Source organism: Medicago sativa, chromosome 2 (assembly GCF_051527215.1).
Source record: "Medicago sativa cultivar Bolivia chromosome 2, Bolivia_mono, whole genome shotgun sequence".
NCBI lineage: Eukaryota > Viridiplantae > Streptophyta > Magnoliopsida > Fabales > Fabaceae > Medicago > Medicago sativa.
Window position 1 is genome coordinate 45,019,645 of NC_140750.1, and position 144,179 is coordinate 45,163,823.

The 144,179-nt window shown below is 33.3% G+C and overlaps 4 long non-coding RNA genes across 8 annotated transcripts; all 4 read right to left on the reverse strand.

Moving 5' to 3' along the window:
• Window positions 1-46,316: 46,316 nt before the first annotated feature.
• On the reverse strand, window positions 46,317-97,511 carry LOC146946874 (uncharacterized). The gene is made up of 2 exons (XR_015028292.1): window positions 97,324-97,511; window positions 46,317-46,475 (listed from the first exon to the last, which is right to left on the reverse strand). It is a non-coding gene; the product is annotated as an uncharacterized LOC146946874 (long non-coding RNA).
• Window positions 84,745-87,871, reverse strand: LOC146946875 (uncharacterized). Its single transcript, XR_015028290.1, has 2 exons — window positions 87,719-87,871; window positions 84,745-84,987 (listed from the first exon to the last, which is right to left on the reverse strand). It is a non-coding gene; the product is annotated as an uncharacterized LOC146946875 (long non-coding RNA).
• Window positions 91,838-94,972, reverse strand: LOC146946876 (uncharacterized). The gene is made up of 2 exons (XR_015028291.1): window positions 94,832-94,972; window positions 91,838-92,100 (listed from the first exon to the last, which is right to left on the reverse strand). It is a non-coding gene; the product is annotated as an uncharacterized LOC146946876 (long non-coding RNA).
• A 5,371-nt stretch (window positions 97,512-102,882) lies between the features above and the next one.
• Window positions 102,883-112,365, reverse strand: LOC146946877 (uncharacterized). 5 transcript variants are annotated; one of them, XR_015026836.1, is made up of 9 exons: window positions 111,957-112,365; window positions 111,725-111,848; window positions 111,398-111,567; window positions 110,896-111,056; window positions 105,531-109,537; window positions 105,299-105,430; window positions 104,972-105,141; window positions 104,470-104,630; window positions 102,883-103,111 (listed from the first exon to the last, which is right to left on the reverse strand). It is a non-coding gene; the product is annotated as an uncharacterized LOC146946877 (long non-coding RNA). The 5 variants fall into 5 exon arrangements; XR_015026837.1 differs by having other exon boundaries at window positions 102,883-103,119; XR_015026838.1 differs by having other exon boundaries at window positions 105,531-109,545.
• Between the last annotated feature and the right edge of the window lie 31,814 nt (window positions 112,366-144,179).

The following is a 144,179-nucleotide window of genomic DNA, read 5'->3' on the forward strand; positions in this document are numbered from 1 at the left end:
TGCAGAATCGTGAATATCCACCTGGTGCTTCCAACAGGGATAAAAAGACTTTGAGAAGATGGGCCAGTAAATTCCTTCTGGACGGAGAAATCCTATACAAGAGGAACTATGACATGGTCTTGTTAAGGTGTGTGGATAAACAAGAGGCTGAGAAATTGATGCATGATGTACATGATGGTACCTTTGGGACCCATGCTTCGGGTCACACCATGTCAAGAAAACTGTTAAGAGCCGGCTATTACTGGATAACCATGGAGCGTGACTGCCACAAACATGCTAAGAGATGCCACAAATGTCAAATTTATGCTGACAAGATTCATGTGCCTCCACATGCTCTCAATGTTATATCTTCCCCATGGCCTTTCTCTATGTGGGGCATTGACATGATTGGAAGAATTGAACCGAAGGCCTCCAATGGACATCGTTTCATTCTAGTGGCGATTGACTATTTCACCAAGTGGGTTGAAGCTGCTTCCTATGCAAATGTGACCAAGCAAGTGGTTGTCAAGTTCATCAAGAATAACATCATCTGTCGATATGGTGTTCCTAACAAGATCATCACTGACAATGGTTCCAATCTGAACAATAGCATGATGCAAGCTTTATGTGAAGAATTCAAAATTGAACATCACAACTCTTCTCCTTATAGACCTCAGATGAATGGTGCAGTTGAGGCCGCTAACAAGAACATCAAGAAGATTGTTCAGAAGATGGTCACTACTTACAAAGATTGGCATGAGATGCTACCATTTGCCTTGCATGGTTACCGTACTACAGTGCGCAGTTCAACCGGGGCAACTCCTTTCTCTTTGGTATATGGTATGGAAGCAGTTCTCCCTCTGGAAGTGGAGATTCCATCTCTTCGAGTGATCATGGAAGCAAAGTTAACTGAGGCTGAATGGTGTCAAAGTCGGTATGATCAATTGAATCTGATTGAAGAGAAACGTATGGATGCTATGACTCATGGACAGTTGTATCAAGTGCGAATGAAGAATGCTTTTGACAAGAAAGTCCGACCTCGAGAATTCAAGGAAGGCGAACTTGTATTGAAAAGAAAGATAAGTCAGCAACCCGACCCAAGGGGCAAGTGGACACCTAACTATGAAGGTCCTTATGTTGTCAAGAAGGCTTTCTCTGGTGGTGCTTTGATTCTTACACACATGGATGGTGTTGAACTCCCAAATCCTGTTAATGCCGATATAGTCAAGAAATACTTTGTCTAAAAAGAAAAGAACAGCGTGGTAGGTCGAAAACCCGAAAGGGCGGCCTAGGCAAAAATGCGCTTCCCGGTGGATCGAAAACCCGAAAGGGCGATCCAGGCAAAAGTTAGGGACAAAAAAAAAAAAGAATATGAAAAAGCTCGCTGAGATTGTACGCAACTCAGGCAAGAATGAGCGCCTCGATGAGCCGAAAACCCGAAAGGGCGGTTCATGCAAAAATGAGGTTGACAATAAAAGACAAGTAACTATATCTGGCAAATCACCATCACCCCTTGGGGCATCTGCAACTGTCAATGATCATCTTCATCAGAGGCTTCTGTACTTGTGAATTCAAAATTTCTATGAAATGTAGCGGTCATCGTGTTCAATGTATCACCAACCAATAAAATTACCATTTTCCAAGCTTTGTAAATCCGTGAAGTCATGCCTTTGGCTGACTTTCACTCTTCTACATCAATTTGAGCCTGTGCTATTGTTTGAAACTCTACTTTTCTTTCTACTTTCAAAGCTATATACAAAACATTTTCTTTCCATTTTGATAATGTCAATATCTGAAACAAACATTTTTGAAAATTGAAAAATCTTTTTCTGTCTATTTTGAAAGCAAACCTGAGCAATAAGGTACATTTCAGTGAAACATGCATGAATAAATGAATGTCAATGTCTATTTCAATACATGTTACAAGCAGGTTACTCCCCAGGATGATCTGTGGTCAATGGCAAGAATGAAAAAACAGAATGAAAATGAAAAAATGAAAAATGAAAATAAAAAGCTCGCTAAGTTGAAAACCCGAAAGGGCGGCTTAGGCAAAAATGAGCACCCCGCTGATTGACAACCTATGAAGGCAATTCAGGCAAAAATGGGGCAATGAAAAGAATCTATTCCCCGGTGAATCGAAAACCTGAAAGGGCGGTTCAGGCAAAAGTGGGATTGAAAAATGAAAAGAATGAAAAGAGTATGAAAGCATTGACCACAGATGTGAACATCCAATGTTTACCCAGCACTGACACGCCTAGCAATGGCGACCTGTATCCAAGAACCTACCAAGGGTCTCTCCTTTACAAGTTTTACTGCCCTCAGCCATGGTTTTGATACGTCTCTCAACGACGATCTCTCCAAAGAGGTTTTCCCCTGTGAATATGTCGCAGCACGAGCCACTACGTGCCCAATCTTCCAATGTCTTGTCTGCCTTTGTGAAATTTCTCTGCCAAATTGCCAACCAATCATGCATTTCAAGCATTCATACATGCATAATCATGCATTTTATGTGCTCATACATCCAATAATCTTGCTATACCATGCATACATGTTGCATATCCAACTGTCAAATGTCAATATCCAATGTCAATGTCAATGTTAATGTCAAATGTCAAATGTCAATGTTAATGTCAATGTTAATGTCAAATGCCAATGTCAATATCCAATGTCGATGTCAATGTCAAATGTCAAATGTCAATGTTAATGTCAAATGTTAATGTCGAATGCCAATGTCAATGTCAATGTCAATGCCAATCCAATGTCAATGTCAATGTCAATTTCAATATCCAATGCCAATGTCAATGTTAATGTCAAATGCCAATGTCAATGTCAATGTCAATGTCAATGTCAATGTTAATGTCAAATGCCAATGTCAATGTCAATGTCAATGTCAATGTTAATGTCAAATGCCAATGTCAATGTCAATGTCAATGCCAATGTCAATGTCAATGTCAATTTCAATATCCAATGCCAATGTCAATGTCAATGTCAATGTCAATTTCAATTTCCAAGCCAATGTCAATGTCAATGTCAAATTCAACTTTCAATTCAACTCAAATCAATGTCAATTTACTCTCAATTTGCTTTTGGGCCAACAAAAATGGTCATGTCTATTTTCAAATCAAGTCAATGACAATTTACCCTCAATTGGTATCTTGTTAAACCAGACTTTCAACTTGTATCTTGTTACTGGTCAAGTGCCAGGTTCGATCCAAAAAAAGAACCACTTGTACCTGCTTATATGCCTATGCTTCCGGACAAACGGCAAGTTCGATCTAAAAGAACAGTTTGTACCCAGCTTATGCTTTGTTATCGGTCAAACGGCAAGTTCGATCTAAAAGAACAGTTTGTGCCCAGCTTATGCTTTGTTATCGGTCAAACGGCAAGTTCGATCTGAAGGAACAGTTTGCACCTACCCACATGATGAGGTGATGATCCAGCGGCAAGTTCGATCCAAAGAACAGTTTGTATCAACCCTTTTGTCTATAGCTCCAGCCAAACGGCCAGTTCGATCCGAAGAACAGTTTGTGTCTGTCTATCTGTCTGTGTTTTCAATCAAGTGGCAAGTTCGATCCAAAGAACAACTTGTATTCATTTCCTGTTTGTATTTCCTTGGTCAAGTGGCAAGTTCGATCCAAAGAACAGCTTGTACCCATCTCTTGTTTGTATCTCTCGGTCAAGTGGCAAGTTCGATCCAAAGAACAGCTTGTACCTGTCTATTTGTTGCCCGTTCTTTCTACCTTGATGTCTATAAATCCCTTGGTGGTGTGACACAGCCCGTAGATTCCGGTTCGATTGCCTTGCATTCATAAATGAAATGTTGCATGGCATTCATGTTTTTGAAAATCTGAAAACGTATTTTTATGTCCAAAAGCAGTGCAAATGTTAATATTTAAGTATCTTCGTCCCGTCAACTCAAAGACTCCGTCTCTTGACCCTCCGGACAAAGAAACTTAAATAGGGGCAGCAGTTATACCCTAATTTTGGACCTAAAAATACTTGTTCAATTCTTCTTTTCTTGCATTATAAGTCATTTGATATATCTCTGATCAATTGCATCTTCCTCTGCATTTTATTTCAGTGTTATTTGCAAAATTCACATAGAAGGGTATTTTAGTCATTTCCTATGTCAAATTTCTCTCAGTCTTTCAAAATTTGTTTGAGTCCTTTCAAATAGGTTGAATAAGTCTTTGTTTCATTCTATGTCAAAATCCAGTTCAAAAATGGCATTTGAAATCATTTTAAGTCAGTTTTGCCCCTAGGGGGGCATTTTGGTCTTTTTACATGTTAAAACCCTGTTTAAAATTCTAAAAATTGTCTCTGAGTCTTTTAATTCGCTTGTATAAACTCTTGCTTTAATCCCTTGTAAAAAAATCATTTTAAAATTGCATTTGAGTCGTTTTTAGTCGTTTTAGTCCCTAGGGGCGTTTTGGTCATTTCACATAAAAACTCTTGTCTGCTTCGTTATTTTTAATCGTCTCGCTTTACGTTAATTTTCAATTTACTTTTTTCAATTCAATTTTAGTTTTAATTTCCATTTTGGTCCTTGTATTTTTGTTATTTGCATTTTAATCCTTTTTTTAGTTTGTTAGAGTCCAAGTGCCACGTGTCCAAATGTTATTGGTCCACAAAAGTTTGTTACAAGTCAAGTCCATGTGGCATTTCCTCATTGGTCCAAGCATCCCTTTCATCACCTATATAAGTCAAAGACTTGGTCAATTTTTCCCATTCAATCATTTTCACAAATACACAAAAAAATCATAAACTTCATAATTATTTTCTCTCTATTTTTTCCCTCTTCTCTAACTAACTTTCCACCACCTCTAACTAACCTTTCCTCCACCCTAACAAACTTCAACAACCTCCATAACCACCATCAACCACCACCTTCAACCTCCAAAAACCACCACTACATTCATCACCAATTCACAAAACTCATCAATTTCACCAATCTTCATCGAATAACACAAAAGTGCCGCAATCAAAAGCCTCAATCCTCCACAAATCTGCACGAAAACCTCCCAAATTCGTCACCATTTTTTGACCTCTATTCGGAACTGAATCAACAGACAGCAGTGTTCTCACGTGTTCATCATCACAATACGAAATTCGTACCGTCGAAGCGATTCGAATACGAAGCTTTCAAGCAACAACAGAATCGGTCCGGCATCGCAATCCAATCAGATTCGTGAGCAAGAACAAGAAGAGCTGAAGCAGATTCGAAGGAAAAAGGTCGAATGCAAGGGATATAGCGAAACCTGCGTGAGAGGAAACGCACAACACCAACATCGTAGCACTGATTTCCAAGTTTTCGAGTTCTGAACATTGCAACAACAACAACAATCGAGCAGAAGGTTAGAGCAGTGAGGAAAGGATTTGAAACCGCAAGAAACAACGACGACACTGGTTTAATTTGTGATAGGAGCGCGTGAGAGAGGCTGGATCCGAAGCAAGAACGGCGAGGAGGAAGAAGTGCAGTTCGCAAAACAGAGGTAACCGCAAATCCCTCTCGTTTTCTTCTCTTTTGTTCATCTGCGTTCTTTTGCTTCTTCTTCGAATTAGAGTTTGAATTCAGCAATTTTTAGACGAATTCTTTGAAGACTAAGTGCAGATTTATCCCTAAAATCAAAAAGATTTATGAATCCGTGTCTTTTTCTTTAAAACCGCAACACCTTGATTTCTCCGGTGCGGTGGCGCCGCCTGTTAGGCCGGCCACCGCCGCACCGGTATTCATAGGCATGACGGAACCTGCACTTGGTTGGAGAAGAAAGTCGTTGGGATATGATTGAGAGAAAGAAAGGAAGGAATGATTGTGGAGAAGAAAGAATACGTGTTTTATAACTGTGAAGGAGAAGGAACCCGTTTTTGACCCATGATCCATGGGTCCTAAACTGCTCCATGCTCATAACCCTAGCCCAATACGTTTTGGGCTGCAAGCCCAATTGCTGGCTTTCTTGTTGCTTTCTGCTTTACTGTTTGCGCACCCCTGTAGTGTTTTTGCACCCCCTCTGTGTATTGTTTTCATGCCCAAAAATTCCACAAAAATTTTAGTAGTCTTTTTACGTTTTCTTGATAATTTTTTTGTATCTTGCACGTCAAAAATTGATCACAATATGTGAAAAGTATTTTAGTCTTGCTTTAATTCCATGTGCTAATTTTTGTTCAAGTCTCGATAAAAATTTCTAAAGTTTCGTGAAGTTGTTGTGATCCATTTTTGGCACTTGATACTTGTTCTTGAATGCAATTATGTGTTGAAACTTGCCTCAAAGATATATGTGTTTGAGCTTCGTTAGTTTGTGCGCCTTTTTGGTATGATTTTGTGAAAATGGTGACGTGATTCTATCCTTGAGTTTTGGTGCATAAATGTGGCCTTGACCATGCAATTTTTGGAGTGAGCTTACCTATTAAATGTGGTGCATGCTTGCTGTTTTTAGTTAGTTTTGTGTGAATTTTATGTTGGTAAATAATGTGAAGCTATCTTGTGAAATAAGGTGTAAAAAAAAACTTGCAACCTTTGTGATCTTTGGTATAGTTAATGACCTTAATTCTCATGTTTCTTTTTCTTGAGCCAAGTCACTCAAAACTTCACTAATATCATGAGGATTTAGGTCTTTAACCTTACTTTGGAATTGTGTTAAAATTGTCAAGTTTCTTTTATCACTTTTGGTTAATTTGGCTTGTTACTTCACTTTCAAGTTACATTTACTTTGTTATGCCTTTAGTATGTTGTTTCAATTTCACTCATGCTACTAACCGTTCTTGTTTCATGTCTCCTTTCCATAGCATTTCACATCCTATTTTCATCTCTTGTTTCTTGTACATTTAAGTTTTTACCAAGAATTAGAATGTAAATACTTAGGAGTTTTTGTATTTTACTTTTATGCGATTTTAGTTCCTTGGCAAAGAGGCCATAGAATGTATCTAGGCCAATGATGTAAAGGACAATGGACTCTAATGATGTACACCGACACAAGCACCGACACACGCACACACATCACTATATAGTTAGAATATGCATGTTTAGATGTATGGTTAGGATTGTATGTTTAGATGAATGTTTAGGCTTTATACTTAGAAAAATCATTTTCCAAAAAACTTGAACAAACTTCACTCAAATCATTTTCAAAACAAACCTTGGGATCAAAATCCCATTGAATTTTCCTTTTTCATTTTCTTAATCAAATTTCAATGAAAAATAACCATACTTAGACCATATTTTGCAAATGACTAATTCAACCCCACTTTTTACAATCTCATGCCCATGAGGCCTCTTTCTATTCTTCAAAATCCCATTTTCAAACTTAAAATCAACCAACAAAAACAAAAACCTTTTTGAGAGAGAACTACGGTGGATTTGATCCCTTAAACGGGTACGTAGGCAAGGAACAAAATTCCTTCAATTCAAATAAAATAAAAATCCAAAAACATTCTTCTCCCTCCAATTCTTCACTTAGAACATTCTTAGGTTTAATAAACACTTTCAAAATAGCATTAAAAAATAAAGCGCGCGCGTAGAAATTAAAGACGGTTCCTATAGGATACTATAGTCGTTATGGGTGCCTAACACCTTCCCGTAGCGAAAACAACTCCCGGACCTCGATTCTCAAGGGTTTTGCTTACTTTTTCCCTTCCCAAGAAAAAAATAAGATATCACCGGTTTAAAAGGTTCAAACGTAATCAATGTTTGACACCCGAAGACCAAGATAAAACACCGAGGGACAAGTTCAAACTTCCAATTTATCAAACATGTAACCATTTAAGCTAAAATCTGTTTTTCGCGGCAAACAGAAGACATAACTCAATAAAATAAAAAGAAAAAAACTCCAAAGTTATAAACTCAAAAGACAATCGATAAAAAAAATAAACAAAACATACGAAAGAGGTTATATTTTGACGTCAAAATTCAATATCTAAACAAACTAAAACAAATGGTAAAAAGATGAATAAAGAGAGATGTTGTGGTGATTAAAGAAATTAAATTTACAAGTGTTACACGACTAACCTTGAGAGAACTGCATATTTAACGATTGATCCATCAATCAAGAAGCTTCGTATTTCTTCCCATTTAATCAAATATCACATTTTCGCGTCAACAGTCATCGAAACAAAATATTAACTTTCCTATTTATCAAATTTATATTAAACTAAAATCATTTTCGGTTTGAGGATCATTGAACCACATTTTCATACTTCCAGTTTAGCAAAATCCAAACAAACTCAGCTTAAAAATCATATTTCGCATCAAGGGACATCAAGGTACAAGTTCAACCTTCTCATTTATCATATTTGTAACCATAAATGCTAAAACCTCATTTTTGCGACAAGAGTCATCGAGAAACAATATGATAGGAGAGAAAAAGCATGTGTTCAATTTACCAAATTTAAAACAAAATAGGTTCAAATATCATGTTTCGCATGAAGGGATATAGAGGGACAAGTTCAACCTTCATATTTATCAAACTTCTAACCATATAGGCTAAAATCTCGTTTTCGCGACAAGGAACATTCCAATACTTTCATTTTACCGAATATGAAACCAAATAGGTTCACATATCATGTTTTGCATCAAGGGCCATCGAGGGTTCAACCTTCATATTTATCAAACTTGTAACGATATTAGCTAAAATTTCGTTTTCGCAGCAAGGATCATCTCACTACTTTCTATTTACATAATTTCAAACCAAATAGGTTCAATATTATGTTACGCATCAAAGGACATCGAGGGACAAATTCAACCTTCATATTTATCAAACTTCTAACCATATAGGCCAAAATCTCATTTTTGTGACAAGGGTCATTCCAATACACTTTCATTTTACCGAATACAAAACCAAATAGTTTCATATATCATATTTTGCATCAAGGGACATCGAGGGACAAGTTCAACCTTTATCAAACTTCTAACCATATTGGCTAAAATCTCATTTTCTTTCGCATCAATGGTCAAGTTCAAACTTCTCATTTATCAAACTTGTAGGCATATATACCAAAATCAAATTTTCGCGACAAGGGCCATTCCAATACTTTCATTTTACCGAATACAAAAACAAATAGGTTCACATATCATGTTTCACATTAAGCGACATCAAGAGACAATTTCAAACTTCCCATTTATCAAACTTTCTAACCATATAGGCTAAAATCTCGTTTTTGTGACAAGGGTCATCCCAATACTTTATATTTACCGAGGGACAAGTTCAAACTTCCAATTTATCAAACATGTAACCATTTAAGCTAAAATCTGTTTTTCGCGGCAAACAGAAGACATAACTCAATAAAATAAAAAGAAAAAAACTCCAAAGTTATAAACTCAAAAGACAATCGATAAAAAAAATAAACAAAACATACGAAAGAGATTATATTTTGACGACAAAATTCAATATCTAAACAAACTAAAACAAATGGTAAAAAGATGAATAAAGAGAGATGTTGTGGTGATTAAAGAAATTAAATTTACAAGTGTTACACACGACTAACCTTGAGAGAACTGCATATTTAACGATTGATCCATCAATCAAGAAACCTCGTATTTCTTCCCATTTAATCAAATATCACATTATCGCGTCAACTGTCATCGAAACAAAATATTAACTTTCCTATTTATCAAATTTATATTAAACTAAAATCATTCTCGGTTTGAGGATCATTGAACCACATTTTCATACTTCCAGTTTAGCAAAATCCAAACAAACTCGGCTTAAAAATCATATTTCGCATCAAGGGACATCGAGGTACAAGTTCAACCTTCTCATTTATCATATTTGTAACCATAAATGCTAAAACCTCATTTTTGCGACAAGAGTCATCGAGAAACAATATGATAGGAGAGAAAAAGCATGTGTTCAATTTACCAAATTTAAAACAAAATAGGTTCAAATATCATGTTTCGCATGAAGGGATATAGAGGGACAAGTTCCACCTTCATATTTATCAAACTTCTAACCATATAGGCTAAAATCTCGTTTTCGCGACAAGGAACATTCCAATACTTTCATTTTACCTAATATGAAACCAAATAGGTTCACATATCATGTTTTGCATCAAGGGCCATCGAGGGTTCAACCTTCATATTTATCAAACTTGTAACGATATTAGCTAAAATTTCGTTTTCGCAGCAAGGATCATCTCACTACTTTCTATTTACATAATTTCAAACCAAATAGGTTCAATATTATGTTACGCATCAAAGGACATCGAGGGACAAATTCAACCTTCATATTTATCAAACTTCTAACCATATAGGCCAAAATCTCATTTTTGTGACAAGGGTCATTCCAATACACTTTCATTTTACCGAATACAAAACCAAATAGTTTCATATATCATATTTTGCATCAAGGGACATCGAGGGACAAGTTCAACCTTTATCAAACTTCTAACCATATTGGCTAAAATCTCATTTTCTTTCGCATCAATGGTCAAGTTCAAACTTCTCATTTATCAAACTTGTAGGCATATATACCAAAATCAAATTTTCGCGACAAGGGCCATTCCAATACTTTCATTTTACCGAATACAAAAACAAATAGGTTCACATATCATGTTTCACATTAAGCGACATCAAGAGACAATTTCAAACTTCCCATTTATCAAACTTTCTAACCATATAGGCTAAAATCTCGTTTTTGTGACAAGGGTCATCCCAATACTTTATATTTACCGAGGGACAAGTTCAAACTTCCAATTTATCAAACATGTAACCATTTAAGCTAAAATCTGTTTTTCGCGGCAAACAGAAGACATAACTCAATAAAATAAAAAGAAAAAAACTCCAAAGTTATAAACTCAAAAGACAATCGATAAAAAAAATAAACAAAACATACGAAAGAGATTATATTTTGACGACAAAATTCAATATCTAAACAAACTAAAACAAATGGTAAAAAGATGAATAAAGAGAGATGTTGTGGTGATTAAAGAAATTAAATTTACAAGTGTTACACACGACTAACCTTGAGAGAACTGCATATTTAACGATTGATCCATCAATCAAGAAACCTCGTATTTCTTCCCATTTAATCAAATATCACATTATCGCGTCAACTGTCATCGAAACAAAATATTAACTTTCCTATTTATCAAATTTATATTAAACTAAAATCATTCTCGGTTTGAGGATCATTGAACCACATTTTCATACTTCCAGTTTAGTAAAATCCAAACAAACTCGGCTTAAAAATCATATTTCGCATCAAGGGACATCGAGGTACAAGTTCAACCTTCTCATTTATCATATTTGTAACCATAAATGCTAAAACCTCATTTTTGCGACAAGAGTCATCGAGAAACAATATGATAGGAGAGAAAAAGCATGTGTTCAATTTACCAAATTTAAAACAAAATAGGTTCAAATATCATGTTTCGCATGAAGGGATATAGAGGGACAAGTTCCACCTTCATATTTATCAAACTTCTAACCATATAGGCTAAAATCTCGTTTTCGCGACAAGGAACATTCCAATACTTTCATTTTACCTAATATGAAACCAAATAGGTTCACATATCATGTTTTGCATCAAGGGCCATCGAGGGTTCAACCTTCATATTTATCAAACTTGTAACGATATTAGCTAAAATTTCGTTTTCGCAGCAAGGATCATCTCACTACTTTCTATTTACGTAATTTCAAACCAAATAGGTTCAATATTATGTTACGCATCAAAGGACATCGAGGGACAAATCCAACCTTCATATTTATCAAACTTCTAACCATATAGGCCAAAATCTCATTTTTGTGACAAGGGTCATTCCAATACACTTTCATTTTACCGAATACAAAACCAAATAGTTTCAGATATCATATTTTGCATCAAGGGACATCGAGGGACAAGTTCAACCTTTATCAAACTTCTAACCATATAGGCTAAAATCTCATTTTTTTTCGCATCAATGGTCAAGTTCAAACTTCTCATTTATCAAACTTGTAGGCATATATACCAAAATCAAATTTTCGCGACAAGGGCCATTCCAATACTTTCATTTTACCGAATACAAAAACAAATAGGTTCACATATCATGTTTCACATTAAGCGACATCAAGAGACAATTTCAAACTTCCCATTTATCAAACTTTCTAACCATATAGGCTAAAATCTCGTTTTTGTGACAAGGGTCATCCCAATACTTTATATTTACCGAGGGACAAGTTCAAACTTCCAATTTATCAAACATGTAACCATTTAAGCTAAAATCTGTTTTTCGCGGCAAACAGAAGACATAACTCAATAAAATAAAAAGAAAAAAACTCCAAAGTTATAAACTCAAAAGACAATCGATAAAAAAAATAAACAAAACATACGAAAGAGGTTATATTTTGACGTCAAAATTCAATATCTAAACAAACTAAAACAAATGGTAAAAAGATGAATAAAGAGAGATGTTGTGGTGATTAAAGAAATTAAATTTACAAGTGTTACACGACTAACCTTGAGAGAACTGCATATTTAACGATTGATCCATCAATCAAGAAGCCTCGTATTTCTTCCCATTTAATCAAATATCACATTATCGCGTCAACTGTCATCGAAACAAAATATTAACTTTCCTATTTATCAAATTTATATTAAACTAAAATCATTCTCGGTTTGAGGATCATTGAACCACATTTTCATACTTCCAGTTTAGCAAAATCCAAACAAACTCGGCTTAAAAATCATATTTCGCATCAAGGGACATCGAGGTACAAGTTCAACCTTCTCATTTATCATATTTGTAACCATAAATGCTAAAACCTCATTTTTGCGACAAGAGTCATCGAGAAACAATATGATAGGAGAGAAAAAGCATGTGTTCAATTTACCAAATTTAAAACAAAATAGGTTCAAATATCATGTTTCGCATGAAGGGATATAGAGGGACAAGTTCCACCTTCATATTTATCAAACTTCTAACCATATAGGCTAAAATCTCGTTTTCGCGACAAGGAACATTCCAATACTTTCATTTTACCGAATATGAAACCAATTAGGTTCACATATCATGTTTTGCATCAAGGGCCATCGAGGGTTCAACCTTCATATTTATCAAACTTGTAACGATATTAGCTAAAATTTCGTTTTCGCAGCAACGATCATCTCACTACTTTCTATTTACGTAATTTCAAACCAAATAGGTTCAATATTATGTTACGCATCAAAGGACATCGAGGGACAAATTCAACCTTCATATTTATCAAACTTCTAACCATATAGGCCAAAATCTCATTTTTGTGACAAGGGTCATTCCAATACACTTTCATTTTACCGAATACAAAACCAAATAGTTTCATATATCATATTTTGCATCAAGGGACATCGAGGGACAAGTTCAACCTTTATCAAACTTCTAACCATATAGGCTAAAATCTCATTTTTTTTCGCATCAATGGTCAAGTTCAAACTTCTCATTTATCAAACTTGTAGGCATATATACCAAAATCAAATTTTCGCGACAAGGGCCATTCCAATACTTTCATTTTACCGAATACAAAAACAAATAGGTTCACATATCATGTTTCACATTAAGCGACATCAAGAGACAATTTCAAACTTCCCATTTATCAAACTTTCTAACCATATAGGCTAAAATCTCGTTTTTGTGACAAGGGTGATCCCAATACTTTATATTTACCGAGGGACAAGTTCAAACTTCCAATTTATCAAACATGTAACCATTTAAGCTAAAATCTGTTTTTCGCGGCAAACAGAAGACATAACTCAATAAAATAAAAAGAAAAAAACTCCAAAGTTATAAACTCAAAAGACAATCGATAAAAAAAATAAACAAAACATACGAAAGAGGTTATATTTTGACGTCAAAATTCAATATCTAAACAAACTAAAACAAATGGTAAAAAGATGAATAAAGAGAGATGTTGTGGTGATTAAAGAAATTAAATTTACAAGTGTTACACGACTAACCTTGAGAGAACTGCATATTTAACGATTGATCCATCAATCAAGAAGCCTCGTATTTCTTCCCATTTAATCAAATATCACATTATCGCGTCAACTGTCATCGAAACAAAATATTAACTTTCCTATTTATCAAATTTATATTAAACTAAAATCATTCTCGGTTTGAGGATCATTGAACCACATTTTCATACTTCCAGTTTAGCAAAATCCAAACAAACTCGGCTTAAAAATCATATTTCGCATCAAGGGACATCGAGGTACAAGTTCAACCTTCTCATTTATCATATTTGTAACCATAAATGCTAAAACCTCATTTTTGCGACAAGAGTCATCGAGAAACAATATGATAGGAGAGAAAAAGCATGTGTTCAATTTACCAAATTTAAAACAAAATAGGTTCAAATATCATGTTTCGCATGAAGGGATATAGAGGGACAAGTTCCACCTTCATATTTATCAAACTTCTAACCATATAGGCTAAAATCTTGTTTTCGCGACAAGGAACATTCCAATACTTTCATTTTACCGAATATGAAACCAATTAGGTTCACATATCATGTTTTGCATCAAGGGCCATCGAGGGTTCAACCTTCATATTTATCAAACTTGTAACGATATTAGCTAAAATTTCGTTTTCGCAGCAACGATCATCTCACTACTTTCTATTTACGTAATTTCAAACCAAATAGGTTCAATATTATGTTACGCATCAAAGGACATCGAGGGACAAATTCAACCTTCATATTTATCAAACTTCTAACCATATAGGCCAAAATCTCATTTTTGTGACAAGGGTCATTCCAATACACTTTCATTTTACCGAATACAAAACCAAATAGTTTCATATATCATATTTTGCATCAAGGGACATCGAGGGACAAGTTCAACCTTTATCAAACTTCTAACCATATAGGCTAAAATCTCATTTTCTTTCGCATCAATGGTCAAGTTCAAACTTCTCATTTATCAAACTTGTAGGCATATATACCAAAATCAAATTTTCGCGACAAGGGCCATTCCAATACTTTCATTTTACCGAATACAAAAACAAATAGGTTCACATATCATGTTTCACATTAAGCGACATCAAGAGACAATTTCAAACTTCCTATTTATCAAACTTTCTAACCATATAGGCTAAAATCTCGTTTTTGTGACAAGGGTCATCCCAATACTTTATATTTACCGAGGGACAAGTTCAAACTTCCAATTTATCAAACATGTAACCATTTAAGCTAAAATCTGTTTTTCGCGGCAAACAGAAGACATAACTCAATAAAATAAAAAGAAAAAAACTCCAAAGTTATAAACTCAAAAGACAATCGATAAAAAAAATAAACAAAACATACGAAAGAGATTATATTTTGACGACAAAATTCAATATCTAAACAAACTAAAACAAATGGTAAAAAGATGAATAAAGAGAGATGTTGTGGTGATTAAAGAAATTAAATTTACAAGTGTTACACACGACTAACCTTGAGAGAACTGCATATTTAACGATTGATCCATCAATCAAGAAACCTCGTATTTCTTCCCATTTAATCAAATATCACATTATCGCGTCAACTGTCATCGAAACAAAATATTAACTTTCCTATTTATCAAATTTATATTAAACTAAAATCATTCTCGGTTTGAGGATCATTGAACCACATTTTCATACTTCCAGTTTAGCAAAATCCAAACAAACTCGGCTTAAAAATCATATTTCGCATCAAGGGACATCGAGGTACAAGTTCAACCTTCTCATTTATCATATTTGTAACCATAAATGCTAAAACCTCATTTTTGCGACAAGAGTCATCGAGAAACAATATGATAGGAGAGAAAAAGCATGTGTTCAATTTACCAAATTTAAAACAAAATAGGTTCAAATATCATGTTTCGCATGAAGGGATATAGAGGGACAAGTTCCACCTTCATATTTATCAAACTTCTAACCATATAGGCTAAAATCTCGTTTTCGCGACAAGGAACATTCCAATACTTTCATTTTACCGAATATGAAACCAAATAGGTTCACATATCATGTTTTGCATCAAGGGCCATCGAGGGTTCAACCTTCATATTTATCAAACTTGTAACGATATTAGCTAAAATTTTGTTTTCGCAGCAAGGATCATCTCACTACTTTCTATTTACTTAATTTCAAACCAAATAGGTTCAATATTATGTTACGCATCAAAGGACATCGAGGGACAAATCCAACCTTCATATTTATCAAACTTCTAACCATATAGGCCAAAATCTCATTTTTGTAACAAGGGTCATTCCAATACACTTTCATTTTACCGAATACAAAACCAAATAGTTTCAGATATCATATTTTGCATCAAGGGACATCGAGGGACAAGTTCAACCTTTATCAAACTTCTAACCATATAGGCTAAAATCTCATTTTCTTTCGCATCAATGGTCAAGTTCAAACTTCTCATTTATCAAACTTGTAGGCATATATACCAAAATCAAATTTTCGCGACAAGGGCCATTCCAATACTTTCATTTTACCGAATACAAAAACAAATAGGTTCACATATCATGTTTCACATTAAGCGACATCAAGAGACAATTTCAAACTTCCCATTTATCAAACTTTCTAACCATATAGGCTAAAATCTCGTTTTTGTGACAAGGGTCATCCCAATACTTTATATTTACCGAGGGACAAGTTCAAACTTCCAATTTATCAAACATGTAACCATTTAAGCTAAAATCTGTTTTTCGCGGCAAACAGAAGACATAACTCAATAAAATAAAAAGAAAAAAACTCCAAAGTGATAAACTCAAAAGACAATCGATAAAAAAAATAAACAAAACATACGAAAGAGGTTATATTTTGACGTCAAAATTCAATATCTAAACAAACTAAAACAAATGGTAAAAAGATGAATAAAGAGAGATGTTGTGGTGATTAAAGAAATTAAATTTACAAGTGTTACACGACTAACCTTGAGAGAACTGCATATTTAACGATTGATCCATCAATCAAGAAGCCTCGTATTTCTTCCCATTTAATCAAATATCACATTATCGCGTCAACTGTCATCGAAACAAAATATTAACTTTCCTATTTATCAAATTTATATTAAACTAAAATCATTCTCGGTTTGAGGATCATTGAACCACATTTTCATACTTCCAGTTTAGCAAAATCCAAACAAACTCGGCTTAAAAATCATATTTCGCATCAAGGGACATCGAGGTACAAGTTCAACCTTCTCATTTATCATATTTGTAACCATAAATGCTAAAACCTCATTTTTGCGACAAGAGTCATCGAGAAACAATATGATAGGAGAGAAAAAGCATGTGTTCAATTTACCAAATTTAAAACAAAATAGGTTCAAATATCATGTTTCGCATGAAGGGATATAGAGGGACAAGTTCCACCTTCATATTTATCAAACTTCTAACCATATAGGCTAAAATCTCGTTTTCGCGACAAGGAACATTCCAATACTTTCATTTTACCGAATATGAAACCAATTAGGTTCACATATCATGTTTTGCATCAAGGGCCATCGAGGGTTCAACCTTCATATTTATCAAACTTGTAACGATATTAGCTAAAATTTCGTTTTCGCAGCAACGATCATCTCACTACTTTCTATTTACGTAATTTCAAACCAAATAGGTTCAATATTATGTTACGCATCAAAGGACATCGAGGGACAAATTCAACCTTCATATTTATCAAACTTCTAACCATATAGGCCAAAATCTCATTTTTGTGACAAGGGTCATTCCAATACACTTTCATTTTACCGAATACAAAACCAAATAGTTTCATATATCATATTTTGCATCAAGGGACATCGAGGGACAAGTTCAACCTTTATCAAACTTCTAACCATATAGGCTAAAATCTCATTTTCTTTCGCATCAATGGTCAAGTTCAAACTTCTCATTTATCAAACTTGTAGGCATATATACCAAAATCAAATTTTCGCGACAAGGGCCATTCCAATACTTTCATTTTACCGAATACAAAAACAAATAGGTTCACATATCATGTTTCACATTAAGCGACATCAAGAGACAATTTCAAACTTCCTATTTATCAAACTTTCTAACCATATAGGCTAAAATCTCGTTTTTGTGACAAGGGTCATCCCAATACTTTATATTTACCGAGGGACAAGTTCAAACTTCCAATTTATCAAACATGTAACCATTTAAGCTAAAATCTGTTTTTCGCGGCAAACAGAAGACATAACTCAATAAAATAAAAAGAAAAAAACTCCAAAGTTATAAACTCAAAAGACAATCGATAAAAAAAATAAACAAAACATACGAAAGAGATTATATTTTGACGACAAAATTCAATATCTAAACAAACTAAAACAAATGGTAAAAAGATGAATAAAGAGAGATGTTGTGGTGATTAAAGAAATTAAATTTACAAGTGTTACACACGACTAACCTTGAGAGAACTGCATATTTAACGATTGATCCATCAATCAAGAAACCTCGTATTTCTTCCCATTTAATCAAATATCACATTATCGCGTCAACTGTCATCGAAACAAAATATTAACTTTCCTATTTATCAAATTTATATTAAACTAAAATCATTCTCGGTTTGAGGATCATTGAACCACATTTTCATACTTCCAGTTTAGCAAAATCCAAACAAACTCGGCTTAAAAATCATATTTCGCATCAAGGGACATCGATGTACAAGTTCAACCTTCTCATTTATCATATTTGTAACCATAAATGCTAAAACCTCATTTTTGCGACAAGAGTCATCGAGAAACAATATGATAGGAGAGAAAAAGCATGTGTTCAATTTACCAAATTTAAAACAAAATAGGTTCAAATATCATGTTTCGCATGAAGGGATATAGAGGGACAAGTTCCACCTTCATATTTATCAAACTTCTAACCATATAGGCTAAAATCTCGTTTTCGCGACAAGGAACATTCCAATACTTTCATTTTACCGAATATGAAACCAAATAGGTTCACATATCATGTTTTGCATCAAGGGCCATCGAGGGTTCAACCTTCATATTTATCAAACTTGTAACGATATTAGCTAAAATTTCGTTTTCGCAGCAAGGATCATCTCACTACTTTCTATTTACTTAATTTCAAACCAAATAGGTTCAATATTGTGTTACGCATCAAAGGACATCGAGGGACAAATCCAACCTTCATATTTATCAAACTTCTAACCATATAGGCCAAAATCTCATTTTTGTAACAAGGGTCATTCCAATACACTTTCATTTTACCGAATACAAAACCAAATAGTTTCAGATATCATATTTTGCATCAAGGGACATCGAGGGACAAGTTCAACCTTTATCAAACTTCTAACCATATAGGCTAAAATCTCATTTTCTTTCGCATCAATGGTCAAGTTCAAACTTCTCATTTATCAAACTTGTAGGCATATATACCAAAATCAAATTTTCGCGACAAGGGCCATTCCAATACTTTCATTTTACCGAATACAAAAACAAATAGGTTCACATATCATGTTTCACATTAAGCGACATCAAGAGACAATTTCAAACTTCCCATTTATCAAACTTTCTAACCATATAGGCTAAAATCTCGTTTTTGTGACAAGGGTGATCCCAATACTTTATATTTACCGAGGGACAAGTTCAAACTTCCAATTTATCAAACATGTAACCATTTAAGCTAAAATCTGTTTTTCGCGGCAAACAGAAGACATAACTCAATAAAATAAAAAGAAAAAAACTCCAAAGTTATAAACTCAAAAGACAATCGATAAAAAAAATAAACAAAACATACGAAAGAGGTTATATTTTGACGTCAAAATTCAATATCTAAACAAACTAAAACAAATGGTAGAAAGATGAATAAAGAGAGATGTTGTGGTGATTAAAGAAATTAAATTTACAAGTGTTACACGACTAACCTTGAGAGAACTGCATATTTAACGATTGATCCATCAATCAAGAAGCCTCGTATTTCTTCCCATTTAATCAAATATCACATTATCGCGTCAACTGTCATCGAAACAAAATATTAACTTTCCTATTTATCAAATTTATATTAAACTAAAATCATTCTCGGTTTGAGGATCATTGAACCACATTTTCATACTTCCAGTTTAGCAAAATCCAAACAAACTCGGCTTAAAAATCATATTTCGCATCAAGGGACATCGAGGTACAAGTTCAACCTTCTCATTTATCATATTTGTAACCATAAATGCTAAAACCTCATTTTTGCGACAAGAGTCATCGAGAAACAATATGATAGGAGAGAAAAAGCATGTGTTCAATTTACCAAATTTAAAACAAAATAGGTTCAAATATCATGTTTCGCATGAAGGGATATAGAGGGACAAGTTCCACCTTCATATTTATCAAACTTCTAACCATATAGGCTAAAATCTCGTTTTCGCGACAAGGAACATTCCAATAATTTCATTTTACCGAATATGAAACCAAATAGGTTCACATATCATGTTTTGCATCAAGGGCCATCGAGGGTTCAACCTTCATATTTATCAAACTTGTAACGATATTAGCTAAAATTTCGTTTTCGCAGCAAGGATCATCTCACTACTTTCTATTTACGTAATTTCAAACCAAATAGGTTCAATATTATGTTACGCATCAAAGGACATCGAGGGACAAATTCAACCTTCATATTTATCAAACTTCTAACCATATAGGCCAAAATCTCATTTTTGTGACAAGGGTCATTCCAATACACTTTCATTTTACCGAATACAAAACCAAATAGTTTCATATATCATATTTTGCATCAAGGGACATCGGGGGACAAGTTCAACCTTTATCAAACTTCTAACCATATAGGCTAAAATCTCATTTTCTTTCGCATCAATGGTCAAGTTCAAACTTCTCATTTATCGAACTTGTAGGCATATATACCAAAATCAAATTTTCGCGACAAGGGCCATTCCAATACTTTCATTTTACCGAATACAAAAACAAATAGGTTCACATATCATGTTTCACATTAAGCGACATCAAGAGACAATTTCAAACTTCCCATTTATCAAACTTTGTAACCATATAGGCTAAAATCTCGTTTTTGTGACAAGGGTCATCCCAATACCTTATATTTACCGAGGGACAAGTTCAAACTTCCAATTTATCAAACATGTAACCATTTAAGCTAAAATCTGTTTTTCGCGGCAAACAGAAGACATAACTCAATAAAATAAAAAGAAAAAAACTCCAAAGTTATAAACTCAAAAGACAATCGATAAAAAAAATAAACAAAACATACGAAAGAGGTTATATTTTGACGACAAAATTCAATATCTAAACAAACTAAAACAAATGGTAAAAAGATGAATAAAGAGAGATGTTGTGGTGATTAAAGAAATTAAATTTACAAGTGTTACACGACTAACCTTGAGAGAACTGCATATTTAAAGATTGATCCATCAATCAAGAAGCCTCATATTTCTTCCCATTTAATCAAATATCACATTATCGCGTCAACTGTCATCGAAACAAAATATTAACTTTCCTATTTATCAAATTTATATTAAACTAAAATCATTCTCGGTTTGAGGATCATTGAACCACATTTTCATACTTCCAGTTTAGCAAAATCCAAACAAACTCGGCTTAAAAATCATATTTCGCATCAAGGGACATCGAGGTACAAGTTCAACCTTCTCATTTATCATATTTGTAACCATAAATGCTAAAACCTCATTTTTGCGACAAGAGTCATCGAGAAACAATATGATAGGAGAGAAAAAGCATGTGTTCAATTTACCAAATTTAAAACAAAATAGGTTCAAATATCATGTTTCGCATGAAGGGATATAGAGGGACAAGTTCCACCTTCATATTTATCAAACTTCTAACCATATAGGCTAAAATCTCGTTTTCGCGACAAGGAACATTCCAATACTTTCATTTTACCGAATATGAAACCAAATAGGTTCACATATCATGTTTTGCATCAAGGGCCATCGAGGGTTCAACCTTCATATTTATCAAACTTGTAACGATATTAGCTAAAATTTCGTTTTCGCAGCAACGATCATCTCACTACTTTCTATTTACGTAATTTCAAACCAAATAGGTTCAATATTATGTTACGCATCAAAGGACATCGAGGGACAAATTCAACCTTCATATTTATCAAACTTCTAACCATATAGGCCAAAATCTCATTTTTGTGACAAGGGTCATTCCAATACACTTTCATTTTACCGAATACAAAACCAAATAGTTTCATATATCATATTTTGCATCAAGGGACATCGAGGGACAAGTTCAATCTTTATAAAACTTCTAACCATATAGGCTAAAATCTCATTTTCGCCTCATGTTTCGCATCAATGGTCAAGTTCAAACTTCTCATTTATCAAACTTGTAGGCATATATACCAAAATCAAATTTTCGCGACAAGGGCCATTCCAATACTTTCATTTTACCGAATACAAAAACAAATAGGTTCACATATCATGTTTCACATCAAACGACATCAAGAGACAATTTCAAACTTCCCATTTATCAAACTTTGTAACCATATAGGCTAAAATCTCGTTTTTGTGACAAGGGTCATCCCAATACTTTATATTTAAGGAGGGACAAGTTCAAACTTCCAATTTATCAAACATGTTACCCTTTAAGCTAAAATCTGTTTTTCGCGGCAAACAGAAGACATAACTCAATAAAATAAAAAAGAAAAAAACTCCAAAGTTATATACTCAAAAGACAATCGATAAAAAAAATAAACAAAACATACGAAAGAGGTTATATTTTGACGACAAAATTCAATATCTAAACAAACTAAAACAAATGGTAAAAAGATGAATAAAGAGAGATGTTGTGGTGATTAAAGAAATTAAATTTACAAGTGTTACACGACTAACCTTGAGAGAACTGCATATTTAACGATTGATCCATCAATCAAGAAGCTTCATATTTCTTCCCATTTAATCAAATATCACATTTTCACGTCAACTGTCATCGAAACAAAATATTAACTTTCCTATTTATCAAATTTATATTAAACTAAAATCATTTTCAGTTTGAGGATCATTGAACCACATTTCATACTTCCAGTTTAGCAAAATCCAAACAAACTCGGCTTAAAAATCATATTTCGCATCAAGGGACATCGAGGTACAAGTTCAACCTTCTCATTTCATATTTGTAACCATAAATGCTAAAACCTCATTTTTGCGACAAGAGTCATCGAGAAACAATATGATAGGAGAGAAAAAGCATGTGTTCAATTTACCAAATTTAAAACAAAATAGGTTCAAATATCATGTTTCGCATGAAGGGATATAGAGGGACAAGTTTAACCTTCATATTTATCAAACTTCTAACCATATAGGCTAAAATCTCGTTTTCGCGACAAGGAACATTCCAATACTTTCATTTTACCGAATATGAAACCAAATAGGTTCACATATCATGTTTTGAATCAAGGGCCATCGAGGGTTCAACCTTCATATTTATCAAACTTGTAACGATATTAGCTAAAATTTCGTTTTCCCAGCAAGGATCATCTCATTACTTTCTATTTACATAATTTCAAACCAAATAGGTTCAATATTATGTTACGCATCAAAGGACATCGAGGGACAAATTCAACCTTCATATTTATCAAACTTCTAACCATATAGGCTAAAATCTCATTTTTGTGACAAGGGTCATTCCAATACACTTTCATTTTACCGAATACAAAACCAAATAGTTTCATATATCATATTTTGCATCAAGGGACATCGAGGGACAAGTTCAACCTTTATCAAACTTCTAACCATATAGGCTAAAATCTCATTTTCGCCTCATGTTTCGCATCAATGGTCAAGTTCATACTTCTCATTTATCAAACTTGTAGGCATATATACCAAAATCAAATTTTCGCGACAAGGGCCATTCCAATACTTTCATTTTACCGAATACAAAAACAAATAGGTTCACATATCATGTTTCACATCAAACGACATCAAGAGACAATTTCAAACTTCCCATTTATCAAACTTTGTAACCATATAGGCTAAAATCTCGTTTTTGTGACAAGGGTCATCCCAATACTTTATATTTACGGAGGGACAAGTTCAAACTTCCAATTTATCAAACATGTAACCATTTAAGCTAAAATCTGTTTTTCGCGGCAAACAGAAGACATAACTCAATAAAATAAAAAAGAAAAAAACTCCAAAGTTATATACTCAAAAGACAATCGATAAAAAAAATAAACAAAACATACGAAAGAGATTATATTTTGACGACAAAATTCAATATCTAAACAAACTAAAACAAATGGTAAAAAGATGAATAAAGAGAGATGTTGTGGTGATTAAAGAAATTAAATTTACAAGTGTTACACGACTAACCTTGAGAGAACTGCATATTTAACGATTGATCCATCAATCAAGAAGCTTCGTAATTCTTCCCATTTAATCAAATATCACATTATCGCGTCAACTGTCATCGAAACAAAATATTAACTTTCCTATTTATCAAATTTATATTAAACTAAAATCATTTTCGGTTTGAGGATCATTGAACCACATTTTCATACTTCCAGTTTAGCAAAATCCAAACAAACTCGGCTTAAAAATCATATTTCGCATCAAGGGATATCAAGGTACAAGTTCAACCTTCTCATTTATCATATTTGTAACCATAAATGCTAAAACCTCATTTTTGCGACAAGAGTCATCGAGAAACAATATGATAGGAGAGAAAAAGCATGTGTTCAATTTACCAAATTTAAAACAAAATAGGTTCAAATATCATGTTTCGCATGAAGGGATATAGAGGGACAAGTTCAACCTTCATATTTATCAAACTTCTAACCATATAGGCTAAAATCTCGTTTTCGCGACAAGGAACATTCCAATACTTTCATTTTACCGAATATGAAACCAAATAGGTTCACATATCATGTTTTGCATTAAGGGCCATCGAGGGTTCAACCTTCATATTTATCAAACTTGTAACGATATTAGCTAAAATTTCGTTTTCCCAGCAAGGATCATCTCATTACTTTCTATTTACATAATTTCAAACCAAATAGGTTCAATATTATGTTACGCATCAAAGGACATCGAGGGACAAATTCAACCTTCATATTTATCAAACTTCTAACCATATAGGCTAAAATCTCATTTTTGTGACAAGGGTCATTCCAATACACTTTCATTTTACCGAATACAAAACCAAATAGTTTCATATATCATATTTTGCATCAAGGGACATCGAGGGACAAGTTCAACCTTTATCAAACTTCTAACCATATAGGCTAAAATCTCATTTTCGCCTCATGTTTCGCATCAATGGTCAAGTTCAAACTTCTCATTTATCAAACTTGTAGGCATATATACCAAAATCAAATTTTCGCGACAAGGGCCATTCCAATACTTTCATTTTACCGAATACAAAAACAAATAGGTTCACATATCATGTTTCACATCAAACGACATCAAGAGACAATTTCAAACTTCCCATTTATCAAACTTTGTAAACATATAGGCTAAAATCTCGTTTTTGTGACAAGGGTCATCCCAATACTTTATATTTACGGAGGGACAAGTTCAAACTTCCAATTTATCAAACATGTAACCATTTAAGCTAAAATCTGTTTTTCGCGGCAAACAGAAGACTTAACTCAATAAAATAAAAAAGAAAAAAACTCCAAAGTTATATACTCAAAAGACAATCGATAAAAAAAATAAACAAAACATACGAAAGAGGTTATATTTTGACGACAAAATTCAATATCTAAACAAACTAAAACAAATGGTAAAAAGATGAATAAAGAGAGATGTTGTGGTGATTAAAGAAATTAAATTTACAAGTGTTACACGACTAACCTTGAGAGAACTGCATATTTAACGATTGATCCATCAATCAAGAAGCTTCGTAATTCTTCCCATTTAATCAAATATCACATTATCGCGTCAACTGTCATCGAAACAAAATATTAACTTTCCTATTTATCAAATTTATATTAAACAAAAATCATTTTCGGTTTGAGGATCATTGAACCACATTTTCATACTTCCAGTTTAGCAAAATCCAAACAAACTCGGCTTAAAAATCGTATTTCGCATCAAGGGATATCGAGGTACAAGTTCAACCTTCTCATTTATCATATTTGTAACCATAAATGCTAAAACCTCATTTTTGCGACAAGAGTCATCGAGAAACAATATGATAGGAGAGAAAAAGCATGTGTTCAATTTACCAAATTTAAAACAAAATAGGTTCAAATATCATGTTTCGCATGAAAGGATATAGAGGGACAAGTTCAACCTTCATATTTATCAAACTTCTAACCATATAGGCTAAAATCTCGTTTTCGCGACAAGGAACATTCCAATACTTTCATTTTACCGAATATGAAACCAAATAGGTTCAAATATCATGTTTTACATTAAGGGCCATCGAGGGTTCAACCTTCATATTTATCAAACTTGTAACGATATTAGCTAAAACTTCGTTTTCCCAGCAAGGATCATCTCATTACTTTCTATTTACATAATTTCAAACCAAATAGGTTCAATATTATGTTACGCATCAAAGGACATCGAGGGACAAATTCAACCTTCATATTTATCAAACTTCTAACCATATAGGCTAAAATCTCATTTTTGTGACAAGGGTCATTCCAATACACTTTCATTTTACCGAATACAAAACCAAATAGTTTCATATATCATATTTTGCATCAAGGGACATCGAGGGACAAGTTCAACCTTTATCAAACTTCTAACCTTATAGGCTAAAATCTCATTTTCGCCTCATGTTTCGCATCAATGGTCAAGTTCAAACTTCTCATTTATCAAACTTGTAGGCATATATACCAAAATCAAATTTTCGCGACAAGGGCCATTCCAATACTTTCATTTTACCGAATACAAAAACAAATAGGTTCACATATCATGTTTCACATCAAACGACATCAAGAGACAATTTCAAACTTCCCATTTATCAAACTTTGTAACCATATAGGCTAAAATCTCGTTTTTGTGACAAGGGTCATCCCAATACTTTATATTTACGGAGGGACAAGTTCAAACTTCCAATTTATCAAACATGTAACCATTTAAGCTAAAATCTGTTTTTCGCGGCAAACAGAAGACATAACTCAATAAAATAAAAAAGAAAAAAACTCCAAAGTTATATACTCAAAAGACAATCGATAAAAAAAATAAACAAAACATACGAAAGCGGTTATATGTTGACGACAAAATTCAATATCTAAACAAACTAAAACAAATGGTAAAAAGATGAATAAAGAGAGATGTTGTGGTGATTAAAGAAATTAAATTTACAAGTGTTACACGACTAACCTTGAGAGAACTGCATATTTAACGATTGATCCATCAATCAAGAAGCTTCGTAATTCTTCCCATTTAATCAAATATCACATTATCGCGTCAACTGTCACCGAAACAAAATATTAACTTTCCTATTTATCAAATTTATATTAAACAAAAATCATTTTCGGTTTGAGGATCATTGAACCACATTTTCATACTTCCAGTTTAGCAAAATCCAAACAAACTCGGCTTAAAAATCATATTTCGCATCAAGGGATATCGAGGTACAAGTTCAACCTTCTCATTTATCATATTTGTAACCATAAATGCTAAAACCTCATTTTTGCGACAAGAGTCATCGAGAAACAATATGATAGGAGAGAAAAAGCATGTGTTCAATTTACCAAATTTAAAACAAAATAGGTTCAAATATCATGTTTCGCATGAAGGGATATAGAGGGACAAGTTCAACCTTCATATTTATGAAACTTCTAACCATATAGGCTAAAATCTCGTTTTCGCGACAAGGAACATTCCAATACTTTCATTTTACCGAATATGAAACCAAATAGGTTCAAATATCATGTTTTGCATTAAGGGCCATCGAGGGTTCAACCTTCATATTTATCAAACTTGTAACGATATTAGCTAAAATTTCGTTTTCCCAGCAAGGATCATCTCATTACTTTCTATTTACATAATTTCAAACCAAATAGGTTCAATATTATGTTACGCATCAAAGGACATCGAGGGACAAATTCAACCTTCATATTTATCAAACTTCTAACCATATAGGCTAAAATCTCATTTTTGTGACAAGGGTCATTCCAATACACTTTCATTTTACCGAATACAAAACCAAATAGTTTCATATATCATATTTTGCATCAAGGGACATCGAGGGACAAGTTCAACCTTTATCAAACTTCTAACCTTATAGGCTAAAATCTCATTTTCGCCTCATGTTTCGCATCAATGGTCAAGTTCAAACTTCTCATTTATCAAACTTGTAGGCATATATACCAAAATCAAATTTTCGCGACAAGGGCCATTCCAATACTTTCATTTTACCGAATACAAAAACAAATAGGTTCAAATATCATGTTTCACATCAAACGACATCAAGAGACAATTTCAAACTTCCCATTTATCAAACTTTGTAACCATATAGGCTAAAATCTCGTTTTTGTGACAAGGGTCATCCCAATACTTTATATTTACGGAGGGACAAGTTCAAACTTCCAATTTATCAAACATGTAACCATTTAAGCTAAAATCTGTTTTTCGCGGCAAACAGAAGACATAACTCAATAAAATAAAAAAGAAAAAAACTCCAAAGTTATATACTCAAAAGACAATCGATAAAAAAAATAAACAAAACATACGAAAGAGGTTATATTTTGACGACAAAATTCAATATCTAAACAAACTAAAACAAATGGTAAAAAGATGAATAAAGAGAGATGTTGTGGTGATTAAAGAAATTAAATTTACAAGTGTTACACGACTAACCTTGAGAGAACTGCATATTTAACGATTGATCCATCAATCAAGAAGCTTCGTAATTCTTCCCATTTAATCAAATATCACATTATCGCGTCAACTGTCATCGAAACAAAATATTAAATTTCCTATTTATCAAATTTATATTAAACTAAAATCATTTTCGGTTTGAGGATCATTGAACCACATTTTCATACTTCCAGTTTAGCAAAATCCAAACAAACTCGGCTTAAAAATCATATTTCGCATCAAGGGATATCGAGGTACAAGTTCAACCTTCTCATTTATCATATTTGTAACCATAAATGCTAAAACCTCATTTTTGCAACAAGAGTCATCGAGAAACAATATGATAGGAGAGAAAAAGCATGTGTTCAATTTACTAAATTTAAAACAAAATAGGTTCAAATATCATGTTTCGCATGAAGGGATATAGAGGGACAAGTTCCACCTTCATATTTATCAAACTTCTAACCATATAGGCTAAAATCTCGTTTTCGCGACAAGGAACATTCCAATACTTTCATTTTACCGAATATGAAACCAAATAGGTTCACATATCATGTTTTGCATCAAGGGCCATCGAGGGTTCAACCTTCATATTTATCAAACTTGTAACGATATTAGCTAAAATTTCGTTTTCGCAGCAACGATCATCTCACTACTTTCTATTTACGTAATTTCAAACCAAATAGGTTCAATATTATGTTACGCATCAAAGGACATCGAGGGACAAATTCAACCTTCATATTTATCAAACTTCTAACCATATAGGCCAAAATCTCATTTTTGTGACAAGGGTCATTCCAATACACTTTCATTTTACCGAATACAAAACCAAATAGTTTCATATATCATATTTTGCATCAAGGGACATCGAGGGACAAGTTCAACCTTTATCAAACTTCTAACCATATAGGCTAAAATCTCATTTTCTTTCGCATCAATGGTCAAGTTCAAACTTCTCATTTATCAAACTTGTAGGCATATATACCAAAATCAAATTTTCGCGACAAGGGCCATTCCAATACTTTCATTTTACCGAATACAAAAACAAATAGGTTCACATATCATGTTTCACATTAAGCGACATCAAGAGACAATTTCAAACTTCCCATTTATCAAACTTTCTAACCATATAGGCTAAAATCTCGTTTTTGTGACAAGGGTCATCCCAATACTTTATATTTACCGAGGGACAAGTTCAAACTTCCAATTTATCAAACATGTAACCATTTAAGCTAAAATCTGTTTTTCGCGGCAAACAGAAGACATAACTCAATAAAATAAAAAGAAAAAAACTCCAAAGTTATAAACTCAAAAGACAATCGATAAAAAAAATAAACAAAACATACGAAAGAGATTATATTTTGACGACAAAATTCAATATCTAAACAAACTAAAACAAATGGTAAAAAGATGAATAAAGAGAGATGTTGTGGTGATTAAAGAAATTAAATTTACAAGTGTTACACACGACTAACCTTGAGAGAACTGCATATTTAACGATTGATCCATCAATCAAGAAACCTCGTATTTCTTCCCATTTAATCAAATATCACATTATCGCGTCAACTGTCATCGAAACAAAATATTAACTTTCCTATTTATCAAATTTATATTAAACTAAAATCATTCTCGGTTTGAGGATCATTGAACCACATTTTCATACTTCCAGTTTAGCAAAATCCAAACAAACTCGGCTTAAAAATCATATTTCGCATCAAGGGACATCGAGGTACAAGTTCATCCTTCTCATTTATCATATTTGTAACCATAAATGCTAAAACCTCATTTTTGAGACAAGAGTCATCGAGAAACAATATGATAGGAGAGAAAAAGCATGTGTTCAATTTACCAAATTTAAAACAAAATAGGTTCAAATATCATGTTTCGCATGAAGGGATATAGAGGGACAAGTTCCACCTTCATATTTATCAAACTTCTAACCATATAGGCTAAAATCTCGTTTTCGCGACAAGGAACATTCCAATACTTTCATTTTACCGAATATGAAACCAAATAGGTTCACATATCATGTTTTGCATCAAGGGCCATCGAGGGTTCAACCTTCATATTTATCAAACTTGTAACGATATTAGCTAAAATTTCGTTTTCGCAGCAAGGATCATCTCACTACTTTCTATTTACGTAATTTCAAACCAAATAGGTTCAATATTATGTTACGCATCAAAGGACATCGAGGGACAAATTCAACCTTCATATTTATCAAACTTCTAACCATATAGGCCAAAATCTCATTTTTGTGACAAGGGTCATTCCAATACACTTTCATTTTACCGAATACAAAACCAAATAGTTTCATATATCATATTTTGGATCAAGGGACATCGGGGGACAAGTTCAACCTTTATCAAACTTCTAACCATATAGGCTAAAATCTCATTTTCTTTCGCATCAATGGTCAAGTTCAAACTTCTCATTTATCAAACTTGTAGGCATATATACCAAAATCAAATTTTCGCGACAAGGGCCATTCCAATACTTTCATTTTACCGAATACAAAAACAAATAGGTTCACATATCATGTTTCACATTAAGCGACATCAAGAGACAATTTCAAACTTCCCATTTATCAAACTTTGTAACCATATAGGCTAAAATCTCGATTTTGTGACAAGGGTCATCCCAATACCTTATATTTACCGAGGGACAAGTTCAAACTTCCAATTTATCAAACATGTAACCATTTAAGCTAAAATCTGTTTTTCGCGGCAAACAGAAGACATAACTCAATAAAATAAAAAGAAAAAAACTCCAAAGTTATAAACTCAAAAGACAATCGATAAAAAAAATAAACAAAACATACGAAAGAGGTTATATTTTGACGACAAAATTCAATATCTAAACAAACTAAAACAAATGGTAAAAAGATGAATAAAGAGAGATGTTGTGGTGATTAAAGAAATTAAATTTACAAGTGTTACACGACTAACCTTGAGAGAACTGCATATTTAACGATTGATCCATCAATCAAGAAGCCTCATATTTCTTCCCATTTAATCAAATATCACATTATCGCGTCAACTGTCATCGAAACAAAATATTAACTTTCCTATTTATCAAATTTATATTAAACTAAAATCATTCTCGGTTTGAGGATCATTGAACCACATTTTCATACTTCCAGTTTAGCAAAATCCAAACAAACTCGGCTTAAAAATCATATTTCGCATCAAGGGACATCGAGGTACAAGTTCAACCTTCTCATTTATCATATTTGTAACCATAAATGCTAAAACCTCATTTTTGCGACAAGAGTCATCGAGAAACAATATGATAGGAGAGAAAAAGCATGTGTTCAATTTACCAAATTTAAAACAAAATAGGTTCAAATATCATGTTTCGCATGAAGGGATATAGAGGGACAAGTTCCACCTTCATATTTATCAAACTTCTAACCATATAGGCTAAAATCTCGTTTTCGCGACAAGGAACATTCCAATACTTTCATTTTACCGAATATGAAACCAAATAGGTTCACATATCATGTTTTGCATCAAGGGCCATCGAGGGTTCAACCTTCATATTTATCAAACTTGTAACGATATTAGCTAAAATTTCGTTTTCGCAGCAACGATCATCTCACTACTTTCTATTTACGTAATTTCAAACCAAATAGGTTCAATATTATGTTACGCATCAAAGGACATCGAGGGACAAATTCAACCTTCATATTTATCAAACTTCTAACCATATAGGCCAAAATCTCATTTTTGTGACAAGGGTCATTCCAATACACTTTCATTTTACCGAATACAAAACCAAATAGTTTCATATATCATATTTTGGATCAAGGGACATCGGGGGACAAGTTCAACCTTTATCAAACTTCTAACCATATAGGCTAAAATCTCATTTTCTTTCGCATCAATGGTCAAGTTCAAACTTCTCATTTATCAAACTTGTAGGCATATATACCAAAATCAAATTTTCGCGACAAGGGCCATTCCAATACTTTCATTTTACCGAATACAAAAACAAATAGGTTCACATATCATGTTTCACATTAAGCGACATCAAGAGACAATTTCAAACTTCCCATTTATCAAACTTTGTAACCATATAGGCTAAAATCTCGATTTTGTGACAAGGGTCATCCCAATACCTTATATTTACCGAGGGACAAGTTCAAACTTCCAATTTATCAAACATGTAACCATTTAAGCTAAAATCTGTTTTTCGCGGCAAACAGAAGACATAACTCAATAAAATAAAAAGAAAAAAACTCCAAAGTTATAAACTCAAAAGACAATCGATAAAAAAAATAAACAAAACATACGAAAGAGGTTATATTTTGACGACAAAATTCAATATCTAAACAAACTAAAACAAATGGTAAAAAGATGAATAAAGAGAGATGTTGTGGTGATTAAAGAAATTAAATTTACAAGTGTTACACGACTAACCTTGAGAGAACTGCATATTTAACGATTGATCCATCAATCAAGAAGCCTCATATTTCTTCCCATTTAATCAAATATCACATTATCGCGTCAACTGTCATCGAAACAAAATATTAACTTTCCTATTTATCAAATTTATATTAAACTAAAATCATTCTCGGTTTGAGGATCATTGAACCACATTTTCATACTTCCAGTTTAGCAAAATCCAAACAAACTCGGCTTAAAAATCATATTTCGCATCAAGGGACATCGAGGTACAAGTTCAACCTTCTCATTTATCATATTTGTAACCATAAATGCTAAAACCTCATTTTTGCGACAAGAGTCATCGAGAAACAATATGATAGGAGAGAAAAAGCATGTGTTCAATTTACCAAATTTAAAACAAAATAGGTTCAAATATCATGTTTCGCATGAAGGGATATAGAGGGACAAGTTCCACCTTCATATTTATCAAACTTCTAACCATATAGGCTAAAATCTCGTTTTCGCGACAAGGAACATTCCAATACTTTCATTTTACCGAATATGAAACCAAATAGGTTCACATATCATGTTTTGCATCAAGGGCCATCGAGGGTTCAACCTTCATATTTATCAAACTTGTAACGATATTAGCTAAAATTTCGTTTTCGCAGCAACGATCATCTCACTACTTTCTATTTACGTAATTTCAAACCAAATAGGTTCAATATTATGTTACGCATCAAAGGACATCGAGGGACAAATTCAACCTTCATATTTATCAAACTTCTAACCATATAGGCCAAAATCTCATTTTTGTGACAAGGGTCATTCCAATACACTTTCATTTTACCGAATACAAAACCAAATAGTTTCATATATCATATTTTGCATCAAGGGACATCGGGGGACAAGTTCAACCTTTATCAAACTTCTAACCATATAGGCTAAAATCTCATTTTCTTTCGCATCAATGGTCAAGTTCAAACTTCTCATTTATCAAACTTGTAGGCATATATACCAAAATCAAATTTTCGCGACAAGGGCCATTCCAATACTTTCATTTTACCGAATACAAAAACAAATAGGTTCACATATCATGTTTCACATTAAGCGACATCAAGAGACAATTTCAAACTTCCCATTTATCAAACTTTGTAACCATATAGGCTAAAATCTCGTTTTTGTGACAAGGGTCATCCCAATACCTTATATTTACCGAGGGACAAGTTCAAACTTCCAATTTATCAAACATGTAACCATTTAAGCTAAAATCTGTTTTTCGCGGCAAACAGAAGACATAACTCAATAAAATAAAAAGAAAAAAACTCCAAAGTTATAAACTCAAAAGACAATCAATAAAAAAAATAAACAAAACATAGGAAAGAGGTTATATTTTGACGACAAAATTCAATATCTAAACAAACTAAAACAAATGGTAAAAAGATGAATAAAGAGAGATGTTGTGGTGATTAAAGAAATTAAATTTACAAGTGTTACACGACTAACCTTGAGAGAACTGCATATTTAACGATTGATCCATCAATCAAGAAGCCTTATATTTCTTCCCATTTAATCAAATATCACATTATCGCGTCAACTGTCATCGAAACAAAATATTAACTTTCCTATTTATCAAATTTATATTAAACTAAAATCATTCTCGGTTTGAGGATCATTGAACCACATTTTCATACTTCCAGTTTAGCAAAATCCAAACAAACTCGGCTTAAAAATCATATTTCGCATCAAGGGACATCGAGGTACAAGTTCAACCTTCTCATTTATCATATTTGTAACCATAAATGCTAAAACCTCATTTTTGCGACAAGAGTCATCGAGAAACAACATGATAGGAGAGAAAAAGCATGTGTTCAATTTACCAAATTTAAAACAATATAGGTTCAAATATCATGTTTCGCATGAAGGGATATAGAGGGACAAGTTCCACCTTCATATTTATCAAACTTCTAACCATATAGGCTAAAATCTCGTTTTCGCGACAAGGAACATTCCAATACTTTCATTTTACCTAATATGAAACCAAATAGGTTCACATATCATGTTTTGAATCAAGGGCCATCGAGGGTTCAACCTTCATATTTATCAAACTTGTAACGATATTAGCTAAAATTTCGTTTTCCCAGCAAGGATCATCTCATTACTTTCTATTTACATAATTTCAAACCAAATAGGTTCAATATTATGTTACGCATCAAAGGACATCGAGGGACAAATTCAACCTTCATATATATCAAACTTCTAACCATATAGGCTAAAATCTCATTTTTGTGACAAGGGTCATTCCAATACACTTTCATTTTACCGAATACAAAACCAAGTAGTTTCATATATCATATTTTGCATCAAGGGACATCGAGGGACAAGTTCAATCTTTATAAAACTTCTAACCATATAGGCTAAAATCTCATTTTCGCCTCATGTTTCGCATCAATGGTCAAGTTCAAACTTCTCATTTATCAAACTTGTAGGCATATATACCAAAATCAAATTTTCGCGACAAGGGCCATTCCAATACTTTCATTTTACCGAATACAAAAACAAATAGGTTCACATATCATGTTTCACATCAAACGACATCAAGAGACAATTTCAAACTTCCCATTTATCAAACTTTGTAACCATATAGGCTAAAATCTCGTTTTTGTGACAAGGGTCATCCCAATACTTTATATTTAAGGAGGGACAAGTTCAAACTTCCAATTTATCAAACATGTAACCATTTAAGCTAAAATCTGTTTTTCGCGGCAAACAGAAGACATAACTCAATAAAATAAAAAGAAAAAAACTCCAAAGTTATAAACTCAAAAGACAATCAATAAAAAAAATAAACAAAACATAGGAAAGAGGTTATATTTTGACGACAAAATTCAATATCTAAACAAACTAAAACAAATGGTAAAAAGATGAATAAAGAGAGATGTTGTGGTGATTAAAGAAATTAAATTTACAAGTGTTACACGACTAACCTTGAGAGAACTGCATATTTAACGATTGATCCATCAATCAAGAAGCCTTATATTTCTTCCCATTTAATCAAATATCACATTATCGCGTCAACTGTCATCGAAACAAAATATTAACTTTCCTATTTATCAAATTTATATTAAACTAAAATCATTCTCGGTTTGAGGATCATTGAACCACATTTTCATACTTCCAGTTTAGCAAAATCCAAACAAACTCGGCTTAAAAATCATATTTCGCATCAAGGGACATCGAGGTACAAGTTCAACCTTCTCATTTATCATATTTGTAACCATAAATGCTAAAACCTCATTTTTGCGACAAGAGTCATCGAGAAACAACATGATAGGAGAGAAAAAGCATGTGTTCAATTTACCAAATTTAAAACAATATAGGTTCAAATATCATGTTTCGCATGAAGGGATATAGAGGGACAAGTTCCACCTTCATATTTATCAAACTTCTAACCATATAGGCTAAAATCTCGTTTTCGCGACAAGGAACATTCCAATACTTTCATTTTACCTAATATGAAACCAAATAGGTTCACATATCATGTTTTGAATCAAGGGCCATCGAGGGTTCAACCTTCATATTTATCAAACTTGTAACGATATTAGCTAAAATTTCGTTTTCCCAGCAAGGATCATCTCATTACTTTCTATTTACATAATTTCAAACCAAATAGGTTCAATATTATGTTACGCATCAAAGGACATCGAGGGACAAATTCAACCTTCATATATATCAAACTTCTAACCATATAGGCTAAAATCTCATTTTTGTGACAAGGGTCATTCCAATACACTTTCATTTTACCGAATACAAAACCAAGTAGTTTCATATATCATATTTTGCATCAAGGGACATCGAGGGACAAGTTCAATCTTTATAAAACTTCTAACCATATAGGCTAAAATCTCATTTTCGCCTCATGTTTCGCATCAATGGTCAAGTTCAAACTTCTCATTTATCAAACTTGTAGGCATATATACCAAAATCAAATTTTCGCGACAAGGGCCATTCCAATACTTTCATTTTACCGAATACAAAAACAAATAGGTTCACATATCATGTTTCACATCAAACGACATCAAGAGACAATTTCAAACTTCCCATTTATCAAACTTTGTAACCATATAGGCTAAAATCTCGTTTTTGTGACAAGGGTCATCCCAATACTTTATATTTAAGGAGGGACAAGTTCAAACTTCCAATTTATCAAACATGTTACCATTTAAGCTAAAATCTGTTTTTCGCGGCAAACAGAAGACATAACTCAATAAAATAAAAAAGAAAAAAACTCCAAAGTTATATACTCAAAAGACAATCGATAAAAAAAATAAACAAAACATACGAAAGAGGTTATATTTTGACGACAAAATTCAATATCTAAACAAACTAAAACAAATGGTAAAAAGATGAATAAAGAGAGATGTTGTGGTGATTAAAGAAATTAAATTTACAAGTGTTACACGACTAACCTTGAGAGAACTGCATATTTAACGATTGATCCATCAATCAAGAAGCCTCATATTTCTTCCCATTTAATCAAATATCACATTATCGCGTCAACTGTCATCGAAACAAAATATTAACTTTCCTATTTATCAAATTTATATTAAACTAAAATCATTCTCGGTTTGAGGATCATTGAACCACATTTTCATACTTCCAGTTTAGCAAAATCCAAACAAACTCGGCTTAAAAATCATATTTCGCATCAAGGGACATCGAGGTACAAGTTCAACCTTCTCATTTATCATATTTGTAACCATAAATGCTAAAACCTCATTTTTGCGACAAGAGTCATCGAGAAACAATATGATAGGAGAGAAAAAGCATGTGTTCAATTTACCAAATTTAAAACAAAATAGGTTCAAATATCATGTTTCGCATGAAGAGATATAGAGGGACAAGTTCCACCTTCATATTTATCAAACTTCTAACCATATAGGCTAAAATCTCGTTTTCGCGACAAGGAACATTCCAATACTTTCATTTTACCGAATATGAAACCAAATAGGTTCACATATCATGTTTTGCATCAAGGGCCATCGAGGGTTCAACCTTCATATTTATCAAACTTGTAACGATATTAGCTAAAATTTCGTTTTCGCAGCAACGATCATCTCACTACTTTCTATTTACGTAATTTCAAACCAAATAGGTTCAATATTATGTTACGCATCAAAGGACATCGAGGGACAAATTCAACCTTCATATTTATCAAACTTCTAACCATATAGGCCAAAATCTCATTTTTGTGACAAGGGTCATTCCAATACACTTTCATTTTACCGAATACAAAACCAAATAGTTTCATATATCATATTTTGCATCAAGGGACATCGGGGGACAAGTTCAACCTTTATCAAACTTCTAACCATATAGGCTAAAATCTCATTTTCTTTCGCATCAATGGTCAAGTTCAAACTTCTCATTTATCAAACTTGTAGGCATATATACCAAAATCAAATTTTCGCGACAAGGGCCATTCCAATACTTTCATTTTACCGAATACAAAAACAAATAGGTTCACATATCATGTTTCACATTAAGCGACATCAAGAGACAATTTCAAACTTCCCATTTATCAAACTTTGTAACCATATAGGCTAAAATCTCGTTTTTGTGACAAGGGTCATCCCAATACCTTATATTTACCGAGGGACAAGTTCAAACTTCCAATTTATCAAACATGTAACCATTTAAGCTAAAATCTGTTTTTCGCGGCAAACAGAAGACATAACTCAATAAAATAAAAAGAAAAAAACTCCAAAGTTATAAACTCAAAAGACAATCAATAAAAAAAATAAACAAAACATAGGAAAGAGGTTATATTTTGACGACAAAATTCAATATCTAAACAAACTAAAACAAATGGTAAAAAGATGAATAAAGAGAGATGTTGTGGTGATTAAAGAAATTAAATTTACAAGTGTTACACGACTAACCTTGAGAGAACTGCATATTTAACGATTGATCCATCAATCAAGAAGCCTTATATTTCTTCCCATTTAATCAAATATCACATTATCGCGTCAACTGTCATCGAAACAAAATATTAACTTTCCTATTTATCAAATTTATATTAAACTAAAATCATTCTCGGTTTGAGGATCATTGAACCACATTTTCATACTTCCAGTTTAGCAAAATCCAAACAAACTCGGCTTAAAAATCATATTTCGCATCAAGGGACATCGAGGTACAAGTTCAACCTTCTCATTTATCATATTTGTAACCATAAATGCTAAAACCTCATTTTTGCGACAAGAGTCATCGAGAAACAACATGATAGGAGAGAAAAAGCATGTGTTCAATTTACCAAATTTAAAACAATATAGGTTCAAATATCATGTTTCGCATGAAGGGATATAGAGGGACAAGTTCCACCTTCATATTTATCAAACTTCTAACCATATAGGCTAAAATCTCGTTTTCGCGACAAGGAACATTCCAATACTTTCATTTTACCTAATATGAAACCAAATAGGTTCACATATCATGTTTTGAATCAAGGGCCATCGAGGGTTCAACCTTCATATTTATCAAACTTGTAACGATATTAGCTAAAATTTCGTTTTCCCAGCAAGGATCATCTCATTACTTTCTATTTACATAATTTCAAACCAAATAGGTTCAATATTATGTTACGCATCAAAGGACATCGAGGGACAAATTCAACCTTCATATATATCAAACTTCTAACCATATAGGCTAAAATCTCATTTTTGTGACAAGGGTCATTCCAATACACTTTCATTTTACCGAATACAAAACCAAGTAGTTTCATATATCATATTTTGCATCAAGGGACATCGAGGGACAAGTTCAATCTTTATAAAACTTCTAACCATATAGGCTAAAATCTCATTTTCGCCTCATGTTTCGCATCAATGGTCAAGTTCAAACTTCTCATTTATCAAACTTGTAGGCATATATACCAAAATCAAATTTTCGCGACAAGGGCCATTCCAATACTTTCATTTTACCGAATACAAAAACAAATAGGTTCACATATCATGTTTCACATCAAACGACATCAAGAGACAATTTCAAACTTCCCATTTATCAAACTTTGTAACCATATAGGCTAAAATCTCGTTTTTGTGACAAGGGTCATCCCAATACTTTATATTTAAGGAGGGACAAGTTCAAACTTCCAATTTATCAAACATGTTACCATTTAAGCTAAAATCTGTTTTTCGCGGCAAACAGAAGACATAACTCAATAAAATAAAAAAGAAAAAAACTCCAAAGTTATATACTCAAAAGACAATCGATAAAAAAAATAAACAAAACATACGAAAGAGGTTATATTTTGACGACAAAATTCAATATCTAAACAAACTAAAACAAATGGTAAAAAGATGAATAAAGAGAGATGTTGTGGTGATTAAAGAAATTAAATTTACAAGTGTTACACGACTAACCTTGAGAGAACTGCATATTTAACGATTGATCCATCAATCAAGAAGCTTCATATTTCTTCCCATTTAATCAAATATCACATTTTCGCGTCAACTGTCATCGAAACAAAATATTAACTTTCCTATTTATCAAATTTATATTAAACTAAAATCATTTTCAGTTTGAGGATCATTGAACCACATTTCATACTTCCAGTTTAGCAAAATCCAAACAAACTCGGCTTAAAAATCATATTTCGCATCAAGGGACATCGAGGTACAAGTTCAACCTTCTCATTTCATATTTGTAACCATAAATGCTAAAACCTCATTTTTGCGACAAGAGTCATCGAGAAACAATATGATAGGAGAGAAAAAGCATGTGTTCAATTTACCAAATTTAAAACAAAATAGGTTCAAATATCATGTTTCGCATGAAGGGATATAGAGGGACAAGTTTAACCTTCATATTTATCAAACTTCTAACCATATAGGCTAAAATCTCTTTTTCGCGACAAGGAACATTCCAATACTTTCATTTTACCGAATATGAAACCAAATAGGTTCACATATCATGTTTTGAATCAAGGGCCATCGAGGGTTCAACCTTCATATTTATCAAACTTGTAACGATATTAGCTAAAATTTCGTTTTCCCAGCAAGGATCATCTCATTACTTTCTATTTACATAATTTCAAACCAAATAGGTTAAATATTATGTTACGCATCAAAGGACATAGAGGGACAAATTCAACCTTCATATTTATCAAACTTCTAACCATATAGGCTAAAATCTCATTTTTGTGACAAGGGTCATTCCAATACACTTTCATTTTACCGAATACAAAACCAAATAGTTTCATATATCATATTTTGCATCAAGGGACATCGAGGGACAAGTTCAACCTTTATCAAACTTCTAACCATATAGGCTAAAATCTCATTTTCGCCTCATGTTTCGCATCAATGGTCAAGTTCAAACTTCTCATTTATCAAACTTGTAGGCATATATACCAAAATCAAATTTTCGCGACAAGGGCCATTCCAATACTTTCATTTTACCGAATACAAAAACAAATAGGTTCACATATCATGTTTCACATCAAACGACATCAAGAGACAATTTCAAACTTCCCATTTATCAAACTTTGTAACCATATAGGCTAAAATCTCGTTTTTGTGACAAGGGTCATCCCAATACTTTATATTTACGGAGGGACAAGTTCAAACTTCCAATTTATCAAACATGTAACCATTTAAGCTAAAATCTGTTTTTCGCGGCAAACAGAAGACATAACTCAATAAAATAAAAAAGAAAAAAACTCCAAAGTTATATACTCAAAAGACAATCGATAAAAAAAATAAACAAAACATACGAAAGAGATTATATTTTGACGACAAAATTCAATATCTAAACAAACTAAAACAAATGGTAAAAAGATGAATAAAGAGAGATGTTGTGGTGATTAAAGAAATTAAATTTACAAGTGTTACACGACTAACCTTGAGAGAACTGCATATTTAACGATTGATCCATCAATCAAGAAGCTTCGTAATTCTTCCCATTTAATCAAATATCACATTATCGCGTCAACTGTCATCGAAACAAAATATTAACTTTCCTATTTATCAAATTTATATTAAACTAAAATCATTTTCGGTTTGAGGATCATTGAACCACATTTTCATACTTCCAGTTTAGCAAAATCCAAACAAACTCGGCTTAAAAATCATATTTCGCATCAAGGGATATCAAGGTACAAGTTCAACCTTCTCATTTATCATATTTGTAACCATAAATGCTAAAACCTCATTTTTGCGACAAGAGTCATCGAGAAACAATATGATAGGAGAGAAAAAGCATGTGTTCAATTTACCAAATTTAAAACAAAATAGGTTCAAATATCATGTTTCGCATGAAGGGATATAGAGGGACAAGTTCCACCTTCATATTTATCAAACTTCTAACCATATAGGCTAAAATCTCGTTTTCGCGACAAGGAACATTCCAATACTTTCATTTTACCGAATATGAAACCAAATAGGTTCACATATCATGTTTTGAATCAAGGGCCATCGAGGGTTCAACCTTCATATTTATCAAACTTGTAACGATATTAGCTAAAATTTCGTTTTCCCAGCAAGGATCATCTCATTACTTTCTATTTACATAATTTCAAACCAAATAGGTTCAATATTATGTTACGCATCAAAGGACATCGAGGGACAAATTCAACCTTCATATATATCAAACTTCTAACCATATAGGCTAAAATCTCATTTTTGTGACAAGGGTCATTCCAATACACTTTCATTTTACCGAATACAAAACCAAATAGTTTCATATATCATATTTTGCATCAAGGGACATCGAGGGACAAGTTCAATCTTTATAAAACTTCTAACCATATAGGCTAAAATCTCATTTTCGCCTCATGTTTCGCATCAATGGTCAAGTTCAAACTTCTCATTTATCAAACTTGTAGGCATATATACCAAAATCAAATTTTCGCGACAAGGGCCATTCCAATACTTTCATTTTACCGAATACAAAAACAAATAGGTTCACATATCATGTTTCACATCAAACGACATCAAGAGACAATTTCAAACTTCCCATTTATCAAACTTTGTAACCATATAGGCTAAAATCTCGTTTTTGTGACAAGGGTCATCCCAATACTTTATATTTAAGGAGGGACAAGTTCAAACTTCCAATTTATCAAACATGTTACCATTTAAGCTAAAATCTGTTTTTCGCGGTAAACAGAAGACATAACTCAATAAAATAAAAAAGAAAAAAACTCCAAAGTTATATACTCAAAAGACAATCGATAAAAAAAATAAACAAAACATACGAAAGAGGTTATATTTTGACGACAAAATTCAATATCTAAACAAACTAAAACAAATGGTAAAAAGATGAATAAAGAGAGATGTTGTGGTGATTAAAGAAATTAAATTTACAAGTGTTACACGACTAACCTTGAGAGAACTGCATATTTAACGATTGATCCATCAATCAAGAAGCTTCATATTTCTTCCCATTTAATCAAATATCACATTTTCGCGTCAACTGTCATCGAAACAAAATATTAACTTTCCTATTTATCAAATTTATATTAAACTAAAATCATTTTCAGTTTGAGGATCATTGAACCACATTTCATACTTCCAGTTTAGCAAAATCCAAACAAACTCGGCTTAAAAATCATATTTCGCATCAAGGGACATCGAGGTACAAGTTCAACCTTCTCATTTCATATTTGTAACCATAAATGCTAAAACCTCATTTTTGCGACAAGAGTCATCGAGAAACAATATGATAGGAGAGAAAAAGCATGTGTTCAATTTACCAAATTTAAAACAAAATATGTTCAAATATCATGTTTCGCATGAAGGGATATAGAGGGACAAGTTTAACCTTCATATTTATCAAACTTCTAACCATATAGGCTAAAATCTCGTTTTCGCGACAAGGAACATTCCAATACTTTCATTTTACCGAATATGAAACCAAATAGGTTCACATATCATGTTTTGAATCAAGGGCCATCGAGGGTTCAACCTTCATATTTATCAAACTTGTAACGATATTAGCTAAAATTTCGTTTTCCCAGCAAGGATCATCTCATTACTTTCTATTTACATAATTTCAAACCAAATAGGTTCAATATTATGTTACGCATCAAAGGACATCGAGGGACAAATTCAACCTTCATATATATCAAACTTCTAACCATATAGGCTAAAATCTCATTTTTGTGACAAGGGTCATTCCAATACACTTTCATTTTACCGAATACAAAACCAAATAGTTTCATATATCATATTTTGCATCAAGGGACATCGAGGGACAAGTTCAATCTTTATAAAACTTCTAACCATATAGGCTAAAATCTCATTTTCGCCTCATGTTTCGCATCAATGGTCAAGTTCAAACTTCTCATTTATCAAACTTGTAGGCATATATACCAAAATCAAATTTTCGCGACAAGGGCCATTCCAATACTTTCATTTTACCGAATACAAAAACAAATAGGTTCACATATCATGTTTCACATCAAACGACATCAAGAGACAATTTCAAACTTCCCATTTATCAAACTTTGTAACCATATAGGCTAAAATCTCGTTTTTGTGACAAGGGTCATCCCAATACTTTATATTTAAGGAGGGACAAGTTCAAACTTCCAATTTATCAAACATGTTACCATTTAAGCTAAAATCTGTTTTTCGCGGTAAACAGAAGACATAACTCAATAAAATAAAAAAGAAAAAAACTCCAAAGTTATATACTCAAAAGACAATCGATAAAAAAAATAAACAAAACATACGAAAGAGGTTATATTTTGACGACAAAATTCAATATCTAAACAAACTAAAACAAATGGTAAAAAGATGAATAAAGAGAGATGTTGTGGTGATTAAAGAAATTAAATTTACAAGTGTTACACGACTAACCTTGAGAGAACTGCATATTTAACGATTGATCCATCAATCAAGAAGCTTCATATTTCTTCCCATTTAATCAAATATCACATTTTCGCGTCAACTGTCATCGAAACAAAATATTAACTTTCCTATTTATCAAATTTATATTAAACTAAAATCATTTTCAGTTTGAGGATCATTGAACCACATTTCATACTTCCAGTTTAGCAAAATCCAAACAAACTCGGCTTAAAAATCATATTTCGCATCAAGGGACATCGAGGTACAAGTTCAACCTTCTCATTTCATATTTGTAACCATAAATGCTAAAACCTCATTTTTGCGACAAGAGTCATCGAGAAACAATATGATAGGAGAGAAAAAGCATGTGTTCAATTTACCAAATTTAAAACAAAATATGTTCAAATATCATGTTTCGCATGAAGGGATATAGAGGGACAAGTTTAACCTTCATATTTATCAAACTTCTAACCATATAGGCTAAAATCTCGTTTTCGCGACAAGGAACATTCCAATACTTTCATTTTACCGAATATGAAACCAAATAGGTTCACATATCATGTTTTGAATCAAGGGCCATCGAGGGTTCAACCTTCATATTTATCAAACTTGTAACGATATTAGCTAAAATTTCGTTTTCCCAGCAAGGATCATCTCATTACTTTCTATTTACATAATTTCAAACCAAATAGGTTCAATATTATGTTACGCATCAAAGGACATCGAGGGACAAATTCAACCTTCATATATATCAAACTTCTAACCATATAGGCTAAAATCTCATTTTTGTGACAAGGGTCATTCCAATACACTTTCATTTTACCGAATACAAAACCAAATAGTTTCATATATCATATTTTGCATCAAGGGACATCGAGGGACAAGTTCAATCTTTATAAAACTTCTAACCATATAGGCTAAAATCTCATTTTCGCCTCATGTTTCGCATCAATGGTCAAGTTCAAACTTCTCATTTATCAAACTTGTAGGCATATATACCAAAATCAAATTTTCGCGACAAGGGCCATTCCAATACTTTCATTTTACCGAATACAAAAACAAATAGGTTCACATATCATGTTTCACATCAAACGACATCAAGAGACAATTTCAAACTTCCCATTTATCAAACTTTGTAACCATATAGGCTAAAATCTCGTTTTTGTGACAAGGGTCATCCCAATACTTTATATTTAAGGAGGGACAAGTTCAAACTTCCAATTTATCAAACATGTTACCATTTAAGCTAAAATCTGTTTTTCGCGGTAAACAGAAGACATAACTCAATAAAATAAAAAAGAAAAAAACTCCAAAGTTATATACTCAAAAGACAATCGATAAAAAAAATAAACAAAACATACGAAAGAGGTTATATTTTGACGACAAAATTCAATATCTAAACAAACTAAAACAAATGGTAAAAAGATGAATAAAGAGAGATGTTGTGGTGATTAAAGAAATTAAATTTACAAGTGTTACACGACTAACCTTGAGAGAACTGCATATTTAACGATTGATCCATCAATCAAGAAGCTTCCTATTTCTTCCCATTTAATCAAATATCACATTTTCGCGTCAACTGTCATCGAAACAAAATATTAACTTTCCTATTTATCAAATTTATATTAAACTAAAATCATTTTCAGTTTGAGGATCATTGAACCACATTTCATACTTCCAGTTTAGCAAAATCCAAACAAACTCGGCTTAAAAATCATATTTCGCATCAAGGGACATCGAGGTACAAGTTCAACCTTCTCATTTCATATTTGTAACCATAAATGCTAAAACCTCATTTTTGCGACAAGAGTCATCGAGAAACAATATGATAGGAGAGAAAAAGCATGTGTTCAATTTACCAAATTTAAAACAAAATATGTTCAAATATCATGTTTCGCATGAAGGGATATAGAGGGACAAGTTTAACCTTCATATTTATCAAACTTCTAACCATATAGGCTAAAATCTCGTTTTCGCGACAAGGAACATTCCAATACTTTCATTTTACCGAATATGAAACCAAATAGGTTCACATATCATGTTTTGAATCAAGGGCCATCGAGGGTTCAACCTTCATATTTATCAAACTTGTAACGATATTAGCTAAAATTTCGTTTTCCCAGCAAGGATCATCTCATTACTTTCTATTTACATAATTTCAAACCAAATAGGTTCAATATTATGTTACGCATCAAAGGACATCGAGGGACAAATTCAACCTTCATATTTATCAAACTTCTAACCATATAGGCTAAAATCTCATTTTTGTGACAAGGGTCATTCCAATACACTTTCATTTTACCAAATACAAAACCAAATAGTTTCATATATCATATTTTGCATCAAGGGACATCGAGGGACAAGTTCAACCTTTATCAAACTTCTAACCATATAGGCTAAAATCTCATTTTCGCCTCATGTTTCGCATCAATGGTCAAGTTCAAACTTCTCATTTATCAAACTTGTAGGCATATATACCAAAATCAAATTTTCGCGACAAGGGCCATTCCAATACTTTCATTTTACCGAATACAAAAACAAATAGGTTCACATATCATGTTTCACATCAAACGACATCAAGAGACAATTTCAAACTTCCCATTTATCAAACTTTGTAAACATATAGGCTAAAATCTCGTTTTTGTGACAAGGGTCATCCCAATACTTTATATTTACGGAGGGACAAGTTCAAACTTCCAATTTATCAAACATGTAACCATTTAAGCTAAAATCTGTTTTTCGCGGCAAACAGAAGACATAACTCAATAAAATAAAAAAGAAAAAAACTCCAAAGTTATATACTCAAAAGACAATCGATAAAAAAAATAAACAAAACATACGAAAGAGGTTATATTTTGACGACAAAATTCAATATCTAAACAAACTAAAACAAATGGTAAAAAGATGAATAAAGAGAGATGTTGTGGTGATTAAAGAAATTAAATTTACAAGTGTTACACGACTAACCTTGAGAGAACTGCATATTTAACGATTGATCCATCAATCAAGAAGCTTCGTAATTCTTCCCATTTAATCAAATATCACATTATCGCGTCAACTGTCATCGAAACAAAATATTAACTTTCCTATTTATCAAATTTATATTAAACAAAAATCATTTTCGGTTTGAGGATCATTGAACCACATTTTCAAACTTCCAGTTTAGCAAAATCCAAACAAACTCGGCTTAAAAATCATATTTCGCATCAAGGGACATCGAGGTACAAGTTCAACCTTCTCATTTCATATTTGTAACCATAAATGCTAAAACCTCATTTTTGCGACAAGAGTCATCGAGAAACAATATGATAGGAGAGAAAAAGCATGTGTTCAATTTACCAAATTTAAAACAAAATAGGTTCAAATATCATGTTTCGCATGATGGGATATAGAGGGACAAGTTTAACCTTCATATTTATCAAACTTCTAACCATATAGGCTAAAATCTCGTTTTCGCGACAAGGAACATTCCAATACTTTCATTTTACCGAATATGAAACCAAATAGGTTCACATATCATGTTTTGAATCAAGGGCCATCGAGGGTTCAACCTTCATATTTATCAAACTTGTAACGATATTAGCTAAAATTTCGTTTTCCCAGCAAGGATCATCTCATTACTTTCTATTTACATAATTTCAAACCAAATAGGTTCAATATTATGTTACGCATCAAAGGACATCGAGGGACAAATTCAACCTTCATATTTATCAAACTTCTAACCATATAGGCTAAAATCTCATTTTTGTGACAAGGGTCATTCCAATACACTTTCATTTTACCAAATACAAAACCAAATAGTTTCATATATCATATTTTGCATCAAGGGACATCGAGGGACAAGTTCAACCTTTATCAAACTTCTAACCATATAGGCTAAAATCTCATTTTCGCCTCATGTTTCGCATCAATGGTCAAGTTCAAACTTCTCATTTATCAAACTTGTAGGCATATATACCAAAATCAAATTTTCGCTACAAGGGCCATTCCAATACTTTCATTTTACCGAATACAAAAACAAATAGGTTCACATATCATGTTTCACATCAAACGACATCAAGAGACAATTTCAAACTTCCCATTTATCAAACTTTGTAACCATATAGGCTAAAATCTCGTTTTTGTGACAAGGGTCATCCCAATACTTTATATTTACGGAGGGACAAGTTCAAACTTCCAATTTATCAAACATGTAACCATTTAAGCTAAAATCTGTTTTTCGCGGCAAACAGAAGACTTAACTCAATAAAATAAAAAAGAAAAAAACTCCAAAGTTATATACTCAAAAGACAATCGATAAAAAAAATAAACAAAACATACGAAAGAGATTATATTTTGACGACAAAATTCAATATCTAAACAAACTAAAACAAATGGTAAAAAGATGAATAAAGAGAGATGTTGTGGTAATTAAAGAAATTAAATTTACAAGTGTTACACGACTAACCTTGAGAGAACTGCATATTTAACGATTGATCCATCAATCAAGAAGCTTCGTAATTCTTCCCATTTAATCAAATATCACATTATCGCGTCAACTGTCATCGAAACAAAATATTAACTTTCCTATTTATCAAATTTATATTAAACAAAAATCATTTTCGGTTTGAGGATCATTGAACCACATTTTCATACTTCCAGTTTAGCAAAATCCAAACAAACTCGGCTTAAAAATCATATTTCGCATCAAGGGATATCGAGGTACAAGTTCAACCTTCTCATTTATCATATTTGTAACCATAAATGCTAAAACCTCATTTTTGCGACAAGAGTCATCGAGAAACAATATGATAGGAGAGAAAAAGCATGTGTTCAATTTACCAAATTTAAAACAAAATAGGTTCAAATATCATGTTTCGCATGAAGGGATATAGAGGGACAAGTTCAACCTTCATATTTATCAAACTTCTAACCATATAGGCTAAAATCTCGTTTTCGCGACAAGGAACATTCCAATACTTTCATTTTACCGAATATGAAACCAAATAGGTTCAAATATCATGTTTTGCATTAAGGGCCATCGAGGGTTCAACCTTCATATTTATCAAACTTGTAACGATATTAGCTAAAATTTCGTTTTCCCAGCAAGGATCATCTCATTACTTTCTATTTACATAATTTCAAACCAAATAGGTTCAATATTATGTTACGCATCAAAGGACATCGAGGGACAAATTCAACCTTCATATTTATCAAACTTCTAACCATATAGGCTAAAATCTCATTTTTGTGACAAGGGTCATTCCAATACACTTTCATTTTACCGAATACAAAACCAAATAGTTTCATATATCATATTTTGCATCAAGGGACATCGAGGGACAAGTTCAACCTTTATCAAACTTCTAACCTTATAGGCTAAAATCTCATTTTCGCCTCATGTTTCGCATCAATGGTCAAGTTCAAACTTCTCATTTATCAAACTTGTAGGCATATATACCAAAATCAAATTTTCGCGACAAGGGCCATTCCAATACTTTCATTTTACCGAATACAAAAACAAATAGGTTCACATATCATGTTTCACATCAAACGACATCAAGAGACAATTTCAAACTTCCCATTTATCAAACTTTGTAACCATATAGGCTAAAATCTCGTTTTTGTGACAAGGGTCATCCCAATACTTTATATTTACGGAGGGACAAGTTCAAACTTCCAATTTATCAAACATGTAACCATTTAAGCTAAAATCTGTTTTTCGCGGCAAACAGAAGACATAACTCAATAAAATAAAAAAGAAAAAAACTCCAAAGTTATATACTCAAAAGACAATCGATAAAAAAAATAAACAAAACATACGAAAGAGATTATATTTTGACGACAAAATTCAATATCTAAACAAACTAAAACAAATGGTAAAAAGATGAATAAAGAGAGATGTTGTGGTGATTAAAGAAATTAAATTTACAAGTGTTACACGACTAACCTTGAGAGAACTGCATATTTAACGATTGATCCATCAATCAAGAAGCTTCGTAATTCTTCCCATTTAATCAAATATCACATTATCGCGTCAACTGTCATCGAAACAAAATATTAACTTTCCTATTTATCAAATTTATATTAAACAAAAATCATTTTCGGTTTGAGGATCATTGAACCACATTTTCATACTTCCAGTTTAGCAAAATCCAAACAAACTCGGCTTAAAAATCATATTTCGCATCAAGGGATATCGAGGTACAAGTTCAACCTTCTCATTTATCATATTTGTAACCATAAATGCTAAAACCTCATTTTTGTGACAAGAGTCATCGAGAAACAATATGATAGGAGAGAAAAAGCATGTGTTCAATTTACCAAATTTAAAACAAAATAGGTTCAAATATCATGTTTCGCATGAAGGGATATAGAGGGACAAGTTCAACCTTCATATTTATCAAACTTCTAACCATATAGGCTAAAATCTCGTTTTCGCGACAAGGAACATTCCAATACTTTCATTTTACCGAATATGAAACCAAATAGGTTCAAATATCATGTTTTGCATTAAGGGCCATCAAGGGTTCAACCTTCATATTTATCAAACTTGTAACGATATTAGCTAAAATTTCGTTTTCCCAGCAAGGATCATCTCATTACTTTCTATTTACATAATTTCAAACCAAATAGGTTCAATATTATGTTACGCATCAAAGGACATCGAGGGACAAATTCAACCTTCATATTTATCAAACTTCTAACCATATAGGCTAAAATCTCATTTTTGTGACAAGGGTCATTCCAATACACTTTCATTTTACCGAATACAAAACCAAATAGTTTCATATATCATAATTTGCATCAAGGGACATCGAGGGACAAGTTCAACCTTTATCAAACTTCTAACCTTATAGGCTAAAATCTCATTTTCGCCTCATGTTTCGCATCAATGGTCAAGTTCAAACTTCTCATTTATCAAACTTGTAGGCATATATACCAAAATCAAATTTTCGCGACAAGGGCCATTCCAATACTTTCATTTTACCGAATACAAAAACAAATAGGTTCACATATCATGTTTCACATCAAACGACATCAAGAGACAATTTCAAACTTCCCATTTATCAAACTTTGTAACCATATAGGCTAAAATCTCGTTTTTGTGACAAGGGTCATCCCAATACTTTATATTTACGGAGGGACAAGTTCAAACTTCCAATTTATCAAACATGTAACCATTTAAGCTAAAATCTGTTTTTCGCGGCAAACAGAAGACATAACTCAATAAAATAAAAAAGAAAAAAACTCCAAAGTTATATACTCAAAAGACAATCGATAAAAAAAATAAACAAAACATACGAAAGAGATTATATTTTGACGACAAAATTCAATATCTAAACAAACTAAAACAAATGGTAAAAAGATGAATAAAGAGAGATGTTGTGGTGATTAAAGAAATTAAATTTACAAGTGTTACACGACTAACCTTGAGAGAACTGCATATTTAACGATTGATCCATCAATCAAGAAGCTTCGTAATTCTTCCCATTTAATCAAATATCACATTATCGCGTCAACTGTCATCGAAACAAAATATTAACTTTCCTATTTATCAAATTTATATTAAACAAAAATCATTTTCGGTTTGAGGATCATTGAACCACATTTTCATACTTCCAGTTTAGCAAAATCCAAACAAACTCGGCTTAAAAATCATATTTCGCATCAAGGGATATCGAGGTACAAGTTCAACCTTCTCATTTATCATATTTGTAACCATAAATGCTAAAACCTCATTTTTGCGACAAGAGTCATCGAGAAACAATATGATAGGAGAGAAAAAGCATGTGTTCAATTTACCAAATTTAAAACAAAATAGGTTCAAATATCATGTTTCGCATGAAGGGATATGGAGGGACAAGTTCAACCTTCATATTTATCAAACTTCTAACCATATAGGCTAAAATCTCGTTTTCGCGACAAGGAACATTCCAATACTTTCATTTTACCGAATATGAAACCAAATAGGTTCAAATATCATGTTTTGCATTAAGGGCCATCGAGGGTTCAACCTTCATATTTATCAAACTTGTAACGATATTAGCTAAAATTTCGTTTTCCCAGCAAGGATCATCTCATTACTTTCTATTTACATAATTTCAAACCAAATAGGTTCAATATTATGTTACGCATCAAAGGACATCGAGGGACAAATTCAACCTTCATATTTATCAAACTTCTAACCATATAGGCTAAAATCTCATTTTTGTGACAAGGGTCATTCCAATACACTTTCATTTTACCGAATACAAAACCAAATAGTTTCATATATCATATTTTGCATCAAGGGACATCGAGGGACAAGTTCAATCTTTATAAAACTTCTAACCATATAGGCTAAAATCTCATTTTCGCCTCATGTTTCGCATCAATGGTCAAGTTCAAACTTCTCATTTATCAAACTTGTAGGCATATATACCAAAATCAAATTTTCGCGACAAGGGCCATTCCAATACTTTCATTTTACCGAATACAAAAACAAATAGGTTCACATATCATGTTTCACATCAAACGACATCAAGAGACAATTTCAAACTTCCCATTTATCAAACTTTGTAACCATATGGGCTAAAATCTCGTTTTTGTGACAAGGGTCATCCCAATACTTTATATTTACGGAGGGACAAGTTCAAACTTCCAATTTATCAAACATGTAACCATTTAAGCTAAAATCTGTTTTTCGCGGCAAACAGAAGACATAACTCAATAAAATAAAAAAGAAAAAAACTCCAAAGTTATATACTCAAAAGACAATCGATAAAAAAAATAAACAAAACATACGAAAGAGGTTATATTTTGACGACAAAATTCAATATCTAAACAAACTAAAACAAATGGTAAAAAGATGAATAAAGAGAGATGTTGTGGTGATTAAAGAAATTAAATTTACAAGTGTTACACGACTAACCTTGAGAGAACTGCATATTTAACGATTGATCCATCAATCAAGAAGCTTCGTAATTCTTCCCATTTAATCAAATATCACATTATCGCGTCAACTGTCATCGAAACAAAATATTAACTTTCCTATTTATCAAATTTATATTAAACAAAAATCATTTTCGGTTTGAGGATCATTGAACCACATTTTCATACTTCCAGTTTAGCAAAATCCAAACAAACTCGGCTTAAAAATCATATTTCGCATCAAGGGATATCGAGGTACAAGTTCAACCTTCTCATTTATCATATTTGTAACCATAAATGCTAAAACCTCATTTTTGCGACAAGAGTCATCGAGAAACAATATGATAGGAGAGAAAAAGCATGTGTTCAATTTACCAAATTTAAAACAAAATAGGTTCAAATATCATGTTTCGCATGAAGGGATATAGAGGGACAAGTTCAACCTTCATATTTATCAAACTTCTAACCATATAGGCTAAAATCTCGTTTTCGCGACAAGGAACATTCCAATACTTTCATTTTACCGAATATGAAACCAAATAGGTTCAAATATCATGTTTTGCATTAAGGGCCATCGAGGGTTCAACCTTCATATTTATCAAACTTGTAACGATATTAGCTAAAATTTCGTTTTCCCAGCAAGGATCATCTCATTACTTTCTATTTACATAATTTCAAACCAAATAGGTTCAATATTATGTTACGCATCAAAGGACATCGAGGGACAAATTCAACCTTCATATTTATCAAACTTCTAACCATATAGGCTAAAATCTCATTTTTGTGACAAGGGTCATTCCAATACACTTTCATTTTACCGAATACAAAACCAAATAGTTTCATATATCATATTTTGCATCAAGGGACATCGAGGGACAAGTTCAACCTTTATCAAACTTCTAACCTTATAGGCTAAAATCTCATTTTCGCCTCATGTTTCGCATCAATGGTCAAGTTCAAACTTCTCATTTATCAAACTTGTAGGCATATATACCAAAATCAAATTTTCGCGACAAGGGCCATTCCAATACTTTCATTTTACCGAATACAAAAACAAATAGGTTCACATATCATGTTTCACATCAAACGACATCAAGAGACAATTTCAAACTTCCCATTTATCAAACTTTGTAACCATATAGGCTAAAATCTCGTTTTTGTGACAAGGGTCATCCCAATACTTTATATTTACGGAGGGACAAGTTCAAACTTCCAATTTATCAAACATGTAACCATTTAAGCTAAAATCTGTTTTTCGCGGCAAACAGAAGACATAACTCAATAAAATAAAAAAGAAAAAAACTCCAAAGTTATATACTCAAAAGACAATCGATAAAAAAAATAAACAAAACATACGAAAGAGATTATATTTTGACGACAAAATTCAATATCTAAACAAACTAAAACAAATGGTAAAAAGATGAATAAAGAGAGATGTTGTGGTGATTAAAGAAATTAAATTTACAAGTGTTACACGACTAACCTTGAGAGAACTGCATATTTAACGATTGATCCATCAATCAAGAAGCTTCGTAATTCTTCCCATTTAATCAAATATCACATTATCGCGTCAACTGTCATCGAAACAAAATATTAACTTTCCTATTTATCAAATTTATATTAAACAAAAATCATTTTCGGTTTGAGGATCATTGAACCACATTTTCATACTTCCAGTTTAGCAAAATCCAAACAAACTCGGCTTAAAAATCATATTTCGCATCAAGGGATATCGAGGTACAAGTTCAACCTTCTCATTTATCATATTTGTAACCATAAATGCTAAAACCTCATTTTTGTGACAAGAGTCATCGAGAAACAATATGATAGGAGAGAAAAAGCATGTGTTCAATTTACCAAATTTAAAACAAAATAGGTTCAAATATCATGTTTCGCATGAAGGGATATAGAGGGACAAGTTCAACCTTCATATTTATCAAACTTCTAACCATATAGGCTAAAATCTCGTTTTCGCGACAAGGAACATTCCAATACTTTCATTTTACCGAATATGAAACCAAATAGGTTCAAATATCATGTTTTGCATTAAGGGCCATCAAGGGTTCAACCTTCATATTTATCAAACTTGTAACGATATTAGCTAAAATTTCGTTTTCCCAGCAAGGATCATCTCATTACTTTCTATTTACATAATTTCAAACCAAATAGGTTCAATATTATGTTACGCATCAAAGGACATCGAGGGACAAATTCAACCTTCATATTTATCAAACTTCTAACCATATAGGCTAAAATCTCATTTTTGTGACAAGGGTCATTCCAATACACTTTCATTTTACCGAATACAAAACCAAATAGTTTCATATATCATAATTTGCATCAAGGGACATCGAGGGACAAGTTCAACCTTTATCAAACTTCTAACCTTATAGGCTAAAATCTCATTTTCGCCTCATGTTTCGCATCAATGGTCAAGTTCAAACTTCTCATTTATCAAACTTGTAGGCATATATACCAAAATCAAATTTTCGCGACAAGGGCCATTCCAATACTTTCATTTTACCGAATACAAAAACAAATAGGTTCACATATCATGTTTCACATCAAACGACATCAAGAGACAATTTCAAACTTCCCATTTATCAAACTTTGTAACCATATAGGCTAAAATCTCGTTTTTGTGACAAGGGTCATCCCAATACTTTATATTTACGGAGGGACAAGTTCAAACTTCCAATTTATCAAACATGTAACCATTTAAGCTAAAATCTGTTTTTCGCGGCAAACAGAAGACATAACTCAATAAAATAAAAAAGAAAAAAACTCCAAAGTTATATACTCAAAAGACAATCGATAAAAAAAATAAACAAAACATACGAAAGAGATTATATTTTGACGACAAAATTCAATATCTAAACAAACTAAAACAAATGGTAAAAAGATGAATAAAGAGAGATGTTGTGGTGATTAAAGAAATTAAATTTACAAGTGTTACACGACTAACCTTGAGAGAACTGCATATTTAACGATTGATCCATCAATCAAGAAGCTTCGTAATTCTTCCCATTTAATCAAATATCACATTATCGCGTCAACTGTCATCGAAACAAAATATTAACTTTCCTATTTATCAAATTTATATTAAACAAAAATCATTTTCGGTTTGAGGATCATTGAACCACATTTTCATACTTCCAGTTTAGCAAAATCCAAACAAACTCGGCTTAAAAATCATATTTCGCATCAAGGGATATCGAGGTACAAGTTCAACCTTCTCATTTATCATATTTGTAACCATAAATGCTAAAACCTCATTTTTGTGACAAGAGTCATCGAGAAACAATATGATAGGAGAGAAAAAGCATGTGTTCAATTTACCAAATTTAAAACAAAATAGGTTCAAATATCATGTTTCGCATGAAGGGATATGGAGGGACAAGTTCAACCTTCATATTTATCAAACTTCTAACCATATAGGCTAAAATCTCGTTTTCGCGACAAGGAACATTCCAATACTTTCATTTTACCGAATATGAAACCAAATAGGTTCAAATATCATGTTTTGCATTAAGGGCCATCGAGGGTTCAACCTTCATATTTATCAAACTTGTAACGATATTAGCTAAAATTTCGTTTTCCCAGCAAGGATCATCTCATTACTTTCTATTTACATAATTTCAAACCAAATAGGTTCAATATTATGTTACGCATCAAAGGACATCGAGGGACAAATTCAACCTTCATATTTATCAAACTTCTAACCATATAGGCTAAAATCTCATTTTTGTGACAAGGGTCATTCCAATACACTTTCATTTTACCGAATACAAAACCAAATAGTTTCATATATCATATTTTGCATCAAGGGACATCGAGGGACAAGTTCAATCTTTATAAAACTTCTAACCATATAGGCTAAAATCTCATTTTCGCCTCATGTTTCGCATCAATGGTCAAGTTCAAACTTCTCATTTATCAAACTTGTAGGCATATATACCAAAATCAAATTTTCGCGACAAGGGCCATTCCAATACTTTCATTTTACCGAATACAAAAACAAATAGGTTCACATATCATGTTTCACATCAAACGACATCAAGAGACAATTTCAAACTTCCCATTTATCAAACTTTGTAACCATATGGGCTAAAATCTCGTTTTTGTGACAAGGGTCATCCCAATACTTTATATTTACGGAGGGACAAGTTCAAACTTCCAATTTATCAAACATGTAACCATTTAAGCTAAAATCTGTTTTTCGCGGCAAACAGAAGACATAACTCAATAAAATAAAAAAGAAAAAAACTCCAAAGTTATATACTCAAAAGACAATCGATAAAAAAAATAAACAAAACATACGAAAGAGGTTATATTTTGACGACAAAATTCAATATCTAAACAAACTAAAACAAATGGTAAAAAGATGAATAAAGAGAGATGTTGTGGTGATTAAAGAAATTAAATTTACAAGTGTTACACGACTAACCTTGAGAGAACTGCATATTTAACGATTGATCCATCAATCAAGAAGCTTCGTAATTCTTCCCATTTAATCAAATATCACATTATCGCGTCAACTGTCATCGAAACAAAATATTAACTTTCCTATTTATCAAATTTATATTAAACTAAAATCATTTTCGGTTTGAGGATCATTGAACCACATTTTCATACTTCCAGTTTAGCAAAATCCAAACAAACTCGGCTTAAAAATCATATTTCGCATCAAGGGATATCGAGGTACAAGTTCAACCTTCTCATTTATCATATTTGTAACCATAAATGCTAAAACCTCATTTTTGCGACAAGAGTCATCGAGAAACAATATGATAGGAGAGAAAAAGCATGTGTTCAATTTACCAAATTTAAAACAAAATAGGTTCAAATATCATGTTTCGCATGAAGGGATATAGAGGGACAAGTTCAACCTTCATATTTATCAAACTTCTAACCATATAGGCTAAAATCTCGTTTTCGCGACAAGGAACATTCCAATACTTTCATTTTACCGAATATGAAACCAAATAGGTTCAAATATCATGTTTTGCATTAAGGGCCATCGAGGGTTCAACCTTCATATTTATCAAACTTGTAACGATATTAGCTAAAATTTTGTTTTCCCAGCAAGGATCATCTCATTACTTTCTATTTACATAATTTCAAACCAAATAGGTTCAATATTATGTTACGCATCAAAGGACATCGAGGGACAAATTCAACCTTCATATTTATCAAACTTCTAACCATATAGGCTAAAATCTCATTTTTGTGACAAGGGTCATTCCAATACACTTTCATTTTACCGAATACAAAACCAAATAGTTTCATATATCATATTTTGCATCAAGGGACATCGAGGGACAAGTTCAACCTTTATCAAACTTCTAACCTTATAGGCTAAAATCTCATTTTCGCCTCATGTTTCGCATCAATGGTCAAGTTCAAACTTCTCATTTATCAAACTTGTAGGCATATATACCAAAATCAAATTTTCGCGACAAGGGCCATTCCAATACTTTCATTTTACCGAATACAAAAACAAATAGGTTCACATATCATGTTTCACATCAAACGACATCAAGAGACAATTTCAAACTTCCCATTTATCAAACTTTGTAACCATATAGGCTAAAATCTCGTTTTTGTGACAAGGGTCATCCCAATACTTTATATTTACGGAGGGACAAGTTCAAACTTCCAATTTATCAAACATGTAACCATTTAAGCTAAAATCTGTTTTTCGCGGCAAACAGAAGACATAACTCAATAAAAGAAAAAAGAAAAAAACTACAAAGTTATATACTCAAAAGACAATCGATAAAAAAAATAAACAAAACATACGAAAGAGGTTATATTTTGACGACAAAATTCAATATCTAAACAAACTAAAACAAATGGTAAAAAGATGAATAAAGAGAGATGTTGTGGTGATTAAAGAAATTAAATTTACAAGTGTTACACGACTAACCTTGAGAGAACTGCATATTTAACGATTGATCCATCAATCAAGAAGCTTCGTAATTCTTCCCATTTAATCAAATATCACATTATCGCGTCAACTGTCATCGAAACAAAATATTAACTTTCCTATTTATCAAATTTATATTAAACAAAAATCATTTTCGGTTTGAGGATCATTGAACCACATTTTCATACTTCCAGTTTAGCAAAATCCAAACAAACTCGGCTTAAAAATCATATTTCGCATCAAGGGATATCGAGGTACAAGTTCAACCTTCTCATTTATCATATTTGTAACCATAAATGCTAAAACCTCATTTTTGCGACAAGAGTCATCGAGAAACAATATGATAGGAGAGAAAAAGCATGTGTTCAATTTACCAAATTTAAAACAAAATAGGTTCAAATATCATGTTTCGCATGAAGGGATATAGAGGGACAAGTTCAACCTTCATATTTATCAAACTTCTAACCATATAGGCTAAAATCTCGTTTTCGCGACAAGGAACATTCCAATACTTTCATTTTACCGAATATGAAACCAAATAGGTTCAAATATCATGTTTTGCATTAAGGGCCATCGAGGGTTCAACCTTCATATTTATCAAACTTGTAACGATATTAGCTAAAATTTCGTTTTCCCAGCAAGGATCATCTCATTACTTTCTATTTACATAATTTCAAACCAAATAGGTTCAATATTATGTTACGCATCAAAGGACATCGAGGGACAAATTCAACCTTCATATTTATCAAACTTCTAACCATATAGGCTAAAATCTCATTTTTGTGACAAGGGTCATTCCAATACACTTTCATTTTACCGAATACAAAACCAAATAGTTTCATATATCATATTTTGCATCAAGGGACATCGAGGGACAAGTTCAACCTTTATCAAACTTCTAACCATATAGGCTAAAATCTCATTTTTGTGACAAGGGTCATTCCAATACACTTTCATTTTACCGAATACAAAACCAAATAGTTTCATATATCATATTTTGCATCAAGGGACATCGAGGGACAAGTTCAACCTTTATCAAACTTCTAACCTTATAGGCTAAAATCTCATTTTCGCCTCATGTTTCGCATCAATGGTCAAGTTCAAACTTCTCATTTATCAAACTTGTAGGCATATATACCAAAATCAAATTTTCGCGACAAGGGCCATTCCAATACTTTCATTTTACCGAATACAAAAACAAATAGGTTCACATATCATGTTTCACATCAAACGACATCAAGAGACAATTTCAAACTTCCCATTTATCAAACTTTGTAACCATATAGGCTAAAATCTCGTTTTTGTGACAAGGGTCATCCCAATACTTTATATTTACGGAGGGACAAGTTCAAACTTCCAATTTATCAAACATGTAACCATTTAAGCTAAAATCTGTTTTTCGCGGCAAACAGAAGACATAACTCAATAAAATAAAAAAGAAAAAAACTCCAAAGTTATATACTCAAAAGACAATCGATAAAAAAAATAAACAAAACATACGAAAGAGGTTATATTTTGACGACAAAATTCAATATCTAAACAAACTAAAACAAATGGTAAAAAGATGAATAAAGAGAGATGTTGTGGTGATTAAAGAAATTAAATTTACAAGTGTTACACGACTAACCTTGAGAGAACTGCATATTTAACGATTGATCCATCAATCAAGAAGCTTCGTAATTCTTCCCATTTAATCAAATATCACATTATCGCGTCAACTGTCATCGAAACAAAATATTAACTTTCCTATTTATCAAATTTATATTAAACAAAAATCATTTTCGGTTTGAGGATCATTGAACCACATTTTCATACTTCCAGTTTAGCAAAATCCAAACAAACTCGGCTTAAAAATCATATTTCGCATCAAGGGATATCGAGGTACAAGTTCAACCTTCTCATTTATCATATTTGTAACCATAAATGCTAAAACCTCATTTTTGCGACAAGAGTCATCGAGAAACAATATGATAGGAGAGAAAAAGCATGCGTTCAATTTACCAAATTTAAAACAAAATAGGTTCAAATATCATGTTTCGCATGAAGGGATATAGAGGGACAAGTTCAACCTTCATATTTATCAAACTTCTAACCATATAGGCTAAAATCTCGTTTTCGCGACAAGGAACATTCCAATACTTTCATTTTACCGAATATGAAACAAAATAGGTTCAAATATCATGTTTTGCATTAAGGGCCATCGAGGGTTCAACCTTCATATTTATCAAACTTGTAACGATATTAGCTAAAATTTCGTTTTCTCAGCAAGGATCATCTCATTACTTTCTATTTACATAATTTCAAACCAAATAGGTTCAATATTATGTTACGCATCAAAGGACATCGAGGGACAAATTCAACCTTCATATTTATCAAACTTCTAACCATATAGGCTAAAATCTCATTTTTGTGACAAGGGTCATTCCAATACACTTTCATTTTACCGAATACAAAACCAAATAGTTTCATATATCATATTTTGCATCAAGGGACATCGAGGGACAAGTTCAACCTTTATCAAACTTCTAACCATATAGGCTAAAATCTCATTTTCGCCTCATGTTTCGCATCAATGCTCAAGTTCAAACTTCTCATTTATCAAACTTGTAGGCATATATACCAAAATCAAATTTTCGCGACAAGGGCCATTCCAATACTTTCATTTTACCGAATACAAAAACAAATAGGTTCACATATCATGTTTCACATCAAACGACATCAAGAGACAATTTCAAACTTCCCATTTATCAAACTTTGTAACCACATAGGCTAAAATCTCGTTTTTGTGACAAGGGTCATCCCAATACTTTATATTTACGGAGGGACAAGTTCAAACTTCCAATTTATCAAACATGTAACCATTTAAGCTAAAATCTGTTTTTCGCGGCAAACAGAAGACATAACTCAATAAAATAAAAAAGAAAAAAACTCCAAAGTTATATACTCAAAAGACAATCGATAAAAAAAATAAACAAAACATACGAAAGAGGTTATATTTAGACGACAAAATTCAATATCTAAACAAACTAAAACAAATGGTAAAAAGATGAATAAAGAGAGATGTTGTGGTGATTAAAGAAATTAAATTTACAAGTGTTACACGACTAACCTTGAGAGAACTGCATATTTAACGATTGATCCATCAATCAAGAAGCTTCGTAATTCTTCCCATTTAATCAAATATCACATTATCGCGTCAACTGTCATCGAAACAAAATATTAACTTTCCTATTTATCAAATTTATATTAAACTAAAATCATTTTCGGTTTGAGGATCATTGAACCACATTTCATATTTCCAGTTTAGCAAAATCCAAACAAACTCGGCTTAAAAATCATATTTCGCATCAAGGGACATCGAGGTACAAGTTCAACCTTCTCATTTCATATTTGTAACCATAAATGCTAAAACCTCATTTTTGCGACAAGAGTCATCGAGAAACAATATGATAGGAGAGAAAAAGCATGCGTTCAATTTACCAAATTTAAAACAAAATAGGTTCAAATATCATGTTTCGCATGAAGGGATATATAGGGACAAGTTTAACCTTCATATTTATCAAACTTCTAACCATATAGGCTAAAATCTCGTTTTCGCGACAAGGAACATTCCAATACTTTCATTTTACCGAATATGAAACCAAATAGGTTCACATATCATGTTTTGAATCAAGGGCCATCGAGGGTTCAACCTTCATATTTATCAAACTTGTAACGATATTAGCTAAAATTTCGTTTTCCCAGCAAGGATCATCTCATTACTTTCTATTTACATAATTTCAAACCAAATAGGTTCAATATTATGTTACGCATCAAAGGACATCGAGGGACAAATTCAACCTTCATATTTATCAAACTTCTAACCGTATAGGCTAAAATCTCATTTTTGTGACAAGGGTCATTCCAATACACTTTCATTTTACCGAATACAAAACCAAATAGTTTCATATATCATATTTTGCATCAAGGGACATCGAGGGACAAGTTCAACCTTTATCAAACTTCTAACCATATAGGCTAAAATCTCATTTTCCCCTCATGTTTCGCATCAATGGTCAAGTTCAAACTTCTCATTTATCAAACTTGTAGGCATATATACCAAAATCAAATTTTCGCGACAAGGGCCATTCCAATACTTTCATTTTACCGAATACAAAAACAAATAGGTTCACATATCATGTTTCACATCAAACGACATCAAGAGACAATTTCAAACTTCCCATTTATCAAACTTTGTAACCACATAGGCTAAAATCTCGTTTTTGTGACAAGGGTCATCCCAATACTTTATATTTACGGAGGGACAAGTTCAAACTTCCAATTTATCAAACATGTAACCATTTAAGCTAAAATCTGTTTTTCGCGGCAAACAGAAGACATAACTCAATAAAATAAAAAAGAAAAAAACTCCAAAGTTATATACTCAAAAGACAATCGATAAAAAAAATAAACAAAACATACGAAAGAGGTTATATTTTGACGACAAAATTCAATATCTAAACAAACTAAAACAAATGGTAAAAAGATGAATAAAGAGAGATGTTGTGGTGATTAAAGAAATTAAATTTACAAGTGTTACACGACTAACCTTGAGAGAACTGCATATTTAACGATTGATCCATCAATCAAGAAGCTTCGTAATTCTTCCCATTTAATCAAATATCACATTATCGCGTCAACTGTCATCGAAACAAAATATTAACTTTCCTATTTATCAAATTTATATTAAACTAAAATCATTTTCGGTTTGAGGATCATTGAACCACATTTCATACTTCCAGTTTAGCAAAATCCAAACAAACTCGGCTTAAAAATCATATTTCGCATCAAGGGACATCGAGGTACAAGTTCAACCTTCTCATTTCATATTTGTAACCATAAATGCTAAAACCTCATTTTTGCGACAAGAGTCATCGAGAAACAATATGATAGGAGAGAAAAAGCATGTGTTCAATTTACCAAATTTAAAACAAAATAGGTTCAAATATCATGTTTCGCATGAAGGGATATATAGGGACAAGTTTAACCTTCATATTTATCAAACTTCTAACCATATAGGCTAAAATCTCGTTTTCGCGACAAGGAACATTCCAATACTTTCATTTTACCGAATATGAAACCAAATAGGTTCACATATCATGTTTTGAATCAAGGGCCATCGAGGGTTCAACCTTCATATTTATCAAACTTGTAACGATATTAGCTAAAATTTCGTTTTCCCAGCAAGGATCATCTCATTACTTTCTATTTACATAATTTCAAACCAAATAGGTTCAATATTATATTACGCATCAAAGGACATCGAGGGACAAATTCAACCTTCATATTTATCAAACTTCTAACCATATAGGCTAAAATCTCATTTTTGTGACAAGGGTCATTCCAATACACTTTCATTTTACCGAATACAAAACCAAATAGTTTCATATATCATATTTTGCATCAAGGGACATCGAGGGACAAGTTCAACCTTTATCAAACTTCTAACCATATAGGCTAAAATCTCATTTTCGCCTCATGTTTCGCATCAATGCTCAAGTTCAAACTTCTCATTTATCAAACTTGTAGGCATATATACCAAAATCAAATTTTCGCGACAAGGGCCATTCCAATACTTTCATTTTACCGAATACAAAAACAAATAGGTTCACATATCATGTTTCACATCAAACGACATCAAGAGACAATTTCAAACTTCCCATTTATCAAACTTTGTAACCACATAGGCTAAAATCTCGTTTTTGTGACAAGGGTCATCCCAATACTTTATATTTACGGAGGGACAAGTTCAAACTTCCAATTTATCAAACATGTAACCATTTAAGCTAAAATCTGTTTTTCGCGGCAAACAGAAGACATAACTCAATAAAATAAAAAAGAAAAAAACTCCAAAGTTATATACTCAAAAGACAATCGATAAAAAAAATAAACAAAACATACGAAAGAGGTTATATTTTGACGACAAAATTCAATATCTAAACAAACTAAAACAAATGGTAAAAAGATGAATAAAGAGAGATGTTGTGGTGATTAAAGAAATTAAATTTACAAGTGTTACACGACTAACCTTGAGAGAACTGCATATTTAACGATTGATCCATCAATCAAGAAGCTTCGTAATTCTTCCCATTTAATCAAATATCACATTATCGCGTCAACTGTCATCGAAACAAAATATTAACTTTCCTATTTATCAAATTTATATTAAACTAAAATCATTTTCGGTTTGAGGATCATTGAACCACATTTCATACTTCCAGTTTAGCAAAATCCAAACAAACTCGGCTTAAAAATCATATTTCGCATCAAGGGACATCGAGGTACAAGTTCAACCTTCTCATTTCATATTTGTAACCATAAATGCTAAAACCTCATTTTTGCGACAAGAGTCATCGAGAAACAATATGATAGGAGAGAAAAAGCATGTGTTCAATTTACCAAATTTAAAACAAAATAGGTTCAAATATCATGTTTCGCATGAAGGGATATATAGGGACAAGTTTAACCTTCATATTTATCAAACTTCTAACCATATAGGCTAAAATCTCGTTTTCGCGACAAGGAACATTCCAATACTTTCATTTTACCGAATATGAAACCAAATAGGTTCACATATCATGTTTTGAATCAAGGGCCATCGAGGGTTCAACCTTCATATTTATCAAACTTGTAACGATATTAGCTAAAATTTCGTTTTCCCAGCAAGGATCATCTCATTACTTTCTATTTACATAATTTCAAACCAAATAGGTTCAATATTATGTTACGCATCAAAGGACATCGAGGGACAAATTCAACCTTCATATTTATCAAACTTCTAACCGTATAGGCTAAAATCTCATTTTTGTGACAAGGGTCATTCCAATACACTTTCATTTTACCGAATACAAAACCAAATAGTTTCATATATCATATTTTGCATCAAGGGACATCGAGGGACAAGTTCAACCTTTATCAAACTTCTAACCATATAGGCTAAAATCTCATTTTCGCCTCATGTTTCGCATCAATGCTCAAGTTCAAACTTCTCATTTATCAAACTTGTAGGCATATATACCAAAATCAAATTTTCGCGACAAGGGCCATTCCAATACTTTCATTTTACCGAATACAAAAACAAATAGGTTCACATATCATGTTTCACATCAAACGACATCAAGAGACAATTTCAAACTTCCCATTTATCAAACTTTGTAACCACATAGGCTAAAATCTCGTTTTTGTGACAAGGGTCATCCCAATACTTTATATTTACGGAGGGACAAGTTCAAACTTCCAATTTATCAAACATGTAACCATTTAAGCTAAAATCTGTTTTTCGCGGCAAACAGAAGACATAACTCAATAAAATAAAAAAGAAAAAAACTCCAAAGTTATATACTCAAAAGACAATCGATAAAAAAAATAAACAAAACATACGAAAGAGGTTATATTTTGACGACAAAATTCAATATCTAAACAAACTAAAACAAATGGTAAAAAGATGAATAAAGAGAGATGTTGTGGTGATTAAAGAAATTAAATTTACAAGTGTTACACGACTAACCTTGAGAGAACTGCATATTTAACGATTGATCCATCAATCAAGAAGCTTCGTAATTCTTCCCATTTAATCAAATATCACATTATCGCGTCAACTGTCATCGAAACAAAATATTAACTTTCCTATTTATCAAATTTATATTAAACTAAAATCATTTTCGGTTTGAGGATCATTGAACCACATTTCATACTTCCAGTTTAGCAAAATCCAAACAAACTCGGCTTAAAAATCATATTTCGCATCAAGGGACATCGAGGTACAAGTTCAACCTTCTCATTTCATATTTGTAACCATAAATGCTAAAACCTCATTTTTGCGACAAGAGTCATCGAGAAACAATATGATAGGAGAGAAAAAGCATGTGTTCAATTTACCAAATTTAAAACAAAATAGGTTCAAATATCATGTTTCGCATGAAGGGATATATAGGGACAAGTTTAACCTTCATATTTATCAAACTTCTAACCATATAGGCTAAAATCTCGTTTTCGCGACAAGGAACATTCCAATACTTTCATTTTACCGAATATGAAACCAAATAGGTTCACATATCATGTTTTGAATCAAGGGCCATCGAGGGTTCAACCTTCATATTTATCAAACTTGTAACGATATTAGCTAAAATTTCGTTTTCCCAGCAAGGATCATCTCATTACTTTCTATTTACATAATTTCAAACCAAATAGGTTCAATATTATGTTACGCATCAAAGGACATCGAGGGACAAATTCAACCTTCATATTTATCAAACTTCTAACCGTATAGGCTAAAATCTCATTTTTGTGACAAGGGTCATTCCAATACACTTTCATTTTACCGAATACAAAACCAAATAGTTTCATATATCATATTTTGCATCAAGGGACATCGAGGGACAAGTTCAACCTTTATCAAACTTCTAACCATATAGGCTAAAATCTCATTTTCGCCTCATGTTTCGCATCAATGCTCAAGTTCAAACTTCTCATTTATCAAACTTGTAGGCATATATACCAAAATCAAATTTTCGCGACAAGGGCCATTCCAATACTTTCATTTTACCGAATACAAAAACAAATAGGTTCACATATCATGTTTCACATCAAACGACATCAAGAGACAATTTCAAACTTCCCATTTATCAAACTTTGTAACCACATAGGCTAAAATCTCGTTTTTGTGACAAGGGTCATCCCAATACTTTATATTTACGGAGGGACAAGTTCAAACTTCCAATTTATCAAACATGTAACCATTTAAGCTAAAATCTGTTTTTCGCGGCAAACAGAAGACATAACTCAATAAAATAAAAAAGAAAAAAACTCCAAAGTTATATACTCAAAAGACAATCGATAAAAAAAATAAACAAAACATACGAAAGAGGTTATATTTTGACGACAAAATTCAATATCTAAACAAACTAAAACAAATGGTAAAAAGATGAATAAAGAGAGATGTTGTGGTGATTAAAGAAATTAAATTTACAAGTGTTACACGACTAACCTTGAGAGAACTGCATATTTAACGATTGATCCATCAATCAAGAAGCTTCGTAATTCTTCCCATTTAATCAAATATCACATTATCGCGTCAACTGTCATCGAAACAAAATATTAACTTTCCTATTTATCAAATTTATATTAAACTAAAATCATTTTCGGTTTGAGGATCATTGAACCACATTTCATACTTCCAGTTTAGCAAAATCCAAACAAACTCGGCTTAAAAATCATATTTCGCATCAAGGGACATCGAGGTACAAGTTCAACCTTCTCATTTCATATTTGTAACCATAAATGCTAAAACCTCATTTTTGCGACAAGAGTCATCGAGAAACAATATGATAGGAGAGAAAAAGCATGTGTTCAATTTACCAAATTTAAAACAAAATAGGTTCAAATATCATGTTTCGCATGAAGGGATATATAGGGACAAGTTTAACCTTCATATTTATCAAACTTCTAACCATATAGGCTAAAATCTCGTTTTCGCGACAAGGAACATTCCAATACTTTCATTTTACCGAATATGAAACCAAATAGGTTCACATATCATGTTTTGAATCAAGGGCCATCGAGGGTTCAACCTTCATATTTATCAAACTTGTAACGATATTAGCTAAAATTTCGTTTTCCCAGCAAGGATCATCTCATTACTTTCTATTTACATAATTTCAAACCAAATAGGTTCAATATTATGTTACGCATCAAAGGACATCGAGGGACAAATTCAACCTTCATATTTATCAAACTTCTAACCGTATAGGCTAAAATCTCATTTTTGTGACAAGGGTCATTCCAATACACTTTCATTTTACCGAATACAAAACCAAATAGTTTCATATATCATATTTTGCATCAAGGGACATCGAGGGACAAGTTCAACCTTTATCAAACTTCTAACCATATAGGCTAAAATCTCATTTTCGCCTCATGTTTCGCATCAATGCTCAAGTTCAAACTTCTCATTTATCAAACTTGTAGGCATATATACCAAAATCAAATTTTCGCGACAAGGGCCATTCCAATACTTTCATTTTACCGAATACAAAAACAAATAGGTTCACATATCATGTTTCACATCAAACGACATCAAGAGACAATTTCAAACTTCCCATTTATCAAACTTTGTAACCACATAGGCTAAAATCTCGTTTTTGTGACAAGGGTCATCCCAATACTTTATATTTACGGAGGGACAAGTTCAAACTTCCAATTTATCAAACATGTAACCATTTAAGCTAAAATCTGTTTTTCGCGGCAAACAGAAGACATAACTCAATAAAATAAAAAAGAAAAAAACTCCAAAGTTATATACTCAAAAGACAATCGATAAAAAAAATAAACAAAACATACGAAAGAGGTTATATTTTGACGACAAAATTCAATATCTAAACAAACTAAAACAAATGGTAAAAAGATGAATAAAGAGAGATGTTGTGGTGATTAAAGAAATTAAATTTACAAGTGTTACACGACTAACCTTGAGAGAACTGCATATTTAACGATTGATCCATCAATCAAGAAGCTTCGTAATTCTTCCCATTTAATCAAATATCACATTATCGCGTCAACTGTCATCGAAACAAAATATTAACTTTCCTATTTATCAAATTTATATTAAACTAAAATCATTTTCGGTTTGAGGATCATTGAACCACATTTCATACTTCCAGTTTAGCAAAATCCAAACAAACTCGGCTTAAAAATCATATTTCGCATCAAGGGACATCGAGGTACAAGTTCAACCTTCTCATTTCATATTTGTAACCATAAATGCTAAAACCTCATTTTTGCGACAAGAGTCATCGAGAAACAATATGATAGGAGAGAAAAAGCATGTGTTCAATTTACCAAATTTAAAACAAAATAGGTTCAAATATCATGTTTCGCATGAAGGGATATATAGGGACAAGTTTAACCTTCATATTTATCAAACTTCTAACCATATAGGCTAAAATCTCGTTTTCGCGACAAGGAACATTCCAATACTTTCATTTTACCGAATATGAAACCAAATAGGTTCACATATCATGTTTTGAATCAAGGGCCATCGAGGGTTCAACCTTCATATTTATCAAACTTGTAACGATATTAGCTAAAATTTCGTTTTCCCAGCAAGGATCATCTCATTACTTTCTATTTACATAATTTCAAACCAAATAGGTTCAATATTATGTTACGCATCAAAGGACATCGAGGGACAAATTCAACCTTCATATTTATCAAACTTCTAACCGTATAGGCTAAAATCTCATTTTTGTGACAAGGGTCATTCAAATACACTTTCATTTTACCGAATACAAAACCATATAGTTTCATATATCATATTTTGCATCAAGGGACATCGAGGGACAAGTTCAACCTTTATCAAACTTCTAACCATATAGGCTAAAATCTCATTTTCGCCTCATGTTTCGCATCAATGGTCAAGTTCAAACTTCTCATTTATCAAACTTGTAGGCATATATACCAAAATCAAATTTTCGCGACAAGGGCCATTCCAATACTTTCATTTTACCGAATACAAAAACAAATAGGTTCACATATCATGTTTCACATCAAACGACATCAAGAGACAATTTCAAACTTCCCATTTATCAAACTTTGTAACCATATAGGCTAAAATCTCGTTTTTGTGACAAGGGTCATCCCAATACTTTATATTTACGGAGGGACAAGTTCAAACTTCCAATTTATCAAACATGTAACCATTTAAGCTAAAATCTGTTTTTCGCGGCAAACAGAAGACATAACTCAATAAAATAAAAAAGAAAAAAAACTCCAAAGTTATATACTCAAAATACAATTGATAAAAAAAATAAACAAAACATACGAAAGAGGTTATATTTTGACGACAAAATTCAATATCTAAACAAACTAAAACAAATGGTAAAAAGATGAATAAAGAGAGATGTTGTGGTGATTAAAGAAATTAAATTTACAAGTGTTACACGACTAACCTTGAGAGAACTGCATATTTAACGATTGATCCATCAATCAAGAAGCTTCGTAATTCTTCCCATTTAATCAAATATCACATTATCGCGTCAACTGTCATCGAAACAAAATATTAACTTTCCTATTTATCAAATTTATATTAAACTAAAATCATTTTCGGTTTGAGAATCATTGAACCACATTTTCATACTTCCAGTTTAGCAAAATCCAAACAAACTCGGCTTAAAAATCATATTTCGCATCAAGGGATATCGAGGTACAAGTTCAACCTTCTCATTTTTCATATTTGTAACCATAAATGCTAAAACCTCATTTTTGCGACAAGAGTCATCGAGAAACAATATGATAGGAGAGAAAAAGCATGTGTTCAATTTACCAAATTTAAAACAAAATAGGTTCAAATATCATGTTTCGCATGAAGGGATATAGAGGGACAAGTTCAACCTTCATATTTATCAAACTTCTAACCATATAGGCTAAAATCTCGTTTTCGCGACAAGGAACATTCCAATACTTTCATTTTACCGAATATGAAACCAAATAGGTTCACATATCATGTTTTGCATTAAGGGCCATCGAGGGTTCAACCTTCATATTTATCAAACTTGTAACGATATTAGCTAAAATTTCGTTTTCCCAGCAAGGATCATCTCATTACTTTCTATTTACATAATTTCAAACCAAATAGGTTCAATATTATGTTACGCATCAAAGGACATCGAGGGACAAATTCAACCTTCATATTTATCAAACTTCTAACCATATAGGCTAAAATCTCATTTTTGTGACAAGGGTCATTCCAATACACTTTCATTTTACCGACTACAAAACCAAATAGTTTCATATATCTTATTTTGCATCAAGGGACATCGAGGGACAAGTTCAACCTTTATCAAACTTCTAACCATATAGGCTAAAATCTCATTTTCGCGTCATGTTTCGCATCAATGGTCAAGTTCAAACTTCTCATTTATCAAACTTGTAGGCATATATACCAAAATCAAATTTTCGCGACAAGGGCCATTCCAATACTTTCATTTTACCGAATACAAAAACAAATAGGTTCACATATCATGTTTCACATCAAACGACATCAAGAGACAATTTCAAACTTCCCATTTATCAAACTTTGTAACCATATAGGCTAAAATCTCGTTTTTGTGACAAGGGTCATCCCAATACTTTATATTTACGGAGGGACAAGTTCAAACTTCCAATTTATCAAACATGTAACCATTTAAGCTAAAATCTGTTTTTCGCGGCAAACAGAAGACATAACTCAATAAAATAAAAAAGAAAAAAACTCCAAAGTTATATACTCAAAAGACAATCGATAAAAAAAATAAACAAAACATACGAAAGAGGTTATATTTTGACGACAAAATTCAATATCTAAACAAACTAAAACAAATGGTAAAAAGATGAATAAAGAGAGATGTTGTGGTGATTAAAGAAATTAAATTTACAAGTGTTACACGACTAACCTTGAGAGAACTGCATATTTAACGATTGATCCATCAATCAAGAAGCTTCGTAATTCTTCCCATTTAATCAAATATCACATTATCGCGTCAACTGTCATCGAAACAAAATATTAACTTTCCTATTTATCAAATTTATATTAAACTAAAATCATTTTCGGTTTGAGGATCATTGAACCACATTTTCATACTTCCAGTTTAGCAAAATCCAAACAAACTCGGCTTAAAAATCATATTTCGCATCAAGGGATATCGAGGTACAAGTTCAACCTTCTCATTTATCATATTTGTAACCATAAATGCTAAAACCTCATTTTTGCGACAAGAGTCATCGAGAAACAATATGATAGGAGAGAAAAAGCATGTGTTCAATTTACCAAATTTAAAACAAAATAGGTTCAAATATCATGTTTCGCATGAAGGGATATAGAGGGACAAGTTCAACCTTCATATTTATCAAACTTCTAACCATATAGGCTAAAATCTCGTTTTCGCGACAAGGAACATTCCAATACTTTCATTTTACCGAATATGAAACCAAATAGGTTCACATATCATGTTTTGCATTAAGGGCCATCGAGGGTTCAACCTTCATATTTATCAAACTTGTAACGATATTAGCTAAAATTTCGTTTTCCCAGCAAGGATCATCTCATTACTTTCTATTTACATAATTTCAAACCAAATAGGTTCAATATTATGTTACGCATCAAAGGACATCGAGGGACAAATTCAACCTTCATATTTATCAAACTTCTAACCATATAGGCTAAAATCTCATTTTTGTGACAAGGGTCATTCCAATACACTTTCATTTTACCGACTACAAAACCAAATAGTTTCATATATCTTATTTTGCATCAAGGGACATCGAGGGACAAGTTCAACCTTTATCAAACTTCTAACCATATAGGCTAAAATCTCATTTTCGCGTCATGTTTCGCATCAATGGTCAAGTTCAAACTTCTCATTTATCAAACTTGTAGGCATATATACCAAAATCAAATTTTCGCGACAAGGGCCATTCCAATACTTTCATTTTACCGAATACAAAAACAAATAGGTTCACATATCATGTTTCACATCAAACGACATCAAGAGACAATTTCAAACTTCCCATTTATCAAACTTTGTAACCATATAGGCTAAAATCTCGTTTTTGTGACAAGGGTCATCCCAATACTTTATATTTACGGAGGGACAAGTTCAAACTTCCAATTTATCAAACATGTAACCATTTAAGCTAAAATCTGTTTTTCGCGGCAAACAGAAGACATAACTCAATAAAATAAAAAAGAAAAAAACTCCAAAGTTATATACTCAAAAGACAATCGATAAAAAAAATAAACAAAACATACGAAAGAGGTTATATTTTGACGACAAAATTCAATATCTAAACAAACTAAAACAAATGGTAAAAAGATGAATAAAGAGAGATGTTGTGGTGATTAAAGAAATTAAATTTACAAGTGTTACACGACTAACCTTGAGAGAACTGCATATTTAACGATTGATCCATCAATCAAGAAGCTTCGTAATTCTTCCCATTTAATCAAATATCACATTATCGCGTCAACTGTCATCGAAACAAAATATTAACTTTCCTATTTATCAAATTTATATTAAACTAAAATCATTTTCGGTTTGAGGATCATTGAACCACATTTTCATACTTCCAGTTTAGCAAAATCCAAACAAACTCGGCTTAAAAATCATATTTCGCATCAAGGGAAATCGAGGTACAAGTTCAACCTTCTCATTTATCATATTTGTAACCATAAATGCTAAAACCTCATTTTTGCGACAAGAGTCATCGAGAAACAATATGATAGGAGAGAAAAAGCATGTGTTCAATTTACCAAATTTAAAACAAAATAGGTTCAAATATCATGTTTCGCATGAAGGGATATAGAGGGACAAGTTCAACCTTCATATTTATCAAACTTCTAACCATATAGGCTAAAATCTCGTTTTCGCGACAAGGAACATTCCAATACTTTCATTTTACCGAATATGAAACCAAATAGGTTCACATATCATGTTTTGCATTAAGGGCCATCGAGGGTTCAACCTTCATATTTATCAAACTTGTAACGATATTAGCTAAAATTTCGTTTTCCCAGCAAGGATCATCTCATTACTTTCTATTTACATAATTTCAAACCAAATAGGTTCAATATTATGTTACGCATCAAAGGACATCGAGGGACAAATTCAACCTTCATATTTATCAAACTTCTAACCATATAGGCTAAAATCTCATTTTTGTGACAAGGGTCATTCCAATACACTTTCATTTTACCGACTACAAAACCAAATAGTTTCATATATCTTATTTTGCATCAAGGGACATCGAGGGACAAGTTCAACCTTTATCAAACTTCTAACCATATAGGCTAAAATCTCATTTTCGCGTCATGTTTCGCATCAATGGTCAAGTTCAAACTTCTCATTTATCAAACTTGTAGGCATATATACCAAAATCAAATTTTCGCGACAAGGGCCATTCCAATACTTTCATTTTACCGAATACAAAAACAAATAGGTTCACATATCATGTTTCACATCAAACGACATCAAGAGACAATTTCAAACTTCCCATTTATCAAACTTTGTAACCATATAGGCTAAAATCTCGTTTTTGTGACAAGGGTCATCCCAATACTTTATATTTACGGAGGGACAAGTTCAAACTTCCAATTTATCAAACATGTAACCATTTAAGCTAAAATCTGTTTTTCGCGGCAAACAGAAGACATAACTCAATAAAATAAAAAAGAAAAAAACTCCAAAGTTATATACTCAAAAGACAATCGATAAAAAAAATAAACAAAACATACGAAAGAGGTTATATTTTGACGACAAAATTCAATATCTAAACAAACTAAAACAAATGGTAAAAAGATGAATAAAGAGAGATGTTGTGCTGATTAAAGAAATTAAATTTACAAGTGTTACACGACTAACCTTGAGAGAACTGCATATTTAACGATTGATCCATCAATCAAGAAGCTTCGTAATTCTTCCCATTTAATCAAATATCACATTATCGCGTCAACTGTCATCGAAACAAAATATTAACTTTCCTATTTATCAAATTTATATTAAACTAAAATCATTTTCGGTTTGAGGATCATTGAACCACATTTTCATACTTCCAGTTTAGCAAAATCCAAACAAACTCGGCTTAAAAATCATATTTCGCATCAAGGGATATCGAGGTACAAGTTCAACCTTCTCATTTATCATATTTGTAACCATAAATGCTAAAACCTCATTTTTGCGACAAGAGTCATCGAGAAACAATATGATAGGAGAGAAAAAGCATGTGTTCAATTTACCAAATTTAAAACAAAATAGGTTCAAATATCATGTTTCGCATGAAGGGATATAGAGGGACAAGTTCAACCTTCATATTTATCAAACTTCTAACCATATAGGCTAAAATCTCGTTTTCGCGACAAGGAACATTCCAATACTTTCATTTTACCGAATATGAAACCAAATAGGTTCACATATCATGTTTTGCATTAAGGGCCATCGAGGGTTCAACCTTCATATTTATCAAACTTGTAACGATATTAGCTAAAATTTCGTTTTCCCAGCAAGGATCATCTCATTACTTTCTATTTACATAATTTCAAACCAAATAGGTTCAATATTATGTTACGCATCAAAGGACATCGAGGGACAAATTCAACCTTCATATTTATCAAACTTCTAACCATATAGGCTAAAATCTCATTTTTGTGACAAGGGTCATTCCAATACACTTTCATTTTACCGACTACAAAACCAAATAGTTTCATATATCTTATTTTGCATCAAGGGACATCGAGGGACAAGTTCAACCTTTATCAAACTTCTAACCATATAGGCTAAAATCTCATTTTCGCGTCATGTTTCGCATCAATGGTCAAGTTCAAACTTCTCATTTATCAAACTTGTAGGCATATATACCAAAATCAAATTTTCGCGACAAGGGCCATTCCAATACTTTCATTTTACCGAATACAAAAACAAATAGGTTCACATATCATGTTTCACATCAAACGACATCAAGAGACAATTTCAAACTTCCCATTTATCAAACTTTGTAACCATATAGGCTAAAATCTCGTTTTTGTGACAAGGGTCATCCCAATACTTTATATTTACGGAGGGACAAGTTCAAACTTCCAATTTATCAAACATGTAACCATTTAAGCTAAAATCTGTTTTTCGCGGCAAACAGAAGACATAACTCAATAAAATAAAAAAGAAAAAAACTCCAAAGTTATATACTCAAAAGACAATCGATAAAAAAAATAAACAAAACATACGAAAGAGGTTATATTTTGACGACAAAATTCAATATCTAAACAAACTAAAACAAATGGTAAAAAGATGAATAAAGAGAGATGTTGTGGTGATTAAAGAAATTAAATTTACAAGTGTTACACGACTAACCTTGAGAGAACTGCATATTTAACGATTGATCCATCAATCAAGAAGCTTCGTAATTCTTCCCATTTAATCAAATATCACATTATCGCGTCAACTGTCATCGAAACAAAATATTAACTTTCCTATTTATCAAATTTATATTAAACTAAAATCATTTTCGGTTTGAGGGTCATTGAACCACATTTTCATACTTCCAGTTTAGCAAAATCCAAACAAACTCGGCTTAAAAATCATATTTCGCATCAAGGGATATCGAGGTACAAGTTCAACCTTCTCATTTATCATATTTGTAACCATAAATGCTAAAACCTCATTTTTGCGACAAGAGTCATCGAGAAACAATATGATAGGAGAGAAAAAGCATGTGTTCAATTTACCAAATTTAAAACAAAATAGGTTCAAATATCATGTTTCGCATGAAGGGATATAGAGGGACAAGTTCAACCTTCATATTTATCAAACTTCTAACCATATAGGCTAAAATCTCGTTTTCGCGACAAGGAACATTCCAATACTTTCATTTTACCGAATATGAAACCAAATAGGTTCACATATCATGTTTTGCATTAAGGGCCATCGAGGGTTCAACCTTCATATTTATCAAACTTGTAACGATATTAGCTAAAATTTCGTTTTCCCAGCAAGGATCATCTCATTACTTTCTATTTACATAATTTCAAACCAAATAGGTTCAATATTATGTTACGCATCAAAGGACATCGAGGGACAAATTCAACCTTCATATTTATCAAACTTCTAACCATATAGGCTAAAATCTCATTTTTGTGACAAGGGTCATTCCAATACACTTTCATTTTACCGACTACAAAACCAAATAGTTTCATATATCTTATTTTGCATCAAGGGACATCGAGGGACAAGTTCAACCTTTATCAAACTTCTAACCATATAGGCTAAAATCTCATTTTCGCGTCATGTTTCGCATCAATGGTCAAGTTCAAACTTCTCATTTATCAAACTTGTAGGCATATATACCAAAATCAAATTTTCGCGACAAGGGCCATTCCAATACTTTCATTTTACCGAATACAAAAACAAATAGGTTCACATATCATGTTTCACATCAAACGACATCAAGAGACAATTTCAAACTTCCCATTTATCAAACTTTGTAACCATATAGGCTAAAATCTCGTTTTTGTGACAAGGGTCATCCCAATACTTTATATTTACGGAGGGACAAGTTCAAACTTCCAATTTATCAAACATGTAACCATTTAAGCTAAAATCTGTTTTTCGCGGCAAACAGAAGACATAACTCAATAAAATAAAAAAGAAAAAAACTCCAAAGTTATATACTCAAAAGACAATCGATAAAAAAAATAAACAAAACATACGAAAGAGGTTATATTTTGACGACAAAATTCAATATCTAAACAAACTAAAACAAATGGTAAAAAGATGAATAAAGAGAGATGTTGTGGTGATTAAAGAAATTAAATTTACAAGTGTTACACGACTAACCTTGAGAGAACTGCATATTTAACGATTGATCCATCAATCAAGAAGCTTCGTAATTCTTCCCATTTAATCAAATATCACATTATCGCGTCAACTGTCATCGAAACAAAATATTAACTTTCCTATTTATCAAATTTATATTAAACTAAAATCATTTTCGGTTTGAGGATCATTGAACCACATTTTCATACTTCCAGTTTAGCAAAATCCAAACAAACTCGGCTTAAAAATCATATTTCGCATCAAGGGATATCGAGGTACAAGTTCAACCTTCTCATTTATCATATTTGTAACCATAAATGCTAAAACCTCATTTTTGCGACAAGAGTCATCGAGAAACAATATGATAGGAGAGAAAAAGCATGTGTTCAATTTACCAAATTTAAAACAAAATAGGTTCAAATATCATGTTTCGCATGAAGGGATATAGAGGGACAAGTTCAACCTTCATATTTATCAAACTTCTAACCATATAGGCTAAAATCTCGTTTTCGCGACAAGGAACATTCCAATACTTTCATTTTACCGAATATGAAACCAAATAGGTTCACATATCATGTTTTGCATTAAGGGCCATCGAGGGTTCAACCTTCATATTTATCAAACTTGTAACGATATTAGCTAAAATTTCGTTTTCCCAGCAAGGATCATCTCATTACTTTCTATTTACATAATTTCAAACCAAATAGGTTCAATATTATGTTACGCATCAAAGGACATCGAGGGACAAATTCAACCTTCATATTTATCAAACTTCTAACCATATAGGCTAAAATCTCATTTTTGTGACAAGGGTCATTCCAATACACTTTCATTTTACCGACTACAAAACCAAATAGTTTCATATATCTTATTTTGCATCAAGGGACATCGAGGGACAAGTTCAACCTTTATCAAACTTCTAACCATATAGGCTAAAATCTCATTTTCGCGTCATGTTTCGCATCAATGGTCAAGTTCAAACTTCTCATTTATCAAACTTGTAGGCATATATACCAAAATCAAATTTTCGCGACAAGGGCCATTCCAATACTTTCATTTTACCGAATACAAAAACAAATAGGTTCACATATCATGTTTCACATCAAACGACATCAAGAGACAATTTCAAACTTCCCATTTGTCAAACTTTGTAACCATATAGGCTAAAATCTCTTTTTTGTGACAAGGGTCATCCCAATACTTTATATTTACGGAGGGACAAGTTCAAACTTCCAATTTATCAAACATGTAACCATTTAAGCTAAAATTTGTTTTTCGCGGCAAACAGAAGACATAACTCAATAAAATAAAAAAAAACTCCAAAGTTATATACTCAAAAGACAATCGATAAAAAAAATAAACAAAACATACGAAAGAGGTTATATTTTGACGACAAAATTCAATATCTAAACAAACTAAAACAAATGGTAAAAAGATGAATAAAGAGAGATGTTGTGGTGATTAAAGAAATTAAATTTACAAGTGTTACACGACTAACCTTGAGAGAACTGCATATTTAACGATTGATCCATCAATCAAGAAGCTTCGTAATTCTTCCCATTTAATCAAATATCACATTATCGTGTCAACTGTCATCGAAACAAAATATTAACTTTCCTATTTATCAAATTTATATTAAACTAAAATCATTTTCGGTTTGAGGATCATTGAACCACATTTTCATACTTCCAGTTTAGCAAAATCCAAACAAACTCGGCTTAAAAATCATATTTCGCATCAAGGGATATCGAGGTACAAGTTCAACCTTCTCATTTATCATATTTGTAACCATAAATGCTAAAACCTCATTTTTGCGACAAGAGTCATGAGAAACAATATGATAGGAGAGAAAAAGCATGTGTTCAATTTACCAAATTTAAAACAAAATAGGTTCAAATATCATGTTTCGCATGAAGGGATATAGAGGGACAAGTTCAACCTTCATATTTATCAAACTTCTAACCATATAGGCTAAAATCTCGTTTTCGCGACAAGGAACATTCAAATACTTTCATTTTACCGAATATGAAACCAATTAGGTTCACATATCATGTTTTGCATTAAGGGCCATCGAGGGTTCAACCTTCATATTTATCAAACTTGTAACGATATTAGCTAAAATTTCGTTTTCCCAGCAAGGATCATCTCATTACTTTCTATTTACATAATTTCAAACCAAATAGGTTCAATATTATGTTACGCATCAAAGGACATCGAGGGACAAATTCAACCTTCATATTTATCAAAATTCTAACCATATAGGCTAAAATCTCATTTTTGTGACAAGGGTCATTCCAATACACTTTCATTTTACCTGATACAAAACCAAATAGTTTCATATATCATATTTTGCATCAAGGGACATCGAGGGACAAGTTCAACCTTTATCAAACTTCTAACCATATAGGCTAAAATCTCATTTTCGCCTCATGTTTCGCATCAATGGTCAAGTTCAAACTTCTCATTTATCAAACTTGTAGGCATATATACCAAAATCAAATTTTCGCGACAAGGCCCATTCCAATACTTTCATTTTAACGAATACAAAAACAAATAGGTTCACATATCATGTTTCACATCAAACGACATAAAGAGACAATTTCAAACTTCCCATTTATCAAACTTTGTAACCATATAGGCTAAAATCTCGTTTTTGTGACAAGGGTCATCCCAATACTTTATATTTACGGAGGGACAAGTTCAAACTTCCAATTTATCAAACATGTAACCATTTAAGCTAAAATCTGTTTTTCGCGGCAAACAGAAGACATAACTCAATAAAATAAAAAAGAAAAAAACTCCAAAGTTATATACTCAAAAGACAATCGATAAAAAAAATAAACAAAACATACGAAAGAGGTTATATTTTGACGACAAAATTCAATATCTAAACAAACTAAAACAAATGGTAAAAAGATGAATAAAGAGAGATGTTGTGGTGATTAAAGAAATTAAATTTACAAGTGTTACACGACTAACCTTGAGAGAACTGCATATTTAACGATTGATCCATCAATCAAGAAGCTTCGTAATTCTTCCCATTTAATCAAATATCACATTATCGCGTCAACTGTCATCGAAACAAAATATTAACTTTCCTATTTATCAAATTTATATTAAACTAAAATCATTTTCGGTTTGAGGATCATTGAACCACATTTTCATACTTCTAGTTTAGCAAAATCCAAACAAACTCGGCTTAAAAATCATATTTCGCATCAAGGGATATCGAGGTACAAGTTCAACCTTCTCATTTATCATATTTGTAACCATAAATGCTAAAACCTCATTTTTGCGACAAGAGTCATCGAGAAACAATATGATAGGAGAGAAAAAGCATGTGTTCAATTTACCAAATTTAAAACAAAATAGGTTGAAATATCATGTTTCGCATGAAGGGATATAGAGGGACAAGTTCAACCTTCATATTTATCAAACTTCTAACCATATAGGCTAAAATCTCGTTTTCGCGACAAGGAACATTCCAATACTTTCATTTTACCGATTATGAAACCAAATAGGTTCACATATCATGTTTTGCATTAAGGGCCATCGAGGGTTCAACCTTCATATTTATCAAACTTGTAACGATATTAGCTAAAATTTCGTTTTCCCAGCAAGGATCATCTCATTACTTTCTATTTACATAATTTCAAACCAAATAGGTTCAATATTATGTTACGCATCAAAGGACATCGAGGGACAAATTCAACCTTCATATTTATCAAACTTCTAACCATATAGGCTAAAATCTCATTTTTGTGACAAGGGTCATTCCAATACACTTTCATTTTACCGAATACAAAACCAAATAGTTTCATATATCATATTTTGCATCAAGGGACATCGAGGGACAAGTTCAACCTTTATCAAACTTCTAACCATATAGGCTAAAATCTCATTTTCGCCTCATGTTTCGCATCAATGGTCAAGTTCAAACTTCTCATTTATCAAACTTGTAGGCATATATACCAAAATCAAATTTTCGCGACAAGGCCCATTCCAATACTTTCATTTTACCGAATACAAAAACAAATAGGTTCACATATCATGTTTCACATCAAACGACATAAAGAGACAATTTCAAACTTCCCATTTATCAAACTTTGTAACCATATAGGCTAAAATCTCGTTTTTGTGACAAGGGTCATCCCAATACTTTATATTTACGGAGGGACAAGTTCAAACTTCCAATTTATCAAACATGTAACCATTTAAGCTAAAATCTGTTTTTCGCGGCAAACAGAAGACATAACTCAATAAAATAAAAAAGAAAAAAACTCCAAAGTTATATACTCAAAAGACAATCGATAAAAAAAAATAAACAAAACATACGAAAGAGGTTATATTTTGACGACAAAATTCAATATCTAAACAAACTAAAACAAATGGTAAAAAGATGAATAAAGAGAGATGTTGTGGTGATTAAAGAAATTAAATTTACAAGTGTTACACGACTAACCTTGAGAGAACTGCATATTTAACGATTGATCCATCAATCAAGAAGCTTCGTAATTCTTCCCATTTAATCAAATATCACATTATCGCGTCAACTGTCATCGAAACAAAATATTAACTTTCCTATTTATCAAATTTATATTAAACTAAAATCATTTTCGGTTTGAGGATCATTGAACCACATTTTCATACTTCCAGTTTAGCAAAATCCAAACAAACTCGGCTTAAAAATCATATTTCGCATCAAGGGATATCGAGGTACAAGTTCAACCTTCTCATTTATCATATTTGTAACCATAAATGCTAAAACCTCATTTTTGCGACAAGAGTCATCGAGAAACAATATGATAGGAGAGAAAAAGCATGTGTTCAATTTACCAAATTTAAAACAAAATAGGTTCAAATATCATGTTTCGCATGAAGGGATATAGAGGGACAAGTTCAACCTTCATATTTATCAAACTTCTAACCATATAGGCTAAAATCTCGTTTTCGCGACAAGGAACATTCCAATACTTTCATTTTACCGAATATGAAACCAAATAGGTTCACATATCATGTTTTGCATCAAGGGCCATCGAGGGTTCAACCTTCATATTCATCAAACTTATAACGACATTATCTAAAATTTCGTTTTCGCAGCAAGGATCATCTCATTACTTTCTATTTACATAATTTAAAACCAAATAGGTTCAATATTATGTTACGCATCAAAGGACATCGAGGGACAAATTCAACCTTCATATTTATCAAACTTCTAACCATATAGGCTAAAATCTCATTTTTGTGACAAGGGTCATTCCAATACACTTTCATTTTACCGAATACAAAACCAAATAGTTTCATATATCATATTTTGCATCAAGGGACATCGAGGGACAAGTTCAACCTTTATCAAACGTCTAACCGTATAGGCTAAAATCTCATTTTCGCCTCATGTTTCGCATCAATGGTCAAGTTCAAACTTCTCATTTATCAAACTTGTAGGCATATATACCAAAATCAAATTTTCGCGACAAGGGCCATTCCAATACTTTCATTTTACCGAATACAAAAACAAATAGGTTCACATATCATGTTTCATGTAACACCCTATTTCTAATAAGCGGTAAAACGCGCGAATACATCAGACATATTCTAGAAATAGATGCTACGTCTCCGAATAAACCACAAAACATACATGCATGAAGATCATGTTACACAACATAGCAGCGGACATACTTAAAATCATAAAACATCTCCAGATCTTAACAAAATACAATTGTATTCTCCAAATCCCAAATAAAAGAATATATCAACAACTCCAAGATACATAGTCAAAATAAAACAACATGCAAGGACTACCCTAGATCAGAGCCCTAATCTAGACACTTGCATGAAAAAGAGGAACTCCACTCCTCGGAATCAACAAGCAAACAACTAAGCATCCTGCACGCCGTCTACCCATCCATACAGAGAGGTAGGCGGTCCACCACAGACCACTGAGGGTTAGCATTACATCATCATAATCCATAAAAGATTTAAACAAGAACATTGGAAATGAAAGATATATTCAAGAATACAAAATAACAAATCATACATGTATTCACAGTATTCATGATTCTCATACCATTCAAACCATTCCATATCATCATTCCAAGTTCATATCAACAAGTGTATCATACACGTATCACGTATACATAACCCTCCCTCCTAGAACACTAGCATCACATGATTATTATTATCCCCCATCACTTACATTTCAGGCTATCACATGATTATCATAGCATAGCATGCATATTCAACCTCTAATCAAGTCATCAACAAAAGCTCATCATTTATCAACATCAATCAATGAAAACATTACCCACTTCATTACTCATCTAGCATGCTTATCTCAACAAGTACAATTCATCATATCGAAGTTATAAGCAAGCCATCATCATTATCAAAGAACATCACCACATCATATACGTATATATACATATACAAATCTCACCTCATCATTATTATTAAAATAACCATCATCAATTGATTCACCAAGTGTATAAGCACAAACAAATAAGACATGCAATTAGAACATAGATCAATTATTCACAACCGTCAACAAAATCCACCAATGTACATATACATCAATCCACATAATCACAACGTTCACCAAATTTCACCCATGCACAATTCACCAAGTCACATATTCAAATATGTCACAACTCATCAACTAATCAAATGCATGCAATGTTCTAGACTCTTCTAGATGCATGTGGTACCAAACTCCTCCAAGGTCGTCACCTTATGATGCAACAAAAACATCATTATCAACGGCTATAATCAACGGCAATATGGATACAAGTATCCGGTCAACGGCAATATGGATATAACATCCGACACGACATATGATGCATGAACATATGACTCATTTCACCATGCATATGTTCACAACAATTCAACGGCTATAATCAACGGCTATAAATCAACGGCTATCATCAACATTCAACTATATCATATAGTTTAACAACTCCATGCAATTCCTCATAATCAACGGCTATATGTATATACATGCATTCCTCTCCAATCACATCCAAATTAGCATGTATAAACTCATCACCAACAATAAACATTTAACATGTTCAACAACAACATATCATAAACATTTTCATCACCATTCAATTAGTATATATGCATCGACGACAATTCACCACCACTTGACATATATAAAATCACCAACAATATTCACTATTCAATCAACATATAGCTGTCACATATATACATCATCAATCTTTTCCACATAAATCAACATATAGTTGTCACACTTCCACATAATTCCTTACAATCCAAATAAAGGAACAAATACAACATATGATCACAAACATCATATTCATCACTCAACAACCATTCATACATCATCTCATAATCATATCAATCTAATCATAAAGGGTTCATAAGCAATTGGCCCTCAATGATCATTTTCAATCAAGTTCGTCTCATAAATCACAATATTGAAAATAATGGAGCACCTAAGCCAAAACCAAGTAAACGAGTTCAATAGCCTATGCCATGTATCCTCTCAAGTCACACATATGTGCAGTAGAGATTACATAAGCATTTCATCGGCCAAAAACGATGAATTCATAAAAATCACAAAGTTCGTCTCCCTTTATCACTTTTCACAAAAATTTCCATTTTCAATTCAAAACAAGTTAGATTCACCATATCATAGTTTAAATACCATTAAACACCTTTATTGAACTCATAAAACTCAAGTTTCGAAGTTTAGAAGCAATCCATAAGGTTTGGGTCGACTTAGAAATAGTTATGCGGATTTTTCGTAAAATGTCTCTAAGACCTCCTTGGAGTATTTTCATCATAACTCAAAAACCAAAAATCATTTTCAAGTCAAACCAAAGCCATTGGAAAGCTAACAAAATTATCTACAACTTTCATGTTTACACCAAAAGCCAATTCAAAACGAAAAAGGGTGAAAAACGTGAATATTTCCCAGATTTGCCTGACAAAATCGGTGGCCGATTTTGGGAAATCGGTGGCCGATTTTTCCCGAGTCAAAACTGGAAAATCAACCCAGAAATCGGTAGCCGATTTTGGCAAATCGGTGGCCGATTCTGGGCTTCACAGCAGTTCAAAATATGACGGTTCCAACCCCTTTTTACCCCAAAATCCCAATTTTGATCATCCCAACCCCAAAACTCAATCCCAAAGATGTTCATAGGTCACATAACTTCAAAACACTTAAACTTGCATAAGTTTTGAGATTAACACATCAACACATCAAATTCATCAACATAACAAAATTCACCAAAATATCATCACTTCCTCAACTTTCAACAACAACCCAAAATCTCTTCATCCAATCATCAATCTTAATACCCAAGGCACCAATCCAACAACAACGTGTTTCAAATCAATAACAACAACTAATGAACACAAATTCATGCACAATTCATTATCACCACTTCATTTCTCATCAAACTTGCTCAAGAACACAAAGCACCAACAACTATGCATTTAAACATGTTAATTCACATACTAACATGCAATTATCATATAAATCATGTTCTCAAACATAACAACAACAATTATGCACGAATTTTACAACAATTAGATTCAATTCATCAATTTAACAAAATGGGTAAAGAGAAAAAGATATGAATTATGGTTGAAATCTAACCCTCTTACCTCTAGCACCAAGATTCTCTAACCCAAGCCTCAATTTAGCTCCTAGATGATGAATCCCTCTTCTAGCTCTAGCCTTCCTCTTCAATCTCTTCAAACCCTTTCTTCTCTCTATCTCTATCTCTTCTCTCAAATGAAATGAAATGATAAAATGTTTGTAAAACCTAGTTTCACCAACAACTAGAGTTTATATATTAGCTCTACTCAATTGGGCTTATCTCACAAACCTTAATGGGCCTAACCCATTTCTATTCCAACCTCAAAAATGTTATTACTCTCTTAACGGTAAAATACATCACTAACGGTAAAATACATCACTAACGTCACTTACCGGTAAATAAAATGATTACTACACTCTCTCTAGTAACTTGGTAAAATAATACTCTTACTAAGCACTAAAATCATTCTCATCCAAAATTACAAAATTACCCCTACTCTCAAAATGACCAAAATGCCCCTAAGTCCAAAATGACTAAAATACCCTTCTACACCGAATTCTACAATTCCCAACCAAAAATACACACAGATGCAAATAATCACATAAGAGCACATATAACAAACACAAATAAATAATTAAAATAAAAACTAGCGAAAAATCGGGCTGTTACAACTCTCCCCCACTAAAAGAATTTTCGCCCTCGAAAATTACCTGAAGGAAACAACTCTGGATACGAAACCTTCATCCTACTCTCCGATTCCCAAGTGGCACTCTCACCTGTCGGTCCAACCCAAATCACTTTAACCAAAACGATCTCCTTGCCACTCAGACGCTTGACTTCACGATCCTCAATCCTAACTGGCCAAGTCTCAACAGTCAAATTATCTCTAACTTCCAAATCATCCACTTGAATCACATGAGACGCATCATACACATATTTCCGCAACTGAGACACATGAAACACATCATGAAGATTCGATAAAGATGGCGGTAACGCAATTCGATACGCTACAACCCCAACCTTCTCAACAATCTCAAACGGTCCAACAAAACGAGGAGTTAACTTCCGACACTTCAAAGCACGTCCAACACCAGTTACAGGATTTACTCTCAAAAACACATGATCACCAACCTGAAACTCAATATCCTTCCTCCTCTTATCATGATAACTCTTCTGTCTACTCTGAGACGCTTTCATCTTCTCTTGAATCATCTTAACCTTTTTCGTAGTTTCTTGCACCACTTCCGGTCCTAACAAGGCACCCTCACCTGACTCATACCAACACAACGGAGTTCTACACCTCCGACCATACAAAGCCTCAAACGGTGCCATCCCGATACTAGAATGAAAACTGTTGTTGTAAGTGAACTCAATCAATGGTAAACATTCAATCCAACTGACACCTTGCTCCAACACACAAGCTCTCAACAAATCTTCCAAACTCTGAATAGTCCTCTCTGTCTGACCATCAGTCTGGGGATGATAAGCAGAACTCAACCTCAACTTAGTTCCCAAAGCATCTTGCAAACTCTCCCAAAACTTAGAAGTAAACCTCGGATCCCGATCCGACACAATACTAGAAGGAACACCATGCAATCTAACAATCTGCTCAATGTAGATCTCAGCCAACTTAGCCACAGACATACCGGTCTTGATAGGAACAAAATGTGCCGACTTCGTCAACCGATCAACAATCACCCAAATTGAATCAAAACCCTTAGCAGTTTTCGGCAACGCTCCAACAAAGTCCATTGATATACTATCCCATTTCCACTCTGGCACAAACAACGGTTGCATCAAACCTGATGGCTTCTGATGTTCAATCTTAGATTTCTGACAAACCAGACAAGCATACACAAACTCTGCGATCTCTTTCTTCATTCCAGGCCACCAAAACAACTTCTTCAAATCTTGATACATCTTAGTCGCTCCTGGATGAATACTCAAACTACTTCTATGACCTTCTTCCAAAATCTGTCTCTTAAGCTCAAGAACACTTGGTACACAGACACGATCACGAAACATCAAAACACCGTTCTCATCCAACCTGAAGTCTCCACCCTTACCTTGATTAACCAACACCACTCGATCAACAAGTTCCAAATCTTCCTTCTGACCATTCTTGATCTCCTCCAGAATATTACTTGTCAGCTTCATCATTCCCAACCTCACACCATCCGGTGTCAACTCACTAACCAAACTCAAATCTCGAAACTGTTCAATCAACTCTAACTCTTTTACCATCAAAGCAGACATATGCAACGACTTCCTACTCAACGCATCAGCAACAACATTGGCCTTTCCAGGGTGATAACTCAGCTGAAAATCAAAATCCTTAAGATACTCCAACCACCTTCTCTGCCTCATATTCAACTCTTTCTGGTCAAACAAGTACTTCAAACTCTTATGGTCACTGAACACTTCAAACTTAGAACCATACAAATAATGCCTCCAAATCTTCAACACATACACCACGGCTGCTAATTCCAAATCGTGAGTCGGATAATTCTTCTCATGCACTTTCAACTGCCTTGAAGCATAAGCCACAACCTGACGATTCTGCATAAGCACACCACCAAGACCCATCTTAGAAGCATCACAATACACAACAAACGATTCCTTCGGATTCGGCAAAATCAACACTGGAGCTGAAGTCAACCTCTTCTTCAACTCTTGGAAACTTTTCTCACACTTAGCATCCCAAACATAAGCTTGTCCTTTCCGAGTCAACTGCGTCAATGGCAACGCCAACTTAGAGAATCCCTCAATGAACCTCCGATAGTAACCTGCCAATCCAAGAAAGCTCCTAACCTCAAATACGGACTTAGGTGATTCCCACTGCAACACTGCATCAAGCTTCGACGGATCCACGATAATACCACCTTTAGAAATCACATGACCAAGGAAACTCACTTTCCGCAACCAGAACTCACACTTCGACAACTTAGCAAACAACTTATTCTCCTTCAAGACTCCCAACACAATCCTCAAATGCTCGGCATGCTCTTCTTCAGACTTCGAATACACCAAAATATCATCTATAAACACCACCACAAAATGATCCAGAAAAGGATGAAATATTCTATTCATGTACTCCATGAAGACACCTGGTGCATTAGATACTCCAAATGGCATCGCAGAATACTCATAGTGTCCATACCTCGTTCTGAACGCAGTTTTGGATATATCTTCCGCCTTTACTCTAATCTGATGATATCCTGACCTCAAATCAATCTTGCTAAACACTTCTGCACCAACCAACTGATCCATCAAATCATCAATCCTCGGAAGCGGATACCGATTCTTGATTGTCACCTTGTTCAACTGCCGATAATCCACACACAATCTCATGCTACCATCCTTCTTCTTAACCAATAACACAGGAGCTCCCCACGGCGAAACACTTGGCCTGATAAACTGTTTCTCCAACAATTCTTCCAACTGCTTCTTCAACTCTCCCAACTCTGATGCAGACATCCGATACGGCGCAATCGAAATAGGACTCGTTCCAGGCACCAAATCAATTACAAACTCAACCTCTCTCTCCGGTGGTAACTCGGTAATGTCGTCCGGAAAAACTTCTGGAAACTTTTGCACTACCGGCAAATCACCAACTCCTTTCTCACTACTCTCCTTCAAGGAAGCAAACATCATGAACACACAAGCTTCGCCATCCAAGGACTTCTTCACTTGCTCCGCGGTCAAGAACTTACCACCTTCCTCAGCCACCGGCTTAGAAAACGTTACACTTTTGGTCAAACAATTAATGTTAACACCAAAAGTCAACATCCAATCCATACCGAAAATTACGTCCATATGCTTCAACGGAAGACACACAAGATCCAACTCGAAATCAACATGAACCTTAACACAAATCACAAACAACTGAGCCTCCGCAGCCAAAGATACCTTCCCTTGCCAAACCCAACGAACCTGAAACAACCTGCTACTCCCCCACTACGCTCAAACCCACCTAAAAGAACGAAACAACACAACAAGTACCGACAGTACTTCCGTACATGTCGCATACAAATAGGAAAATCAACGGGTTTTGGTCTGGACAAGACCGACCACGGCTCTGATACCAACTTGTAACACCCTATTTCTAATAAGCGGTAAAACGCGCGAATACATCAGACATATTCTAGAAATAGATGCTACGTCTCCGAATAAACCACAAAACATACATGCATAAAGATCATGTTACACAACATAGCAGCGGACATACTTAAAATCATAAAACATCTCCAGATCTTAACAAAATACAATTGTATTCTCCAAATCCCAAATAAAAGAATATATCAACAACTCCAAGATACATAGTCAAAATAAAACAACATGCAAGGACTACCCTAGATCAGAGCCCTAATCTAGACACTTGCATGAAAAAGAGGAACTCCACTCCTCGGAATCAACAAGCAAACAACTAAGCATCCTGCACGCCGTCTACCCATCCATACAGAGAGGTAGGCGGTCCACCACAGACCACTGAGGGTTAGCATTACATCATCATAATCCATAAAAGATTTAAACAAGAACATTGGAAATGAAAGATATATTCAAGAATACAAAATAACAAATCATACATGTATTCACAGTATTCATGATTCTCATACCATTCAAACCATTCCATATCATCATTCCAAGTTCATATCAACAAGTGTATCATACACGTATCACGTATACATAACCCTCCCTCCTAGAACACTAGCATCACATGATTATTATTATCCCCCATCACTTACATTTCAGGCTATCACATGATTATCATAGCATAGCATGCATATTCAACCTCTAATCAAGTCATCAACAAAAGCTCATCATTTATCAACATCAATCAATGAAAACATTACCCACTTCATTACTCATCTAGCATGCTTATCTCAACAAGTACAATTCATCATATCGAAGTTATAAGCAAGCCATCATCATTATCAAAGAACATCACCACATCATATACGTATATATACATATACAAATCTCACCTCATCATTATTATTAAAATAACCATCATCAATTGATTCACCAAGTGTATAAGCACAAACAAATAAGACATGCAATTAGAACATAGATCAATTATTCACAACCGTCAACAAAATCCACCAATGTACATATACATCAATCCACATAATCACAACGTTCACCAAATTTCACCCATGCACAATTCACCAAGTCACATATTCAAATATGTCACAACTCATCAACTAATCAAATGCATGCAATGTTCTAGACTCTTCTAGATGCATGTGGTACCAAACTCCTCCAAGGTCGTCACCTTATGATGCAACAAAAACATCATTATCAACGGCTATAATCAACGGCAATATGGATACAAGTATCCGGTCAACGGCAATATGGATATAACATCCGACACGACATATGATGCATGAACATATGACTCATTTCACCATGCATATGTTCACAACAATTCAACGGCTATAATCAACGGCTATAAATCAACGGCTATCATCAACATTCAACTATATCATATAGTTTAACAACTCCATGCAATTCCTCATAATCAACGGCTATATGTATATACATGCATTCCTCTCCAATCACATCCAAATTAGCATGTATAAACTCATCACCAACAATAAACATTTAACATGTTCAACAACAACATATCATAAACATTTTCATCACCATTCAATTAGTATATATGCATCGACGACAATTCACCACCACTTGACATATATAAAATCACCAACAATATTCACTATTCAATCAACATATAGCTGTCACATATATACATCATCAATCTTTTCCACATAAATCAACATATAGTTGTCACACTTCCACATAATTCCTTACAATCCAAATAAAGGAACAAATACAACATATGATCACAAACATCATGTTCATCACTCAACAACCATTCATACATCATCTCATAATCATATCAATCTAATCATAAAGGGTTCATAAGCAATTGGCCCTCAATGATCATTTTCAATCAAGTTCGTCTCATAAATCACAATATTGAAAATAATTGAGCACCTAAGCCAAAACCAAGTAAACGAGTTCAATAGCCTATGCCATGTATCCTCTCAAGTCACACATATGTGCAGTAGAGATTACATAAGCATTTCATCGGCCAAAAACGATGAATTCATAAAAATCACAAAGTTCGTCTCCCTTTATCACTTTTCACAAAAATTTCCATTTTCAATTCAAAACAAGTTAGATTCACCATATCATAGTTTAAATACCATTAAACACCTTTATTGAACTCATAAAACTCAAGTTTCGAAGTTTAGAAGCAATCCATAAGGTTTGGGTCGACTTAGAAATAGTTATGCGGATTTTTCGTAAAATGTCTCTAAGACCTCCTTGGAGTATTTTCATCATAACTCAAAAACCAAAAATCATTTTCAAGTCAAACCAAAGCCATTGGAAAGCTAACAAAATTATCTACAACTTTCATGTTTACACCAAAAGCCAATTCAAAACGAAAAAGGGTGAAAAACGTGAATATTTCCCAGATTTGCCTGACAAAATCGGTGGCCGATTTTGGGAAATCGGTGGCCGATTTTTCCCGAGTCAAAACTGGAAAATCAACCCAGAAATCGGTAGCCGATTTTGGCAAATCGGTGGCCGATTCTGGGCTTCACAGCAGTTCAAAATATGACGGTTCCAACCCCTTTTTACCCCAAAATCCCAATTTTGATCATCCCAACCCCAAAACTCAATCCCAAAGATGTTCATAGGTCACATAACTTCAAAACACTTAAACTTGCATAAGTTTTGAGATTAACACATCAACACATCAAATTCATCAACATAACAAAATTCACCAAAATATCATCACTTCCTCAACTTTCAACAACAACCCAAAATCTCTTCATCCAATCATCAATCTTAATACCCAAGGCACCAATCCAACAACAACGTGTTTCAAATCAATAACAACAACTAATGAACACAAATTCATGCACAATTCATTATCACCACTTCATTTCTCATCAAACTTGCTCAAGAACACAAAGCACCAACAACTATGCATTTAAACATGTTAATTCACATACTAACATGCAATTATCATATAAATCATGTTCTCAAACATAACAACAACAATTATGCACGAATTTTACAACAATTAGATTCAATTCATCAATTTAACAAAATGGGTAAAGAGAAAAATATATGAATTATGGTTGAAATCTAACCCTCTTACCTCTAGCACCAAGATTCTCTAACCCAAGCCTCAATTTAGCTCCTAGATGATGAATCCCTCTTCTAGCTCTAGCCTTCCTCTTCAATCTCTTCAAACCCTTTCTTCTCTCTATCTCTATCTCTTCTCTCAAATGAAATGAAATGATAAAATGTTTGTAAAACCTAGTTTCACCAACAACTAGAGTTTATATATTAGCTCTACTCAATTGGGCTTATCTCACAAACCTTAATGGGCCTAACCCATTTCTATTCCAACCTCAAAAATGTTATTACTCTCTTAACGGTAAAATACATCACTAACGGTAAAATACATCACTAACGTCACTTACCGGTAAATAAAATGATTACTACACTCTCTCTAGTAACTTGGTAAAATAATACTCTTACTAAGCACTAAAATCATTCTCATCCAAAATTACAAAATTACCCCTACTCTCAAAATGACCAAAATGCCCCTAAGTCCAAAATGACTAAAATACCCTTCTACACCGAATTCTACAATTCCCAACCAAAAATACACACAGATGCAAATAATCACATAAGAGCACATATAACAAACACAAATAAATAATTAAAATAAAAACTAGCGAAAAATCGGGCTGTTACATTTCACATCAAGCGACATCAAGAGACAATTTCAAACTTCCCATTTATCAAACTTTGTAACCATATCGGCTAAAATCTCGTTTTTGTGACAAGGGTCATCCCAATACTTTATATTTACCGAGGGACAAGTTCAAACTTCCAATTTATCAAACATGTAACCATTTAAGCTAAAATCTGTTTTTCGCGGCAAACAGAAGACATAACTCAATAAAATAAAAAGAAAAAACTCCAAAGTTATAAACTCAAAAGACAATCGATAAAAAAATAAAAAAAACATACGAAAGAGGTTATATTTTGACGACAAAATTCAATATCTAAACAAACTAAAACAAATGGTAAAAAGATGAATAAAGAGAGATGTTGTGGTGATTAAAGAAATTAAATTTACAAGTGTTACACGACTAACCTTGAGAGAACTGCATATTTAACGATTGATCCATCAATCAAGAAGCTTCGTAATTCTTCCCATTTAATCAAATATCACATTATCGCGTCAACTGTCATCGAAACAAAATATTAACTTTCCTATTTATCAAATTTATATTAAACTAAAATCATTTTTGGTTTGAGGATCATTGAACCACATTTTCATACTTCCAGTTTAGCAAAATCCAAACAAACTCGGCTTAAAAATCATATTTCGCATCAAGGGATATCGAGGTACAAGTTCAACCTTCTCATATATCATATTTGTAACCATAAATGCTAAAACCTCATTTTTGCGACAAGAGTCATCGAGAAACAATATGATAGGAGAGAAAAAGCATGTGTTCAATTTACCAAATTTAAAACAAAATAGGTTCAAATATCATGTTTCGCATGAAGGGATATAGAGGGACAAGTTCAACCTTCATATTTATCAAACTTCTAACCATATAGGCTAAAATCTCGTTTTCGCGACAAGGAACATTCCAATACTTTCATTTTACCGAATATGAAACCAAATAGGTTCACATATCATGTTTTGCATCAAGGGCCATCGAGGGTTCAACCTTCATATTCATCAAACTTATAACGACATTATCTAAAATTTCGTTTTCGCAGCAAGGATCATGTCATTACTTTCTATTTACATAATTTAAAACCAAATAGGTTCAATATTATGTTACGCATCAAAGGACATCGAGGGACAAATTCAACCTTCATATTTATCAAACTTCTAACCATATAGGCTAAAATCTCATTTTTGTGACAAGGGTCATTCCAATACACTTTCATTTTACCGAATACAAAACCAAATAGTTTCATATATCATATTTTGCATCAAGGGACATCGAGGGACAAGTTCAACCTTTATCAAACGTCTAACCGTATAGGCTAAAATCTCATTTTCGCCTCATGTTTCGCATCAATGGTCAAGTTCAAACTTCTCATTTATCAAACTTCTAGGCATATATACCAAAATCAAATTTTCGCGACAAGGGCCATTCCAATACTTTCATTTTACCGAATACAAAAACAAATAGGTTCACATATCATGTTTCACATCAAGCGACATCAAGAGACAATTTCAAACTTCCCATTTATTAAACTTTGTAACCATATCGGCTAAAATCTCGTTTTTGTGACAAGGGTCATTCCAATACTTTATATTTACCGAGGGACAAGTTCAAACTTCCAAATTATCAAACATGTAACCATTTAAGCTAAAATCTGTTTTTCGCGGCAAACAGAAGACATAACTCAATAAAATAAAAAGAAAAAAACTCCAAAGTTATATACTCAAAAGACAATCGATAAAAAAAATAAACAAAACATACGAAAGAAGTTATATTTTGACGACAAAATTCAATATCTAAACAAACTAAAACAAATGGTAAAAAGATGAATAAAGAGAGATGTTGTGGTGATTAAAGAAATTAAATTTACAAGTGTTACACGTCTAACCTTGAGAGAACTGCATATTTAACGATTGATCCATCAATCAAGAAGCTTCGTATTTCTTCCCATTTAATCAAATATCACATTTTCGCGTCAACTGTCATCGAAACAAAATATTAACTTTCCTATTTATCAAATTTATATTAAACTAAAATCATTTTCGGTTTGAGGATCATTGAACCACATTTTCATACTTCCAGTTTAGCAAAATCCAAACAAACTCGGCTTAAAAATCATATTTCGCATCAAGGGATATCGAGGTACAAGTTCAACCTTCTCATTTATCATATTTGTAACCATAAATGCTAAAACCTCATTTTTGCGACAAGAGTCATCGAGAAACAATATGATAGGAGAGAAAAAGCATGTGTTCAATTTACCAAATTCAAAACAAAATAGGTTCAAATATCATGTTTCGCATGAAGCGATATAGAGGGACAAGTTCAACCTTCATATTTATCAAACTTCTAACCATATAGGCTAAAATCTCGTTTTCGCGACAAGGAACATTCCAATACTTTCATTTTACCGAATATGAAACCAAATAGGTTCACATATCATGTTTTGCATCAAGGGCCATCGAGGGTTCAACCTTCATATTCATCAAACTTATAACGACATTATCTAAAATTTCGTTTTCGCAGCAAGGATCATCTCATTACTTTCTATTTACATAATTTAAAACCAAATAGGTTCAATATTATGTTACGCATCAAAGGACATCGAGGGACAAATTCAACCTTCATATTTATCAAACTTCTAACCATATAGGCTAAAATCTCATTTTTGTGACAAGGGTCATTCCAATACACTTTCATTTTACCGAATACAAAACCAAATAGTTTCATATATCATATTTTGCATCAAGGGACATCGAGGGACAAGTTCAACCTTTATCAAACGTCTAACCGTATAGGCTAAAATCTCATTTTCGCCTCATGTTTCGCATCAATGGTCAAGTTCAAACTTCTCATTTATCAAACTTGTAGGCATATATACCAAAATCAAATTTTCGCGACAAGGGCCATTCCAATACTTTCATTTTACCGAATACAAAAACAAATAGGTTCACATATCAAGTTTCACATCAAGCGACATCAAGAGACAATTTCAAACTTCCCATTTATTAAACTTTGTAACCATATCGGCTAAAATCTCGTTTTTGTGACAAGGGTCATTCCAATACTTTATATTTACCGAGGGACAAGTTCAAACTTCCAAATTATCAAACATGTAACCATTTAAGCTAAAATCTGTTTTTCGCGGCAAACAGAAGACATAACTCAATAAAATAAAAAGAAAAAAACTCCAAAGTTATATACTCAAAAGACAATCGATAAAAAAAATAAACAAAACATACGAAAGAGGTTATATTTTGACGACAAAATTCAATATCTAAACAAACTAAAACAAATGGTAAAAAGATGAATAAAGAGAGATGTTGTGGTGACGTCTAACCTTGAGAGAACTGCATATTTAACGATTGATCCATCAATCAAGAAGCTTCGTATTTCTTCCCATTTAATCAAATATCACATTTTCGCGTCAACTGTCATCGAAACAAAATATTAACTTTCCTATTTATCAAATTTATATTAAACTAAAATCATTTTCGGTTTGAGGATCATTGAACCACATTTTCATACTTCCAGTTTAGCAAAATCCAAACAAACTCGGCTTAAAAATCATATTTCGCATCAAGGGATATCGAGGTACAAGTTCAACCTTCTCATTTATCATATTTGTAACCATAAATGCTAAAACCTCATTTTTGCGACAAGAGTCATCGAGAAACAATATGATAGGAGAGAAAAAGCATGTGTTCAATTTACCAAATTTAAAACAAAATAGGTTCAAATATCATGTTTCGCATGAAGCGATATAGAGGGACAAGTTCAACCTTCATATTTATCAAACTTCTAACCATATAGGCTAAAATCTCGTTTTCGCGACAAGGAACATTCCAATACTTTCATTTTACCGAATATGAAACCAAATAGGTTCACATATCATGTTTTGCATCAAGGGCCATCGAGGGTTCAACCTTCATATTCATCAAACTTATAACGACATTATCTAAAATTTCGTTTTCGCAGCAAGGATCATCTCATTACTTTCTATTTACATAATTTAAAACCAAATAGGTTCAATATTATGTTACGCATCAAAGGACATCGAGGGACAAATTCAACCTTCATATTTATCAAACTTCTAACCATATAGGCTAAAATCTCATTTTTGTGACAAGGGTCATTCCAATACACTTTCATTTTACCGAATACAAAACCAAATAGTTTCATATATCATATTTTGCATCAAGGGACATCGAGGGACAAGTTCAACCTTTATCAAACGTCTAACCGTATAGGCTAAAATCTCATTTTCGCCTCATGTTTCGCATCAATGGTCAAGTTCAAACTTCTCATTTATCAAACTTGTAGGCATATATACCAAAATCAAATTTTCGCGACAAGGGCCATTCCAATACTTTCATTTTACCGAATACAAAAACAAATAGGTTCACATATCATGTTTCACATCAAGCGACATCAAGAGACAATTTCAAACTTCCCATTTATTAAACTTTGTAACCATATCGGCTAAAATCTCGTTTTTGTGACAAGGGTCATTCCAATACTTTATATTTACCGAGGGACAAGTTCAAACTTCCAAATTATCAAACATGTAACCATTTAAGCTAAAATCTGTTTTTCGCGGCAAACAGAAGACATAACTCAATAAAATAAAAAGAAAAAAACTCCAAAGTTATATACTCAAAAGACAATCGATAAAAAAAATAAACAAAACATACGAAAGAGGTTATATTTTGACGACAAAATTCAATATCTAAACAAACTAAAACAAATGGTAAAAAGATGAATAAAGAGAGATGTTGTGGTGATTAAAGAAATTAAATTTACAAGTGTTACACGTCTAACCTTGAGAGAACTGCATATTTAACGATTGATCCATCAATCAAGAAGCTTCGTATTTCTTCCCATTTAATCAAATATCACATTTTCGCGTCAACTGTCATCGAAACAAAATATTAACTTTCCTATTTATCAAATTTATATTAAACTAAAATCATTTTCGGTTTGAGGATCATTGAACCACATTTTCATACTTCCAGTTTAGCAAAATCCAAACAAACTCGGCTTAAAAATCATATTTCGCATCAAGGGATATCGAGGTACAAGTTCAACCTTCTCATTTATCATATTTGTAACCATAAATGCTAAAACCTCATTTTTGCGACAAGAGTCATCGAGAAACAATATGATAGGAGAGAAAAAGCATGTGTTCAATTTACCAAATTCAAAACAAAATAGGTTCAAATATCATGTTTCGCATGAAGCGATATAGAGGGACAAGTTCAACCTTCATATTTATCAAACTTCTAACCATATAGGCTAAAATCTCGTTTTCGCGACAAGGAACATTCCAATACTTTCATTTTACCGAATATGAAACCAAATAGGTTCACATATCATGTTTTGCATCAAGGGCCATCGAGGGTTCAACCTTCATATTCATCAAACTTATAACGACATTATCTAAAATTTCGTTTTCGCAGCAAGGATCATCTCATTACTTTCTATTTACATAATTTAAAACCAAATAGGTTCAATATTATGTTACGCATCAAAGGACATCGAGGGACAAATTCAACCTTCATATTTATCAAACTTCTAACCATATAGGCTAAAATCTCATTTTTGTGACAAGGGTCATTCCAATACACTTTCATTTTACCGAATACAAAACCAAATAGTTTCATATATCATATTTTGCATCAAGGGACATCGAGGGACAAGTTCAACCTTTATCAAACGTCTAACCGTATAGGCTAAAATCTCATTTTCGCCTCATGTTTCGCATCAATGGTCAAGTTCAAACTTCTCATTTATCAAACTTGTAGGCATATATACCAAAATCAAATTTTCGCGACAAGGGCCATTCCAATACTTTCATTTTACCGAATACAAAAACAAATAGGTTCACATATCAAGTTTCACATCAAGCGACATCAAGAGACAATTTCAAACTTCCCATTTATTAAACTTTGTAACCATATCGGCTAAAATCTCGTTTTTGTGACAAGGGTCATTCCAATACTTTATATTTACCGAGGGACAAGTTCAAACTTCCAAATTATCAAACATGTAACCATTTAAGCTAAAATCTGTTTTTCGCGGCAAACAGAAGACATAACTCAATAAAATAAAAAGAAAAAAACTCCAAAGTTATATACTCAAAAGACAATCGATAAAAAAAATAAACAAAACATACGAAAGAGGTTATATTTTGACGACAAAATTCAATATCTAAACAAACTAAAACAAATGGTAAAAAGATGAATAAAGAGAGATGTTGTGGTGACGTCTAACCTTGAGAGAACTGCATATTTAACGATTGATCCATCAATCAAGAAGCTTCGTATTTCTTCCCATTTAATCAAATATCACATTTTCGCGTCAACTGTCATCGAAACAAAATATTAACTTTCCTATTTATCAAATTTATATTAAACTAAAATCATTTTCGGTTTGAGGATCATTGAACCACATTTTCATACTTCCAGTTTAGCAAAATCCAAACAAACTCGGCTTAAAAATCATATTTCGCATCAAGGGATATCGAGGTACAAGTTCAACCTTCTCATTTATCATATTTGTAACCATAAATGCTAAAACCTCATTTTTGCGACAAGAGTCATCGAGAAACAATATGATAGGAGAGAAAAAGCATGTGTTCAATTTACCAAATTTAAAACAAAATAGGTTCAAATATCATGTTTCGCATGAAGCGATATAGAGGGACAAGTTCAACCTTCATATTTATCAAACTTCTAACCATATAGGCTAAAATCTCGTTTTCGCGACAAGGAACATTCCAATACTTTCATTTTACCGAATATGAAACCAAATAGGTTCACATATCATGTTTTGCATCAAGGGCCATCGAGGGTTCAACCTTCATATTCATCAAACTTATAACGACATTATCTAAAATTTCGTTTTCGCAGCAAGGATCATCTCATTACTTTCTATTTACATAATTTAAAACCAAATAGGTTCAATATTATGTTACGCATCAAAGGACATCGAGGGACAAATTCAACCTTCATATTTATCAAACTTCTAACCATATAGGCTAAAATCTCATTTTTGTGACAAGGGTCATTCCAATACACTTTCATTTTACCGAATACAAAACCAAATAGTTTCATATATCATATTTTGCATCAAGGGACATCGAGGGACAAGTTCAACCTTTATCAAACGTCTAACCGTATAGGCTAAAATCTCATTTTCGCCTCATGTTTCGCATCAATGGTCAAGTTCAAACTTCTCATTTATCAAACTTGTAGGCATATATACCAAAATCAAATTTTCGCGACAAGGGCCATTCCAATACTTTCATTTTACCGAATACAAAAACAAATAGGTTCACATATCATGTTTCACATCAAGCGACATCAAGAGACAATTTCAAACTTCCCATTTATTAAACTTTGTAACCATATCGGCTAAAATCTCGTTGTAACACCCATACTAGACGTATCTAGAAAGCCTAGCAAGTGCGTTAATTTAGTACTGGATACATTAAAAATTTACAACAATAAAACTTCGAATGAATATAAAAGACAACAAGGGCGTTCGTACAATGATAATACAACTTAACTTTTCTAAAACATCATAAAAGCATCCTTTAAAATCCACTCCATCCAGCTGCAAGTACGAACGAACACTTGTCGCATCATCCATTCGGCTACTGGCTTGCTAATCCACTTGATATCTGAAACAAAATAGGATTGGGATGAGACATAATGTCTCAGTGAGTTCCACCTAATCCTAGGCTAAAGGCAACCTCAAGGGGAAACCTACGGTCACCACGTGTCTACATTACAACCTGACGGTTGATTATACGTGTGTGGGGACTTGCATACTTAGACGGTTGTGCATACTAGGGCCGTCATAATTCATCTTACTTGTTATAGGCTTACTATCATACGTGTCATGGCGGTCAAGGGATCCTAGGACCGCTAACTCAAGATACGTTAAACGCATCAAGACTTAACATAACATATTCATGACACAACCCTAAACCGGACGATTAGGGGAACCTAAGATCGTCATCGGCATAACATTCTTTACTTGATCTATTTCATATCTTATACTTGTCTAATAGCAACTCGTGCTATTGCTCATAAACATAATCTTACATAAATTCATTTCTTGCAACATAAACATAAATAAAGTCAGGGTCATACTTGGTTAGCGTTGAACAAACATTATTATCTGAGTTCATTTTACGGAGAGTCCCGGGTGGAGTAACCTCGAGAACAATCCCATACATGACCGATGTACGTACATCGGACTCCCTCGGTGTCGTGCGGGTCCCTTGCGGCTTGAACCGTTCCCCTTAGGTCGAGAACCTCTCGTATCCCCCTGGCGTGGATAACAAGAGACACGAACACCTACATCTTACTTACTCAGTGACATGCGGGTCCCTTACGGCTTAAATCGTTCCCATCATGAGAACCCCTTGAATCCATACATTCATGGATTGCAAGAGACATGTCACCTACATATTCATTTTTTAATCATAAATCTTAATCTTAAACATATCATGAAAGGTTAAACAGTTCATGCTTACTTGTTGATTCTTACATATGTGAAGAGATTAATCATCAATTCACGTCTTAACATAATGCTTGATTATCTTAAACATATGCGAAGAGATTACACTTCGCGTCTTATCATATTTAGGATTCTTGCTTAACTTTCTTTGTGAAAAGATATCCAATCTCTCACATCCTAGCATAAATAATTCATGCTAACTATCTAGTTCTCGATAACTATATCGAGGCTCTAGTTCTTTCCCCTTCCTTATTTTATGCTACCCGGACATAATGAATATTATTCTCTCGCATGCCACACTTTACCAACATATTAAATACTTGCTTTATTCTTAAGTAAATATATAAAAACATGTAAAACATCTTTTCAGCAAGTATTCATGAGTTAGCAAGCATGGCATAATTTGGGTAACTAATCATAACATATAAAATTCCTAATATTCATATTATCCTCACAAGATAAAAACATAATCCCAAAGGGTGGGAAAACTTTCTATGGAACTCACCATAAAAGTTCTTGATTCTCTCAATATCTTTTGCCACAACTCAAAGCTCATATCATTGCTTTCCCTTCAACCCTCTTATCTTGCTCTTAGAAGCCTTATTTTCAGATCTCTGCTTCAGTCCTTGTCCATTCAATATGACTCACTTATGCAAAACCCGTACCCTGCAATATCCAGCATCAATGCCTTGACTTTAACAATTTAATTAAAATACCAAACGATATCGGTTTTGAGCAAACGACCACTCGTTGGAAAGCTTAGGGTGTCAGGATTCCAAATATAATTTTTGTTTTGAGGATTAACCATCCAATTTGTACAGTTTAACAAAAGAGTGGACATTGGTACAGAAACGAGACTGAAACTTTCCCCAAACTTGCAGGTAACTTTTCTCCTACTATACTTAATAGAATTTAATAATTCTTGTGTCTAAACTGTAGGGAATTTCGTTATCTATCCACAGCAATAACAACCACTCAATTCAGAGTTACATGGAAAGAGTTCTTACCATTTTAATGAAGCCCTGTTCCAAAATCCGCAGCCAGAATCCAGCAGAAAATACCAAACTTTAAACATGTTTTCCGAACTCGTTTCAAATCCGAATCATACAAAATTTGTGTCCAAACTATAGGGAATTGAATGAGGAATCCAAAACTTCAGCAATCATTCAATTTCAAGCTACATAGAAATAGTGGGAACCCTTGCTTATTTTTCACTACATCCAGGCAAGCTACATAGAAATAGTTACGAATTAAAAACCAGAACTTGAGCTTACCACTATTTCATGAAATTCATCCATAATCAACCTCAAATTCAAAATTAATGAAACACTCACCTAGTTGATTAAGCAACAGCCCCAGCTTAAGCTCCAATTCCAACTTTTCTCTGCATCAAAAACCTAGCTTCCCTTGAACATCTCTTTATGAGCTTTAAGATGGAAAAATTGCTAACCCAAGCTTCTATATACCTCCATGATTATGTACAAACCACAACATAAGCTTGATCATTCAAGAATCCAACTTAATCAAAACCTTAACTTCATAAAGGAGAGAAGAATTGAAACTTACCTATTAATCCAAGCTTCTAGCACCATTGGAAAACTTACACAACTTGTTTCATGATTTGGAAATAGTTTGGAAAGGATTGATGGAAGAAGAAGAAAAGAAGAAGAAGAAGAAGAAGAAGAAGGAAGAGAGGCGATGGAGAGTAGAGAGAAGGAGGAGATAAACTTTTCCAACCAAGAGAGAGAAAGGTTGGGAGAAAATGAGATATTTTGGGACAAATATCAAATAAATATCCTTTTGTGTGAAATTACCAAAATACCCTTTATCTTAAGCGTGTTAAATACGACTCTGAGACTTAGCTCGTATTTGACTGTCATCACTTGATAATGTTCTCCATAAACTTACTTTCCTTTATATTAATCTTATAGCACGATTGACGGTAATATTCCGACACTGACAGGCGGGATATTACATTCTACCCCTCTTAAAAAAAATTTCGTCCTCGAAATTTAGAGATCATTTAACATGTAACGAGTTCAAACATAACATTTTGAAATAATTCTTGCATTGTCGGAATCATTCTTCTCATAGTCTTAACTTAACTTTAAAACATCATGAGCAAAACTTATTCTTACGGCATATTGTACCATATATCTCGGATCCATATTACCTACTTAGGGCAAATCATTTATATGGGTAACTTATCGCTATCTGGGACACTCATGATTTGCCTTTCAACTGGAGTCTCACTAGAATCCAGATTTGCCCTGCAGTGCTCAATTGCACCATAAACAACTTATTGTGTAAACACTTAGCTCATACATATTTTTCCTTATGTAACTTGAGACACTTATCACTTACTTACATTACTTACTAGACGATTCCACGAATCTCCTTTCAGAGCCTTAGGAAAATCCTCCGATCTTATTATGATTTCATGCACTCGAAACCATCGGTAACTCATATAACTTGGCATGGATAAGCGACTTCAAATTCTGCCATATACTTTACATTCAACAGCCGGTCTCTTAGTTCACATGCTTCTAAACTTCCCGACTAAAACCATTTGCACTTGAATATCCTTAACATACACTTGTACGTCTCAGACAACCTTTTGGAGAACATTGTTATCCATTACGCCAATCTTTAATTTCCATTGTGCATTACATACTTTCACATGCCACATACTGTTAGATAATAACGATACTTGTTCTATCTTTTTACATTAAGAAATCTTATAAACATTGGTATACGGATCCTTGGATTGAATATATGTATATTTTTTTTTTTTAAGAAAACATTTTGAATCCAAATCGATAACGGTACTGCAGAACCACAGAGCGAGTTTCTATGTTCTGAAAAAGGCAGAATCTCGCCCAAGCTCGCCACTGACGAGTTGGTCTGGAAGTCCGCAAGTCTTAAGTGAACTTATTCACTTATGACGTGTGTCATTGGTTTCAAAAATGAAAATGTCATGTTTTTAGAATAATTCATGTCCAAGTCCCTTAATACCCATTTTCACTTTAAAAGTTGAAAAATCCTGGTTTAGCACCATTCAAGTAAGCATCGTCATCATTTAACCATCATGGCATCGGTGAGTATGAATCTCATCATACATAACTCATGAATCGTAATTCCTTCTGAGATAAAATTCTTAAACTTCGAAAGTGGATTCTTTTCTATTCCTTCTTAACTATGTATGTTTCAGACACATATTGATGTATAACTCAGACCATGTAGGATCCTTGATCCACATAACAATATTTAGCTTCTTTATAATTAACAACTTAACCGGTTCACTTCCGTTGCGCTTCTCTGATTCCCATCGGTTGGTTGTAGCCAACACTCCATTCTATCGATACGAGTGAAACTTCTCATTCCTTCTCTTATACTTTATCATCTTCTTGAACTCTTCTCAAGACCATTCATGTGGCATCCACTTCTGCAACTTGCTCTTCATGAGGCCTTGTTTGACAGAATCTCATGATAGACTTGCCGTATTCTCATATTACCTTCTTGTAGTTGAACTTTACATACTTACTTGTAGATTTACCTTCTGTCGTATCACTACCATTCTTAAGTTTATTCCTGAGCAAATCTCGAATTCCCATAGCATGCTCATATTGCACACTGTGCATACCTTTCTTGAACATCCTACTTTGCATCTTCGTTTCTCGCATGCTATGCTTTGCTTAATCTTACCAATGCTAGCTCGTTAATTTTCTTCTTGAAGAAAACTTCATAATTTTGCACACGGATCATTGGTGTTGAGGTTTCTTTATTATATGTATAAAATATTGAATTTTGGGTCTCGGTCGTTACCATAAAATTCATGGAACGAGTTGATAACACAACAGTGTCATCAAATCTTGCTCCAAGTGTTCAAATTATTTTTCATGTATTGTAACCAACCGGTACCTACGGAATTCCATTTAAAATTCATGAACACCAATTCCAATCACCCGTATGCGTATATCTTTTCTAAAATTTTATAAATTTCACAAACATTAAAATTTGTCATGGTAACGAGCCTTAGTAAACTAATTAAGCAAATCATAGATTCGAGGGGTAATTAATACTCCACCAAAACCTGAGAATTTTGTGATCAAACATAACTCCTCACCACCTAACTTCTTACTTCATGTCTTCACATCCATAACGTCCAATCATATACCGGAACCTCTATATTCTTGGTTTAAACTCATCTTAACTCTTAACACATTAACTTCCAAAGTTACCTTGAATCAAATCAATTTCGTTGATAGTTGCTCATGCCTTCTTCCTTTGAAAACCTTAGGGTGTGATATGCATTCGTCACTTGTTGTCATAAAGGTTTTCATCACTTAAAATATTATTGCGAAAATAACTCTCCAATAGTTACTGCAGACCCTAGAGACGAACTGACCGTTTTCGGAAAAACAGAAACCTCGCCCCAGGTTCGCTATTGGTGAGCTTCTTCAGTTAAACATTTTTTTTTTCTTTTCAAAAACCTACTTTACATAAAATCCTTATTTCTCACGTAACCTAATGCATATCATTCATTCCCATTATTGTAAAATATTCTATAATATATTAATGGCAAGCATCAACCTAATTCGATACAGTTCTCGGAACATCGGAAACTAATGCCTTAATCCTGACGACATAAACTTTCGCTTAAACCTTTAACTTCTTCTACTACGAGTAACTTGCCTCGCTACATTGCAACTTATCGCACTTTCAAAACACCACAACCCTGTCCACTCTGAGCTTACAAATCCATAACCTCATTCACATAACTCTACTTCTGAGAGTCTATTAACTCCGTCCACATATGTCGACTTCTCCTTATCTTGTAGCCTTGTACTTATGTTCCATAAATATATTTCCTTTCTATAACATTGTCCTACTCCAACAACGACTTTTACCGGAACTTCCGGTCCCTCTTAAACATTCTCAAATTCTTCACCTTCAGGTATTCAAAATATCTTTAACAACTTCCCCAACGTTATCGGATCAACCCATCTTGACATAACCTTGCATTCCCGAAGAAATCATACTTAAACGGATTAGCCCACCGGCCACCATTTGGCATAATCAGTTTCTTACTATTCTTACTCCGAGTTCCTACCTTCTCAAATCATCTTCATCACATACTTCATTCCTCCTGGTCCTATTCAGCTCTCAGGCATCCGTTCTAACCGTCGAATGTTAAATTGAGTTGATCAGGCTCAACTAACATCAACAATTAAAACATTTACCTGGAACCCAATGGTCCCACTTCCTTAGTTGTAACTTAATGACCCAAGGCACGGTCTGAATCGACCTGCTCTGATACCAAATGTAACACCCATACTAGACGTATCTAGAAAGCCTAGCAAGTGCGTTAATTTAGTACTGGATACATTAAAAATTTACAACAATAAAACTTCGAATGAATATAAAAGACAACAAGGGCGTTCGTACAATGATAATACAACTTAACTTTTCTAAAACATCATAAAAGCATCCTTTAAAATCCACTCCATCCAGCTGCAAGTACGAACGAACACTTGTCGCATCATCCATTCGGCTACTGGCTTGCTAATCCACTTGATATCTGAAACAAAATAGGATTGGGATGAGACATAATGTCTCAGTGAGTTCCACCTAATCCTAGGCTAAAGGCAACCTCAAGGGGAAACCTACGGTCACCACGTGTCTACATTACAACCTGACGGTTGATTATACGTGTGTGGGGACTTGCATACTTAGACGGTTGTGCATACTAGGGCCGTCATAATTCATCTTACTTGTTATAGGCTTACTATCATACGTGTCATGGCGGTCAAGGGATCCTAGGACCGCTAACTCAAGATACGTTAAACGCATCAAGACTTAACATAACATATTCATGACACAACCCTAAACCGGACGATTAGGGGAACCTAAGATCGTCATCGGCATAACATTCTTTACTTGATCTATTTCATATCTTATACTTGTCTAATAGCAACTCGTGCTATTGCTCATAAACATAATCTTACATAAATTCATTTCTTGCAACATAAACATAAATAAAGTCAGGGTCATACTTGGTTAGCGTTGAACAAACATTATTATCTGAGTTCATTTTACGGAGAGTCCCGGGTGGAGTAACCTCGAGAACAATCCCATACATGACCGATGTACGTACATCGGACTCCCTCGGTGTCGTGCGGGTCCCTTGCGGCTTGAACCGTTCCCCTTAGGTCGAGAACCTCTCGTATCCCCCTGGCGTGGATAACAAGAGACACGAACACCTACATCTTACTTACTCAGTGACATGCGGGTCCCTTACGGCTTAAATCGTTCCCATCATGAGAACCCCTTGAATCCATACATTCATGGATTGCAAGAGACATGTCACCTACATATTCATTTTTTAATCATAAATCTTAATCTTAAACATATCATGAAAGGTTAAACAGTTCATGCTTACTTGTTGATTCTTACATATGTGAAGAGATTAATCATCAATTCACGTCTTAACATAATGCTTGATTATCTTAAACATATGCGAAGAGATTACACTTCGCGTCTTATCATATTTAGGATTCTTGCTTAACTTTCTTTGTGAAAAGATATCCAATCTCTCACATCCTAGCATAAATAATTCATGCTAACTATCTAGTTCTCGATAACTATATCGAGGCTCTAGTTCTTTCCCCTTCCTTATTTTATGCTACCCGGACATAATGAATATTATTCTCTCGCATGCCACACTTTACCAACATATTAAATACTTGCTTTATTCTTAAGTAAATATATAAAAACATGTAAAACATCTTTTCAGCAAGTATTCATGAGTTAGCAAGCATGGCATAATTTGGGTAACTAATCATAACATATAAAATTCCTAATATTCATATTATCCTCACAAGATAAAAACATAATCCCAAAGGGTGGGAAAACTTTCTATGGAACTCACCATAAAAGTTCTTGATTCTCTCAATATCTTTTGCCACAACTCAAAGCTCATATCATTGCTTTCCCTTCAACCCTCTTATCTTGCTCTTAGAAGCCTTATTTTCAGATCTCTGCTTCAGTCCTTGTCCATTCAATATGACTCACTTATGCAAAACCCGTACCCTGCAATATCCAGCATCAATGCCTTGACTTTAACAATTTAATTAAAATACCAAACGATATCGGTTTTGAGCAAACGACCACTCGTTGGAAAGCTTAGGGTGTCAGGATTCCAAATATAATTTTTGTTTTGAGGATTAACCATCCAATTTGTACAGTTTAACAAAAGAGTGGACATTGGTACAGAAACGAGACTGAAACTTTCCCCAAACTTGCAGGTAACTTTTCTCCTACTATACTTAATAGAATTTAATAATTCTTGTGTCTAAACTGTAGGGAATTTCGTTATCTATCCACAGCAATAACAACCACTCAATTCAGAGTTACATGGAAAGAGTTCTTACCATTTTAATGAAGCCCTGTTCCAAAATCCGCAGCCAGAATCCAGCAGAAAATACCAAACTTTAAACATGTTTTCCGAACTCGTTTCAAATCCGAATCATACAAAATTTGTGTCCAAACTATAGGGAATTGAATGAGGAATCCAAAACTTCAGCAATCATTCAATTTCAAGCTACATAGAAATAGTGGGAACCCTTGCTTATTTTTCACTACATCCAGGCAAGCTACATAGAAATAGTTACGAATTAAAAACCAGAACTTGAGCTTACCACTATTTCATGAAATTCATCCATAATCAACCTCAAATTCAAAATTAATGAAACACTCACCTAGTTGATTAAGCAACAGCCCCAGCTTAAGCTCCAATTCCAACTTTTCTCTGCATCAAAAACCTAGCTTCCCTTGAACATCTCTTTATGAGCTTTAAGATGGAAAAATTGCTAACCCAAGCTTCTACATACCTCCATGATTATGTACAAACCACAACATAAGCTTGATCATTCAAGAATCCAACTTAATCAAAACCTTAACTTCATAAAGGAGAGAAGAATTGAAACTTACCTATTAATCCAAGCTTCTAGCACCATTGGAAAACTTACACAACTTGTTTCATGATTTGGAAATAGTTTGGAAAGGATTGATGGAAGAAGAAGAAAAGAAGAAGAAGAAGAAGAAGAAGAAGAAGGAAGAGAGGCGATGGAGAGTAGAGAGAAGGAGGAGATAAACTTTTCCAACCAAGAGAGAGAAAGGTTGGGAGAAAATGAGATATTTTGGGACAAATATCAAATAAATATCCTTTTGTGTGAAATTACCAAAATACCCTTTATCTTAAGCGTGTTAAATACGACTCTGAGACTTAGCTCGTATTTGACTGTCATCACTTGATAATGTTCTCCATAAACTTACTTTCCTTTATATTAATCTTATAGCACGATTGACGGTAATATTCCGACACTGACAGGCGGGATATTACACTCGTTTTTGTGACAAGGGTCATTCCAATACTTTATATTTACCGAGGGACAAGTTCAAACTTCCAAATTATCAAACATGTAACCATTTAAGCTAAAATCTGTTTTCCGCGGCAAACAGAAGACATAACTCAATAAAATAAAAAGAAAAAAACTCCAAAGTTATATACTCAAAAGACAATCGATAAAAAAAATAAACAAAACATACGAAAGAGGTTATATTTTGACGACAAAATTCAATATCTAAACAAACTAAAACAAATGGTAAAAAGATGAATAAAGAGAGATGTTGCGGTGACGTCTAACCTTGAGAGAACTGCATATTTAACGATTGATCCATCAATCAAGAAGCTTCGTATTTCTTCCCATTTAATCAAATATCACATTTTCGCGTCAACTGTCATCGAAACAAAATATTAACTTTCCTATTTATCAAATTTATATTAAACTAAAATCATTTTCGGTTTGAGGATCATTGAACCACATTTTCATACTTCCTGTTTAGCAAAATCCAAACAAACTCGGCTTAAAAATCATATTTCGCATCAAGGGATATCGAGGTACAAGTTCAACCTTCTCATTTATCATATTTGTAACCATAAATGCTAAAACCTCATTTTTGCGACAAGAGTCATCGAGAAACAATATGATAGGAGAGAAAAAGCATGTGTTCAATTTACCAAATTTAAAACAAAATAGGTTCAAATATCATGTTTCGCATGAAGGGATATAGAGGGACAAGTTCAACCTTCATATTTATCAAACTTCTAACCATATAGGCTAAAATCTCGTTTTCGCGACAAGGAACATTCCAATACTTTCATTTTACCGAATATGAAACCAAATAGGTTCACATATCATGTTTTGCATCAAGGGCCATCGAGGGTTCAACCTTCATATTCATCAAACTTATAACGACATTATCTAAAATTTCGTTTTCGCAGCAAGGATCATCTCATTACTTTCTATTTACATAATTTAAAACCAAATAGGTTCAATATTATGTTACGCATCAAAGGACATCGAGGGACAAATTCAACCTTCATATTTATCAAACTTCTAACCATATAGGCTAAAATCTCATTTTTGTGACAAGGGTCATTCCAATACACTTTCATTTTACCGAATACAAAACCAAATAGTTTCATATATCATATTTTGCATCAAGGGACATCGAGGGACAAGTTCAACCTTTATCAAACGTCTAACCGTATAGGCTAAAATCTCATTTTCACCTCATGTTTCGCATCAATGGTCAAGTTCAAACTTCTCATTTATCAAACTTGTAGGCATATATACCAAAATCAAATTTTCGCGACAAGGGCCATTCCAATACTTTCATTTTACCGAATACAAAAACAAATAGGTTCACATATCATGTTTCACATCAAGCGACATCAAGAGACAATTTCAAACTTCCCATTTATTAAACTTTGTAACCATATCGGCTAAAATCTCGTTTTTGTGACAAGGGTCATTCCAATACTTTATATTTACCGAGGGACAAGTTCAAACTTCCAAATTATCAAACATGTAACCATTTAAGCTAAAATCTGTTTTTCGCGGCAAACAGAAGACATAACTCAATAAAATAAAAAGAAAAAAACTCCAAAGTTATATACTCAAAAGACAATCGATAAAAAAAATAAACAAAACATACGAAAGAGGTTATATTTTGACGACAAAATTCAATATCTAAAAAAACTAAAACAAATGGTAAAAAGATGAATAAAGAGAGATGTTGTGGTGACGTCTAACCTTGAGAGAACTGCATATTTAACGATTGATCCATCAATCAAGAAGCTTCGTATTTCTTCCCATTTAATCAAATATCACATTTTCGCGTCAACTGTCATCGAAACAAAATATTAACTTTCCTATTTATCAAATTTATATTAAACTAAAATCATTTTCGGTTTGAGGATCATTGAACCACATTTTCATACTTCCAGTTTAGCAAAATCCAAACAAACTCGGCTTAAAAATCATATTTCGCATCAAGGGATATCGAGGTACAAGTTCAACCTTCTCATTTATCATATTTGTAACCATAAATGCTAAAACCTCATTTTTGCGACAAGAGTCATCGAGAAACAATATGATAGGAGAGAAAAAGCATGTGTTCAATTTACCAAATTTAAAACAAAATAGGTTCAAATATCATGTTTCGCATGAAGGGATATAGAGGGACAAGTTCAACCTTCATATTTATCAAACTTCTAACCATATAGGCTAAAATCTCGTTTTCGCGACAAGGAACATTCCAATACTTTCATTTTACCGAATATGAAACCAAATAGGTTCACATATCATGTTTTGCATCAAGGGCCATCGAGGGTTCAACCTTCATATTTATCAAACTTGTAACGATATTATCTAAAATTTCGTTTTCGCAGCAAAGATCATCTCATTACTTTCTATTTACATAATTTAAAACCAAATAGGTTCAATATTATGTTACGCATCAAAGGACATCGAGGGACAAATTCAACCTTCATATTTATCAAACTTCTAACCATATAGGCTAAAATCTCATTTTTGTGACAAGGGTCATTCCAATACACTTTCATTTTACCGAATACAAAACCAAATAGTTTCATATATCATATTTTGCATCAAGGGACATCGAGGGACAAGTTCAACCTTTATCAAACTTCTAACCATATAGGCTAAAATCTCATTTTCGCCTCATGTTTCGCATCAATGGTCAAGTTCAAACTTCTCATTTATCAAACTTGTAGGCATATATACCAAAATCAAATTTTCGCGACAAGGGCCATTCCAATACTTTCATTTTACCGAATACAAAAACAAATAGGTTCACATATCATGTTTCACATCAAGCGACATCAAGAGACAATTTCAAACTTCCCATTTATCAAACTTTGTAACCATATAGGCTAAAATCTCGATTTTGTGACAAGGGTCATCCCAATACTTTATATTTACCGAGGGACAAGTTCAAACTTCCAATTTATCAAACATGTAACCATTTAAGCTAAAATCTGTTTTTCGCGGTAAACAGAAGACATAACTCAATAAAATAAAAAGAAAAAAACTCCAAAGTTATATACTCAAAAGACAATCGATAAAAAAAATAAACAAAACATACGAAAGAGGTTATATTTTGACGACAAAATTTAATATCTAAACAAACTAAAACAAATGGTAAAAAGATGAATAAAGAGAGATGTTGTGGTGATTAAAGAATTAAATTTACAAGTGTTACACGACTAACCTTGAGAGAACTGCATATTTAACGATTGATCCATCAATCAAGAAGCTTCGTATTTCTTCCCATTTAATCAAATATCACATTTTCGCGTCAACAGTCATCGAAACAAAATATTAACTTTCCTATTTATCAAATTTATATTAAACTAAAATCATTTTCGGTTTGAGGATCATTGAACCACATTTTCATACTTCCAGTTTAGCAAAATCCAAACAAACTCAGCTTAAAAATCATATTTCGCATAAAGGGACATCGAGGTACAAGTTCAACCTTCTCATTTATCATATTTGTAACCATAAATGCTAAAACCTCATTTTTGCGACAAGAGTCATCGAGAAACAATATGATAGGAGAGAAAAAGCATGTGTTCAATTTACCAAATTTAAAACAAAATAGGTTCAAATATCATGTTTCGCATGAAGGGATATAGAGGGACAAGTTCAACCTTCATATTTATCAAACTTCTAACCATATAGGCTAAAATCTCGTTTTCGCGACAAGGAACATTCCAATACTTTCATTTTACCGAATATGAAACCAAATAGGTTCACATATCATGTTTTGCATCAAGGGCCATCGAGGGTTCAACCTTCATATTTATCAAACTTGTAACGATATTATCTAAAATTTCGTTTTCGCAGCAAGGATCATCTCATTACTTTCTATTTACATAATTTAAAACCAAATAGGTTCAATATTATGTTACGCATCAAAGGACATCGAGGGACAAATTCAACCTTCATATTTATCAAACTTCTAACCATATAGGCTAAAATCTCATTTTTGTGACAAGGGTCATTCCAATACACTTTCATTTTACCGAATACAAAACCAAATAGTTTCATATATCATATTTTGGATCAAGGGACATCGAGGGACAAGTTCAACCTTTATCAAACTTCTAACCATATAGGCTAAAATCTCATTTTCGCCTCATGTTTCGCATCAATGGTCAAGTTCAAACTTCTCATTTATCAAACTTGTAGGCATATATACCAAAATCAAATTTTCGCGACAAGGGCCATTCCAATACTTTCATTTTACCGAATACAAAAACAAATAGGTTCACATATCATGTTTCACATCAAGCGACATCAAGAGACAATTTCAAACTTCCCATTTATCAAACTTTGTAACCATATAGGCTAAAATCTCGATTTTGTGACAAGGGTCATCCCAATACTTTATATTTACCGAGGGACAAGTTCAAACTTCCAATTTATCAAACATGTAACCATTTAAGCTAAAATCTGTTTTTCGCGGTAAACAGAAGACATAACTCAATAAAATAAAAAGAAAAAAACTCCAAAGTTATATACTCAAAAGACAATCGATAAAAAAAATAAACAAAACATACGAAAGAGGTTATATTTTGACGACAAAATTTAATATCTAAACAAACTAAAACAAATGGTAAAAAGATGAATAAAGAGAGATGTTGTGGTGATTAAAGAATTAAATTTACAAGTGTTACACGACTAACCTTGAGAGAACTGCATATTTAACGATTGATCCATCAATCAAGAAGCTTCGTATTTCTTCCCATTTAATCAAATATCACATTTTCGCGTCAACAGTCATCGAAACAAAATATTAACTTTCCTATTTATCAAATTTATATTAAACTAAAATCATTTTCGGTTTGAGGATCATTGAACCACATTTTCATACTTCCAGTTTAGCAAAATCCAAACAAACTCAGCTTAAAAATCATATTTCGCATCAAGGGACATCGAGGTACAAGTTCAACCTTCTCATTTATCATATTTGTAACCATAAATGCTAAAACCTCATTTTTGCGACAAGAGTCATCGAGAAACAATATGATAGGAGAGAAAAAGCATGTGTTCAATTTACCAAATTTAAAACAAAATAGGTTCAAATATCATGTTTCGCGTGAAGGGATATAGAGGGACAAGTTCAACCTTCATATTTATCAAACTTCTAACCATATAGGCTAAAATCTCGTTTTCGCGACAAGGAACATTCCAATACTTTCATTTTACCGAATATGAAACCAAATAGGTTCACATATCATGTTTTGCATCAAGGGCCATCGAGGGTTCAACCTTCATATTTATCAAACTTGTAACGATATTATCTAAAATTTCGTTTTCGCAGCAAAGATCATCTCATTACTTTCTATTTACATAATTTAAAACCAAATAGGTTCAATATTATGTTACGCATCAAAGGACATCGAGGGACAAATTCAACCTTCATATTTATCAAACTTCTAACCATATAGGCTAAAATCTCATTTTTGTGACAAGGGTCATTCCAATACACTTTCATTTTACCGAATACAAAACCAAATAGTTTCATATATCATATTTTGCATCAAGGGACATCGAGGGACAAGTTCAACCTTTATCAAACTTCTAACCATATAGGCTAAAATCTCATTTTCGCCTCATGTTTCGCATCAATGGTCAAGTTCAAACTTCTCATTTATCAAACTTGTAGGCATATATACCAAAATCAAATTTTCGCGACAAGGGCCATTCCAATACTTACATTTTACCGAATACAAAAACAAATAGGTTCACATATCATGTTTCACATCAAGCGACATCAAGAGACAATTTCAAACTTCCCATTTATCAAACTTTGTAACCATATAGGCTAAAATCTCGATTTTGTGACAAGGGTCATCCCAATACTTTATATTTACCGAGGGACAAGTTCAAACTTCCAATTTATCAAACATGTAACCATTTAAGCTAAAATCTGTTTTTCGCGGTAAACAGAAGACATAACTCAATAAAATAAAAAGAAAAAAACTCCAAAGTTATATACTCAAAAGACAATCGATAAAAAAAATAAACAAAACATACGAAAGAGGTTATATTTTGACGACAAAATTTAATATCTAAACAAACTAAAACAAATGGTAAAAAGATGAATAAAGAGAGATGTTGTGGTGATTAAAGAATTAAATTTACAAGTGTTACACGACTAACCTTGAGAGAACTGCATATTTAACGATTGATCCATCAATCAAGAAGCTTCGTATTTCTTCCCATTTAATCAAATATCACATTTTCGCGTCAACAGTCATCGAAACAAAATATTAACTTTCCTATTTATCAAATTTATATTAAACTAAAATCATTTTCGGTTTGAGGGTCATTGAACCACATTTTCATACTTCCAGTTTAGCAAAATCCAAACAAACTCAGCTTAAAAATCATATTTTGCATCAAGGGACATCGAGGTACAAGTTCAACCTTCTCATTTATCATATTTGTAACCATAAATGCTAAAACCTTCATTTTTGCGACAAGAGTCATCGAGAAACAATATGATAGGAGAGAAAAAGCATGTGTTCAATTTACCAAATTTAAAACAAAATAGGTTCAAATATCATGTTTCGCATGAAGGGATATAGAGGGACAAGTTCAACCTTCATATTTATCAAACTTCTAACCATATAGGCTAAAATCTCGTTTTCGCGACAAGGAACATTCCAATACTTTCATTTTACCGAATATGAAACCAAATAGGTTCACATATCATGTTTTGCATCAAGGGCCATCGAGGGTTCAACCTTCATATTTATCAAACTTGTAACGATATTATCTAAAATTTCGTTTTCGCAGCAAGGATCATCTCATTACTTTCTATTTACATAATTTAAAACCAAATAGGTTCAATATTACGTTACGCATCAAAGGACATCGAGGGACAAATTCAACCTTCATATTTATCAAACTTCTAACCATATAGGCTAAAATCTCATTTTTGTGACAAGGGTCATTCCAATACACTTTCATTTTACCGAATACAAAACCAAATAGTTTCATATATCATATTTTGCATCAAGGGACATCGAGGGACAAGTTCAACCTTTATCAAACTTCTAACCATATAGGCTAAAATCTCATTTTCACCTCATGTTTCGCTTCAATGGTCAAGTTCAAACTTCTCATTTATCAAACTTGTAGGCATATATACCAAAATCAAATTTTCGCGACAAGGGCCATTCCAATACTTTCATTTTACCGAATACAAAAACAAATAGGCTCACATATCATGTTTCACATCAAGCGACATCAAGAGACAATTTCAAACTTCCCATTTATCAAACTTTGTAACCATATAGGCTAAAATCTCGTTTTTGTGACAAGGGTCATCCCAATACTTTATATTTACCGAGGGACAAGTTCAAACTTCCAATTTATCAAACATGTAACCATTTAAGCTAAAATCTGTTTTTCGCGGCAAACAGAAGACATAACTCAATAAAATAAAAAGAAAAAAACTCCAAAGTTATATACTCAAAAGACAATCGATAAAAAAAATAAACAAAACATACGAAAGAGGTTATATTTTAACGACAAAATTCAATATCTAAACAAACTAAAACAAATGGTAAAAAGATGAATAAAGAGAGATGTTGTGGTGATTAAAGAAATTAAATTTACAAGTGTTACACGACTAACCTTGAGAGAACTGCATATTTAACGATTGATCCATCAATCAAGAAGCTTCGTATTTCTTCCCATTTAATCAAATATCACATTTTCGCGTCAACTGTCATCGAAACAAAATATTAACTTTCCTATTTATCAAATTTATATTAAACTAAAATCATTTTCGGTTTGAGGATCATTGAACCACATTTTCATACTTCCAGTTTAGCAAAATCCAAACAAACTCGGCTTAAAAATCATATTTCGCATCAAGGGATATCGAGGTACAAGTTCAACCTTCTCATTTATCATATTTGTAACCATAAATGCTAAAACCTCATTTTTGCGACAAGAGTCATCGAGAAACAATATGATAGGAGAGAAAAAGCATGTGTTCAATTTAACAAATTTAAAAAAAAATAGGTTCAAATATCATGTTTCGCATGAAGGGATATAGAGGGACAAGTTCAACCTTCATATTTATCAAACTTCTAACCATATAGGCTAAAATCTCGTTTTCGCGACAAGGAACATTCCAATACTTTCATTTTACCGAATATGAAACCAAATAGGTTCACATATCATGTTTTGCATCAAGGGCCATCGAGGGTTCAACCTTCATATTTATCAAACTTGTAACGATATTATCTAAAATTTCGTTTTCGCAGCAAGGATCATCTCATTACTTTCTATTTACATAATTTAAAACCAAATAGGTTCAATATTATGTTACGCATCAAAGGACATCGAGGGACAAATTCAACCTTCATATTTATCAAACTTCTAACCATATAGGCTAAAATCTCATTTTTGTGACAAGGGTCATTCCAATACACTTTCATTTTACCGAATACAAAACCAAATAGTTTCATATATCATATTTTGCATCAAGGGACATCGAGGGACAAGTTCAACCTTTATCAAACTTCTAACCATATAGGCTAAAATCTCATTTTCGCCTCATGTTTCGCATCAATGGTCAAGTTCAAACTTCTCATTTATCAAACTTGTAGGCATATATACCAAAATCAAATTTTCGCGACAAGGGCCATTCCAATACTTTCATTTTACCGAATACAAAAACAAATAGGTTCACATATCATGTTTCACATCAAGCGACATCAAGAGACAATTTCAAACTTCCCATTTATCAAACTTTGTAACCATATAGGCTAAAATCTCGTTTTTGTGACAAGGGTCATCCCAATACTTTATATTTACCGAGGGACAAGTTCAAACTTCCAATTTATCAAACATGTAACCATTTAAGCTAAAATCTGTTTTTCGCGGCAAACAGAAGACATAACTCAATAAAATAAAAAGAAAAAAACTCCAAAGTTATATACTCAAAAGACAATCGATAAAAAAAATAAACAAAACATACGAAAGAGGTTATATTTTGACGACAAAATTCAATATCTAAACAAACTAAAACAAATGGTAAAAAGATGAATAAAGAGAGATGTTGTGGTGATTAAAGAAATTAAATTTACAAGTGTTACACGACTAACCTTGAGAGAACTGCATATTTAACGATTGATCCATCAATCAAGAAGCTTCGTATTTCTTCCCATTTAATCAAATATCACATTTTCGCGTCAACTGTCATCGAAACAAAATATTAACTTTCCTATTTATCAAATTTATATTAAACTAAAATCATTTTCGGTTTGAGGATCATTGAACCACATTTTCATACTTCCAGTTTAGCAAAATCCAAACAAACTCGGCTTAAAAATCATATTTCGCATCAAGGGACATCGAGGTACAAGTTCAACCTTCTCATTTATCATATTTGTAACCATAAATGCTAAAACCTCATTTTTGCGACAAGAGTCATCGAGAAACAATATGATAGGAGAGAAAAAGCATGTGTTCAATTTCCCAAATTTAAAAAAAAATAGGTTCAAATATCATGTTTCGCATGAAGGGATATAGAGGGACAAGTTCAACCTTCATATTTATCAAACTTCTAACCATATAGGCTAAAATCTCGTTTTCGCGACAAGGAACATTCCAATACTTTCATTTTACCGAATATGAAACCAAATAGGTTCACATATCATGTTTTGCATTAAGGGCCATCGAGGGTTCAACCTTCATATTTATCAAACTTGTAACGATATTATCTAAAATTTCGTTTTCGCAGCAAGGATCATCTCATTACTTTCTATTTACATAATTTAAAACCAAATAGGTTCAATATTATGTTACGCATCAAAGGACATCGAGGGACAAATTCAACCTTCATATTTATCAAACTTCTAACCATATAGGCTAAAATCTCATTTTTGTGACAAGGGTCATTCCAATACACTTTCATTTTACCGAATACAAAACCAAATAGTTTCATATATCATATTTTGCATCAAGGGACATCGAGGGACAAGTTCAACCTTTATCAAACTTCTAACCATATAGGCTAAAATCTCATTTTCGCCTCATGTTTCGCATCAATGGTCAAGTTCAAACTTCTCATTTATCAAACTTGTAGGCATATATACCAAAATCAAATTTTCGCGACAAGGGCCATTCCAATACTTTCATTTTACCGAATACAAAAACAAATAGGTTCACATATCATGTTTCACATCAAGCGACATCAAGAGACAATTTCAAACTTCCCATTTATCAAACTTTGTAACCATATAGGCTAAAATCTCGTTTTTGTGACAAGGGTCATCCCAATACTTTATATTTACCGAGGGACAAGTTCAAACTTCCAATTTATCAAACATGTAACCATTTAAGCTAAAATCTGTTTTTCGCGGCAAACAGAAGACATAACTCAATAAAATAAAAAGAAAAAAACTCCAAAGTTATATACTCAAAAGACAATCGATAAAAAAAATAAACAAAACATACGAAAGAGGTTATATTTTGACGACAAAATTCAATATCTAAACAAACTAAAACAAATGGTAAAAAGATGAATAAAGAGAGATGTTGTGGTGATTAAAGAAATTAAATTTACAAGTGTTACACGACTAACCTTGAGAGAACTGCATATTTAACGATTGATCCATCAATCAAGAAGCTTCGTATTTCTTCCCATTTAATCAAATATCACATTTTCGCGTCAACTGTCATCGAAACAAAATATTAACTTTCCTATTTATCAAATTTATATTAAACTAAAATCATTTTCGGTTTGAGGATCATTGAACCACATTTTCATACTTCCAGTTTAGCAAAATCCAAACAAACTCGGCTTAAAAATCATATTTCGCATCAAGGGACATCGAGGTACAAGTTCAACCTTCTCATTTATCATATTTGTAACCATAAATGCTAAAACCTCATTTTTGCGACAAGAGTCATCAAGAAACAATATGATAGGAGAGAAAAAGCATGTGTTCAATTTACCAAATTTAAAACAAAATAGGTTCAAATATCATGTTTCGCATGAAGGGATATAGAGGGACAAGTTCAACCTTCATATTTATCAAACTTCTAACCATATAGGCTAAAATCTCGTTTTCGCGACAAGGAACATTCCAATACTTTCATTTTACCGAATATGAAACCAAATAGGTTCACATATCATGTTTTGCATCAAGGGCCATCGAGGGTTCAACCTTCATATTTATCAAACTTGTAACGATATTATCTAAAATTTCGTTTTCGCAGCAAGGATCATCTCATTACTTTCTATTTACTTAATTTAAAACCAAATAGGTTCAATATTATGTTACGCATCAAAGGACATCGAGGGACAAATTCAACCTTCATATTTATCAAACTTCTAACCATATAGGCTAAAATCTCATTTTTGTGACAAGGGTCATTCCAATACACTTTCATTTTACCGAATACAAAACCAAATAGTTTCATATATCATATTTTGCATCAAGGGACATCGAGGGACAAGTTCAACCTTTATCAAACTTCTAACCATATAGGCTAAAATCTCATTTTCGCCTCATGTTTCGCATCAATGGTCAAGTTCAAACTTCTCATTTATCAAACTTGTAGGCATATATACCAAAATCAAATTTTCACGACAAGGGCCATTCCAATACTTTCATTTTACCGAATACAAAAACAAATAGGTTCACATATCATGTTTCACATCAAGCGACATCAAGAGACAATTTCAAACTTCCCATTTATCAAACTTTGTAACCATATAGGCTAAAATCTCGTTTTTGTGACAAGGGTCATCCCAATACTTTATATTTACCGAGGGACAAGTTCAAACTTCTAATTTATCAAACATGTAACCATTTAAGCTAAAATCTGTTTTTCGCGGCAAACAGAAGACATAACTCAATAAAATAAAAAGAAAAAAACTCCAAAGTTATATACTCAAAAGACAATCGATAAAAAAAATAAACAAAACATACGAAAGAGGTTATATTTTGACGACAAAATTCAATATCTAAACAAACTAAAACAAATGGTAAAAAGATGAATAAAGAGAGATGTTGTGGTGATTAAAGAAATTAAATTTACAAGTGTTACACGACTAACCTTGAGAGAACTGCATATTTAACGATTGATCCATCAATCAAGAAGCTTCGTATTTCTTCCCATTTAATCAAATATCACATTTTCGCGTCAACTGTCATCGAAACAAAATATTAACTTTCCTATTTATCAAATTTATATTAAACTAAAATCATTTTCGGTTTGAGGATCATTGAACCACATTTTCATACTTCCAGTTTAGCAAAATCCAAACAAACTCGGCTTAAAAATCATATTTCGCATCAAGGGACATCGAGGTACAAGTTCAACCTTCTCATTTATCATATTTGTAACCATAAATGCTAAAACCTCATTTTTGCGACAAGAGTCATCAAGAAACAATATGATAGGAGAGAAAAAGCATGTGTTCAATTTACCAAATTTAAAACAAAATAGGTTCAAATATCATGTTTCGCATGAAGGGATATAGAGGGACAAGTTCAACCTTCATATTTATCAAACTTCTAACCATATAGGCTAAAATCTCGTTTTCGCGACAAGGAACATTCCAATACTTTCATTTTACCGAATATGAAACCAAATAGGTTCACATATCATGTTTTGCATCAAGGGCCATCGAGGGTTCAACCTTCATATTTATCAAACTTGTAACGATATTATCTAAAATTTCGTTTTCGCAGCAAGGATCATCTCATTACTTTCTATTTACTTAATTTAAAACCAAATAGGTTCAATATTATGTTTCGCATCAAAGGACATCGAGGGACAAATTCAACCTTCATATTTATCAAACTTCTAACCATATAGGCTAAAATCTCATTTTTGTGACAAGGGTCATTCCAATACACTTTCATTTTACCGAATACAAAACCAAATAGTTTCATATATCATATTTTGCATCAAGGGACATCGAGGGACAAGTTCAACCTTTATCAAACTTCTAACCATATAGGCTAAAATCTCATTTTCGCCTCATGTTTCGCATCAATGGTCAAGTTCAAACTTCTCATTTATCAAACTTGTAGGCATATATACCAAAATCAAATTTTCACGACAAGGGCCATTCCAATACTTTCATTTTACCGAATACAAAAACAAATAGGTTCACATATCATGTTTCACATCAAGCGACATCAAGAGACAATTTCAAACTTCCCATTTATCAAACTTTGTAACCATATAGGCTAAAATCTCGTTTTTGTGACAAGGGTCATCCCAATACTTTATATTTACCGAGGGACAAGTTCAAACTTCTAATTTATCAAACATGTAACCATTTAAGCTAAAATCTGTTTTTCGCGGCAAACAGAAGACATAACTCAATAAAATAAAAAGAAAAAAACTCCAAAGTTATATACTCAAAAGACAATCGATAAAAAAAATAAACAAAACATACGAAAGAGGTTATATTTTGACGACAAAATTCAATATCTAAACAAACTAAAACAAATGGTAAAAAGATGAATAAAGAGAGATGTTGTGGTGATTAAAGAAATTAAATTTACAAGTGTTACACGACTAACCTTGAGAGAACTGCATATTTAACGATTGATCCATCAATCAAGAAGCTTCGTAATTCTTCCCATTTAATCAAATATCACATTATCGCGTCAACTATGATCGAAACAAAATATTAACTTTCCTATTTATCAAATTTATATTAAACTAAAATCATTTTCGTTTTGTGGATCATTGAACCACATTTTCATACTTCCAGTTTAGCAAAATCCAAACAAACTCGGCTTAAAAATCATATTTCGCATCAAGGGATATCGAGGTACAAGTTCAACCTTCTCATTTATCATATTTGTAACCATACATGCTAAAACCTCATTTTTGCAACAAGAGTCATCGAGAAACAATATGATAGGAGAGAAAAAGCATGTGCTCAATTTCCCAAACTTAAAACAAAATAGGTTCAAATATCATGTTTCGCATGAAGGGATATAGAGGGACAAGTTCAACCTTCATATTTATCAAACTTCTAACCATATAGGCTAAAATCTCGTTTTCGCGACAAGGAACATTCCAATACTTTCATTTTACCGAATATGAAACCAAATAGGTTCACATATCATGTTTTGCATCAAGGGCCATCGAGGGTTCAACCTTCATATTTATCAAACTTGTAACGATATTATCTAAAATTTCGTTTTCGCAGCAAGGATCATCTCATTACTTTCTATTTACATAATTTAAAACCAAATAGGTTCAATATTATGTTACGCATCAAAGGACATCGAGGGACAAATTCAACCTTCATATTTATCAAACTTCTAACCATATAGGCTAAAATCTCATTTTTGTGACAAGGGTCATTCCAATACACTTTCATTTTACCGAATACACAACCAAATAGTTTCATATATCATATTTTGCGTCAAGGGACATCGAGGGACAAGTTCAACCTTTATCAAACTTCTAACCATATAGGCTAAAATCTCATTTTCGCCTCATGTTTCGCATCAATGGTCAAGTTCAAACTTCTCATTTATCAAACTTGTAGGCATATATACCAAAATCAAATTTTCGCGACAAGGGCCATTCCAATACTTTCATTTTACCAAATACAAAAACAAATAGGTTCACATATCATGTTTCACATCAAGCGACATCAAGAGAAAATTTCAAACTTCCCATTTATCAAACTTTGTAACCATATAGGCTAAAATCTCGTTTTTGTGACAAGGGTCATCCCAATACTTTATATTTACCGAGGGACAAGTTCAAACTTCTAATTTATCAAACATGTAACCATTTAAGCTAAAATCTGTTTTTCGCGGCAAACAGAAGACATAACTCAATAAAATAAAAAGAAAAAAACTCCAAAGTTATATACTCAAAAGACAATCGATAAAAAAAATAAACAAAACATACGAAAGAGGTTATATTTTGACGACAAAATTCAATATCTAAACAAACTAAAACAAATGGTAAAAAGATGAATAAAGAGAGATGTTGTGGTGATTAAAGAAATTAAATTTACAAGTGTTACACGACAAACCTTGAGAGAACTGCATATTTAACGATTGATCCACCAATCAAGAAGCTTCGTAATTCTTCCCATTTAATCAAATATCACATTATCGCGTCAACTGTGATCGAAACAAAATATTAACTTTCCTATTTATCAAATTTATATTAAACTAAAATCATTTTCGTTTTGTGGATCATTGAACCACATTTTCATACTTCCAGTTTAGCAAAATCCAAACAAACTCGGCTTAAAAATCATATTTCGCATCAAGGGATATCGAGGTACAAGTTCAACCTTCTCATTTATCATATTTGTAACCATACATGCTAAAACCTCATTTTTGCAACAAGAGTCATCGAGAAACAATATGATAGGAGAGAAAAAGCATGTGCTCAATTTCCCAAACTTAAAACAAAATAGGTTCAAATATCATGTTTCGCATGAAGGGATATAGAGGGACAAGTTCAACCTTCATATTTATCAAACTTCTAACCATATAGGCTAAAATCTCGTTTTCGCGACAAGGAACATTCCAATACTTTCATTTTACCGAATATGAAACCAAATAGGTTCACATATCATGTTTTGCATCAAGGGCCATCGAGGGTTCAACCTTCATATTTATCAAACTTGTAACGATATTATCTAAAATTTCGTTTTCGCAGCAAGGATCATCTCATTACTTTCTATTTACATAATTTAAAACCAAATAGGTTCAATATTATGTTACGCATCAAAGGACATCGAGGGACAAATTCAACCTTCATATTTATCAAACTTCTAACCATATAGGCTAAAATCTCATTTTTGTGACAAGGGTCATTCCAATACACTTTCATTTTACCGAATACACAACCAAATAGTTTCATATATCATATTTTGCGTCAAGGGACATCGAGGGACAAGTTCAACCTTTATCAAACTTCTAACCATATAGGCTAAAATCTCATTTTCGCCTCATGTTTCGCATCAATGGTCAAGTTCAAACTTCTCATTTATCAAACTTGTAGGCATATATACCAAAATCAAATTTTCGCGACAAGGGCCATTCCAATACTTTCATTTTACCAAATACAAAAACAAATAGGTTCACATATCATGTTTCACATCAAGCGACATCAAGAGAAAATTTCAAACTTCCCATTTATCAAACTTTGTAACCATATAGGCTAAAATCTCGTTTTTGTGACAAGGGTCATCCCAATACTTTATATTTACCGAGGGACAAGTTCAAACTTCCAATTTATCAAACATGTAACCATTTAAGCTAAAATCTGTTTTTCGCGGCAAACAGAATTCGATTCGATAAGGCTAGGACACTTTATGCCCTTTTTAGTGAAAGAAAAAGAATCAAAAACAAGTAAAATCCGTAAATTAACAAGGAAATACACTTTACCACCATTTTGGCCGTTTTTCAAATTTCTAAAATCAACCATGGAAGTCGTAGATATTCTCGTTAGATTTCCTAGGATGTATTACATGCTTCAAAAACTCCAAAGTTATATACTCAAAAGACAATCGATAAAAAAAATAAACAAAACATACGAAAGAGGTTATATTTTGACGACAAAATTCAATATCTAAACAAACTAAAACAAATGGTAAAAAGATGAATAAAGAGAGATGTTGTGGTGATTAAAGAAATTAAATTTAAAAGTGTTACACGACTAACCTTGAGAGAACTGCATATTTAACGATTGATCCATCAATCAAGAAGCTTCGTATTTCTTCCCATTTAATCAAATATCACATTTTCGCGTCAACTGTCATCGAAACAAAATATTAACTTTCCTATTTATCAAATTTATATTAAACTAAAATCATTTTCGGTTTGAGGATCATTGAACCACATTTTCATACTTCCAGTTTAGCAAAATCCAAACAAACTCGGCTTAAAAATCATATTTCGCATCAAGGGACATCGAGGTACAAGTTCAACCTTCTCATTTATCATATTTGTAACCATAAATGCTAAAACCTCATTTTTGCGACAAGAGTCATCGAGAAACAATATGATAGGAGAGAAAAAGCATGTGTTCAATTTACCAAATTTAAAACAAAATAGGTTCAAATATCATGTTTCGCATGAAGGGATATAGAGGGACAAGTTCAACCTTCATATTTATCAAACTTCTAACCATATAGGCTAAAATCTCGTTTTCGCGACAAGGAACATTCCAATACTTTCATTTTACCGAATATGAAACCAAATAGGTTCACATATCATGTTTTGCATCAAGGGCCATCGAGGGTTCAAACTTCATATTTATCAAACTTGTAACGATATTATCTAAAATTTCGTTTTCACAGCAAGGATCATCTCATTACTTTCTATTTACATAATTTAAAACCAAATAGGTTCAATATTATGTTACGCATCAAAGGACATCGAGGGACAAATTCAACCTTCATATTTATCAAACTTCTAACCATATAGGCTAAAATCTCATTTTTGTGACAAGGGTCATTCCAATACACTTTCATTTTACCGAATACAAAACCAAATAGTTTCATATATCATATTTTGCATCAAGGGACATCGAGGGACAAGTTCAACCTTTATCAAACTTCTAACCATATAGGCTAAAATCTCATTTTCGCCTCATGTTTCGCATCAATGGTCAAGTTCAAACTTCTCATTTATCAAACTTGTAGGCATATATACCAAAATCAAATTTTCGCGGCAAGGGCCATTCCAATACTTTCATTTTACCGAATACAAAAACAAATAGGTTCACATATCATGTTTTACATCAAGCGACATCAAGAGACAATTTCAACCTTCCCATTTATCAAACTTTGTAACCATATAGGCTAAAATCTCGTTTTTGTGACAAGGGTCATCCCAATACTTTATATTTACCGAGGGACAAGTTCAAACTTCCAATTTATCAAACATGTAACCATTTAAGCTAAAATCTGTTTTTTGCGGCAAACAGAATTCGATTCGATAAGGCTAGGACACTTTATGCCCTTTTTAGTGAAAGAAAAAGAATCAAAAACAAGTAAAATCCGTAAATTAACAAGGAAATACACTTTACCACCATTTTGGCCGTTTTTCAAATTTCTAAAATCAACCATGGAAGTCGTAGATATTCTCGTTAGATTTCCTAGGATGTATTACATGCTTCAAAAACTCCAAAGTTATATACTCAAAAGACAATCGATAAAAAAAATAAACAAAACATACGAAAGAGGTTATATTTTGACGACAAAATTCAATATCTAAACAAACTAAAACAAATGGTAAAAAGATGAATAAAGAGAGATGTTGTGGTGATTAAAGAAATTAAATTTACAAGTGTTACACGACTAACCTTGAGAGAACTGCATATTTAACGATTGATCCATCAATCAAGAAGCTTCGTATTTCTTCCCATTTAATCAAATATCACATTTTCGCGTCAACTGTCATCGAAACAAAATATTAACTTTCCTATTTATCAAATTTATATTAAACTAAAATCATTTTCGGTTTGAGGATCATTGAACCACATTTTCATACTTCCAGTTTAGCAAAATCCAAACAAACTCGGCTTAAAAATCATATTTCGCATCAAGGGACATCGAGGTACAAGTTCAACCTTCTCATTTATCATATTTGTAACCATAAATGCTAAAACCTCATTTTTGCGACAAGAGTCATCGAGAAACAATATGATAGGAGAGAAAAAGCATGTGTTCAATTTACCAAATTGAAAACAAAATAGGTTCAAATATCATGTTTCGCATGAAGGGATATAGAGGGACAAGTTCAACCTTCATATTTATCAAACTTCTAACCATATAGGCTAAAATCTCGTTTTCGCGACAAGGAACATTCCAATACTTTCATTTTACCGAATATGAAACCAAATAGGTTCACATATCATGTTTTGCATCAAGGGCCATCGAGGGTTCAACCTTCATATTTATCAAACTTGTAACGATATTATCTAAAATTTCGTTTTCGCAGCAAGGATCATCTCATTACTTTCTATTTACATAATTTAAAACCAAATAGGTTCAATATTATGTTACGCATCAAAGGACATCGAGGGACAAATTCAACCTTCATATTTATCAAACTTCTAACCATATAGGCTAAAATCTCATTTTTGTGACAAGGGTCATTCCAATACACTTTCATTTTACCGAATACAAAACCAAATAGTTTCATATATCATATTTTGCGTCAAGGGACATCGAGGGACAAGTTCAACATTTATCAAACTTCTAACCATATAGGCTAAAATCTCATTTTCGCCTCATGTTTCGCATCAATGGTCAAGTTCAAACTTCTCATTTATCAAACTTGTAGGCATATATACCAAAATCAAATTTTCGCGGCAAGGGCCATTCCAATACTTTCATTTTACCGAATACAAAAACAAATAGGTTCACATATCATGTTTCACATCAAGCGACATCAAGAGACAATTTCAAACTTCCCATTTATCAAATTTTGTAACCATATAGGCTAAAATCTCGTTTTTGTGACAAGGGTCATCCCAATACTTTATATTTACCGAGGGACAAGTTCAAACTTCCAATTTATCAAACATGTAACCATTTAAGCTAAAATCTGTTTTTCGCGGCAAACAGAAGACATAACTCAATAAAATAAAAAGAAAAAAACTCCAAAGTTATATACTCAAAAGACAATCGATAAAAAAAATAAACAAAACATACGAAAGAGGTTATATTTTGACGACAAAATTCAATATCTAAACAAACTAAAACAAATGGTAAAAAGATGAATAAAGAGAGATGTTGTGGTGATTAAAGAAATTAAATTTACAAGTGTTACACGACTAACCTTGAGAGAACTGCATATTTAACGATTGATCCATCAATCAAGAAGCTTCGTAATTCTTCGCATTTAATCAAATATCACATTATCGCGTCAACTGTCATCGAAACAAAATAATAACTTTCCTATTTATCAAATTTATATTAAACTAAAATCATTTTCGGTTTGAGGATCATTGAACCACATTTTCATACTTCCAGTTTAGCAAAATCCAAACAAACTCGGCTTAAAAATCATATTTCGAATCAAGGGATATCGAGGTACAAGTTCAACCTTCTCATTTATCATATTTGTAACCATAAATGCTAAAACCTCATTTTTGCGACAAGAGTCATCGAGAAACAATATGATAGGAGAGAAAAAGCATGTGTTCAATTTCCCAAATTTAAAACAAAATAGGTTCAAATATCATGTTTCGCATGAAGGGATATAGAGGGACAAGTTCAACCTTCATATTTATCAAACTTCTAACCATATAGGCTAAAATCTCGTTTTCGCGACAAGGAACATTCCAATACTTTCATTTTACCGAATATGAAACCAAATAGGTTCACATATCATGTTTTGCATCAAGGGCCATCGAGGGTTCAACCTTCATATTTATCAAACTTGTAACGATATTATCTAAAATTTCGTTTTCGCAGCAAGGATCATCTCATTACTTTCTATTTACATAATTTAAAACCAAATAGGTTCCATATTATGTTACGCATCAAAGGACATCGAGGGACAAATTCAACCTTCATATTTATCAAACTTCTAACCATATAGGCTAAAATCTCATTTTTGTGACAAGGGTCATTCCAATACACTTTCATTTTACCGAATACAAAACCAAATAGTTTCATATATCATATTGTGCATCAAGGGACATTGTTTTATCTTGGTTTTCGGGTGTCAAACATTGATTACGTTTGAACCTTTTAAACCGGTGATATCTCATTTTTTCTTGGGAAGGGAAAAAAGTAAGCAAAACCCTTGAGAATCGAGGTCCGGGAGTTGTTTTCGCTACGGGAAGGTGTTAGGCACCCATAACGACTATAGTAACCTATAGGAACCGTCTTTAATTTCTACGCGCGCGCTTTATTTTTAAATGCTATTTGAAAATGTTTATTTATACCTAAGAGTTTCTAAGTGAAGAATTGGAGGGAGAAGAATGTTTTTGGATTTTTATTTTATTTGAATTGAAGGAATTTTGTTCCTTGCCTACGTACCCGTTTAAGGGATCAAATCCACCGTAGTTCTCTTTCAAAAATGTTTTTGTTTTTGTTGGTTGATTTTAAGTTTGAAAATGGAGTTTGAAGAATAGAAAGAGGCCTCAAGGGCATGAGATTGGAAAATAGTGAGGTTGAATTAGTGAATTGCAAAAGAAGCCAAAGTTTGATTATTTTCATTGAAGTTTGATTAAGAAAATGGAAAAGAAAATACAATGGGATATTGGATCCCAAGGTTTGTTTGGAAAAGCTTTGAGTGAAATTGTTCACATTTGTTTGGGAAATTGGTTTTTTCTAAGTTTAAAGCCCTAGACATTCATCTAAACATACAATCCTAAACATACATCTAAACATGCATATTCTAGCTATATGGTGATGTGTGTGCATGTGTTGGTGCTTGTGTCGGTGTACATCATTAGAGTCCATTGTCCTTTACACCATACCCTAGATACATTCTATGGCCTCTTTGCCAAGAAATTAAAATGACATGAAAGTAAAATATTACAAAAGCTCCTAATTATTACATTCTAATTTTTGGTACAAATTAAATTGCAAGAAGATAAAGGAGAATATGGGATGAGAATATGGAATGCTCATGGTGTATGCAACAAGTGAGCAAATGGTTAGTAATAATAGGCATGTGATAGTAGAAAAGATTGACAAAGAAATAAGGCATGATAACATGATAAAATGGCAAGGAAAGATGACAAAATACATCTAACAAGATACCAAAATTCCAAGCAAACAAAAGACCCATAATCCTCACATTGTAACATTTTTTCAAAGAGTTTTGGGGTCAGCCCTAATGCGAGAGTTACGAGAAAATTATAAGCTAAGGAATCATGATATGAAGCTAGGTCTATTTTTGCACAAATTACACATTAAAATGACAAATAACTTGCTAACTAAGCAATCAATTATCACCCATTCAAAACAGCACCAAACACTACATATTATGCAACGAATAACACCCTAAGATCACCCATCAAGTATCAATTATCATGAGCCAAGATATTGGAATTAAAACGTGCAAAAAGCTTCACAAAATATGACAAAAAAAACAACACAAACACACACAAATTCCCATGTATTTCTCCATCAATTTCCAGCCTTCAAAATGCACAAGAAACAACCCTAAATTGATCAAGATTATCGCAATAAAGCTCACCCAAATTTTTACAAGTTTTTAACGAAGTTTTTTAACAAAAATTAAAAGAAACAAATTACACTCAAACAAAAAAGATTCTCCGGTATTTCTTGATCAATCTTGACATGTAACATGTCAAAATTGATCAAAAAATACAAAGAAAGTCATAGGAAATTTTTTAGGAATTTTTTTTAAAACGTTTTTAAGCGCGCAGGGGTGCAATTAGCAACAAAATAGTAAAACAGGCAGGAAAGGGGGTGTGCATATAGCAGAACTGTAGTGATTTCAAAACAAAAAAGGAATATGGGCCTGGATCTGTGGACAAGGCATATAATACTGAACTAATTGAAGGAAAGGTATGTGCATACATTTCTGAAGCAGATTCCCTCTTCCTCTTCCAACGCGTACTCCCTCCCTCACTGCGCCAATCCTCATCTTCCCCAATCAACTTACGGCAGCGGTTGACCGGCCAGGAGTGGCGGCGCCGCCGCCTGAACCTCTCCTTTCTTTTTAAGACTCTTTAATTAAATCTAATCCTCCTCTTCTTCACCTCCAAAAACTGATCCGACCTCTCCGTGAGAAAAGCCAGAATCCGGCGAAGCTTTATAGCTCCGGCACGGTAGCGGCCGCAGGCACCACCGCGACAGAGTTCGCTAAAACTTCCTCCGAATCTGATCTTCCCTCACTTTCTCTAACACCACACGTAACGCATATTCGCCGAAACCGCTCAAAACAGAATTCGCAAAGGGAAAAGAACAAGTAGCAATCAACGCAACAATTTGAGACATGCGTATATAACAGTTGATGAAGAAAGATTACCTGAATTAAACTTGGAGAAATCGATGCAATTTCTGCTCTTCGATCCTGGATTTAGTTCGAACCTTGAAGCTTTGTGCGGAAGCTTCAATGGTGCTTATGCTTGCGGCGTGGATTATTGTGATGCGAGATTGGAACCGCCGCCACTTGTTGTTGATGATTGTGGCTTTGGTTCGACAATTCTTGTTGTGGAGTCGGTTCCTCCTTCTTCACCTCTTCAATCCGACGGCACTGTGTTTGATTTCTCCAAGCTTGCGTTGTTGTGGCGTGTTTGGATTTGGTGGAGTGGTGGTTTATGGTGGCTTTTGTGATGGAAAGTGGTGGTTGAGTTTGTTAGAGGTGGAAGAGAGGGTTGTTAGAGGTTGTTGTGGTGGTTTGGAGGGTGGTGGAAGTTGGTTAGAAAATTGGTTATGGTGGAGGAATAGTTGGTTGTGGTGGTGGAAAAATGAAAGAAAAAGTTAGTTACGTGAGAGAGAAGAGAAGAGGGAAAAGAAAGAAGTTTTTTTTGTGACTTTTTTGTGGAAAATGTAAAAATGATTGGTGAATGAATGAATTGACCCTAGTTTGACTTATATAGGTGATGTGGGAAAGCTTGGACCAATTGGAAAGAGACATGTGGCACTAGACTTGTAACAAACTCTTAAGGACCAATAGCATTTGGACACATGGCACTTGGACTCTAACAAACTTAAAAGGGATTAAAATGTAAATAACGAAAGTGTGCGGACTAAAATGAAAATTAAAACTAAAATTGAATTGAAAAAGTAAATTGAAAATTAACGTAAAATGAGACGATTAAAAACAACAAAGCAGATTAAAACAAATCAGAAATATTATGTGAAATGACCAAAACGCCCCTAGGGACTAAAATGACTCGAAACGACTCAAATGCAATTTAAAAAATGATTTTTTAACAAGGGATTAAAGCAAGAGTTTATACAAGCGAATTAAAAGACTCAGAGCCAATTTTTAGGATTTAAACAGGGCTTTGACACTTGAAATGACTAAAATGCCCCTAGGGGCAAAACTGACTCAAAATGACTTCAAATGCAAATTTTGGAATGGATTTTGACATAGAATGAAACAGAGACTTATTCACACCACTTGAAAGGACTCAAACAAAATTTTGAAAGACTGAGAGAAATTTGACACAGGAAATGACTAAAATGCCCCTAGGGGCTAAATTGACTAAAAAAATGACCTAACTGATATTTTTTTTGAAATGAATTTTGACATGAGATTGAAACAAGGAAAGACTCAAACAATTTTCCAAGATTAAAAATGAGTTGAATGCAAGAAATGACTAAAATACCCTTTTATGTGAATTTTGCAAATAATATTGAAATAAAATGCAGAGAAAGATGCAATTGATCAGGGACATATCAAATGACTTATAATGCAAGAAAAGAAAAATTAAACAAGTATTTTTAGGTCCAAAATTAGGGTATAACAGCTGCCCCTATTTAAGTTTCTTTGTCCGGAGAATCAAGAGACGAAGTCTTAGAGTTGACGGGACGAAGATACTTAAATATTAACATTTGCACTGCTTTTGGACATAAAAATACACTTTCAGATTTTCAAACAAACACGAATGCCATGCAACATTTCATTTATGAATGCAAGACAATCTAACCGGAATCTACAGGCTGTGTCACACCACCAAGGGATTTATAGACATCAAGGTAGAAAGAACGGGCAACAAAATACACTTTCAGATTTTCAAACAAACACGAATGCCATGCAACATTTCATTTATGAATGCAAGACAATCGAACCGGAATCTACGGGCTGTGTCACACCACCAAGGGATTTATAGACATCAAGGTAGAAAGAACGGGCAACAACTAGACAGGTACAAGCTGTTCTTTGGATCGAACTTGCCACTTGACCGAGAGATACAAACAAGAGACGGGTACAAGCTGTTCTTTGGATCGAACTTGCCACTTGACCGAGAGAATACAAACAAAAGATAGGTACAAGCTGTTCTTTGGATCGAACTTGCCACTTGACCGGAAACATAGTCAAAAGGTAGATACAAGCTGTTCTTTGGATCGAACTTGCCACTTGATCGGAAACATAGACAAAAGGTAGATACAAGCTGTTCTTTGGATCGAACTTGCCACTTGATCAATACCACAACATGTAAGTTGGTGCAAACTGTTCTTTGGATCGAACTTGCCGTTTGACCGATAACAAAACATAAGCAAAGGGTTCAAACTGTTCTTTGGATCGAACTTGCCGTTTGACCGGAAACATAGACATATACGCAGGTACAAGTGGTTCTTTTTGAATTGAACCTGGCACTTGACCAGTAACAAGATACAAATTGAGAGTCTGGTTTAACAAGATACCAATTGAGGGTAAATTGTCATTGACCCGATTTGCAAATAGACATGACCATTTTTGTTGGCCCAAGAGTAAATTGACATTGATTTGAGTTGAAAATTGACATTGACATTGACATTGACATTAGATATTGACATTGACATTGAAATTGACATTGACATTGGCTTGGCAATTGAAATTGTCATTGACATTGACATTGGCTTGGCAATTAAAATTGACATTGACATTGACATTGACATTGACATTGGTTTGGCAATTGAAATTGATATTGACATTTGACATTGACTTTTGACATTGACATTGACATTGACATTAGCATTGACATTTAACATTGGCATTTGCATTTAACATTGACATTTGACATTGACATTTGACATTGACATTGGCATTTGACATTGGCATTTGACATTAACAATGACATTTGATATTTGACATTGATATTTGACATTGACATTGACATTGAATTTGACAGTTGACAGTTGGATATTGACATTTGACATTGACATTTGACATTGACATTGATTTTGAATTCGACAGTTGACAGTTGGATATGCAACATGTATGTATGGTATAGCAAGATTATTGGATGTATGAGCACATAAAATGCATGATTATGCATGTATGAATGCTTGAAATGCATGATTGGCTTGTAATTTGATAGAGAAAGTTTCACAGAGATAGACAAAGCATTGGAAGATTGGGCACGTAGTGGCTCGTGCTGCGACATATTCACAGGGGGAAAACCTCTTTGGAGATACCGTCGTTGAGAGACGTATCGAAACCATGGCTGAGGGCAATAAAACTTGTAAAGGAGGACCCTTGGAAGGTTCTTGGATACAGGTCGCCGTTGCTAGGCGTGTCAGTGCTGGGTAAACATCGGATGTTCGCATCTGTGGTCAATGCTTTTATATTCTTTTCATTTTTCATTTTCAAACCCCATTTTTGCCTGAACCGCCCTTTCGGGTTTTCGATTCACCGGGGAGTAAAGATTCTTTTCATTGCCCCATTTTTGCCTGAATTGCCTTCACAGGTTGTCAATCAGCGGGGTGCTCATTTTTGCCTAAGCCGCCCTTTCGGGTTTTCAACTTAGCGAGCTTTTCATTTTCATTTTTTTTCAATTTTTTCATTCTCATTCTGTTTTTTCATTCTTGCCATTGACCACAGATCATCCTGGGGAGTAACCTGCTTGTAACATGTATTGAAATAGACATTGACATTCATTCATTCATGCATGTTTCATTGAAATGTACTTTATTGCTCAGGTTTGCTTTCAAAATAGACAGAAAAAGATTTTTTTTCAATTTTCAAAAATGTTTGTTTCAGACATTAACATTATTCAAAATAGACAGAAAATGTTTTGCATATAGCATTGAAAGTAGAAAGAAAAATAGAGTTTCAAACAATAGAAAGGCTCAAATTGATGTAGAAGAGTGAAAGTCAGCCAAAGGCATGGCTTCACGGATTTACAAAGCTTGGAAAATGGTAATTTTATTGGTTGGTGATACATTGAACACGATGACCGCTACATTTCATAGAAATCTTGAATTCACAAGTACAGAAGCCTCTGATGAAGACGACCATTGACAGTTGCAGATGCCCCAAGGGGTGATGGTGATTTGCCAGATATAGTTACTTGTCTTTTACTGTCAACCTCATTTTTGCATGAACCGCCCTTTCGGGTTTTCGGCTCATCGAGGCGCTCATTCTTGCCTGAGTTGCGTACAATCTCAGCGAGCTTTTTCATATATTTTTTTTTGTCCCTAACTTTTGCCTGGATCGCCCTTTCGGGTTTTCGATCCACCGGGAAGCGCATTTTTGCCTAGGCCGCCCTTTCGGGTTTTCGACCTACCACACTGTTCTTTTCTTTCTAGACAAAGTATTTCTTGACTATATCGGCATTAACAGGATTTGGGAGTTCAACACCATCCATGTGCGTAAGAATCAAAGCACCACCAGAGAAAGCCTTCTTGACAACATAAGGACCTTCATAGTTAGGTGTCCACTTGCCCCTTGGGTCGGGTTGCTGACTTATCCTTCTTTTCAATACAAGTTCGCCTTCCTTGAATTCTCGAGGTCGGACTTTCTTGTCAAAAGCATTCTTCATTCGCACTTGATACAACTGTCCACGAGTCATAGCATCCATACGTTTCTCTTCAATCAGATTCAATTGATCATACCGACTTTGACACCATTCAGCCTCAGTTAACTTTGCTTCCATGATCACTCGAAGAGATGGAATCTCCACTTCCAGGGGGAGAACTGCTTCCATGCCATATACCAGAGAGAAAGGAGTTGCCCCGGTTGAACTGCGCACCGTAGTACGGTAACCATGCAAGGCAAAAGGTAGCATTTCATGCCAGTCTTTGTAAGTAGTGACCATCTTCTGAACAATCTTCTTGATGTTTTTGTTAGCGGCCTCAACTGCACCATTCATCTGAGGTCTGTAAGGAGAAGAGTTGTGATGTTCAATCTTGAATTCTTCACATAAAGCTTGCATCATGCTATTGTTCAGATTGGAACCGTTGTCAGTGATGATCTTGTTGGGAACACTATATCGACAGATGATGTTATTCTTAATAAACTTGACAACCACTTGCTTGGTCACATTTGCATAGGAGGCAGCTTCAACCCACTTGGTGAAATAGTCAATTGCCACTAGGATGAAACGATGTCCATTGGAAGCTTTTGGTTCAATTCTTCCGATCATGTCAATGCCCCACATAGAGAAAGGCCATGGGGAAGAGATAACATTGAGAGCATGTGGAGGCACATGAATCTTGTCAGCATAAATTTGACATTTGTGGCATCTCTTAGCATGTTTGTGGCAGTCACGCTCCATAGTTATCCAGTAATAGCCGGCTCTTAACAGTTTTCTTGACATAGTGTGACCCGAAGCGTGGGTCCCAAAGGTACCATCATGCACATCATGCATCAATTTCTCAGCTTCTTGTTTGTCAACACATCTCAACAAGACCATGTCATAGTTCCTCTTGTATAGGATTTCTCCGTCCAGAAGGAACCTGCTAGCCTATCGTCTCAAAGTCTTTTTATCCCTGTTGGAAGCACCAGGTGGATATTCACGATTCTGCAAGAATTGTTTGATGTTGTGATACCACGGCTTTTTATCATTCACATCTTCATTAGCTTGATCTGGCATATTTTCAATAGTAAACACATGAGCGGGTCTATCAAGACGCTGCACTTTGATTACAGGCACATCATTCCAATGGTTCACCCGAAACATGGAAGACAGAGTAGCAAGAGCGTCAGCCATCTGGTTTTCATCCCGAGGGATGTGGTGCAGCTCAACCTTTGTAAAGTATGTCAACAGACGTCTTGCATAGTCACGGTAAGGGATCAGCTTCTCATGATGAGTCTCCCATTCACCCTTTATCTGATTAATAACAAGTGCAGAATCTCCATAGATGTCAAGGTGTTTGATTCTCAGGTCAAGGGCTTCTTCAATGCCCAAGATGCATGCTTCATATTCAGCTATGTTATTCGTGCATTCAAAGGTTATTCGAGCAGTGAAAGGAATGTGGTGCCCCTGCGGAGTCACAATGATGGCTCCAATTCCTTTACCGTAAACATTAACAGCACCATCAAACACCAATCCCCATTTGCTATTGGGATCTGGCCCTTCATTGATCAGTGGCTCTTCACAGTCTTTTGCCTTCAGATACATAACTTCTTCATCAGGGAAATCAAATTTAATTGGCTGGTAATCATCAAGAGGTTGACAAGCAAGATGCTCGGCAAGGACACTTCCTTTGATTGCTTTCTGAGCTTTGTACACAATATCATATTCAGACAACAACATTTGCCAACGCGCAATCTTTCCAGTAACAGCAGGCTTTTCAAAGATGTACTTGATTGGATCCATTCGGGATATCAACCAAGTTGTATGATTCACCATGTAATGACGCAGGCGTTTGGCAGCCCAAGCTAAAGCACAACAAGTCTTTTCAAGCATTGTATACCGAGTCTCACAGTCGGTGAATTTCTTGCTCAGATAGTAGATAGCATGCTCTTTCTTACCAGTCTCATCTTATTGACCGAGAACACAGCCCACTGAATCATCTAACACTGACAGATACATAATCAAAGGCCTTCCTTCCACTGGCGGGACAAGGATAGGTGGTTCCAACAGGTATTCTTTAATGCTATCAAAAGCTTTCTGACATTCATCATTCCATACAACAGGCTGATTTTTCCTGAGCAATTTGAAAATTGGACCACAAGTAGTAGTCATATGAGATATGAATCTTGAAATGTAATTCAGACGTCCGAGGAAACCTCTGACTTGCCTTTCAGTTTGAGGGGCCGGCATTTCTCTGATGGCTCGGACTTTGTCAGGATCAACTTCAATGCCTCTTTGACTGACAATGAAGCCTAACAACTTTCCCGATCGTACACCGAATGTACACTTGTTAGGGTTCAACCGCAGCTTGTACTTTCTTAGTCTTTCAAACATCTTTTTCAAATACACAACATGCTGCTCTTCATCACTTGACTTCACAATCATGTCATCAACATATACCTCAATCTCTTTGTGAATCATATCATGAAACAGAGTTGTCATACCTCTTTGATAGGTAGCACCAGCATTTATCAAGCCAAACGGCATTACTTTATAACAGAACGTTCCCCACGGAGTGATGAAGGACGTCTTTTCTCTATCTTCAGGAGACATTCGTATCTGATTATAACCAGAGAAACCATCCATGAAAGAGAACACTTTAGATTGAGCAGTACTGTCAACAAGCACATCAATATGAGGCAATGGGAAGTTATCTTTTGGACTAGCTTTATTCAAATCTCTGTAATCCACGCACATTCGAACTTTCCCATCTTTCTTTGGTACTGGTACGATGTTGGCAATCCACTCAGGGTATTCAGCTGTCATGAGGAAACCTGCATCAATTTGCTTTTGTACTTCAGCCTTGATCTTAAGAGCCATGTCTGGACGAGACCTTCTCAATTTCTGTTTGACAGGAGGACATTCAGGTCTTGTTGGTATCCGATGTTCCACAATCTGGGGATCTAGACCCGGCATATCTTCATAAGACCATGCAAAGACATCTGGATAGTCGTGGAGGAGCTGAGTAATCTTCCTTTTCACTTCTGGCTCAAGTGCGGCACCAATCTTGATCTCTCGCTTGTTTTCTTCAGTACCCAGGTTGATAAGCTCAATCTCTTCCTGGTGAGGCTGAATGGCTCTTCTTTCTTGCTCAAGCAGTCGAGTGATCTCATATGGTATCTCTTCATCATCATCCTCATCTTCAGCTTCATATACAGGGAATTCAAAATTTGGATGAACCATAGGGTCACTGTGTTCAACGGGTTTATTATGGTTCAATCTGCATAATATGATTGGGATGATTTTAGAAAAAGTTTTTCATGCAGATTTTTGAAATTAATAAGAAAATACAGACGTTTTGGTTTTTTCTGGCATTACCATTATTTCCAAGAAAAAGGCACTAGAAAGTAAAAAAAACAAAGAGTCGTGAGAAAGACGACAACTTTTATTGATAACGGCAATGCCGAAACAAACATGCCCTTACAATGATATCACTTTCGCCTTGGGCAGAGCGAAAGGATTGTTATTTTGAAAACAAAAAACATGAGCAACAAAACACATTACATGGAAGCATGCATGACTAAAGGAACATCAATGGCTTCCCAATTTCTCACAGTGCCTCCTGGTGTAACAAATGTAGGCACGTGACCTCTTTCAGCAGCATCTTCAGCAATAGCATTGATGAACCCAGCACTGTAGAAGGTTCCCTTTGAAACAGCAGATGTCGGGGAGAATCCAAGGCCCTCTTTACGCTTGTTTTCCAAGATCTGAATCACTTTGCCCCAGCCAGCAGCTTGCCCTGCTTGAACAGCCTTCTGGGCGTCTTTCAGTGAGGCCATGCTAGCACCAGCCCTTCGGGGCTCTGCACCCTCAACAGTCAATCCTTGAAACGACGTCCCTTCAGCGGACCCTGCTTCAACACAAGAGAACGATGATACCTGGCTAACTAGATATGCTTCCTCACCATGCACAGTGACGATCTTACCATTCCTCATGAACTTGAGCTTCTGATGCAAAGTGGAAGTTACTGCTCCAGCGTCATGGATCCATGGTCTTCCGAGGAGACAGCTGTAAGAGGCATTGATATCCATGACTTGGAAAGTTATTTGAAATGTCTCGGGACCAACGGTGATTGGCAAGTCCACTTCCCCGAGAACATCCTTGCGGGATCCATCAAAAGCTTTAACCAGATAGCTGCTACCCCTCAGAGAAATTCCATGATGGCTCAATTGCCTTAGTGTGGGTTCAGGCATTACATTCAGAGACGATCCAGTGTCCACCAATACGTTGGATATCATATCAGACCCACAGTGCACCGAGATATGTAGAGCCAAGTTGTGGCGTTTCCCTGCTTCGGGGA